The 144,179-nt window shown below is 36.3% G+C and overlaps 3 protein-coding genes and 1 long non-coding RNA gene across 5 annotated transcripts; 3 read left to right on the top strand and 1 right to left on the bottom strand.

The window, feature by feature from the left end:
* Window positions 1-35,934: 35,934 nt before the first annotated feature.
* LOC102808614 (bifunctional purine biosynthesis protein ATIC-like) lies at window positions 35,935-68,221 on the top strand. The gene is made up of 17 exons (XM_085494469.1): window positions 35,935-35,941; window positions 38,414-38,540; window positions 40,138-40,214; window positions 44,501-44,567; window positions 44,825-44,913; window positions 53,448-53,526; window positions 54,455-54,527; window positions 54,904-55,186; window positions 59,512-59,617; window positions 59,888-59,975; window positions 60,139-60,228; window positions 61,436-61,564; window positions 62,493-62,659; window positions 63,044-63,152; window positions 64,795-64,854; window positions 65,286-65,381; window positions 66,686-68,221. Exons 1-17 carry the CDS (start codon window positions 35,935-35,937, stop codon window positions 66,803-66,805), a joined length of 1,767 nt encoding a protein of 588 aa, XP_085350595.1. The 3' UTR covers window positions 66,806-68,221.
* A 1,618-nt stretch (window positions 68,222-69,839) lies between these two features.
* Window positions 69,840-116,834, bottom strand: LOC100367342 (fas apoptotic inhibitory molecule 1-like). 2 transcript variants are annotated; one of them, XM_085494282.1, is made up of 5 exons: window positions 116,750-116,834; window positions 100,602-100,724; window positions 99,660-99,888; window positions 99,364-99,413; window positions 69,840-72,315 (listed from the first exon to the last, which is right to left on the bottom strand). In XM_085494282.1, exons 2-5 carry the CDS (start codon window positions 100,713-100,715, stop codon window positions 72,157-72,159), a joined length of 552 nt encoding a protein of 183 aa, XP_085350408.1. In that variant the 5' UTR covers window positions 100,716-100,724; window positions 116,750-116,834; the 3' UTR covers window positions 69,840-72,156. The 2 variants fall into 2 exon arrangements, with proteins under 2 accessions (XP_085350408.1, XP_085350409.1); XM_085494283.1 differs by lacking the exon at window positions 116,750-116,834 and adding an exon at window positions 101,442-101,463.
* Window positions 116,835-121,797: 4,963 nt separating this feature from the next.
* On the top strand, window positions 121,798-136,543 carry LOC146730182 (bifunctional purine biosynthesis protein ATIC-like). The gene is made up of 7 exons (XM_085494468.1): window positions 121,798-121,864; window positions 123,147-123,273; window positions 127,019-127,095; window positions 127,898-127,964; window positions 128,352-128,440; window positions 135,552-135,630; window positions 136,411-136,543. The coding sequence occupies exons 1-7, from the start codon at window positions 121,798-121,800 to the stop codon at window positions 136,541-136,543; spliced, it is 639 nt and encodes a 212-aa protein (XP_085350594.1).
* Window positions 136,544-139,197: 2,654 nt separating this feature from the next.
* LOC146730181 (uncharacterized) lies at window positions 139,198-140,545 on the top strand. Its single transcript, XR_014927964.1, has 3 exons — window positions 139,198-139,462; window positions 140,025-140,191; window positions 140,486-140,545. It is a non-coding gene; the product is annotated as an uncharacterized LOC146730181 (long non-coding RNA).
* Window positions 140,546-144,179: the final 3,634 nt, after the last annotated feature.

The following is a 144,179-nucleotide window of genomic DNA, read 5'->3' as shown; positions in this document are numbered from 1 at the left end:
AGCCACTTCCGGTTTTATTTCAATCCAATATGGCTGCCAAACTAATTGACCAATCTAAATTCTGAAAGCATGTTGCACCAGTTCACATTAGGGACTATCAGTATAGAGCATTATCAGACCATTCCGTTCATCGGTTTTCTCAAACGGCTTGACGAAAAAAGTTACGGAAGAAAGAAAGAAAGAAGAAAGAAGAAAAAACCGGACAATAAGAATAGGGGCCTCGCCCTTTGGGCTTGGGCCCCTAAAAACCGAACAATAAGAATAGGGGCCTCGCCCTTTGGGCTTGGGCCCCTAATTAAAGCCGCAAGCGGCGTCACCGGGGCCCAAGCTGACAAGATTCTGTTTCATAATTAATGTGGTCACATGTTAGACAATCAGGTAGCTTGAATTATCTGTAACATGAGGTCAAAATTAACTTGGTACCATGTATTTACCTGGTTTGGTTATGGAAATAGGGTTTTGAGGATATATAATGAGCTATGTTCTTATGCACAATAATGAGATTACATAATCATATATAGCCATTTCTAATGTCAGTTACATCTTTCATTCAATGTCTTCATAATGACACAAGTTACATGTCCTGCTCTCCGACAGTGTTTCAGATATGACTGCTATACATATTAATGAGTTCACATGACCATATATGGTCATCTGTTATTTTAATCAAATCTCTTGTTCACTGTTGTCATAATAACACAGGATTCATCTTCCTAATTGCAACAGTGTTTAAGATATAATGGTTATGCATATTAATGAGTTCACATGACCATATACATGTAATGTCATCTGTTCTTTTAATCAAATCTCTTGTTCACTGTTGTGATAATAACACAGGATTCATCTTCCTAATTGCAACAGTGTTTAAGATATAATGGTTATGCATATTAATGAGTTCACATGACCATATATGGTCATCTGTTCTTTTAATCAAATCTCTTGTTCACTGTTGTGATAATAACACAGGATTCATCTTCCTAACTGCAACAGTGCTTGAGATATAGCAGTTATGCATACTAATGAGGTTAGAAGCTCCCCACCCCATGGGCGCGTAGCCACATGACCTAGCCATATGCCATTCAGGGGAAAGAATGTATCTAAAGAGTAGAATACACGTACAAAATTTTATTCCAATCGGACCAATACAACACATGTAATTGAACAATTTCTGTTTGCACAATATCCAAGATGGCGGCTAAATCATGTGACTGATCAAAATTATATTATTTTTCTCATATGGAGCTATGGCCAGACATATTATTTATGAAAACATCTAGTAGATCGGTTGAAGCAGCTTAAAGAAACAAATGCCCAAACTTTTGGTCATTTTTATTTGAAATCCAAGATGGCGGCCAAACCATGTGACTGATCAAAACTATATCATTTGTTTCAAATGGAGCAATGGCCAAACATAATATATACAACATATCTAGTTGATAGGTTGAAGCACCTTTGAGAAAAAAATGGCCAAACTTTTGGTCATTTTTATCTAAAATCCAAGATGGCGGCCAAACCACGTGACTGATCGAAAATATATTATTTTTTTCAAATGGACCTATGGCCATACATCTGATATACAACGTATCTAGTTGATCGGTTGAAGCACCTCTGAGAAACAAATGTCCAAAATTTTGGTCAATTTTGCCTAAAATCCAAGATGGCGGCCAAACCATGTGACTTATCTGAATTTTTTCTTCGATATCTGAAAGAGGTCATTATAAAGCTGCAATTTAGCTGATTAGAAAATGGTCACATAATTGTAGCTTGATAAAAAAAACTACTTCCTGTCTAGAAGAAATCCAAAATGGCGGCCAAACCATGTGACCAATCATAACAATTTTTTCAAACATAAATGTGCTTTGTATATTGAAGCTAAATACTATATATGGGGGCATTTCGCTTGGTGGTTCTGAAGAAGAAGATTTTCAAGCGTTTTTTCCCGTTTTTGGGAGAAAAAACATGGCGGAAAAAGTTGAGGTTTACGTTTAGAATTTTTTTTCATATATCTATTACACATGAGTTGTACTATATGCCATAAAAAACCCTGATCGCCTAGACCCTCAGAAAGTGGTCAAATACCCACTTCCTGTTTAACTTCAATCCAATATGGCTGCCAAACTAATTGACCAATCAAAATTCTAAAAGCATGTTGCACCAGTTCACATTAGGGACTATCAGTATACAGCATTATCAGACCATTCTCTTCAGCGGTTTTCTCAAACGGCTTGACGAAAAAAGTTACGGAAGAAAGAAAGAAAGAAGAAAAAACTGAACAATAACAATAGGGGCCTAGCCCTTCAGGCTTGGGCCCCTAATTAAAGCCGCAAGCGGCGTCACCGGGGTCCAAGCTATCGGACGAATTTCGTCATTAAAGTGGTCATCGAATTGCCATTAAGGTACTTTGAATGATTTGTACCTTGAGGTTGATGTGCCTTCTATTTACCTGGTTTGGTGATGAGATATGTTTTTTAGAATATATAAGGAGCCATGTGCTTATGCATATTATTGAGGTTACAATGTCATATATGGTATTCTTTTATATTAGTCTTTTGTTTGATTACTTCATTATGGCACTGGTTGCATGTCCAGTTTTGCAACAGTGTTTCAGATATGACAGTTATGCATATTAATGAGTTCACGTGACCATATATGGTCATTTTTTATTTTAGTGAGAGCTCATGTTTACCATCATCTTAATAATGTAGACCAGGAAGTTTGAATGAACAGTTACATTAGGTACACATGCAGTTAGTTGCATGTATTTACCTGGTCTGGTTATTAAGATATGGTTTTCAAAATATATAATTAGCCATGTGTTTATGGATAATAATGAGGTTTGTTTGATGCCTTCATTATGGTACAAGTTACATATCCCGTTCTGTAACAGTGTTACAGATATGACAGTTATGCATATTAATGAGCTCACAGGACCATATATGGTCATCTGTTATTTTAATCACATTTCTTGTTCAATATCATCATAATAACACAAGTTTCATCTTCCTAACTGCAACAGTGTTTGAGATATAATGGTTATGCATATTAATGAGTTCAAATGACCATATAATTATATGGTCTTCTGTTATTTTAGTCAAATCTCTTGTTTAACGTCATCATAATAGCGCAGGTTACATCTTCCTAACTACAACAGTGCTTGAGATATAGCAGTTATGCATACTAATGAGGTTAGAAGCCCCCACCCCATGGGTGCGTAGCCACATGACCTAGCCATATGCCATTCAGGGAAAAGAATGTATCTAAAGAGTAGAATACACGTACAAAATTTTATTCCAATCGGACCAATACAACACATGTAATTGAACAATTTCTGTTTGCACAATATCCAAGATGGCGGCTAAATCATGTGACTGATCAAAATTATATTATTTTTCTCATATGGAGCTATGGCCAGACATATTATTAATGAAAACATCTAGTAGATCGGTTGAAGCAGCTTAAAGAAACAAATGCCCAAACTTTTGGTCATTTTTATTTGAAATCCAAGATGGCGGCCAAACCATGTGACTGATCAAAACTATATCATTTGTTTCAAATGGAGCAATGGCCAAACATGATATATACAACATATCTAGTTGATAGGTTGAAGCACCTTTGAGAAACAAATGGCCAAACTTTTGGTCATTTTCATCTAAAATCCAAGATGGCGGCCAAACCTCATGACTGATCGAAAATATATTATTTTTTTCAAATGGACCTATGGCCATACATCTGATATACAACGTATCTAGTTGATCGGTTGAAGCACCTCTGAGAAACAAATGTCCAAAATTTTAGTCAATTTTGCCTAAAATCCAAGATGGCGGCCAAACCATGTGACTTATCTGAATTTTTTCTTTGATATCTGAAAGAGGTCATTATAAAGCTGAAATTTAGCTGATTAGAAAATGATCACATAATTGTGGCTTGATAAAAAAAAACTACTTCCTGTCTAGAAGAAATCCAAAATGGCGGCCAAACCATGTGACCAATCATAACAATTTTTTCAAACTTAAATGTGCTTTGTATATTGAAGCTAAATACTATATATGGGAGCATTTCGCTTGGTGGTTCTGAAGAAGAAGATTTTCAAGGGTTTTTTCCCGTTTTTGGGAGAAAAAACATGGCGGAAAAAGTTGAGGTTTACGTTTAGAATTTTTTTTCATATATCTATTACACATGAGTTGTACTATATGCCATAAAAAACCCTGATCGCCTAGACCCTCAGAAAGTGGTCAAATACCCACTTCCTGTTTAACTTCAATCCAATATGGCTGCCAAACTAATTGACCAATCAAAATTCTAAAAGCATGTTGCACCAGTTCACATTAGGGACTATCAGTATACAGCATTATCAGACCATTCTCTTCAGCGGTTTTCTCAAACGGCTTGACGAAAAAAGTTACGGAAGAAAGAAAGAAAGAAGAAAAAACTGAACAATAACAATAGGGGCCTAGCCCTTCGGGCTTGGGCCCCTAAAAAACCGAACAATAAGAATAGGGGCCTCGCCCTTTGGGCTTGGGCCCCTAAAAACCGAACAATAAGAATAGGGGCCTCGCCCTTTGGGCTTGGGCCCCTGATTAAAGCCGCAAGCGGCGTCACCGGGGCCCAAGCTGACAAGATTCTGTTTCATAATTAATGTGGTCACATGTTAGACAATCAGGTAGCTTGAATTATCAGTAACATGAGGTCAAAATGAAGTTGGGTACCATGTATTTACCTGGTTTGGTTATCGAAATATGGTTTTCAGGATATATAATGAGCCACGTTCTTAATAATGAGATTACATAATCATATACAGCCATTTCTAATGTCAGTTACATCTTTCATTCAATGTCTTCATAATGACACTTGTTACATGTCCTGCTCTGCGACAGTGTTTTAGATACGACTGCTTTGCATATTAATGAGTTCGCATGACCATATATGGTCATCCGTTATTTTTAATCAAATCTCTTGTTCACTGTTGTCATAATAACACAGGATTCATCTTCCTAACTGCAACAGTGTTTAAGATATAATGGTTATGCATATTAATGAGTTCACATGACCATATATGGTTATCTGTTATTTTAATCAAATCTCTTGTTCACTGTTGTTATAATAACACAGGATTCATCTTCCTAACTGCAACAGTGTTTAATATATAATGGTTATGCATATTAATGAGTTCACATGACCATATATGGTCATCTGTTATTTTAATCAAATCTCAGGTTCACTGCTGTCATGATAACACATGAATCATCTTCCTAATTACGACAGTGTTTAAGATATAATGGTTATGCATATTAATGAGTTCACATGACCATATATGGTTATCTGTTATTTTAATCAAATCTCTTGTTCACTGTTGTTATAATAACACAGGATTCATCTTCCTAACTGCAACAGTGTTTAATATATAATGGTTATGCATATTAATGAGTTCACATGACCATATATGGTCATCTGTTATTTTAATCAAATCTCAGGTTCACTGCTGTCATGATAACACATGAATCATCTTCCTAATTACAACAGTGTTTGAGATATAATGGTTATGCATATTAATGAGCTCACGTGACTATATATGGTCATCTGTTATTTTAATCAAATCTTTTGTTCAATGTTGTCATAACACAGGATTCCACTTCCTAACTGCAACAGTGTTTGAGATATGACAGTTATGCATATTAATGAGCTCACATGACCATATATGGTCATTTGTTATTTTAATCGAATCTCTTGTTCAAGGTTGTCATAATAACACAGGATTCATCATCCTAACTACAACAGTGCTTGAGTTATAACAGTTATGCATATTAATGAGGTTAGAAGCCCCCACCCCATGGGTGCCCAGCCACGTGGCCTAACAGTGTGCTATTGGGGCAAAATGATGCATCTGATGACACAAATGCACATACAAAATTTGAAAGAAATCACACTAATACAAAACATGTAGTTGCATAATTTCTATTTTCACAAAATCCAAGATGGCGGCTAAACCACGTGACTGATCAAAATAATATTATTTTTCTCGTATGCAGCTAAGGCCAGGAATGGTAAATATTAAAACATCTAGTAGATTGGTTAAATCGTCTCTGAGAAACAAATACCCAAACTTTTGGTCAATTTTACTTAAAATCCAAAATGGCGGCCAAACCATGTGACTGATCTGAAATTTTTTTTAGGTTTCTGAAAGGGCTTGATATACAGATGCCATGAAGCAAAATTGAAAATATTCCCTCAAGTGTTGCCAGAGTAAAAAACTACTTCCTGTTTAGGAGAAATCCAAAATGGTGGCCAAACCACGTGACCAATAGTAAACATTTTTTCAAACATAAATGGGATTCATATATAGAAGCTAAATACTACATATGAGAGCATTCTGCTTGGTGGTTCTGAAGAAGAAGATTTTTAAGTGTTTTATGCCGTTTTTAGGAAAAACAAAATGGCGGGAAAAGTCACATGACCGCTAAAGTTTTTATTGCTGATGTTTATTACACATGAGATGTACTATATACCATAAAAAAATCTAGACGCCTAGACCCTCAGAAAGTGGTCAAACAGCCACTTCCGGTTTTATTTCAATTCAATATGGCTGCCAAACTAATTGACCAATCGAAATTCTGAAAGCATGTTGCACCAGTTCACATTAGTGACTATCAGTATAGAGCATTATCAGACCATTCCGTTCAGCGGTTTTCTCAAACGGCTTGACGAAAAAAGTTACGGAAGAAAGAAAGAAAGAAGAAAAAACCGGACAATAAGAATAGGGGCCTCGCCCTTCGGGCTTGGGCCCCTAATTAAAGCTGCAAGCGGCGTCACCGGGGCCCAAGCTGATCTATCATGACAAGATTCTGTTTCATAATTAATGTGGTCACATGTTAGACAATCAGGTAGCTTGAATTATCAGTAACATGAGATCAAAATGAAGTTGGTACCATGTATTTACCTGGTTTGGTTATCGAAATATGGTTTTCAGGATATATAATGAGCCATGTTCTTATGCACAATAATGAGATTACATAATCATATATAGCCATTTCTAATGTCAGTTACATCTTTCATTCAATGTCTTCATAATGACACTAGTTACATGTCCTGCTCTGCGACAGTGTTTTAGATATGACTGCTTTGCATATTGATGAGTTCACATGACCATATATGGTCATCTGTTATTTTAATCAAATCTCTTGTTCACTGTTGTCATAATAACACAGGATTCATCTTCCTAACTGCAACAGTGTTTAAGATATAATGGTTATGCATATTAATGAGTTCACATCACCATATATGGTCATCTGTTATTTTAATCAAATCTCTTGTTCACTGTTGTCATGATAACACAGGATTTATCTTCCTAACTGCAACAGTGTTTAAGATATAATGGTTATGCATATTAATGAATTCACATGACCATATATGGTCATCTGTTATTTTAATCAAATCTCTTGTTCACTGTTGTCATAATAACACAGGATTCATCTTCCTAACTGCAACAGTGTTTAAGATATAATGCTTATGCATATTAATGAGTTCACATGACCATATATGGTCATCTGTTATTTTAATCAAATCTCTTGTTCACTGTTGTCATGATAACACAGGATTTATCTTCCTAACTGCAACAGTGTTTAAGATATAATGGTTATGCATATTAATGAATTCACATGACCATATATGGTCATCTGTTATTTTAATCAAATCTCTTGTTCACTGTTGTCATAATAACACAGGATTCATCTTCCTAACTGCAACAGTGTTTAAGATATAATGCTTATGCATATTAATGAGCTCACATGACCATATATGGTCATCTGTTATTTTAATCAAATCTCAGGTTCACTGTTGTCATGATAACACAGGATTTATCTTCCTAACTGCAACAGTGTTTAAGATATAATGGTTATGCATATTAATGAATTCACATGACCATATATGGTCATCTGTTATTTTAATCAAATCTCTTGTTCACTGTTGTCATAATAACACAGGATTCATCTTCCTAACTGCAACAGTGTTTAAGATATAATGCTTATGCATATTAATGAGCTCACATGACCATATATGGTCATCTGTTATTTTAATCAAATCTCAGGTTCACTGTTGTCATGATAACACAGTAATCATTTTCCTAACTACAACAGTGTTTGAGATATAATGGTTATGCATATTAATGAGTTCACATGACCATATATGGTAATCTGTTATTTTAATCAAATCAATTGTTAAATGTTGTCATAATAACACAAGTTTCATCTTCCTAACTCCAACAGTGCTTGAGATATATCAGCTATGCATATTAATGAGGTTAGAAGCCCCCACCCCTTAGGCGCCTAGCGACAAAACCCAGCCATGTGCCATTCGGTTGAAAGAATGCATCTCAAGAGTAGAATGTACATGTACAATTTTAGCCAAATCGGACCAATACAACACATGTTGATGCACAAGATTTGTTTTCATAAAATCCAAGATGGCGGCCAAACCATGTGACTGATCAAAATAATATTATTTTTCTCATATGGAGCTAAGGCCAGGCATGGTAAATATAAAAACATCTAGTAGATTGGTTGAATCACCTCTGAGAAACAAATGCCAAAACTTTTGGTCAATTTTGCTTAAAATCCAAGATGGCGGCCAAACCATGTGACTGATCCGAAATTTGTTTTATGTTTTTGAAAGAGTTTGATATACGGATGCCATGTAGCAAAATTGAAAATATACCCTCAAGTGTTGCCAGAGTAAAAAACTACTTCCTGTTTAGAAGAAATCCAAAATGGTGGCCAAACCACGTGACCAATCGTAAACATTTTTTCAAACATAAATGGGCTTCATATATAGAAGCTAAATACTACATATGAGAGCATTCTGCTTGGTGGTTCTGAAGAAGAAGATTTTAAAGTGTTTTTTGCCGTTTTTCGGAAAAACAAAATGGCGGGAAAAGTCACATGACCGCTAAAGGTTTTATTGCTGATATCTATTACACATGAGTTGTACTATATACCATAAAAAAATCTAGTCGCCTAGACCCTCAGAAAGTGGTCAAACAGCCACTTCCGGTTTTATTTCAATCCAATATGGCTGCCAAACTAATTGACCAATCGAAATTCTGAAAGCATGTTGCACTAGGTCAAATTAGGGACTATAAGTATTGAGCTTTTTCAGACTATTCAGTTTAGCAGTTTTTTCAAACGGCTTGACGAAAGAAGTTGTGGAAGAAAGAAGAAGAAGATTTGATTTTAACAGGTAACGTTTATTCCAGGAAAAAAATCAGCATGCGTTACAAGTAGTTAAAAATGTTAAATAGTGTGTATAAAAAGTTGCAATTTTCACATATAGAAAATGAGTAAAGCTTAAACAGAGCCGGCTGTTTATATCGTAAAAACTAATGCATTGTCAACTACTTTACATAGAGTTTCATTTTTACCCCAAAATGTATCAAAATGAGCTAACTTATTGCACAATTTTGCATATTGGTATTCAATTAGGACACGTCTCTTGATTCTACCGTGAAAAACATCGAGTATATTACTGTTGCATCCATTCTTAAATTTATCAAAGTGAGTGGTATGGGTGACTATTTTTGCTGTGGTAAAGAGGTAATTAATTAACTGGAAATCTGACTTTCTTCCTTTCATGTAAGGTGGACCCAACACATACCACGTGAGAGGAAGTTGATCTAGACATGCTATGTTTTTAGCTAATTTAAATATAGTTCTAAGTAGCTGAGTAAGACGTGGACATTCTAGGAACATGTGCAATAAATCGTCAGGTGCGTTTTTACAGAAGGGGCATTCATTTGAACCATTGTCAGTGTAACCCGAAACTTGCATGAATGTGCCCGTAGAAATGGCGCCTTTCAGAAACCGCCATTGTAAGTCACCTTCTTTTTTGGGAACTGGAAAATCATAAATACATTTGAAATTGGGCATAGTTTCGGGTGGGATACTTAAAATGTCTCTCCATACAGTGTCTATAGTCTTGTTATAAAAAATAAGTGATTTGATTACAAGTTCGTATATAACCTTCTTTTCGAATTTGTATAGACAGACTGAGTGTTCAACAATGGTATCGTCATTGTCAGATTTGATGTGAAGTGTGTACGCATACCTGGAGGTGTCTGGTGGCGGTGGTTCATCAGTTTCTTCGTGAAAGTACTCTATAAAGGGTAGGTCCGGGAGACTGGATACAATTCCTTTGTGTAGAGAATCAATTTTTGTTTGAGAATACGATAGGAGTGTATTGGTACCATTGATGCGAGCTCGTCTGCAGTTTTCCAACGACGAAATTTCGTGTTAATCAAGTCACCAATTCTGGTTAATCCAGCATGAGCAAAGTGGTCAATAATGAATGGTTGTTCAGTATCAGGATGTGAAATAAGCGGGTTATTATAAATGGGTTCATTAAGGTATTCATGAATTTCAGTGGGTATGTTTGTCCGCCTAAATTCGACTGCGTTACAAGCTGTGAGAATTTCACGGTAAAAAGAAGGAGCGCAGTAGTAACTATCAGGGCTTTCAAAACGTGTAGCAAAGAGTTGTTTACTGTAGTTAAGGTTGTTGAATTGTCTGAGATAGTAGTCTGTGAACTGAAAGCTAGGATGGTCCAGGCCGGAGTAAAGGTATCGCTGTATATATTGTAGTCTGAATGATTTGATGTGGGAGTCAATGTGTATGAGACCTTGTCCGCCCTCTATCGGTGGTTGATAGAGAACTTTGCTCGCGACCCAGTGTTTGCCTTGCCATACGAAATCGTTGAATCTTGTTTGGAGTGAGTCAACAATGTGTTTTGGGGGGGACATACTGATAAAACGGTGCCACAATTTTGAGGCGCACAGCTGATTGACAACTAGCACACGGCCCCGGTAGGATAATGCTTTGACAAACTGTCTCCAATGATGAAGCTTGGTGTCAATTTTGTCAGTGATATCAGTCCAGTTGTTGTCGCTGAAAGCTTTTGTATTCCCGATGTATGTACCTAATATTTTCAATCCTTGATTATTCCATTTTAGACCAAGGGGGTGGTCTGGTCGATTTTTCCATGATCCGGTCCATAGTCCTTCAGATTTGTTCATATTGATTTTTGCGTTTGAGGCATTTTGATAAATATGGAGCCAGTGAAGTAGTTTTTTGAAGTCACTATTTTTTGTGATAAAGAAATCAACGTCATCAGCGTAGGCAGATAAGTTACAGTTTCTTTTACTAGGGCCAGGTAATCTGAGTCCATTAATATCACTTTTCGAGCGGATTTTGTTTAAAAGTGGTTCAATGCATATGGTGTATAGTTGTCCGGAGAGGGAGCATCCTTGTCGTATACCGCGTTCAAATTTGAGGGGGGAGGTGAGTGACTGGTTGACATTAATTATACATTCTGAGGCAGTGTAAATAGTGGTGATATACTTTATGAATGTATCTCCAAAACCAAAGGCGTGTAACGCGTTAAATAAGTACTGGTGGTGGATGCGGTCGAACGCTTTTTCTTGGTCCAGTGAGACTACAGCAAGCGGGATATTGTGTTGATTGGCATAAAAAACGGCGTCGCGAACGAGGTTAATATTGTCCGAGATATTTCTTCCAGGAACTGAGTAACTTTGATCGACGTGAATGATTTCATTTAAGACGGTGCGAAGACGGATTGATAGTGTTTTAGTGAGAATTTTGTAGTCAGTGCAGAGGAGGGAGATGGGTCTCCAGTTCTTTATCAAATTATTGTTGCCTTTTTTTGGTATGAGGGTCAGCAGAGCACGGCGACAGGAAAGCGGTAGTTTACCTTGATCCATAGCCGCCGTAAAGACATCTTGGTAGTCGTGTCCAATAATTGGCCAAAATTGTTTAAAGAACTCGGCTGGCAAGCCATCAATACCTGGTGACGTGTTGTTATTAAGGTTCTTTACTGCCGTTGTTAGCTCATCATAAGAAAACTGTTTGTCGATGGCTTCTCTCTTGTTGCTACTAATCTTTGATAAGTCTTGTAAAAGTTCTTGCTGAGATGACTCGCATATTGTATCGGGAGTATAAAGTTTAGTGTAAAAAGATGTTGTTATATTTCTTATTTCAGCTGGGTCGTCTGTAATGGTTCCGTTAGCTGATTCAAGCTGTGACATGGATTTTTTAGTGCCCTTATATTTTTCAAGGTTAAAAAAATACGTGGTTGCTGCATCGCTTTCATTAAGTTGTTTAAAACGTGATCGCACGATGGCGCCCTGTAGCTGCGATTTAATTAGTTTCTCCAAAAGCGACTTTTTTTCCGTGATAGTTGTTTGTGTGTTGTTGTTTATATCATTACAATTTTCAAGTGTAATGAGTTCTTTTTCAAGAGACAGTTTGGTTTCTTTTAGTTTCCGGTTCTGCTCTTTGCTGTATTGTTGGGAGAAGTACTTAATTTTAAGCTTACCGATGTCCCACCAGGTTTGGATAGACGAAAAAATGTTCTTTTCAAGTCGCCATTGTTCCCATAGAATTTTGATAAATTCGCAATAGTTTTCGTCTTCAAGAAGCTGGATGTTGAGGCACCAGATCGGGCTTGTTGATCTGCGAATGCCGTGTGCGATTTTGACTTTAACGGGGGAGTGATCCGAGTTGATTCCCGTTTCATGGACAGCGTAAATAATCCGAGTTGCCAGGTTCTTAGATATGTAAATGCGGTCAATACGTGCGGCCTTGTTGTTGTTTTCCCACGTGTATTTTTTGCAGTTAGCGTCATTGTCATGGAGACGAGACCAGGTGTCAACGAGTTTGTTTGTTTTAGTAGTTGCAGACAGTTCTTTGGCACTAATTGGGTCGGGTTCGGAGCGGCTACGACGATCGTGTTGAGCGTCAAGAGTACAGTTAAAATCACCACCGAGTATAAGTGGGTCAGCGTTTTCGAGAGAGGCAAGAAACTGTTTTAAGGTTTTAAAATTATTTCTCCGCTCAAGTGGGAAGGATGAGGCATAAATGTTAATGAAGTTGTAGCAGTTGTCATTTATTTTGGCTTTGACATGCAGAATGCGCCCTGGAATTACGTGGTTTATTTCTATGATGTCAGCACTGGTTTTTTTGTTAAAGAGAATTGCAACTCCGCCCGAGTTACGTTCAAGATGCGAGAAGATAATGTCACCGCGCCAAGTGATTCTCCACGTGTGTTCGTCTGCAGGTATAGCATGGGTTTCTTGTAAAAAATATATATCAGATGGATTTTTTGTTCTGAGAAAATCAAAGATTTCGTAACGTTTCAAGGAGTCACGGCCGCCACGGATATTAAAAGATGTAATGGTGAGAGATGACATAATAAGTATAGTTAATATTGTTGTGTTCTCCATTATCACTGGTTCTGTACGGAAACGTGTAGATGAGCGGTTTTAATATATTTAGAGAGCTTTACTGAAAGTTTTGCAATACGTAGTTTTAATTGGGAGGAGACAGCATCAGACTTCCGTAGACGGGTAAGGGATTTAACGAGAGCTTTTAAGTCCGGGCAGAAATCTGTGCATTTTTCAATCTGTTTCTTTGTGTGTTTGATGTCCTCTAGAAAATCGATTAGATCATCATTCGATGGGCCTTGTTGATCTTGTGTTGTAGCCTCGCTCAGCTGAGAAGCATTAGATGTGGTTGAACACATTGACTGTGTATCATCGTCATCTTCCATGTCTGATGTATCATCCAGCAGAATTGAAAATCTGTTGCTAGTAGGAATGTCAACAGGTTGCATTGCAACGTCCCTGCTTGAGCTGGGTGCATTGGATGCGTCTGTTTGCCGTCCTCGCTCTGGTTGGTTCGTAGTTTGTTGCTTGGTTATTGGCGAGGAAGGGGATCGTACCCTGTCCTCGACTATTGGTGTTTCACGTTCCGAAACGGTTGGTAGGTCTTTGTCATTAGCGTCGGTATTTGCGTTAGTTATTCCATCTGTGATAGCTTTGGTGTTTTGAGTAGCTGTGTTTGATTGATTTATATCAGTCTCATTGTTATCGGTGTTTTCATTGATTGCGTCATTTGACACTGTGTTGTTGGATCTAGTCGTTTCCATGGTATCTATTGTTTCATTGATTTTAGCAGTGATTTCAGGAGTTACATCATCAGTTTTTTTATTTGTTGATTGATTGCAGACATTGGTTTCCATGACAGTCGGTGTTTTATCGGTATTGGCGTCCGGATCGTGTTGATTTTGATTATGTTGTTGAGTATTTTGAAGTGGGCAGTTGCGTCGAATATGACCAGTTTTGTGACAATTAAAGCATTGTATTTCATTGGTTGAAATATATATTGGATAAGTGCGATCTTGGTGTTTCACTTGTATCACGCCATTAATGTTCTTCTGTGTTAGAACCATGAATACTTGTCGTCGGAAGGACTTTACATGTTTTAAGTTTTCCTGTTTGCATCCAAGGGGTATGAAGCGGAACGTGGATTCCAAAACCTTTCCATATTCAGATAAATGTTGTTTTATTGTATTGTGATCAATAAAGGGTGGTACGTTGGACAATATAACTTTGGTTGCTGGTTTTATCATTGGCTCGGGTTGGATTAGCATATCATTGACAGTGACGATTCCGGATAGGCAAACTTCATTTACGATATCTGTATTCTTCAGAAAAACAACAACTGACCTGTTCATCCGAGAGGCTGCTATGATATTTTCCGGGCCAACCATCTTTGCAATGCTTTCAACATAGTTATTCACTGTGATTCCATCTCTGTTTTCCAGGCGTATTGCGTTCTTCATAGTCATGTTGAAGGTGTCTTTGTCTGCCATGGCGGCCATGTTGGCTCGTTGGAGTGTGAGCCGACCCCAGACAAGAAGTCCGCGGAAATCACGCCAATTCCCGCAGCTATTATGTTATAGTTCAGTAAATGATATTCCGAAGTGCCTTGCACAAGACTATGTACGTGAAGTGTTCTGTAGAACAATATACTTGGAGCAGTATTCGCAATTTTGCGGGAGCTACTGAAAAGTACGTCCTCTCCTCAGGAAGAAGAAGAAGAAAGAAGAAGAAAAAACCGGACAATAAGAATAGGGGCCTCGCCCTTTGGGCTTGGGCCCCTAATTAAAGCCGCAAGCGGCGTCACCGGGGCCCAAGCTGACAAGATTCTGTTTCATAATTAATGTGGTCACATGTTAGACAATCAGGTAGCTTGAATTATCAGTAACATGAGGTCAAAATGAAGTTGGTACCATGTATTTACCTGGTTTGGTTATCGAAATATGGTTTTCAGGATATATAATGAGCCATGTTCTTAATAATGAGATTACATAATCATATATAGCCATTTCTAATGTCAGTTACATCTTTCATTCAATGTCTTCATAATGACACTTGTTACATGTCCTGCTCCGCGACAGTGTTTTAGATATGACTGCTTTGCATATTAATGAGTTCACATGACCATATATGGTCATCTGTTATTTTAATCAAATGTCTTGTTCACTGTTGTCATAATAACACAGGATTCATCTTTCTAACTGCGACAGTGTTTTAGATATGACTGCTATGCATATTAATGAGTTCACATGACCATATATGGTTATCTGTTATTTTAATCAAATCTCTTGTTCACTGTTGTCATAATGACACAGGATTTATCTTCCTAACTGCGACAGTGTTTAAGATATAATGGTTATGCATATTAATGAGTTCACATGACCATATATGGTCATCTGTTATTTTAATCAAATTTCTTGTTCACTGTTGTCATAATAACACAGGATTCATCTTCCTAACTGCGACAGTGTTTCAGATATGACTGCTATGCATATTAATGAGTTCACATGACCATATATGGTCATCTGTTATTTTAATCAAATCTCTTGTTCACTGTTGTCATAAGAACACAGGATTCATCTTCCTAAGTGCAACAGTGTTTCAGATATGACTGCTATGCATATTAATGAGTTCACATGACCATATATGGTCATCTGTTATTTTAATCAAATCTCTTGTTCACTGTTGTCATAATAACACAGGATTCATCTTCCTAACTGCCACAGTGTTTTAGATATGACTGCTATGCATATTAATGAGTTCACATGACCATATATGGTCATGTGTTATTTTAATCAAATCTCTTGTTCAAGGTTGTCATAATAACACAGGATTCATCATCCTAACTACAACAGTGCTTGAGTTATAACAGTTATGCATATTAATGAGGTTAGAAGCCCCCACCCCATGGGTGCCCAGCCACGTGGCCTAACATTGTGCTATTGGGGCAAAATGATGCATCTGATGACACAAATGCACATACAAAATTTGAAAGAAATCAGACTAATACAAAACATGTGGTTGCATAATTTCTATTTTCACAAAATCCAAGATGGCGGCCAAACCACGTGACTGATCAAAATAATATTATTTTTCTCGTATGCAGCTAAGGCCAGGCATGGTAAATATAAAAACATCTAGTAGATTGGTTGAATCGTCTCTGAGAAACAAATACCCAAACTTTTGGTCAATTTTGCATAAAATCCAAAATGGCGGCCAAACCATGTGACTGATCTGAAATTTTGTTTAGGTTTCTGAAAGGGCTTGATGCACAGATACCATGAAGCAAAATTGAAAATATTCCCTCAAGTGTTGCCAGAGTAAAAAACTACTTCCTGTTTAGAAGAAATCCAAAATGGTGGCCAAACCACGTGACCAATCGTAAACATTTTTTCAAACATAAATGGGATTCATATATAGAAGCTAAATACTACATATGAGAGCATTCTGCTAGGTGGTTCTGAAGAAGAAGATTTTCAAGTGTTTTTTGCCGTTTTTAGGAAAAACAAAATGGCGGGAAAAGTCACATGACCGCTAAAGTTTTTATTGCTGATATTTATTACACATGAGTTGTACTATATACCATAAAAAAATCTAGACGCCTAGACCCTCAGAAAGTGGTCAAACAGCCACTTCTGGTTTTATTTCAATCCAATATGGCTGCCAAACTAATTGTCCAATCGAAATTCTGAAAGCATGTTGCACCAGTTCACATTAGGGACTATCAGAATAGAGCATTATCAGACTATTCCGTTCAGCGGTTTTCTCAAACGGCTTGACGAAAAAAGTTACGGAAGAAAGAAGATGAAGAAGAATTAAAGCTGCAAGCAGCATCACAGGGGCCCAAGTATACATGCCATAAATAATGTCAAATGATACACATGATACACAATTAGTTTGAATGATTAGTACCATGAGGTCGAAATGCAGTTGGTTCCATATATTTATTTGAGATACAAAGGTTATTAATATATGGTCATCATCTGTTATTTTAATCAAATCTCTTGTTCAACATAGTCATGATAACACAGGATTCATCTTCCTAACTGCAACAGTGTTTGAGATACAACGATTATGCATATTAATGAGCACACATGACCATATATGGTCATCTGTTATTTCATTCAAATCTCTTGTTTAACATCATCATAATAACACAGGTTTCATCTTCCTACCTGCAACAGTGCTTGAGATATAACAGTTATGCATATTAATGAGTTCACATGACCATATATGGTCATATGTTATTTTAATCAAATCTAAGGTTCACTGTTGTCATGATAACACAGGAATCATCTTCCTACCTGCAACAGTGCTTGAGATATAACAGTTATGCATATTAATGAGTTCACATGACCATATATGGTAATCTGTTATTTTAATGAAATTGCTTGTTCACTGTTGTCATGATAACACAGGAATCATCTTCCTAACTGCAACAGTGCTTGAGATATAGCAGCTATGCATATTAATGAGGTTAGAAGCCCCCACCCCATGGGCGTGTAGCCACATGACCTAGCCATATGCCACTCAGGGGAAAGAATGTATCTAAAGAGTAGAATACACATACAAAATTGTATTCCAATCGGACTAATACAAAACATGTAGTTGCATAATTTCAATTTTCACAAAATGCAAGATGGCGGCCAAACCACGTGACTTATCGAAAATATATTATTTTTTTCATATGCAGCTGAGGCCAGGCATGGTAAATATAAAAACATCTAGTAGATTCGTTGAATCACCTCTGAGAAACAAATGCCCAAACTTTTGATCAATTTTGTTTAAAATCCAAGATGGCGGCGAAACCATGTGACTGATCTGAAATTTTTTTTAGGTTTCTGAAAGGGTTAGATAGGGACATGCCATGACGCAATATTTGAGATTAACGCTCAAGTGTGGCATGAGTAAAAAACTACTTCCTGTTGAGAACAAATCCGAAATGGAAGCCAAACCACGTGACCAATCATAATGAATTTCTCAAATCTAAATCTGCTCCATATGTAGAAGCTAAGTACTGAACATGAGAACATTTTACTTGGCAGTTCTGAAGAAGAAGATTTTAAAGTGTTTTTTGCCGTTTTTAGGAAAAACAAAATGGCGGGAAAAGTCACATGACCGCTAAAGTTTTTATTTCTGATATTTATTACACATGAGTTGTACTATATACCATAAAAAAATCTAGACGCCTAGACCCTCAGAAAGTGGTCAAACAGCCACTTCCGGTTTTATTTCAATCCAATATGGCTGCCAAACTAATTGGCCAATCAAAATTCTGAAAGCATGTTGCACCAGTTCACATTAGGGACTATCAGTATAGAGCATTATCAGACTATTCTGTTCAGCAGATTTCTCAAACGGCTTGACGAAAAAAGTTATGGAAGAAAGAAGAAGAAGAAGAAGAAGATTAAAGCCGCAAGCGGCGTCACCGGGGCCCAAGCTGATAAGTTTCTGTTTCATAATTAATGAGGTCACATGTTAGACAATCAGGTAGTTTGTATTATCAGTAACATGAGGTCGAAATGAAGTTGGTACCATGTATTTACCTGGTTTGGTTATCGAAATATGGTTTTCAGGATATATAATGAGCCATGTTCTTATGCACAATAATGAGATTACATAATCATATATAGCCATTTCTAATGTCAGTTATCTCTTTCATTCAATGTCTTCATAATGACACTAGTTATATGTCCTGCTCTGCGACAGTGTTTCAGATATGACAGCTATGCATATTAATGAGTTCACATGACCATATATGGTCATCTGTTATTTTAATCAAATCTCTTGTTCACTGTTGTCATAATGACGCCGGATTCATCTTCCTTACTGCAAAAGTGTTCGAGATATAACGATTACGCATATTAATGAGCTCACATGACCATGTATGGTCATCTGTTATTTTAATCAAATCTTTTGTTCAATGTTGTCATAATAACACAGGATTCCACTTCCTAACTGCAACAGTGTTTGAGATATGACAGTTATGCATATTAATGAGCTCACATGACCATATATGGTCATTTGTTATTTTAATCGAATCTCTTGTTCAACGTTGTCATAATAACACAGGATTCATCATTCTAACTATAACAGTGCTTGAGTTATAACAGTTATGCATATTAATGAGGTTAGAAGCCCCCACCCCATGGGTGCCCAGCCACGTGGCCTAGCAGTGTGCTATTGGGGCAAAATGATGCATCTGATGACACAAATGCACATACAAAATTTGAAAGAAATCAGACTAATACAAAACATGTAGTTGCATAATTTCTATTTTCACAAAATCCAAGATGGCGGCCAAACCACGTGACTGATCAAAATAATATTATTTTTCTCAAATGGAGCTAAGGCCAGGCATGGTAAATATAAAAACATCTAGTAGATTGGTTGAATCACCTCTGAGAAACAAATGCCCAAACTTTTGGTCAATTTTCCTCAAAATCCAAGATGGCGGCCAAAACATGTGACTGATCTGAAATCTTTCTTAGGTTTCTGAAAGGGTTTGATATACAGATGCCATGAAGCAAAATTGAAAATAATCCCTCAAGTGTTGCCAGAGTAAAAAACTACTTCCTGTTTAGAAGAAATCCAAAATGGTGGCCAAACCACTTGGCCAATCGTAATATTTTTTTCAAACATAAATGGGATTCATATATAGAAGCTAAATACTACATATGATAGCATTCTGTTTGGTGGTTCTGAAGAAGAAGATTTTTTTAATGTTTTTTGCCGTTTTTAGGAAAAACAAAATGGCGGGAAAAGTCACATGACCGCTAAAGTTTTTATTGCTGATATTTATTACACATGAGTTGTACTATATACCATAAAAAAATCTAGACGCCTAGACCCTCAGAAAGTGGTCAAACAGCCACTTCCGGTTTTATTTCATTTCAACATGGCTGCCAAACTAATTGACCAATCGAAATTCTGAAAGCATGTTGCACCAGTTCACATTAGGGACTATCAGTATAGAGCATTTTCAGACTATTCAGTTCAGCAGTTTTCTCAAACGGCTTGACGAAAGAAGTTGTGGAAGAAAGAAGAAGAAGAAAGAAGAAGAAAAAACCGAACAATAAGAATAGGGGCCTCGCCCTTTGGGCTTGGGCCCCTAATTAAAGCCGCAAGCGGCGTCACCGGGGCCCAAGCTGATAAGATTCTGTTTCATAATTAATGAGGTCACATGTTAGACAATCAGCTGCAGGTAGATTGTATTATCAGTAACATGAGGTCGAAATGAAGTTGGTACCATGTATTTACCTGGTTTGGTTATCGAAATATGGTTTTCAGGATATATAATGAGCCATGTTCTTATGCACAAAAATGAGATTACATAGTCATATATAGCCATTTCTAATGTCAGTTACATCTTTCATTCAATGTCTTCATAATGACACTAGTTACATGTCCTGCTCTGCGACAGTGTTTCAGATATGACTGCTATGCATATTAATGAGTTCACATGACCATATATGGTCATCTGTTATTTTAATCAAATCTCTTGTTCACTGTTGTCATAAGAACACAGGATTCATCTTCCTAACTGCAACAGTGTTTAAGATATAATGGTTATGCATATTAATGAGTTCACATGACCATATATGGTCATCTGTTATTTTAATAAAATCTCTTGTTCACTGTTGTCATAATAACACAGGATTCATCTTCCTAACTGCGTCAGAGTTTTAGATATGACTGCTATGCATATTAATGAGTTCACATGACCATATATGGTTATCTGTTATTTAATCAAATCTCTTGTTCACTGTTGTCATAATGACACAGGATTCATCTTCCTAACTGCGACAGTGTTTAAGATATAATGGTTATGCATATTAATGAGTTCACATGACCATATATGGTTATCTGTTATTTTAATCAAATCTCTTGTTCACTGTTGTCATAATGACACAGGATTCATCTTCCTAACTGCAACAGTGTTTGAGATATAACGATTACGCATATTAATGAGCTCACATGACTATATATGGTCATCTGTTATTTTAATCAAATCTTTTGTTCAATGTTGTCATAATAACACAGGATTCCACTTCCTAACTGCAACAGTGTTTGAGATATGACAGTTATGCATATTAATGAGCTCACATGACCATATATGGTCATTTGTTATTTTAATCGAATCTCTTGTTCAAGTTTGTCATAATAACACATGATTCATCATCCTAACTACAACAGTGCTTGAGTTATAACAGTTATGCATATTAATGAGGTTAGAAGCCCCCACCCCATGGGTGCCCAGCCACGTGGCCTAACAGTGTGCTATTGGGGCAAAATGATGCATCTGATGACACAAATGCACATACATAATTTGAAAGAAATCAGACTAATACAAAACATGTAGTTGCATAATTTCTATTTTCACAAAATCCAAGATGGCGGCCAAACCACGTGACTGATCAAAATAATATTATTTTTCTCGTATGCAGCTAAGGCCAGGCATGGTAAATATAAACACATCTAGTAGATTGGTTGAATCGTCTCTGAGAAACAAATACCCAAACTTTTGGTAAATTTTGCTTAAAATCCAAAATGGCGGCCAAACCATGTGACTGATCTGAAATTTTTTTTAGGTTTCTGAAAGGGCTTGATACACAGATGCCATGAAGCAAAATTGAAAATATTCCCTCAAGTGTTGCCAGAGTAAAAAACTACTTCCTGTTTAGAAGAAATACAAAATGGTGGCCAAACCACGTGACCAATCGTAAACATTTTTTCAAACATAAATGGGATTCATATATAGAAGCTAAATACTACATATGAGAGCATTCTGCTTGGTGGTTCTGAAGAAGAAGATTTTCAAGTGTTTTTTGTCGTTTTTAGGAAAAACAAAATGGCGGGAAAAGTCACATGACCGCTAAAGTTTTTATTGCTGATATTTATTACACATGAGTTGTACTATATACCATAAAAAAATCTAGACGCCTAGACCCTGAGAAAGTGGTCAAACAGCCACTTCCGGTTTTATTTCAATCCAATATGGCTGCCAAACTAATTGACCAATCTAAATTCTGAAAGCATGTTGCACCAGTTCACATTAGGGACTATCAGTATAGAGCATTATCAGACCATTCCGTTCAGCGGTTTTCTCAAACGGCTTGACGGAAAAAAGTTACGGCGGAAAGAAGAAAGAAAGAATTAAAGCCGCAAGCGGCATCACCGGGGCCCAAGCTGATCTATCATGACAAGATTCTGTTTCATAATAAATGAGGTCACATGTTAGACAATCAGGTAGCTTGTATTATCAGTAACATGAGGTCAAAATGAAGTTGGTACCATGTATTTACCTGGTTTGGTTATCGAAATATGGTTTTCAGGATATATAATGAGCCATGTTCTTATGCACAATAATGAGATTACATAATCATATATAGCCATTTCTAATGTCAGTTACATCTTTCATTCAATGTCTTCATAATGACACTAGTTACATGTCCTGCTCTGCGACAGTGTTTCAGATATGACTGCTATGCATATTAATGAGTTTACATGACCATATATGGTCATCTGTTATTTTAATCAAATCTCTTGTTCATTGTTGTCATAATAACACAGGATTCATCTTCCTAACTGCAACAGTGTTTAAGATATAATGGTTATGCATATTAATGAGTTCACATGACCATATATGGTCATCTGTTATTTTAATCAAATCTCTTGTTCACTGTTGTCATAATAACACAGGATTCATCTTCCTAACTGCAACAGTGTTTAAGATATAATGGTTATGCATATTAATGAGTTCACGTGACCATATATGGTCATCTGTTATTTTAATCAAATCTCTTGTTCAACGTTGTCATGATAACACAGGAATCATCTTCCTAACTCCAACAGTGCTTGAGATATATCAGTTATGCATATTAATGAGGTTAGAAGCCCCCACCCCATGGGTGCCCAGCCACGTGGCCTAACAGTGTGCTATTGAGGCAAAATGATGCATCTGATGACACAAATGCACATACAAAATTTGAAAGAAATCAGACAAAACATGTAGTTGCATAATTTCTATTTTCACAAAATCCAAGATGGCGGCCAAACCACGTGACTGATAAAAATAATATTATTTTTCTCGTATGCAGCTAAGGCCAGGCATGGTAAATATGAAAACATCTAGTAGATTGGTTGAATCATCTCTGAGAAACAAATACCCAAACTTTTGGTAAATTTTGCTTAAAATCCAAAATGGCGGCCAAATCATGTGACTGATCTGAAATTTTTTTTAGGTTTCTGAAAGGGCTTGAAACACAGATGCCATGAAGCAAAATTGAAAATATTCCCTCAAGTGTTGCCAGAGTAAAAAACTACTTCCTGTTTAGAAGAAATTCAAAATGGTGGCCAAACCACGTGACCAATCGTAATATTTTTTTCAAACGTAAATGGGATTCATATATAGAAGCTAAATACAACATATGAGAGCATTCTGCTAGGTGGTTCTGAAGAAGAAGATTTTCAAGTGTTTTTTGCCGTTTTTAGGAAAAACAAAATGGCGGGAAAAGTCACGTGACCGCTAAAGTTTTTATTGCTGATATCTATTACACATGAGTTGTACTATATACCATAAAAAAATCTAGACGCCTAGACCCTCAGAAAGTGGTCAAACAGCCACTTCCGGTTTTATTTCAATCCAATATGGCTGCCAAACTAATTGACCAATCGAAATTCTGAAAGCATGTTGCACCAGTTCACATTAGGGACTATCAGTATAGAGCATTATCAGACCATTCCGTTCAGTGGTTTTCTCAAACGGCTTGACGAAAAAAGTTACGGAAGAAAGAAAGAAAGAAAGAAAGAATTAAAGCCGCAAGCGGCGTCACCGGGGCCCAAGCTGACAAGATTCTGTTTCGTAATTAATGTGGTCACATGTTAGACAATCAGGTAGCTTGAATTATCAGTAACATGAGGTCAAAATGAAGTTGGTACCATGTATTTACTTGGTTTGGTTATCAAAATATGGTTTTCAGGATATATAATGAGCCATGTTCTTATGCACAATAATGAGATTACATAATCATATATTACATAATCATATATAGCCATTTCTAATGTCAGTTACATCTTTCATTCAATGTCTTCATAATGACACTAGTTACATGTCCTGCTCTGCGACAGTGTTTCAGATATGACTGCTATGCATATTAATGAGTTCACATGACCATATATGGTCATCTGTTATTTTAATCAAATCTCTTGTTCACTGTTGTCATAAGAACACAGGATTCATCTTCCTAACTGCAACAGTGTTTAAGATATAATGGTTATGCATATTAATGAGTTCACATGACCATATATGGTCATCTGTTAATCAAATCTCTTGTTCACTGTTGTCATAATAACACAGGATTCATCTTCCTAACTGCGACAGTGTTTTAGATATGACTGCTATGCATATTAATGAGTTCACATGACCATATATGGTTATCTATTATTTAATCAAATCTCTTGTTCACTGTTGTCATAATGACACAGGACACATCTTTCATTCAATGTCTTCATAATGACACTAGTTACATGTCCTACTCTGCGACAGTGTTTCAGATATGACTGCTATGCATATTAATGAGTTCACATGACCATATATGGTCATCTGTTATTTTAATCAAATCTCTTGTTCACTGTTGTCATAAGAACACAGGATTCATCTTCCTAACTGCAACAGTGTTTAAGATATAATGGTTATGCATATTAATGAGTTCACATGACCATATATGGTCATCTGTTATTTTAATCAAATCTCTTGTTCACTGTTGTCATAATAACACAGGATTCATCTTCCTAACTGCGACAGTGTTTTAGATATGACTGCTATGCATATTAATGAGTTCACATGACCATATATGGTTATCTGTTATTTTAATCAAATCTCTTGTTCACTGTTGTCATAATAACACAGGATTCCACTTCCTAACTGCAACAGTGTTTGAGATATGACAGTTATGCATATTAATGAGCTCACATGACCATATATGGTCATTTGTTATTTTAATCGAATCTCTTGTTCAAGGTTGTCATAATAACACAGGATTCATCATCCTAACTACAACAGTGCTTGAGTTATAACAGTTATGCATATTAATGAGGTTAGAAGCCCCCACCCCATGGGTGCCCAGCCACGTGGCCTAACATTGTGCTATTGGGGCAAAATGATGCATCTGATGACACAAATGCACATACAAAATTTGAAAGAAATCAGACTAATACAAAACATGTAGTTGCATAATTTCTATTTTCACATAATCCAAGATGGCGGCCAAACCACGTGACTGATCAAAATAATATTATTTTTCTCGTATGCAGCTAAGGCCAGGCATGGTAAATATAAAAACATATAGTAGATTGGTTGAATCGTCTCTGAGAAACAATTACCCAAACTTTTGGTCAATTTTGCTTAAAATCCAAAATGGCGGCCAAACCATGTGACTGATCTGAAATTTTGTTTAGGTTTCTGAAATAGTTTGATATACAGATGCCATGAAGCAAAATTGAAAATAATCCCTCAAGTGTTGCCAGAGTAAAAAACTACTTCCTGTTTAGAAGAAATCCAAAATGGTGGCCAAACCACGTGACCAATCGTAAACATTTTTTCAAACCTAAATCGGATTCATATATAGAAGCTAAATACAACACATGAGAGCATTCTACTTGGTGGTTCTGAAGAAGAAGATTTTTAAGTATTTTTTGCCGTTTTTAGGAAAAACAAAATGGCGGGAAAAGTCACATGACCGCTAAAGTTTTTATTGCTGATATTTATTACACATGAGTTGTACTATATACCATAAAAAAAATCTAGACACCTAGACCCTCAGAAAGTGGTCAAACAGCCACTTCCGGTTTTATTTCAATCCAATATGGCTGCCAAACTAATTGGCCAATCAAAATTCTGAAAGCATGTTGCACCAGTTCATAGTAGAGCCTATCATTATAGAGCATTTTCAAACTATTTGGTTCAGCAGTTTTCTCAAACGGCTCGACGAAAAAAGTTACGGAAGAAAGAAAGAAAGAAAGAAAGAAAAAACTGAACGATAATAATAGGGGCCTCGCCCTTTGGGCTTGGGCCCCTAATTAAAGCCGCAAGCGGCGTCACCGGGGCCCAAGCTGACAAGATTCTGTTTCATAATTAATGTGGTCACATGTTAGACAATCAGGTAGCTTGAATTATCAGTAACATGAGGTCAAAATGAAGTTGGTACCATGTATTTACCTGTTTTTGTTATCGAAATATGGTTTTCAGGATATATAATGAGCCATGTTCTTAATAATGAGATTACATAATCATATATAGCCATTTCTAATGTCAGTTACATCTTTCATTCAATGTCTTCGTAATGACACTTGTTACACGTCCTGCTCTGCGACAGTGTTTTAGATATGACTGCTTTGCATATTAATGAGTTCACATGACCATATATGGTCATCTGTTATTTTTAATCAAATCTCTTGTTCACTGTTGTCATAATAACACAGGATTCATCTTCCTAACTGCAACAGTGTTTAAGATATAATGGTTATGCATATTAATGAGTTCACATGACCATATATGGTTATCTGTTATTTTAATCAAATCTCTTGTTCACTGTTGTCATAACACAGGATTCATCTTCCTAGCTGCAACAGTGTTTAAGATATAATGGTTATGCATATTAATGAGTTCACATGACCATATATGGTCATCTGTTATTTTAATCAAATCTCTTGTTCACTGTTGTCATAATAACACAGGATTCATCTTCCTAACTGCGACAGTGTTTTAGATATGACTGCTATGCATATTAATGAGTTCACATGACCATATATGGTTATCTGTTATTTTAATCAAATCTCTTGTTCACTGTTGTTATAATGACACAGGATTTATCTTCCTAACTGCGACAGTGTTTAAGATATAATGGTTATGCATATTAATGAGTTCACATGACCATATATGGTCATCTGTTATTTTAATCAAATCTCTTGCTCACTGTTGTCATAATAACACAGGATTCATCTTCCTAACTGCAACAGTGCTTAAGATATAATGGTTATGCATATTAATGAGTTGACATGACCATATATGGTCATCTGTTATTTTAATCAAATCTCTTGTTCACTGTTGTCATGATAACACAGGAATCATCTTCCTAACTACAACAGTGTTTGAGATATAATGGTTATGCATATTAATGAGTTCACATGACCATATATGGTAATCTGTTATTTTAATGAAATCAATTGTTTAATGTTGTCATAATAACACAGGTTTCATCTTCCTAACTCCAACAGTGCTTGAGATATATCAGTTATGCATATTAATGAAGTTAGAAGCCCCCACCCCTTAGGCGCCCAGCGACAAAACCCAGCCACGTGCCATTCGGTTGAAAAAATGCATCTCAAGAGTAGAATGCACATATACAATTTTAGCCAAATCGGACCAATACAACACATGTAATTGCACAAGATCTGTTTTCATAAAATCCAAGATGGCGGCCAAACCATGTGACTGATCAAAATAATATTATTTTTCTCATATGGAGCTAAGGCCAGGCATGGTAAATATAAAAACATCTGGTAGATTGGTTGAATCACCTCTGAGAAACAAATGCCCAAACTTTTGGGCAATTTTGCTTAAAATCCAAGATGGCGGCCAAACCACGTGACTGATCTGAAATCTTTTTTAGGTTTCTGAAAGAGATAGATATACAGATGCCATGAAGCAAAATTGAAAATAATCCCTCAAGTGTTGCCATAGTAAAAAACTACTTCCTGTTTAGAAGAAATCCAAAATGGTGGCCAAACCACGTGACCAATCGTATCAAACCTAAATGGGATTCATATATAGAAGCTAAATACAACACATGACAGGATTCGGCTAGGTGGTTCTGAAGAAGAAGATTTTTAAGTGTTTTTTGCCGTTTTTAGGAAAAACAAAATGGCGGGAAAAGTCACATGACCGCTAAAGTTTTTATTGCTGATATCTATTACACATGAGTTGTCCTATATACCATAAAAAAATCTAGACGCCTAGACCCTCAGAAAGTGGTCAAACAGCCACTTCCGGTTTTATTTCAATTCAATATGGCTGCCAAACTAATTGACCAATCGAAATTTTGAAAGCATGTTGCACCAGTTCACATTAGGGACTATCAGTATAGAGCATTATCAGACCATTCCGTTCAGCGGTTTTCTCAAACGGCTTGACGAAAAAAGTTACGGCGGAAAGAAGAAAGAAAGAACAAGCGGCGTCACCGGGGCCCAAGCTGACAAGATTCTGTTTCATAATTAATGAGGTCATATGTTAGACAATCAGGTAGCTTGAATTATCAGTAACATGAGGTCAAAATGAAGTTGATACCATGTATTTACCTGGTTTGGTTATCAAAATATGGTTTTCAGGATATATAATGAGCCATGTTCTTATGCACAATAATGAGATTACATAATCATATATAGCCATTTCCAATGTCAGTTACATCTTTATTCAATGTCTTCATAATGACACTAGTTACATGTCCTGCTCTGTGACAGTGTTTCAGATATGACTGCTATGCATATTAATGAGTTCACATGACCATATATGGTCATCTGTTATTTTAATCAAATCTCTTGTTCACTGTTGTCATAATGACACAGGATTCCACTTCCTAACTGCAAGTGTTTGAGATATGACAGTTATGCATATTAATGAACTCACATGACCATATATGGTCATTTGTTATTTTAATCAAATCTCTTGTTCAACGTTGTCATAATAACGCAGGAATCATCTCCCTAACTACAACAGTGATTGAGTTATAACAGTTATGCATATTAATGAGGTGGGAAGTCCCCTCCCCATGGGTGCCCAGCCACGAGGCCTAACAGTGTGCTATTGGGGCAAAATGATGCATCTGATGACACAAATACACATACAAAATTTGAAAGAAATCAGACTAATACAAAACATGTAGTTGCATAATTTCTAATTTCACAAAATCCAAGATGGCGGCCAAACCACGTGACTGATCAAAATAATATTATTTTTCTCATATGGAGCTAAGGCCAGGCATGGTAAATATAAAAACATCTAGTAGATCGGTTGAATCGTCTCTGAGAAACAAATACCCAAACTTTTGGTCAATTTTGCTTAAAATCCAAAATGGCGGCCAAACCATGTGACTGATGTGAAATTTTTTTTAGGTTTCTGAAAGGGTTTGATACACAGATGCCATGAAGCAAAATTGAAAATAATCCCTCAAGTGTTGCCAGAGTAAAAAACTACTTCCTGTTTAGAAGAAATCCAAAATGGTGGTCAAACCACGTGACCAATCGTAATAACTTTTTCAAACGTAAATGGGATTCATATATATAAGCTAAATACAACATATGAGAGCATTCTGCTAGGTGGTTCTGAAGAAGAAGATTTTTTAGTGTTTTTTGCTGTTTTTAGGAAAAACAAAATGGCGGGAAAAATTACATGACCGCTAAAGTTTTTATTGCTGATATCTATTTCACACGAGTTGTACTATATACCATAAAAAAATCTAGACGCCTAGACCCTCAGAAAGTGGTCAAACAGCCACTTCCGGTTTTATTTCAATCCAATATGGCTGCCAAACTAATTGACCAATCGAAATTATGAAAGCATGTTGCACCAGTTCACATTAGGGACTATCAGTATAGAGCATTATCAGATCATTCTGTTCAGCGGTTTTCTCAAATGGCTTGACGAAAAAAGTTACGGAAGAAAGAAAGAAAGAAAGAAGAAAGAAAAAACCGGACAATAAGAATAGGGGCCACGCCTTACAGGCTTGGGCCCCTAAAAAACCGGACAATAAGAATAGGGGCCTCGCCCTTCGGGCTTGGGCCCCTAAAAATCCGAACAATAAGAATAGGGGCCACGCCCTACAGGCTTGGGCCCCTAATTAAAGCCGCAAGCGGCGTCACCGGGGCCCAAGCTGATAAGATTCTGTTTCATAATTAATGAGGTCACATGTTAGACAATCAGCTTCAGGTAGATTGTATTATCAGTAACATGAGGTCGAAATGAAGTTGGTACCATGTATTTACCTTTACCTGGTTTGGTTATCGAAATATGGTTTTCAGGATATATAATGAGCCATGTTCTTATGCACAATAATGAGATTACATAATCATATATGGTCATTTCTAATGTCAGTTACATCTTTCATTCAATGTCTTCATAATGACACGAGTTACATGTCCTGCTCTGCGACTGTGTTTTAGATATGACTGCTTTGCATATTAATGAGTTCACATGACCATATATGGTCATCTGTTATTTTAATCAAATTTCTTGTTCACTGTTGTCATAATAACACAGGATTCATCTTCCTAACTGCAACAGTGTTTGAGATATAATGGTTATGCATATTAATGAGTTCACATGACCATATATGGTCATCTGTTATTTTAATCAAATCTCTTGTTCACTGTTGTCATAATAACACAGGATTGATCTTCCTAACTGCGACCGTGTTTTAGATATGACTGCTATGCATATTAATGAGTTTACATGACCATATATGGTTATCTGTTATTTTAATCAAATCTCTTGTTCACTGTTGTCATAATGACACAGGATTCATCTTCCTAACTGCAACAGTGTTTGAGATATAACGATTACGCATATTAATGAGCTCACGTGACTATATATGGTCATCTGTTATTTTAATCAAATCTTTTGTTCAATGTTGTCATAATAACACAGGATTCCACTTCCTAACTGCAATAGTGTTTGAGATATGACAGTTATGCATATTAATGAGCTCACATGACCATATATGGTCATTTGTTATTTTAATCGAATCTCTTGTTCACTGTTGTCATAATGACACAGGATTCATCTTCCTAACTGCAACAGTGTTTGAGATATAACGATTATGCATAATAATTAGCTCACATGACCATGTATGGCCATCTGTTATTTTAATCAAATCTTTTGTTCAATGTTGTTATAATAACACAGGATTCCACTTCCTAACTGCAACAGTGTTTGAGATATGACAGTTATGCATATTAATGAGCTCACATGACCATATATGGTCATTTGTTATTTTAATCGAATCTCTTGTTCAAGTTTGTCATAATAACACAGGATTCATCATCCTAACTACAACAGTGCTTGAGTTATAACAGATATGCATATTAATGAGGTTAGAAGCCCCCACCCCATGGGTGCCCAGCCACGTGGCCTAACAGTGTGCTATTGGGGCAAAATGATGCATCTGATGACACAAATGCACATACAAAATTTGAAAGAAATCAGACTAATACAAAACATGTAGTTGCATAATTTCTATTTTCACAAAATCCAAGATGGCGGCCAAACCACGTGACTGATCAAAATAATATTATTTTTCTCGTATGCAGCTAAGGCCAGGCATGGTAAATATAAAAACATCTAGTAGATTGGTTGAATCGTCTCTGAGAAACAAATACCCAAACTTTTGGTAAATTTTGCTTAAAATCCAAAATGGCGGCCAAACCATGTGACTGATCTGAATTTTTGTTTAGGTTTCTGAAAGGGCTTGATACACAGATGCCATGAAGCAAAATTGAAAATATTCCCTCAAGTGTTGCCAGAGTAAAAAACTACTTCCTGTTTAGAAGAAATCCAAAATGGTGGCCAAACCACGTGACCAATCGTAAACATTTTATCAAACATAAATGGGATTCATATATAGAAGCTAAATACTACATATGAGAGCATTCTGCTTGGTGGTTCTGAAGAAGAAGATTTTTTAGTAGTTTTTGCCGTTTTTAGGAAAAACAAAATGGCGGGAAAAGTCACATGACCGCTAAAGTTTTTATTGCTGATATTTATTACACATGAGTTGTACTATATACCATAAAAAAATCTAGACGCCTAGACCCTCAGAAAGTGGTCAAACAGCCACTTCCGGTTTTATTTCAATCCATTATGGCTGCCAAACTAATTGTCCAATCGAAATTCTGAAAGCATGTTGCACCAGTTCACATTATGGACTATCAGTATAGAGCATTATCAGATCATTCTGTTCAGCGGTTTTCTCAAACGGCTTGACGAAAAAGTTACGGAAGAAAGAAAGAAGAAAGAAAGAAGAAAAAACCGGACGATAATAATAGGGGCCTCGCCCTTCAGGCTTGGGCCCCTAAGAAGAAAAAACTGAACAATAAGAATAGGGGCCACGCCCTACAGGCTTGGGCCCCTAAATATTTGTCCGCACATTTATTCTCTCAATTTAACAACTTGTAATGGTGTAAAATAATTAAACGAGAGCTGTCTACACCAAAATAAGTCTAAAATATTTGTCCGCACATTTATTCTCTCAATTTAACAACTTGTAATTGTGGGAATTAATCAAACGAGAGCTGTCTACACCAAAATAAGTCTAAAATATTTGTCCGCACACTTATTCTCTCAACCTTGTAGAGGTGGAAATTAATTAAACAACAGGTATTTACTCACAAATATAATGGTCAATATTTGTCCATACATTCATTCTGTCAATTTAAGAACTTGTAATTGTTGGAATTAATCAAATGAGAGTTGTCTACACCAAAATAAGTTTCAAATACTTGTCCATACATTTATTCTCTCAATGTAACAACTTGTAATGGTGTAAAATTATTAAATGAGAGTTGTCTACACCAAAATCAGTCTAAAATATTTGTCCATACATTTATTCTCTCAATTTAACAACTTGTAATGGTGTAAAATAATTAAACGAGAGCTGTCTACACCAAAATAAGTCTAAAATATTTGTCCGCACATTTAGTCTCTCAATTTAACAACATGTAATTGTGGGAATTAATCAAACGAGAGATGTCTACACAAAAATAAGTCTAAAATATTTGTCCGCACATTTATTCTCTCAATTTAACAACTTTTAATTGTGGGAATTAATCAAACGAGAGCTGTCTACACCAAAATAAGTCTAAAATATTTGTCTGCACACTTATTCTCTCAATTTAACAACTTGTAATGGTGTAAAACAATTAAACGAGAGCTGTCTACACCAAAATAAGTCTAAAATATTTGTCCACACATTTATTCTCTCAATTTAACAACTTGTAATGGTGTAAAATAATTAAACGAGAGCTGTCTACACCAAAATAAGTCTAAAATATTTGTCCACACATTTATTCTTTCAATTTAACAACCTGTAATTGTGGGAATTAATCAAACGTGAGTTGTTTACATCAAACTAAGTATTAAATATTTGTTGAGACATTTATTCTCTCAATTTAACAACTTGTAATGGTGTAAAATAATTAAACGAGAGTTGTCTACACCAAAATTAATCTCAAATATTTGTCCACACATTTATTGTCACAATTTAACCACTTGTTAATAGTGGAAATTACTTAAACGCGACTTGTTTAATCAGTTGACATCAATGCAACTTACCCGCAGACAGTGCACAACAGAGTATCATTGTTGAGCAATTATAAACAGGAACGTGTCTTGGCATTAGGTTTAGGGTCGGGTCAGGTATGGGCAACGGAATTATTAACAGGAACGTGTCTTGGCATTAGGGTTAGGGTCGGGTCAGGTATGGGCAACGCAAATGGCAAACACCCAATTGGCAAGATGTACACTAACGGGTTATGGCATGCATATAGTTTACACAAGTAAAAACACAAAATTGGCAATTTTTTGGACAATTGTAACTCAATAATAGAAATATGTTGTATTTCTATATATATATATACACTATATAGTCTTATCAAATGCAAATACATTCAGTCAATCCATTGTGGTCTTGTGGGTCAGTTCTCTACATAGTGACCAGGAGGACCTGGGTTCAATTCCCTTGCCTGCCCATCTTTTTTTCGCAAACACCATTTGGCAATAAAGCTAAATATGACAACAAATTATTTAATTTGCATGACTACCCACATAGCTCAGTTGATTTGTACTATGTCAGCAATGTGAGCGATCGCTGGTTCGAATCCAGTATGTTTAGTTAGATTTTTGAATGCTAGTGAAGACAGTGTCCTATGAATAGGACTTAAATCCTAACTCCTGTGTGAAGACACTCGTGGTCCAGTGGACAAGACAGTGCGCTGGGAACTCAAAGATCGCAAGTTCGAATCACGGAAAAGACATGAAAGACGTTAAAATCATAAACAGCGGATTCAAAAACTCAAGTCAGGAAAACAGAACACAAGAATACTACCCCACGTGGAAGCCAGCCGAAGTTGTCGAAGAACGAACACAGTCGAAGAACGAACACAGTTGACAGCTGTAGGTCACGTGCAACAACAGACACGAGGAGCATGGCTGCTCTCCAAATGGGTCCCTTCTTTTGTATTGACCCCCTAAGGATTGCTAATCCCCCTTTCTAACTCTTCCCCCAAAAATAATATATCGCCCCTTTTAAAATGTAATGACCCACAAATTAATGAATATTCATGAGCACAGAAACTGCTACGTCATGAATAAATTAGCATAATTTTGAAAAAATTGGCATAAAGTGTAGGTACTCCTTCTGGAGCTCTGCCCGACTTTTAAATGTAAAATGGATCGTTGAAATGTGTTTTCACATCATTGGCGATTCTTTTGGTGGCGTGTTCGCCGCAAATGCCATGTGTGTTGTGTTTCTGATAGTGGATTGCCAAAGTAACCGTGGCTGTATGTCTAGAGTCACCGTAGCCCTGCGTACATGGCTGTGTAGGGGTGATATTTACATTAGGCTTCTTACGCCACCCCAACACAGCCATGTGAACGGTCACAATGATTTTCTAAAACCCCACATCCCCAGCGGACGTGGCATGGAAAATTACATTTTTTTTTCAGAAACTTAACCATCCTCCATCAGTAAATGGCACCGATCGTTTCAATAACATTTAATGAATACTCGGTTTGTACCTTACGCATGTCTTGACAATTATAAAGTGGAAAAATTCACGTTTTGTCGTCAAACTCGCATTTGTCAACAAACTGTGGCAGCCATCTTGAATTACGCGTGACTTAATTCCTAAATTCCGAGTTACTATTTTTCTCACGAAATTCGATAGAGGGCGTTCTCAAAGTACCCGGATGACAGTCCGTTCAACGTTGTGGTGGGGTTGAAATTTGAGCGGCGTCTGCTGTAAGGAATATACTAGTAGTTACTGTTGCCGAAGTCTTATTTTTTACAAACGTTTTGCAAGAATTGGTCAAAATGGTTAACTGGCATTGTAATGCCCCAGACTATTCCTTGGGTTCGATTAAAAAGAAACAACAGCGAAATATCCTGAGATGAAAGGCGTAACTTTTCACACATTTCTTTCGTCCAAGAAATCAACACTTCAACGCCAGTGGATTCGAATGTGTCGTCGGGAATCTGAGTGGACGCCAAACTATATTCCCTGTTTGTTCACGGCATTTTCCATCCTGCGCCAGTATTTTTTTTAGTTCTATAACTGGAGACAGCCATCTTTCAACCGCAGTTATACATCGATTGAAAAACGAAGACTCTGTCAGCTTCCCGAGACGAGCGCAAATGAAAACATTGAGCCGGATTTGATGAAAAATTCGCTCGTTGCCGATTCCCACATCGATCTTCTTGTTCAGAATCCTTATGATGGCATTTTTTGCGAAGTTGAAGTTAAAATAACTACGGAAGGAAAAAACGTGTGTCCATTTATGATAACTGCATCTGCTGATCGCCTGGTGAATAAAATATTAAATTAAACTTACAATACACAGTTACAAACACCAGAAACTATTTTAGAGTTTGATTTAATAATAAACCATGGCTTGTAAGGATTTTCCTTCATGGATCATTGCCGAATACACTCTGCCATAATGAAATTAAATTCTGTATTCTGCACATGATGAAGCTTTACCGGAAATTATGAAGTAAGTAACCATTAATAAGTCGATATTCTTTCAGTCTGGCTGTTGTCCAGTCACTTCAATGCAACAAATATGCGAACATATCAGCTACACAAAAACAAAGTATGAAGTTTTTTTTGCCAAGTTTTTACGTTACACGGATCTACCAGAGTTATCGTCGACTCGTGTTTTACAGTACGACGACGATTGTTTGACTCTTGGCGAACATTTAACTCGTTTGCTAACTCAACAAGTTCAAACAGTTTAGCTTTACGAACATTGCTGCAAGTTATACCACGATTCTGAAGAAATTTGCGGAGTTCTGGGACTTTTTTGCTTTTCTAATCTATTGATTTACGCATGTAAGAATACAGAACTTCAATGAAAACAACCCCCGTCATTCGGGAATTTTGGATGCGCCCTCTAGCGGAATTCCGTAGAAAACTAACAACTCGAAAATTAGGAATTGATTAACGGTGATCACGTGATACAACTTTTTCTTGACGTCACAGCCGCGAAAAAGAAATCTGCATGTACTTTCATCGAATCCCGTTCAACGAACACTATAAAGAAACATGAATACAACTGTTCAATAAATATTTCATAAATTTATTATTCATTTATTGTGTATTTGTTTTGAAAATTAACATAAATAAATGATGTATTATAACTAAAATTTAATTTATTTTTATTTATTTTTAATTTTAAAAACTCATCATGCTGAGCAGTCTCCACCCATCTTTGATCACAGATGTTGTGTTGAGCTGTATATATTTGAGACACATCTGTAGCAGCTATAACCTCCATCACTAAGATTTAGTATACTTTTCTGCCAAGCATGATGGATAACAAAATAATATATTACTTTTTAAAATTAAAGTATTTTTTCTTGAAAATAACTGAAAATTTAAACATTTTAGTCAAAAACCACAACAATTATTTGTAAAACAAGTTTTATATTGATTTTCCTCATAGAAAACACGTTTTCGTCATTCAGCTCTGACGTCATAGTAAAAAAGATTTATCAATCTCGCGTGACCAAAATGGCGTCTCTGTTTATATACTTAAGTACCGTGTATACGCATTTTGGGCAATAAATAGTCTGTTTTAACATCCAAAACTCCCCTACAGTACATCAATTCAACAACCGAGTGTTCATTACAGTATGTTAAGGTGATCGACGCTGCTTTTGGTGCAAAGAGGTATGAATTCGTCCCGAAATGAGACATTTTATATGACATGTGTAGTGTTTTTGAAAATGCCTATGGTCGTTCACAGGGCTGTGTATTGGGGCGCAGATAAAGTCCCGATGAATAGGAGCGCCTCCACATTCACAGACCTGTACACAGAGCTAGAGTCACCGTGGCTATTGTCCAGTATTTGGACATCAGTCAGAGAATGAATGAATAATACAAGACATTATTGTTGAATAGTACGATGTAGAATGGGGTGCATATTTATATATATTTCCAAAATATTGAATATCTACTGGTACATGTATTGAAACAGTAGCTTTTAGCAGCGTGCATAGAATTACCTGTGGGCTGTGACTAGCTTAGTGTATATCAGGATTCCCATCACGTTGTAGAGTAGGCATTGATTACATTCAATCATCGACTGCCCAATCAAACATTGTCATGGATTAAAAGTATTTGTAATCATACTGGTAAATATTTAAAATGATTTTCAACAATGTTCCAATTTTAAACCATTACAAAACCAAACCCTTTGACTAATTCCTAATTTTTACTTTATTATATGATCATCTATACATGTTCCAAAAGCCAAAAAAATTGTATTTATTGTATTTTATGCAGGATTGTTAAAATCTGACTTTGATTCATTCCTAGTGATTGACCATGGTAGACACACCTCTACACATGTGGTATTAATAGAGTAAAAACAGTATTGTATGTTGTAATAATAATCTTTATTTTTGTCATATCCTCTATGGGACTTTGATTATAAATTACAATAAAGTATAGCAATGAAAAAATTAAATGAAATTAAAAAGAGTAGAAAACAAAGTTATTAATAAAATATAATAAATTAAAGTAAATGTTTTTATTGATTTTGAAGCATGTACTTTTTTCAAGTTGTATACTACCATTGTTTAGTATTGCAACTACATTGTATTTTTCATTTGTCAAAAAGTTTTTGAGAAGCTCATTTCTTTCTTTTTTATAAAGACGGCTTTTAAGAAGAAAGTTCTCTTCATTTTCTATTTCGTTGTACATGTTCAGTTATGGTGCTGTTGGTGGAGGGGGGATGTCATTATTGTTTAACGAGATCATTACATTATGAGGTACATGTACTGTTGCCATGGACACCTCTGCACATTTCCACTAATCAATATCATGTTATAATAATATGACACAAATACTTTCTATTAATAGCTTTACTGAGTGTGTCTGACAAGACCGGATTGGTGCCGTTTGCTAAGAAGCTGCACAACCTGGGACTAAAGTTGATTGGATCCGGTGGTACAGCGAAAGCCATCAGAGATGCTGGTATTCCAATCAGGTGATGTCTTATTTTTTGACAAAATAATATCTTGTCACATTCTAAAATACTGACAGTGTTCTCCACAATCCAAAATAGCTGGTAGGTGGTCTAATTAGCATAAATTAGCATATTAATTTGCATATCATTTACATACAACATTCTAGCATTTATGTCAGGAACTGCAATGCACACTAAATTATTTACTATTCTTTTTTTAATTTAATTGAAACATGTTACAATCTTTTGAAATACAGATTTGTCATTATATACGAAATGCAAAAAGTTTGAAATCAGTGATTTATACATTTTCAAAGTATTCTGCGTTCATGAAATGCAATTTGAGTAACGAAGAGCAAGTACAAAACATAATTGAGTTATAATGTAGAAAATATACGAGGTGATTTGTCCCCAAAGCCAAAACGGATGATTTTTCGAAACAAAACCCATAACATTTTTAATTGTGGCGACAGTACGATACGATACGGTACGGTACGATAGATTTTCGCATGTACGGTCACAATACGTTGCGTTTTCACATGTTGTTTTGGAATTCAAGAAAAAATGCTAGCTATCGGCAAAATAAAAGAATCTGCGATGTTCTCGAAAGATTCGACATAAAAAATCGTTAAATTGAAAAAAGTATGTGGAATAGATAATTAAATATGCATTAAATTACAAATACTCGTGGTAAACTAATCCGGCAGCCATGTTTGATGTTTTTTACCGCTTTTCAAATTAAGTACACCCAGAATGCGCTGTTCCCTTATGCAACTTAGATACCAAATCGTTACAGCGCCAACAGCGGTGGGTGGCCGACGGTTGCTGAATGGGGTAGGTCAAAAGGTCATCAGTTTGAATGAAAAATCGAACGAACATTGTAAGTATGCCTTGAATTTAAATTTTTGTTCGAGTTTACCTGCAGTCTGCTAGTATATTTGTTTATTTCCGTGTATATACATTTCGTTCGTATTTACTTCCTTCTTTCATGATCGGAAGACGATTATTATAAATACAGCTGTAAATTGAAACCACTGTAGTTGCGTATTTATTGTGAGCAATAAGTGGCAACAGTGTCGGGCGACAATGAATTCAGGCGATTGACACATTGTCATGAATACACTTGATAACTGCTTGCAGACTTCCAGTGGTTATTGTTTATGTTTGGACTCTTGAAACAATAGCAAAATAAAGGGTTGGGCAACTACTCTTTTGTTTAGGCTTGGGAAGAACAATGCAAGCTTTTTACAAATAATTTCAGCTGGATGTACGTTGGTGGACGAGTGATGAGAGTAACTAAGCGGCCGTAAAAATTGAAACCCCTTGTGGAGAACACTGACTGACATGCATTATAAGTTGGGACTTTAGGGAATTTAGTTTTAACTTTCACAATCAACAGAACAAAAATTGTAATGAGAATCTCATAAAAAAATGTTTACAGCGGATGCGAGATATTAAATACCCCAAACTTCCGCACCTGGTAGACAATCAATGAGGGACTTCGCAACATCCCCAGACACTTTCCTAGATACTCTAATGACTGTTGTACACGCAATAAAGTTACATACCCGCTCAATAATAATAATTTTTAATTTTATTTCTTGTTCTTGTATTACAGTGATGTGTCTGATGTAACTGGTGCACCTGAAATGTTGGGAGGTAGAGTTAAGACGTTGCATCCAGCTCTACATGGAGGTATGACAGTAAATGATAATTTCATTAGATTTTGTGATAACGGAAAACAGCAGCTGTTGTTGTGATGTCTGTGTGTTGTACTCAAATGTCAGGTGATTATGGGGTAAACCACATCACCAATATTAAATGCGTTATGTCACATTAGAACACTTTCCTGTGTTTACATTGGACACAGAAATGTATACATGTAAACCACATCACCAATATTAAATATGTTATGTCACATTAGAACACTCTCCTGTGTTTACATTGGACACAGAAATGTATACATGTAAACCACATCACCAATATTAAATACGTTATGTCACATTAGAACACTTTCCTGTGTTTACATTGGACACAGAAATGTATACATGTAAACCACATCACCAATATTAAATATGTTATGTCACATTAGAACACTTTCCTGTGTTTACATTGGACACAGAAATGTATACATGTAACTCGTAATAAAACCATAATCCTGTCACTGTTCACAAATGTTCACACAGAGAAAAACAATTTTCATCAGCATTTTTTTGCTATCATCTTTTAGTAAATTACATTTACATTTACATTTACATGCTTATTCACGTTGTCTTGTTTACAAGTGTCAGCCTCGTCTAGCACATCTTTAAAACAATAACATGTATTGATCGAAAGGTAATCCCGCCTTTGTACATAGTTAGCCTTACTAAAACAGTGATTAAAACGGAAGTCTACAAGAAGTTACCAAGTCTACCAAAGGTGCGGAGCTGGCAAACCCAAAATACTAGGGTAGTAATAATTTGCCCATTGCGTCGGGATGATCTATCCCGAGTTGCTGCACTGCGGTTAATTGCGTTTTTACTACTTCATCGCCAGTGACACTAATTACCAAGAATTAAAAAAACAAGTGAAATTAAGTCGCATTGTAAAGAAAATCGGAGTAAAAATTATTCAACTGCAGAGAGATGGACGAGGAAAAAACGAACCCTGACCTCATTCATAGAAATACCTCATTCATAGTGCGTCATTACCGAGGAACGCCACCCTAAGGCGACATAACACATGTAGTGACATCACAACCGATGCATGCTGGGTTACAATGGAGATTCTGATTGAGGTAACAAAGATGGCGGCGCAGAGTGCACGTTTTTCCGCGATGTTTAAAAACAACATTTCGTTGGTGATTCTGATGTAATTTCTAAGTTAATCATCAATGAATCGTTTTAATTAAGCAAACATTCTAAGTTTGTGTATTTTTAAACAAAAAAGTCAGGGATCGATGATCGCAACAGCAGCGGTGAATACCCGTTCAACGTAATGCCGTAACTGACAATGTTACGTGATCGTAGCGTTACACAAATAATAGGCAGATCAATGAAAAATCGCTGACTTTAGTTTTGAAATGCCGTTGTAGAAAAAAATGTCATTATTGATTTATTAATTTCTTCATATTTTGATAACCTGCAATCTTGCAGATTGTATGAACTGGCAGTAACATTGGCACTAAAACTGACTGTACTTGTACACACAATAATGACGAACCAGTTACCTCCATGGATAAACAATATATTCACTGACTGGCTATAAGTATTTCCATTTCTTTTCTGTTCTATTTCAAACATTATTTGACTTGATGCACAAATAAAACACAATGAATTTAAATGATATAAAATATGAGATATGTATCTCTTCTTTATTGCAGTTATAATGTTTGTTGGAGAAACTAATTATTATGCAAACAAAATTATGCAAATAAGATGTATTGTTATGTAAATTAGCCGCGATGCTTGGCTTAGAGTCTGGGGAGAACACTGATTAAATATGTTATGTCACATTAGAACACTTTCCTGTGTTTACATTGAACACAGAAATGTATACATGTAACTCGTAATAAAACCATAATCCTGTCACTGATCACAAATGTTCATACATAGAAAAACAATTTTCATCAGCATTTTTTGCTATCATCTTTAGCTCCGCTGTCGACTTTGTTGAGCTGGAGCTTATCATATGAGTGATTGTCCCTCGTCTTCCGTGTCAATGTTTTACTTTTTCGACTTCTTCTTGAAAACTACAAGCCTGAATGCTTTGATACTTGGTGTATATGTACCTTGGGTAGACCTCTCTCATATTTGTTCATTTCATGTTGATATCTTCAATTCTCTAATTTTGGTGAATATTTTTGGTAAAAGTAATATTTTCGACTTCTTGTTAAAAACTGTAAGTCCGATTGCTTTGATATTACATATATAGGTACTACATGTGGACCTCTTTCAGATTTGTTCATTTCGTGATGATATCTTCAATTCTCTAATTTTGGTGAATATTTTTGTAATTTTTGGTAAAAAGTGATATTTTCGACTTCTTGTTAAAAACCAATAGTTCAATTGCTTTGATATTACATATATAGATACTACATGTAGACCTTTCTCAGATTTGTTCATTTCGTGATGATATCTTTGATTCTTTAATTTTGGTGAATATTTTTGTCACTTTTGGTAAAAAGTGATATTTTCGACTTATTGTTAAAAACTGTATGTCCGATTGCTTTGATATTACATATATAGGTACTACATGTGGACCTCTCTCAGATTTGTTCATTTTGTGATGATATCTTCAATTCTCTAATTTTGGTGAATATTTTCGTAATTTTTGGTAAAAAGTTATATTTTATTTTTATATTTTATAAAAACCAAAAGTTCAATTGCTTTGATATTACATATATAGATACTACATGTACATATTGTTCATTTTCTAATGATGTCTTCAGTTCTTTAATTGAAATGTGCATTGCTAACAGTGGAGCTATCTCAGCCGATAGGCTGCTTGTTTAGTAAATTACATTTATTAGTACAAACAGAAAAATCATTCTGCAAGGTATGGACTGGAGCAGTACTGACTCGCAACGACCTCTGCTGTGTTTTGGTCAATAAACGTGCTTTGTTGTATTCAAATAACCTCATTAATATTCATAGTTTAAATTTTGATGGCATAACACCTGTAGAAATCAGAGAACACTATTGGCTTTAGTTAACATGGAATGTAAAATTTCTCATTATTTATGTTCTGTTCTTAGATTATTATTAGTCCCCGTTCGGACGAAGTCCGAAAACAGGGGACTTATAATTCGGTCTCCGTCCGTCCGTGTGTCCGTGCGTCCGTCCGGAGTCATATCTCAGAATCTTTTGGACCGATTCCGTTCATTCTTTGCATGTGCCTCGTACTTTATGTGGGACATATGCACATGCAGTGGTTTAGCGATTCGATTCAAAATGGCCGACTGGCAGCCATCTTTTTTTTTGAAAATGTTGTATTTTGGACATGCTTTGTCAGTTTTCATTCAAACTTGGTACATAGATTATACATGTTAGGATACATGTCCATGATGATTTATTTAACAATCGGATCAAAGATGGCCGACTGGCAGCCATCTTGTTTTTTGAAAATGTCATATTTTGGACATGCTTTGTCAGTTTTCATTCAAATTTAGTACATAGATCATACATGTTAGGATACATGTCCCCGACCATCCGTGAGTTCCTGAGTCTGTCCATCCGACCGTCCGTGTGTCCGTCTGTCCGTGCGTCAGTCTATCCAACATCATATTTCAGAATCCTGTGGACCGATTCCATTCATTCTTTGCATGTGCCTAGTACCTTATGTGGGACATATGCACATGCAGTGGTTTAGTGATTCGATTCAAAATGGCCGACTGGCAGCCATCTTGTTTTTTGAAAATGTTGTATTTTGGACATGCTTTTTCAGTTGTCATTCAAACTTGGTACATAGATTCTACATGTTAGGATACATGTCCATGACGATTTATTTTGCAATTGGATCAAAGATGGTCGACTGGCAGGCATCTTGTTTTTGTTTTTTATGCGGTATCTTGGACGTGCTCTGTCAGTTTTCATTCAAATTTGGCACATACATGTACTTTATACAGGTTAGGATGCATGTCCATGACAATTTGTTTCAAAATCTTGTCAAGGATGGCTGATTGACAGCCATCTGACTTTTTGGCCTTACTACTATAATTCCACAATTTATGTATCATTTTCATTCGTATTTGGCACATACATCATACATATCAGTGTGTTTCATAATCAGATCAAAGATGGCTGAATAACGGCAGTTTTTATTTTGGCCATATTACTATGACACGAAACACGTGTTTTGATGTAAATAAACAATCTGTTGTATACGCCACTTGGAACTCAAGTTTTAAGGACACGCTCTCCGCTTTAATATGACGAGCACAAAGAGAACTTAACGGGGACTGTGTCATTTTCAATGACTTGTGTGTTATGTTTTTGCAGGCATTTTGGCACGTAATTCAGAAAGTGACCGTGCTGACATGGAAAAACAAGATTTTAAATACATCAAGTAAGTTATGACAGAATACCAAACGCTTATACAAAAATGCATCTCATTGGTCCATCAATCCTTCATACCTACCAGCTAACCAATTACAGAACACCTTTCTATTTGCTCTCATTGCTCATTCAATCCTTCATACCTACCAGCTAACCAATTACAGAACACCTTTTTATTTGCTCTCATTCACAATTTGATTTGAACGTTGACTGTTAAATATTATAAATATCTATTTGTCTCATTACCATTATGCTGTTTACCTGTAGGTTGGTTGCTTGTAATTTGTATCCATTTGTAAACACTGTATCAAAAGAAAGTGTGACTGTAGCAGAAGCTGTGGAACAAATTGATATTGGTAAGTAAAGAAGTGATGGTAGTTTAGCTAATATGACTCAGTATACCAGGCAATGTAAATGTATATAAACATGGGTATATAAATGGCATGTGTGGGTATACTTCACATGGGTAGGTATACTAGGCAATGTAAATGTATATAAATATGGGTATATAAATGGCATGTGTGGGTATACTTCACATGGGTGGGTATACTAGGCAATGTAAATGTATATAAATATGGGTATATAAATGGCATGTGTGGGTATACTTCACATGGGTGTGTATACTAGGCAATGTAAATGTATATAAATATGGGTATATAAATGGCATGTGTGGGTATACTTCACATGGGTGGGTATACTAGGCAATGTAAATGTATATAAATATGGGTATATAAATGGCATGTGTGGGTATACTTCACACGGGTGGATATATTAGGCAATGTAAATGTATATAAATATGGGTATATGGCATGTGTGGGTATACTTCACATGGGTAGGTATACTAGGCAATGTAAATGTATATAAATATGGGTATATAAATGGCATGTGTGGGTATACTTCACATGGGTAGGTATACTAGGCAATGTAAATGTATATAAATATGGGTATATAAATGGCATGTGTGGGTATACTTCACATGGGTGGGTATACTAGGCAATGTAAATGTATATAAATATGGGTATATAAATGGCATGTGTGGGTATACTTCACATGGGTGGGTATACTAGGCAATGTAAATGTATATAAATATGGGTATATAAATGGCATGTGTGGGTATACTTCACATGGGTGTGTATACTAGGCAATGTAAATGTATATAAATATGGGTATATAAATGGCATGTGTGGGTATACTTCACATGGGTGGGTATACTAGGCAATGTAAATGTATATAAATGGCATGTGTGGGTATACTTCACATGGGTGGGTATACTAGGCAATGTAAATGTATATAAATATGGGTATATAAATGGCATGTGTGGGTATACCTCACATGGGTGGGTATACTAGGCAATGTAAATGTATATAAATATGGGTATATAAATGGCATGTGTGGGTATACTTCACATGGGTGGGTATACTAGGCAATGTAAATGTATATAAATATGGGTATATAAATGGCATGTGTGGGTATACTTCACACAGGTGGATATATTAGGCAATGTAAATGTATATAAATATGGGTATATGGCATGTGTGGGTATACTTCACATGGGTAGGTATACTAGGCAATGTAAATGTATATAAATATGGGTATATAAATGGCATGTGTGGGTATACTTCACATGGGTGGGTATACTAGGCAATGTAAATGTATACAAATATGGGTATATAAATGGCATGTGTGGGTATACTTCACACGGGTGGATATATTAGGCAATGTAAATGTATATAAATATGGGTATATGGCATGTGTGGGTATACTTCACATGGGTAGGTATACTAGGCAATGTAAATGTATATAAATATGGGTATATAAATGGCATGTGTGGGTATACTTAACATGGGTAGGTATACTAGGCAATGTAAATGTATATAAATACGGGTATATAAATGGCATGTGTGGGTATACTTAACATGGGTAGGTATACTAGGCAATGTAAATGTATATAAATACGGGTATATAAATGGCATGTGTGGGTATACTTCACATGGGTGGGTATACTAGGCAATGTAAATGTATATAAATATGGGTATATACATGGCATGTGTGGGTATACTTCACATGGGTGGGTATACTAGGCAATGTAAATGTATATAAATATGGGTATATAAATGGCATGTGTGGGTATACTTCACATGGGTGGGTATACTAGGCAATGTAAATGTATATAAATATGGGTATATAAATGGCGTGTGTGGGTATACTTCACATGGGTGGGTATACTAGGCAATGTAAATGAATATAAATATGGGTATATAAATGGCATGTGTGGGTATACTTCACATGGGTAGGTATACTAGGCAATGTAAATGTATATAAATATAGGTATATAAATGGCATGTGTGGGTATACTTCACATGGGTAGGTATACTAGGCAATGTAAATGTATATAAATATAGGTATATAAATGGCATGTGTGGGTATACTTCACATGGGTGTGTATACTAGGCACAGTGTAAATGTATATACATATGGGTATATAAATGGCATGTGTGGGTATACTTCACATGGGTGGGTATACTAGGCAATGTAAATGTATATAAATATGGGTATATAAATGGCATGTGTGGGTATACCTCACATGGGTGGGTATACTAGGCAATGTAAATGTATATAAATATGGGTATATAAATGGCATGTGTGGGTATACCTCACATAGGTGGGTATACTAGGCAATGTAAATGTATATACATATGGGTATATAAATGGCATGTGTGGGTATACTTCACATGGGTGGGTATACTAGGCAATGTAAATGTATATACATATGGGTATATAAATGGCATGTGTGGGTATACTTAACATGGGTAGGTATACTAGGCAATGTAAATGTATATAAATACGGGTATATAAATGGCATGTGTGGGTATACTTCACATGGGTGGGTATACTAGGCAATGTAAATGTATATAAATATGGGTATATACATGGCATGTGTGGGTATACTTCACATGGGTGGGTATACTAGGCAATGTAAATGTATATAAATATGGGTATATAAATGGCATGTGTGGGTATACTTCACATGGGTGGGTATACTAGGCAATGTAAATGTATATAAATATGGGTATATAAATGGCATGTGTGGGTATACTTCACATGGGTGGGTATACTAGGCAATGTAAATGAATATAAATATGGGTATATAAATGGCATGTGTGGGTATACTTCACATGGGTAGGTATACTAGGCAATGTAAATGTATATAAATATAGGTATATAAATGGCATGTGTGGGTATACTTCACATGGGTAGGTATACTAGGCAATGTAAATGTATATAAATATAGGTATATAAATGGCATGTGTGGGTATACTTCACATGGGTGTGTATACTAGGCACAGTGTAAATGTATATACATATGGGTATATAAATGGCATGTGTGGGTATACTTCACATGGGTGGGTATACTAGGCAATGTAAATGTATATAAATATGGGTATATAAATGGCATGTGTGGGTATACCTCACATGGGTGGGTATACTAGGCAATGTAAATGTATATAAATATGGGTATATAAATGGCATGTGTGGGTATACCTCACATAGGTGGGTATACTAGGCAATGTAAATGTATATACATATGGGTATATAAATGGCATGTGTGGGTATACTTCACATGGGTGGGTATACTAGGCAATGTAAATGTATATACATATGGGTATATAAATGGCATGTGTGGGTATACTTCACATGGGTGGGTATACTAGGCAATGTAAATGTATATAAATATGGGTATATAAATGGCATGTGTGGGTATACTTCACATGGGTAGGTATACTAGGCAGTGTAAATGTATATAAATATGGGTATATAAATGGCATGTGTGGGTATACTTCACATGGGTAGGTATACTAGGCAGTGTAAATGTATATAAATATGGGTATATAAATGGCATGTGGCTATACTTCACATGGGTGGGTATACTAGGCAGTGTAAATGTATATAAATATGGGTATATAAATGGCATGTGTAGGTATACTACATATGGGTGGGTATATTAGGCAATGTAAATGTATATAAATATGGGTATATAAATGGCATGGTGGGTATACTTCACATGGGTAGGTATACTAGGCAATGTAAATGTATATAAATATGAGTATATAAATGGCATGTGTGGGTATACCTCACATGGGTAGGTATACTAGGCTGTGTAAATGTATATAAATATGGGTATATAAATGGCATGTGTGGGTATACTTCACATGGGTGGGTATACTAGGCAATGTAAATGTATATAAATATGGGTATATAAATGGCATGTGTGGGTATACTTCACATGGGTAGGTATACTAGGCAATGTATATGTATATAAATATGGGTATATAAATGGCATGTGTGGGTAAACTTCAGTGTTCTCCCCAGGATGTAAACAGCGTGGCGGTCTCGCCACAGTGCTTCGATTTGCCACCACACCGGTCTGACACCGCCACGGTGATTAGCAAGACCGCCACAGTGCTTTTTTTTTCATTGGGGGATCTCGTCACGCTGGTCGGCCTGACCGGCACTCAAAATTAGCGACCACCATGGAAATGCTTCCGACTATTGTCATATTGTTATTATACTTACGTACCGACCAACACGCATCCTGCCAGTCGTGGATAATAATTTGTAAACAATGGACATAGTCGTGCGATGTGGTATCGGATTTAAACAATACAAGTCAATTTTGTAAAATTAGCACCTCTTTGTTTGTAAGTAAATACTTTCTGACGATAGACGCAGTCTTTAGATTGAAAGCTAAAATTCTTTCAAAATGAATTCCACCTGATATAACATGGGCAAAGCGGAGTTCACGATCAGTTTACGCTACTCAAGAAAGAAAAAAACCGTAAACGTGTTTATTGCGTGATTGGGTAAAATACATTTGAACTGTTATCATCGTGAATTATGTAAAAACTCTTCTTTCAAGACTTTTTTTACCTTTTAAAAATTTCTAATCACCTCTTTCGAAAACCATCATGCAGTTTTCATCTGAAATTCATACCAACACATCGTGCTACGACATCGCTTTACTTCCGCAATGTAATTGTTATGATCACGATCATTCGGAAAACTTCGGGTTCTACCGGCATTACCATGCGGCATTCTGATTGGTAAATGGCGTATTTGACCCACCGGGTCAAAGGACACATGGCGGTCAACTAATGCGTCATAACTATCATGGCGGTCTGTGTTTTTCACCAAAGTGATCGAGTGATCAAAAATAATTTCTCCCGTTAAAACTAGATCAAATTTTACGTTTTTTTCATATAAAAAAAAAGTATTTAATTTTTGCATGGCATCATGACCGAGTAAGAGGAATTATTGGTATAACCGGTGTATAACATCGCGAAGTAAGTTATGTCACGTTGTAAATTTGATCGTTTGGAAGTGTTATTTGTTTGTTCATTTACTTTAAATGTAAACGTTAGAAGCTGATGGTCGGAATAATAACCAACAATCCGCCAAATAACTACATGGTCGATTTTTTGAAGGAGAATTTTGTAGTAAATAAGATCATGAAAGTGGTGAACAAAATCCTGGCTCAAACGTTTCAAATGAGTTTCATTTAACCTTTTACAATTTATTTGTTTCTTCTTAGTCTGCAGCATTTGCATTTCGAGAATTTCATTTTTAAATTAAACTCTTCTAAATTGTGAAACGTAATATTTTGACTCCAAAAAACAATTAATTAATATTTAATATTACAAAAGTGCCCAAAATAAAAGTGTTTATAACACTGTGTGAAGCAAATAATTATCTGCCACTTTGTTTTTTAAACATATGTTGTTTATTGTGTGGGTGTAAATGTGCTTTGGTCAATTTCTATTATTATGTAAATGATATGCAAATTATATGCAAATTAGGCCGCCACAGTGGATTAAATTCCTGGGGAGAACACTGCCATGGCATGAGGGGTGCCTCTGTTCCTTTGTTTAAAAAATCTCTGGGCAGTAGTTGGTATACTAGGTGGTAGTTGGTATACAAGTCATAGGTGGGTATATTAGGCAATCGGTTGATGTAACATTGGTGCAATAGTTGGGTATATATAAGTCATGGTGGCAATAGGTGAGTATACTAGGCATAGATGGGTATGCTAGGCATACCTTACCTGGGTAGGTACATGTACACTAGGCAATATATGGTAATATACATGTCATGGTGGCAATAGGTGGGTATACTAGGCATAGATGGGTATACTAGGCATAGATGGGTATACTAGGCATACCTTACCTGGATAGGTACATGTACACTAAGCAATATATGGGAATATACATGTCATGGTGGCAATAGGTGGGTATACTAGGCATAGATGGGTATACTTGGCATAGATGGGTATACTAGGCATACCTTACTTGGGTAGGTACATGTACACTAGGCAATATATGGTAATATACATGTCATGGTGGCAATAGGTAGGTATACTAAGCATAGATGGGTATACTAGGCATACCTTACTTGGGTAGGTACATGTACACTATGCAATATTTGGGAATATACATGTCATGGTGGCAATAGATGGGTATACTAGGCATAGATGGGTATTCTAGGCATACCTTACCTGGGTAGGTACATGTACACTAAGCAATATATGGGAATATACATGTCATGGTGGCAATAGGTGGGTATACTTGGCATAGATGGGTATACTAGGCATACCTTACTTGGGTAGGTACATGTACACTAGGCAATATATGGGAATATACATGTCATGGTGGCAATAGGTGAGTATACTAGGCATAGATGGGTATACTAGGCATAGATGGGTATGCTAGGCATATCTTACCTGGGTAGGTACATGTACACTAAGCAATATATGGGAATATACATGTCATGGTGGCAATAGGTGGGTATACTTGGCATAGATGGGTATACTAGGCATACCTTACCTGGATAGGTACATGTACACTAAGCAATATATGGGAATATACATGTCATGGTGGCAATAGGTGGGTATACTTGGCATAGATGGGTATACTAGGCATACCTTACTTGGGTAGGTACATGTACACTAGGCAATATATGGTAATATACATGTCATGGTGGCAATAGGTAGGTATACTAAGCATAGATGGGTATACTAGGCATACCTTACTTGGGTAGGTACATGTACACTATGCAATATTTGGGAATATACATGTCATGGTGGCAATAGATGGGTATACTAGGCATAGATGGGTATTCTAGGCATACCTTACCTGGGTAGGTACATGTACACTAGGCAATATTTGGGAATATACATGCCATGGTGGCAATAGGTGGGTATACTAGGCATAGATGGGTATACTAGGCATACCTTACCTGGGTAGGTACATGTACACTAGGCAATATATGGGAATATACATGTCATGGTGGCAATAGGTGGGTATACTAGGCATACCTTACTTGGGTAGGTTCATGAACACTAGGCAATATTTGGGAATATACATGTCATGGTGGCAATAGGTGGGTATACTTGGCATAGATGGGTATACTAGGCATACCTTACCTGGGTAGGTACATGTACACCAGGCAATATTTGGGAATATACATGTCATGGTGGCAATAGGTGGGTATACTAGGCATAGATGGGTATACTAGGCATACCTTACTTGGGTAGGTACATGTACACTAGGCAATATATGGGAATATACATGTCATGGTGGCAATAGATGGGTATACTAGGCATAGATGGGTATACTAGGCATACTTTACTTGGGTAGGTACATGTACACTAGGCAATATTTGGGAATATACATGTCATGGGGGAAATAGATGGGTATACTAGGCATAGATGGGTATACTAGGCATACCTTACTTGGGTAGGTACATGTTCACTAGGCAATATATGGGAATATACATGTCATGGTGGCAATAGATGGGTATACTAGGCATAGATGGGTATGCTAGGCATACCTTACTTGGGTAGGTACATGTACACATGGGTGAAGATGGGTGGGTGTAATTGAAATGGGTGGATATACTTGAAATGGGCGAGTGTACTTGAAATGGTTGGGTATACTTGAAATGGGTAGGTGTACTTGAAATGGGCGGGTGTACATGAAATGGGTGGGTGTACATGAAATGGACGGGTGTACATGAAATGGACGGGTGTACATGAAATGGACGGGTGTACATGAAATGGACGGGTGTACATGAAATGGACGGGTGTACATGAAATGGGTGGGTGTACTTGAAATGGGCGGGTGTACTTGGGATGGGCGGGTGTACTTGGGATGGGCGGGTGTACTTGGGATGGGCGGGTGTACTTGGGATGGGCGGGTGTACTTGGGATGGGCGGGTGTACTTGGGATGGGCGGGTGTACTTGGGATGGGCGGGTGTACTTGGGATGGGCGGGTGTACTTGGGATGGGCGGGTGTACTTGGGATGGGCGGGTGTACTTGGGATGGGCGGGTGTACTTGAAATGGGCGGGTGTACTTGAAATGGGCGGGTGTACTTGAAATGGGCGGGTGTGCTTGAAATGGGCGGGTGTGCTTGAAATGGGCGGGTGTACTTGAAATGGGCGGGTGTACTTGAAATGGGCGGGTGTACTTGGGATGGGCGGGTGTACTTGGGATGGGCGGGTGTACTTGGGATGGGCGGGTGTACTTGGGATGGGCGGGTGTACTTGGGATGGGCGGGTGTACTTGGGATGGGCGGGTGTACTTGGGATGGGCGGGTGTACTTGGGATGGGCGGGTGTACTTGGGATGGGCGGGTGTACTTGGAATGGGCGGGTGTGCTTGAAATGGGCGGGTGTGCTTGAAATGGGCGGGTGTGCTTGAAATGGGCGGGTGTACTTGAAATGGGCGGGTGTACTTGAAATGGGCGGGTGTACTTGAAATGGGCGGGTGTACTTGAAATGGGTGGGTAAAGGTCACCTGTATCGTCTTTCTGTAATATTTGTAATGTTTATTGTAGGTGGAGTTGCATTACTCAGAGCTGCAGCCAAGAATCATAGCAGAGTGACAGTAGTATGTGATCCAAATGACTACAACAGGTAATAATACACACTATAAAATAAATAGATGCAAAAATAAAATAGCAAAAATTACATGAATAAAAAGACAGGCTGCTGTTTATTTGAAAGAAAAGTACCAGCAGACAACATTTCAACAACAATTAAAAAAATGGCGGCCATGTACAGAACAGCTATATTTGCATAGTCTATAAATAGCATAGTTACCAAGCAACATAGAGGGCGATATTGTTGAATCCACTTGCATAGTGAAATACATACATAGGCATTTGTAAAGAATCAAAAAGCTAAGAATAAAGAAAAAAGAACAAAATTAATTTTCGCTATTGTTGCTAAAAGGAGGATGAATCAATGAAAATAAAATCCAGCAAGAACATTTTTTTTCGATATTTTACATTCATTACATCATAGAACAGTGAAAATAAATTAACAAAATAGCCAAAATCTATTTCTACAAAAATAAGGTATTTTACATTATGCCAAATACCAGGAGGAATTTTTACTGATGTGCCATACGACCTTAGACCTATAAAACATGACTTGTATTAATAATTTATTTAAAATTTATTTATTTTTCTCCTTATGTATTATGTACTCTTAAACAATATATTAATATGATTTATGATTTCACTGTCCTTATCAGTTTTTTCTGCTATCAGTGAATATGCAAGGGCTAGAGACTAGATTAGTTCTACTAGAACTTCCTCTCTTGTCCTCGCCAGATAGTTATGTATATCTCTATCTTCGTTTTGTACTTTGTAATGTAATTTATCTGGTGAAATAAAATTGTATTGTATTGTAATTGTAATAAAAAAAATTGATTTATTTGTGAAAATTAAACCTGGGCTATAATTAATGCCTTTACAGTAGTCAGTGTGGATAAGTACTGCATTATAAAACATGACTTGTATTAATAAGTTTATTTATTCTGATTAAACATTTTTTCTAGAATTGCAGATGAAATGTCAAGTTCAGAAACTCATGACACAACAGCAGATACAAGGAAAATGCTTGCTGTCAAGGTTGGTATCAACTCAGTCAATAATATTATGGGATATGTATGTATGATGGCAATAAAGTGGTTGTGTTCACTGACAGATACCGTAGATTGTTCCAATCACAATAATTTCAGTGACCAGAGTTCCATCGTCTGATATGTTGTAGTTTTTGATGTAAACTGTGATGGAATGTCACATGAAATAATCTTAAAGGAAGCTGGTCGCTGTGCTACGCATGCACTAAATATGGGTCTCAGATGAACAAAGATGATGACTTTGACTGTTACATAGACCAATGACTACAAACTGAGATGTTACAAAACTTTAACTAAGTAATGCCATTTTAATTTTTATTGGAAGTGCATTTATTCTTTTACTGCATTCTATCATTCATTTCTAGGCACTCAACCACACAGCAGAGTATGATGGCGCTATTTCAAATTATTTTCGAAAAGAATACAGTCAGGGTGTGTCTCAGTTACCGCTACGATATGGAATGAATCCTCATCAAAAGCCAGCACAGTTATACACTACACTACCACAACTACCGGTCAAAGTCCTCAATGGTTCTCCTGGATTTATTAATCTGTGTGACGCTTTCAATTCATGGCAGTTAGTACGAGAGCTGAAGACTGCCCTGAAGCTACCAGCTGCTGCATCTTTTAAACATGTCAGCCCAGCAGGTGAGTACTTGAATTGAAGACCGCCCTCAACCTACTGGCTCTGCATCATTCAGTGCCACATCATTGATATTGGATCACTTGGTGTCGCATCAACTGGTGTTGCATCAACTGGTGTCCAATCAACTGGTGTCGCATCAACTGGTGTCCAATCAACTGGTGTCACATCAACTGGTGTCGCATCAACTGGTGTCGCATCAACTGGTGTCGCATCAACTGGTGTCACATCAACTGGTGTCGCATCAACTGGTGTCGCATCAACTGGTGTCGCATCAACTGGTGTCGCATCAACTGGTGTCCAATCAACTGGTGTCACATCAACTGGTGTCCAATCAACTGGTGTCGCATCAACTGGTGTCGCATCAACTGGTGTCGCATCAACTGGTGTCGTATCAACTGGTGTCTCATCAACTTGTGTCGCATCAACTGGTGTCGCATCAACTGGTGTCCAATCAACTTGTGTCGCATCAACTGGTGTCGCATCAACTGGTGTCACATCAACTGGTGTCACATCAACTGGTGTCGCATCAACTGGTGTCGCATCAACTGGTGTCACATCAACTGGTGTCACATCAACTGGTGTCACATCAACTGGTGTCCAACCAACTGGTGTCTCATCAACTGGTGTCACATCAACTGGTGTCGCATCAACTGGTGTCTCATCAACTGGTGTCACATCAACTGGTGTCGCATCAACTGGTGTCGCATCAACTGGTGTCTCATCAACTTGTGTCGCATCAACTGGTGTCGCATCAACTGGTGTCACATCAACTGGTGTCACATCAACTGGTGTCGCATCAACTGGTGTCGCATCAACTGGTGTCGCATCAACTGGTGTCGCATCAACTGGTGTCGCATCAACTGGTGTCCAATCAACTGGTGTCACATCAACTGGTGTCCAATCAACTGGTGTCGCATCAACTGGTGTCGCATCAACTGGTGTCGCATCAACTGGTGTCTCATCAACTGGTGTCACATCAACTGGTGTCGCATCAACTGGTGTCGCATCAACTGGTGTCTCATCAACTTGTGTCGCATCAACTGGTGTCTCATCAACTGGTGTCACATCAACTGGTGTCGCATCAACTGGTGTCGCATCAACTGGTGTCTCATCAACTTGTGTCGCATCAACTGGTGTCGCATCAACTGGTGTCACATCAACTGGTGTCACATCAACTGGTGTCGCATCAACTGGTGTCGCATCAACTGGTGTCGCATCAACTGGTGTCACATCAACTGGTGTCACATCAACTGGTGTCACATCAACTGGTGTCCAACCAACTGGTGTCTCATCAACTGGTGTCACATCAACTGGTGTCGCATCAACTGGTGTCGCATCAACTGGTGTCTCATCAACTTGTGTCGCATCAACTGGTGTCGCATCAACTGGTGTCACATCAACTGGTGTCACATCAACTGGTGTCGCATCAACTGGTGTCGCATCAACTGGTGTCACATCAACTGGTGTCGCATCAACTGGTGTCGCATCAACTGGTGTCGCATCAACTGGTGTCGCATCAACTGGTGTCCAATCAACTGGTGTCACATCAACTGGTGTCCAATCAACTGGTGTCGCATCAACTGGTGTCCAATCAACTGGTGTCGCATCAACTGGTGTCGCATCAACTGGTGTCGCATCAACTGGTGTCGCATCAACTGGTGTCGCATCAACTGGTGTCGCATCAACTGGTGTCGCATAACTTGGTGTCGCATCAACTGGTGTCGCATCAACTGGTGTCGCATCAACTGGTGTCGCATCAACTGGTGTCGCATCAACTGGTGTCGCATAACTTGGTGTCTCATCAACTGGTGTCGCATCAACTGGTGTCGCATCAACTGGTGTCGCATAACTTGGTGTCTCATCAACTGGTGTCGCATCAACTGGTGTCTCATCAACTGGTGTCGCATCAACTGGTGTCGCATCAACTGGTGTCGCATCAACTGGTGTCGCATCAACTTGGTGTCGCATCAACTTGGTGTCGCATCACTTGGTATCGTGTCAACTGGTGTCGCGTCAACTGGTGGTCGCGTTAACTGGTGTCGCATCATATGGTGCTACATTGCATGGTGACTTATCACGTTTGCAGCATCATTCAGTGCCACATCATTGATATTGGATCACTTGGTGTCGCATCAACTGGTGTTGCATCAACTGGTGTCCAATCAACTGGTGTCGCATCAACTGGTGTCCAATCAACTGGTGTCACATCAACTGGTGTCGCATCAACTGGTGTCGCATCAACTGGTGTCTCATCAACTGGTGTCACATCAACTGGTGTCGCATCAACTGGTGTCGCATCAACTGGTGTCTCATCAACTGGTGTCGCATCAACTGGTGTCACATCAACTGGTGTCACATCAACTGGTGTCGCATCAACTGGTGTCGCATCAACTGGTGTCGCATCAACTGGTGTCACATCAACTGGTGTCACATCAACTGGTGTCACATCAACTGGTGTCCAACCAACTGGTGTCTCATCAACTGGTGTCACATCAACTGGTGTCGCATCAACTGGTGTCACATCAACTGGTGTCGCATCAACTGGTGTCGCATCAACTGGTGTCGCATCAACTGGTGTCCAATCAACTGGTGTCACATCAACTGGTGTCCAATCAACTGGTGTCGCATCAACTGGTGTCCAATCAACTGGTGTCGCATCAACTGGTGTCGCATCAACTGGTGTCGCATCAACTGGTGTCGCATCAACTGGTGTCGCATCAACTGGTGTCGCATCAACTGGTGTCGCATAACTTGGTGTCGCATCAACTGGTGTCGCATCAACTGGTGTCGCATCAACTGGTGTCGCATCAACTGGTGTCGCATCAACTGGTGTCGCATAACTTGGTGTCTCATCAACTGGTGTCGCATCAACTGGTGTCGCATCAACTGGTGTCGCATAACTTGGTGTCTCATCAACTGGTGTCGCATCAACTGGTGTCTCATCAACTGGTGTCGCATCAACTGGTGTCGCATCAACTGGTGTCGCATCAACTGGTGTCGCATCAACTTGGTGTCGCATCAACTTGGTGTCGCATCACTTGGTATCGTGTCAACTGGTGTCGCGTCAACTGGTGGTCGCGTTAACTGGTGTCGCATCATATGGTGCTACATTGCATGGTGACTTATCACGTTTGCAGCATCATTCAGTGCCACATCATTGATATTGGATCACTTGGTGTCGCATCAACTGGTGTTGCATCAACTGGTGTCCAATCAACTGGTGTCGCATCAACTGGTGTCCAATCAACTGGTGTCACATCAACTGGTGTCGCATCAACTGGTGTCGCATCAACTGGTGTCTCATCAACTGGTGTCACATCAACTGGTGTCGCATCAACTGGTGTCGCATCAACTGGTGTCTCATCAACTGGTGTCGCATCAACTGGTGTCACATCAACTGGTGTCACATCAACTGGTGTCGCATCAACTGGTGTCGCATCAACTGGTGTCGCATCAACTGGTGTCACATCAACTGGTGTCACATCAACTGGTGTCACATCAACTGGTGTCCAACCAACTGGTGTCTCATCAACTGGTGTCACATCAACTGGTGTCGCATCAACTGGTGTCACATCAACTGGTGTCGCATCAACTGGTGTCGCATCAACTGGTGTCGCATCAACTGGTGTCCAATCAACTGGTGTCACATCAACTGGTGTCCAATCAACTGGTGTCGCATCAACTGGTGTCCAATCAACTGGTGTCGCATCAACTGGTGTCGCATCAACTGGTGTCGCATCAACTGGTGTCGCATCAACTGGTGTCGCATCAACTGGTGTCGCATCAACTGGTGTCGCATAACTTGGTGTCGCATCAACTGGTGTCGCATCAACTGGTGTCGCATCAACTGGTGTCGCATCAACTGGTGTCGCATCAACTGGTGTCGCATAACTTGGTGTCTCATCAACTGGTGTCGCATCAACTGGTGTCGCATCAACTGGTGTCGCATAACTTGGTGTCTCATCAACTGGTGTCGCATCAACTGGTGTCTCATCAACTGGTGTCGCATCAACTGGTGTCGCATCAACTGGTGTCGCATCAACTGGTGTCGCATCAACTTGGTGTCGCATCAACTTGGTGTCGCATCACTTGGTATCGTGTCAACTGGTGTCGCGTCAACTGGTGGTCGCGTTAACTGGTGTCGCATCATATGGTGCTACATTGCATGGTGACTTATCACGTTTGCAGCATCACTTGGTGTCACATCATTCGATATTGAATCACTTGGTGTCGCATCACTTGGTGCCTCATGCAATAAAAGAATTAAAGCCATTGCTTCAATACTACATGATTGTAATTCATCATATCTTTGCTGTACTTTTGATAGGTGCTGCCGTGGGTGTTGATCTAAATGAAGACCAGGCCAAACTATGTATGGTAGATGACATGTTACCACAACTAACACCATTAGCTTCTGCATATGCTAGGGCTAGAGATAAACATACAATTCTTTATTTATACTGACCATTACAACTCTACTGGTGATATCTGAAATCAGCTTGACAAAATCATGTGCATTTATGTGGAGATGGTTTAAGAAATAGTTCCACCACAGGTCAACTACAGAAATGAATTGTAGTTTTCTATGAATTGTGGCAGCTAGGAATCAACCTCCAATTTTAAAGGAACCAGCTGATGACGTTATAACTCAGAAATTATAGATACCCATTTATATTTATTTATTTTAAAAAAAATCTATTTTTAGGAGCTGATCGTATGTCATCATTTGGTGATTTTGTTGCATTGTCTGACCAATGTGATGTCCCTACTGCCAAGATTATATCCAGAGAGGTAAGGTGATTGGTTACTTAGATATGTATCGGGTGATATGATTGGTTACTCACCCATGTATCGGGCAAGATGATTGGTGTGTTCAAGGAGCAAGTCTGTCATTACATATTATGTGCACACAATATTGGCAATACTACTACGGTTTCATTATATTTGTGTACAGGTATCTGATGGCGTCATTGCACCTGGATATGATGATGAAGCATTACAAATACTATCAAAGAAGAAAGGTGGTAACTATTGTGTACTCAAGGTAGGTTGGCTATAGCTATCCAGTATTACATACTTTAGGTCAGGGTTCTCCACGGTTTGAAAATTAAACAGGGCGCACCTATGTGAAGTGGGCGTGGCACATTTGTAACGTGCATTATTGGCAAGGATGTTGAAAAATGGAAACCAAAAAATCTATTAATCTACATATTATTACATATGCATAATATATATTTATTATTACAAAATGAATAGGAATTTTGAAGAGCTATTATTAAGTAAACGTCAGCACGTACAATCAGCTGATTTTAGCTGCACGATTCCTCAAGCGGCGACATCAGTTGTTTACAAGTAATGATCGCGTCCAGAAAAAGACGTAACAAGTTTGTTATTTTATTTTCCCAAATAGATACATAATGCTTTATTTAATTTTTAGCAAAAATTTATATTTATGATTTATATTTATTTGGACGAAGCAAAATAAAATGTATGTCGCACAAACGTTCGTAATTGGTTCATTAAAAAACTTGCATGAATGGCACCAAAAACCAAGGTGATCAAACGAAATAAAATGTACACAATAGAAGATTTTCAATCTGCAGTTAACAGTTACTATCAAAAATAATAGAATTAGGTATAAAAAACAAAATACATACTTAAAAGAATAATTTTCATTCGAATCGAAAGTTTGATGATGTCTGCTTCGTTGAAAACAGCTATGACCCGGAAACAGTTCATTTTACTGTGTGCACCCTGATACTATGTAACGATGCTTTTGACTGGCCAAAGCCACGCATTGACGCGAAAAACAACCAATCAGAATATTTGTTCCAAAAGAACACAAGTAAATTTATTTCCTCCACTTATGATGCGAGTTGAAAGCATGGCCGTTTTACCGGGGTTTTTAAATCGTGATTTAAAGAAAATTCAACTTTAAATAATGACATTTAAATATAAACATTTACATGTTCAAGCAAGCATTCGTGTGGACTTCTTGGTGATCAGCAATGTGATGGTACGTCGGCTGCGCTGGTCGTTTACCGATCATGCAAGTGCATAGCTGCCCGGTTGCTGCTTTTGTTCCACTCGGCGGTGACGATGTTGCCGCTACCTAGTCACGGCGTGAACTTGGTTTTTAACCATAGACCTTATGTTTAACGAATGGTTTTACCGGTAACGGCTATAGCTATCCAGTGATACATACTTTAGGTAGGTTGGTTATGTGCAGATTTGATTTTGTGTAATTATAGATGGATCCTGATTACAACCCAGTAACCATGGAAACTAGAACATTGTTTGGATTACAAATGGAACAGAAAAGAAATGATGCTATTATTGATAAAAATATGTTCACAAATATTGTGAGCAAGAACAAAGATGTAAGTATAGATGTGTACCTTCTAACAAAACTGATTTTGTAGAAATCTTAAATTAAAAAAGAATAAATTCAGTTGGGTCAGCTTGTTGACTGCATGGTAACAAAGTACTGTGAAAAAATGAATGGCTGTTAGTGACTTCTGAAGGCAAAAACTAAAATGTTATGTGTTCCCTGCTTTGCTATGATTTTTACACTTATTTTGTTCATAAAATGTAAATTTCATTTTACCAAATTTGTTTTTTGATTCAGTGACATGTTAGCACGTCATCAGAAAAAATCCTTCTGCATCAATGACTTGTCATATCAGATAAGAGGATGTACTGATGAAAATATTGTGAAATCTAAACAAAACAGTATGATTATTGAATGTCTGCCGTGTTCTCACATGAAGTGTTGACATCGCTTGACCTTTGTTAGCGGAGCTCATCATATGCGTGATTGTCCGTCGTCGTCTGTGTCAACTTTTTACTTATTTGACTTCTTCTTGAAAACTACACTTCTTATTGCTTAGATACTTGGTGTATCTGTACCTTGGGCAGGCCCCTCTTAGATTTGTTCATTTTGTGATGATATCTTTAATTCTCCAATTTTGATGAATATTTTTGTCATTTTTGGTAAAAAGTGATATTTTCGTCTTGTTAAAACCCACAAGTCAGATTTCTTTGATACTACAATGTGTACATACCTTTGATGAACCTCTCTCAGATTTGCTCATTTTCATGTCTTCAGTTCTTTAATTGAAATGTGCATTGCTAACAGCGGAGCTCTCTCAGCCAAGAGGCTGCTTGTTTGTCCTGTGTTTATGGTTGATTTCACACATAACAGGTAACCTCAGAGAAAAATAGTCTATTGGAATCAATTTTGAGTCTGTCCTGCTATGTGTTAGTTGATACAATTGCTGTAATTCATTTTTATCATATTTTTTCAAGCTTCCTGAGGCAGCTGTACGTGATCTGATAGTTGCTAGCATTGCATTGAAGTATACACAGTCAAACTCAGTTTGTTATGCTAGAGATGGTCAAGTTATTGGTATGGGTGCTGGACAACAGTCACGTATCCATTGTACTAGACTAGCTGGTGATAAAGCTAATAACTGGTAAGTTAACTTTAATTATCAACTACCTACTGTAAAAAAACTTTCTATATTCTGTTGCTAGGTGGTTACGTCAACATCCCAAAATACTTGGAATGCATTGACTTGAACAAAGCTTTGATAATTTCTTCTATATTCTGTTGCTAGGTGGTTATGTCAACATCCCAAAATACTTGGAATGCATTGACTTGAACAAAGCTTTGATAATTTCTTCTATATTCTGTTGCTAGGTGGTTACGTCAACATCCCAAAGTACTTGGAATGCATTGACTTGAAGAAAGCTTTGATAATTTTTTTCTATATTCTGTTGCTAGGTGGTTACATCAACATGCCAAAATACTTGGAATGCATTGACTTGAAGAAAGTTTTTCTATATTCTGTTGCTAGGTGGTTACGTCAACATCCCAAAGTACTTGGAATGCATTTTAAGAAAGGAGTAAAGAGAGCTGAGAAATCTAATGCAATTGACAATTATGTAAATGGAACAGTTGGACAGGTGAGACTGGATTCTATTGAGTGCTCCTGTGTGGCTGGCTGGCTGGCTATTATTGTGCATTATTGTCAGACCCATGTACTTTAAATTGACTTGATCAAATATAAACCACACTGTAATGTAATTTAGAAATTAACATAAATATAATTGTTACACTCCAGACTGTGCAAACAAATAAGATTTAAATAAACAATAAGCTTTATCGTCGTACTTCCTTGATTCGGTATAATTCTGTTGTCTGGACTTGAGAACAGTTGCGACCATAGAGGGCGCTGTAATCCTAATGATAATAATTATAAAAATATAACATGCAAGGACACATCAAATACATTGACCAAAAGCCCCGAGAAGTCAGGACGTGTCGTTTATTCGTTATTTGACACTGTCATCAATGAGCACATAGTAAATCACACAATGTCATAATAATTCCTATAGCAGCTGATATGTCTCAGATATTCAATGCTATTCGTCTCTATAGCAACAGTCAAATGGAGTATATATCCACTGAATAATATAGGAACAATGGAGAACATAAAATGAAATAGTTCAGGACTAGTTCCGTCACTAACAACTCATAATAACGTGGACACACGGTAAAACTGACTTCACCTAGTTTCCTTAGTTACCGTATCCAAGGTCACTCAGTGTCACTGACCTCTACAGGACTAAATGATCTACTGCATAAAAATACAACACAGTTCAACAGTATTCATGTACCTAAATCGTATAAAAGCAAAATACTGAATAAATCTGAGTAAAACATATCACTGAAAGGATGACTATATATCGGTATACTTGGTCAATCGAACGCAAATACTCCAATTATAACGGCGCGGGGAATTGTCCGTTTTGTGGAATTCAAAAATAGCCAACAACTAAATTGCAATACAATTCCTGATGCAACGTTATAAATCCATACTCATGCTAAACTCATCCAATGTGATAGTGTAACACAGGGGGAAAATCATATGATATAATATACTAAATAACCCACGCTCGTCGGTTGCAATTGTTTACAGTTATCGTTGAATTCAAACTACATGGAGCGGGAACACACGATGGTTAGCAGTTCGTCTCGGCAAATGTCGGTGAAACTTGAAGCTGGGCGACAATTTCCATGGAAGGGGGTAGAAAGTTCATCAGCGACTCTCATCTCCGGGTGTGCTTCAGCTGTTCAATCAGGTTTATTGCAGTCGCTCTGGTGTTCAGCGCTTCCTGCAATACGGTCTTGCACTGATTTGATAGTTAATTCAGGCAGAAATTGAAATGTTTCTTGAACGCCCGGGTAAGAAAGTTTCTACCAATGGCGGTCTCGTGGCATCCAACTGCGTGCGCGCAGTACAAAGTCTCAACAATTTGAATTCCCGCGGTTTATCGTGATGACGCGTTGGGTACAACTATGTGATTATGAAATAAAATACGCAATCATCCAAACCTCGCATACGTATCGAGTGACCTAGTAAACTCTGTACTAAAACCCTGTAAACATGGGACAAAATACAATGTTCCAGGATAAAACAAAAGAAACAAATCTCCTAATTTGTAAAATATTAGCTAATTAAATTGGGCATGAAAACAAGGTGTGACATAATTATAACTTCTTGTTATGATTTCTGTGAATATTTTAATAATTATTTTTTTGTAGGATATGGAGACATCTGCATGGGAGAGTATGCTAGAGAAACCACCTGAACAGTTAACACAGGTACTAACTGCATTTATGCCACTCTTGGTCATGTGACACAATGTCCTGGTTGAGTGTCACTCTATACTTTGTCTCTTTGTTAATTTTCTGTGTCAAGCACTTCTGAACTTTAGTGATTGACCAATTGTCAAGGTTTGGAATTTTAGAAGTAAATGAGTGTTCTTCTGCAACAATTGGAAAGTTGGCCAAGCAAGGTTTGAACCATGACTTTTGGTATTGGTTGGAATGGTGATACAAATAACGAAAATGTTTGAAATTACATGTACTTTGATTCCCATGCATGTTACCTTCAATTTACTCTAGGAGAGTTCACTCATCTTCTTCAGAATACATTGTGGTTATTTACATATTCTGAATTCATTGTATTGAATACAGTATTTTGAAATCAGTTTTCAAATATATCAATTATTGCTTTGTTATTCTTTCTGCAGTCTGAGCGTGAGCAGTGGTTATCAAAACTGAAAGGTGTAGCACTAAGTTCTGATGCATTCTTTCCATTCCGTGATAATATTGACAGAGCGTATCAGGCGAGTATTTGATATGTCTACCAATACTGTGCCAGAAATGTGTTTTTTTTCGAGGGTTAGACCAATTCATATCAGCTTAGACAGGTTGCTAGTTTATATAGGGTTAGACTGGTTTAGACAGGTTGCTAGTTTATACAGAGCTAGACTTGGTTATACAGTTTGCCAGTTTGTACAGAGTTAGACCGGTTTAGACAGATTGAAAGTTTATACAGGGTTAGATCAGTTGCTAGTGTATACAGAGTTAGACCGGTTTAGACAGATTGAAAGTTTATACAGGGTTAGATCAGTTGCTTGTATATACTGGGTTAGACTGGTTTAGACAGATTGAAAGTTTATACAGGGTTAGACTGGTTTAGACAGATTGAAAGTTTATACAGGGTTAGATCAGTTGCTTGTGTATACAGGGTTAGACTGGTTTAGACAGATTGAAAGTTTATACAGGGTTAGACTGGTTTAGACAGATTAAAAGTTTATACAGGGTTAGATCAGTTGCTAGTGTATACAGGGTTAGACTGGTTTAGACAGATTGAAAGTTTATACAGGGTTAGATCAGTTGCTAGTGTATACAGGGTTAGACTGGTTTAGACAGTTTGAAAGGTTAGACAGGGTTAGACAGGTTTAGACAGTTTGAAAGTTTATACAGGGTTAGATCAGTTGCTAGTGTATACAGGGTTAGACTGGTTTAGACAGATTGAAAGTTTATACAAGGTTAGAATGGTTGCTAGTGTATACAGGGTTAGACTGGTTTAGACAGATTGAAAGTTTATACAGGGTTAGAATGGTTACTAGTATATACAGGGTTAGACTGGTTTAGACAGATTGAAAGTTTATACAGGGTTAAACCGAGACAGTTTGCTAGTTGATATAGGTTTAGACAGGTTGTTAGTTTATACAGGGCTAGACTGGTTTAGACACTAGACAGGCTGCTAATTTATATGGGGTTAGACAGGTTGCTAGTTCATACAAGGTTCGACTTGTTTAAACAGGTTGATAGTTTATTCAGTTTTAGACTGGTTCAGACAGGTTACCAGTTAATAAGGGTTAAACCGGTTTTGACTGGTTGCTAGTTTATACAGGGCTATACCGGTTTAAAGTCATTGCCAGTTTATACATGGTTAGACTGGTTTAGACATTTCCATTTTATTATACAGGGTGAGACTGGTTTAGACAGGATTATACCAATTTCTAGTTTATACAGGGTTATATTGGTTTAAACAGGACTAGACTAGTTTAGGCAAATTTCAAACAGAATTAGACTGGTCTAGAACTCGTTTAACTGAGTGGAATTTTTTTTATATTTTCAGAGTGGTGTTCAATACATTGCTTCACCATCGGGATCAACTCAAGACCAGGTTATAACTGAAGCATGTGACGACCATTCCATTGCATTAGTATTCACAAATACCAGACTATTCCATCACTAGATATGACATCATGTGATGTTATACAACACTGGATGGAGATAAATGTATGCAACTGAATGAAATAAACCCTGTGAATCCAACAACTACTGTAGAATACTTCATTTCGCTGGGAATTAATTTTCGCTATTTTTGCTGAAAGACTGGTTCAGTGAAAATAAAATCCAGCAAATATACTGTTGTTCCTATATTTTACATTCAACTCATCAAAAATCAGTGAAAGTAAATTCCACACAAAACATCCAACAAGCTTATTCAGCGAAAATTAGTTCCCACTAAAATAAAGTATTTTACGGTAAGATACAACAAAACCATGATACACAGATCTACAAGTGACAACTTTTGTTAACACATGTTGATCAAGTTTACTGCCTTCAACAATCTGCAACATTTTTGTTGCAAGGAATAGAATGAGTCAACAATTTGATTAAAGTATGTCAACATTACAGATAAACATTGGTTGTCAACAAAATCTGATCTATATATCACGCTGTGGTTCAAGTTTACTGCCTTCAACAATCTGCAACATTTTTGTTGCTAGGAATAGAATGAGTCAACAATTTGATTAAAGTATGTCAACATTACAGATAAACAATTGTTGTCAACAAAATCTGATCTGTAGATCACGCGATGGTTCAAGTTGACTGCCTTCAACAATCTGCAACATTTTTGTTGCTAGGAATAGAATGAGTCAACAATTTGATTAAAATATGTCAACATTGCAGATAAACATTGGTTGTCAACAAAATCTGATCTATATATCACGCTGTGGTTCAAGTTTACTGCCTTCAACAATCTGCAACATTTTTGTTGCAAGGAATAGAATGAGTCAACAATTTGATTAAAGTATGTCAACATTGCAGATAAACATTAGTTGTCAACAAAATCTGACCATAACATTTGTAATCACTTCTGTAACGTGGAATGTATTAACGCTGCTTTCCAAACTAGAGCTATATGATGCACATGTTGTCAATTTATTTTTATTTGGACTTGAATCACAATCCTTGATCAGAAAAATGTTATCAGTTAGATTTTTAGTATATTTCTTCTTAGTCTATCATTGTGTCACTATGGCAACATATGTATACAGAAGAATGTATTCAATTTAAAGGCACAATAATAAACAATGAGATCTCACTGCATTTCAACCTTGTATGAAAAAAAGTTGCATGCCCTTATTTTCATCCACCCTTGAATCACATTATACATTGTATTTTGTGAGTCTTGTATCTGAGGCTGTCTTGACTATTGTTTCAATGCAAAGCTATGACGAGTAAAATACAGTAGTAATAAATAGATGCTAAGGATGATAATTTAGTAAACTTTAATTGCTTAATGTCACTGCCAACCTGCTTCTGTTATTTACCTTTGTTGTTAAATTTTGATCTGAATTCTCATTAAATACTAAAAAGCACAGACTGCTGTATGGTTGTTATTATTACCCACGATGCATCACTGATGATACTTGTAACTTGGCCTAGTTTTCATTACACAACTATACCTCACCCATGTGCAATGAATCCTGTTTCAAGGTACATGTTGTATATGTGACTATTTGAAGTGAAGTTTTGATCTGGATAGGGTACGATGTGCACTGGATAACAACTTTATCCCTTGGAATATTCTTCAGTAACTAATTAATACTTTATCGTGTCTTTTTTTTAAACATGTAACACCAAGGTCGCCATATATAGACACCCGAGATGACATTCTTACACGTGGGGGACAATACTTTGCGATTATGGAGTATAACGAAAATTAGTATGCAAAATTATCTGTTACACAACCAGCACCAATCACCACAGCAGAACGACTTGTAATAAACTCAGGATTTATTTACTAGTTTGTGGCCTGATGTTATTGCGAGTATCCACTGATGTAAGGAGGCCCTCAAGTTGTAAAATTGGGTCAGATTTTTGTTTTTTTTGTTTTCAAACTCGTGAAAACTAAGGGTAACGTAAATAGCCGAGGTATATGGGAATCAATCAAACGCATGCTAGATATTAAACACAAAAATCAGTGTTTCTTTCAGTCTTTTGTATTTAAATACAGATCAACCCGAGGTTCAAAGTCACCACTATCCCCTCAGGGACCCTGGGGATCAAACAACGGTCCGGAATCATTATTCTTTAGAGGAAAAATTTTTTTAACTGCTTAAAATGGTGGGTTTTTAATATTTGGGCCTAATACGCGACCCAATATTTCATATTTTTCGATCGATCGATCGGTCGCTGAGGGCAACAAAACAATTTGGTTTTTTTTACCTAATCAAGGAACATATATCATGTGTACTTGAAAACCACAAATCTTGTATTTGTAAGTGTGTAATCATTTTTTAGAGTCTGCCTTACTAAAACTAAATTATGAAATGTTGGTTTAGAAAGCAGTGTGATGATTGGTTGCTGTTCCTCCAAAAGGTTTTCCATACAAGCTATGTCCACAGGCAGCAATAAACAGATAACCGTATACAAGAATCTAATTGGTGCTTTCATACTGAGATAATTTGCATTAAACAAGCAGCCTGTCGGCTGAGATAGCTCCACTGTTAGCAATGCACATTGCAATTAAAGAAGAGAAGATATCATTAGAAAATGAATATGTATAGTATCAAAGCAATCGGACTTGCTGTTTTCAACAAGAATTCAAAAATATCACTTTTCACCAAAAATTACAAAAATATTCATCAAAATTAGATAATTGAAGATATCACCACGAAATGAACAAATCTGAGAGAGGTCCACATGTAGTACCTATATATGTAATATCAAAGCAATTGGACTTGTGGTTTTTTAACAAGAAGTCGAAAATATCACTTTTTACCATAAATGACAAAAATATTCACCAAAATTAGAGAATTGAAGATATCATGAAATGGACAAATCTAAGAGGTCTACCCAAGGTACATATAGGCCGAGTATCAAAGTCGAAAAAGTAAAACATTGACACGAACGCCGACAGACAATCACTCATATGATAAGGTCCACTCGACAAAGTCGACAGCGGAGCTAAAAAGATGAACTCAAATACAATGTAATCAATGGCAACCTGTGTTTATTTAAAAAATAATATATTTTACACAGCCACAATTAATTAGAAAACTATATTCACTGCAATCAGTATAGAAACAAACATATACAAAGTAACAATCTCACTCAATGCTACCATATATGGTATTGCAGAATTAATCAGAATTGACCAATCAACACTAAGTAGATTAATCTAATTTGAATATCCAAGAAACATAAAAATTAAATACCAAATAAGTCATGCTTATTTAAATATGCAATACCAAATGATGTTGATGCTAAATGGACAGGTTTAAAAACGAATCTTCTCAAATAAAATATCCTAAAACAAACATAAACAGCACCAAATGATGTTGATGCTAAATGGACAGCTTTAAAAACAAATTTTCTCAAAGAATGTATCACTAAGTACATGTAACTTGTGAAATTAGGAAAAATAAAACTGAGATACTATTACTGCAAAGGGGTTAATTATTCACTGGGTTTTAATTTAGCTTATTTCGCGGAGTGGAAAATGCGCTAAATTAAGACCCAGTGATTATGTAAAATTGGGCATAGAACACATTATCTAAATGACAAAACCGTGAATTTAAAACCCACTGAATATGCCTGAAATGGTAAATCAGTGAAATTTAAACCCAGTGAAAATTAGTCATTTTACAGTATTATTTTCAAGATGGGCATATGCATACTAATTTGTTATCTTTGGGGGATGGAAGGAAACCCGCCCTCAACCCACATCAAATTTATACATTTATTATTTAAGATGCAAATTTTTGTTTCTATTTGACGATGCAAACATTTTGCAGGTTTATTAATTTCTCAAATGAGGGCGCTGTCTACTAGCGAAATAAGTGAAAAAAAAAAATAGAACTCGCACTTTTCTGGTGATGCACGTACAGATCAGCAATTGCTATGACAACGTTTTAGTAAACAGAACACATGCATGTATATTTAATAACTGCAACAAACAACGTCATAATTTTATCTTTGGGTGTCAACAAGTTACTGCATACTTGAAACAAACAAATGCACACGCCTATAAAAGCCCTAATAAAAGTAAAGCAGTTTGAAAGTAAATGGTATTTGTGATAGGACATGTCATCTTTAAATCTGTACAGAAGAGAACCATTCAATGGGCTTGTGAGCAGTTCTCTGATGACAAACATTTTGTAAATTACAAGTGAATAACTAGACTATGATTGACAATCAATTGGCTCAACAAAATTCTTGAATTTATGATACCCCCTCCCAAAAAAAAAAAAAAAAAAAAAATCAGCTTGGGTTTGATGTAACATGCACACAGCAAACCCGTTGTACATATTATTCCACTACATTACAATGGATCTTATCGAAAGAAATTACACTTTTACAATGTGAAGAATAATTTATAGATACAGATAATAAATAATTTCATTTCATAATTTTAATTTTAATTGAATGTTGTGTGGACTAGCTATAATAACCAAAGTGATTGAATTGGCACAAATTGATGCTATTATACCATAATTAAATAAAGCTTAAAAAAGAATGAATTCTTTAAGAAATCACATTATCATTGTATAACAACAAATGAGATATTCAGAGCTGGACATGTGTTCATTCTATTATTCCTAAATTGGTCTACACGAGTCATGCAAGTTGTGCTATTAACAGTTCATTTAAATGTAACATGGCTGGAATATGACCTAACAAAAATGGCAATTTTAGTTTTCAGACTAGATGAAAAAAAATCTTGTGTAACAGACCTGTTCATACCTTCCAGATAACATTTTTAGATTTTATTTAAAAGAATTTGTTCATTGCCCCAAGGTTTTCACAAGAAAAATCAGATAATTTTTGGTGTGGCCTTGCTAGCCCCCCCCCCCATACACACCAGGGTTTTAGCAACTCTCTCAACATATGTTTTGCTAATCATCACCAGATGCACAGTTGCCATGACAATGTGGCAAGTCATGAAGATGAAGATGAATTCACATTTCACATTGCTAAGGGGTAAACCATTAGAAAGTCTGAGAGGGAGGAAACTGCAATTTGTTTTTCCACAATGTGGGATATTCTTTCTTAAAGATTTAGGTTTTTTTATTCTTTTATTGATCCTGGCAGGATTTTTCCATATGCAAATTATTCCAATTCTCCCCCAAATTTCTAATGGTCAACCCCTTAACAACTTTTGGTTATAACCTATTTAAATATGCAAGTCACAAAATGCCAGGATGTTGGAGGTTAAAGGTCATGCATCTCATCCATTCAGGTATAAGGATATGTATTATAATCAACTGGAAATAGAATTCTTGGACTAGACTATGATGTAAATAGGGGTGGTCAGCCTGATTCTTCCCTTGTTTCATCTATTTCGTTGCCATCTACAAAGAGTGCGTGTACGATCCCATCACGTCTTTTACCACTACTAACCGCTTTTATATAACACGCGTGATCACGTACTTCGAAATGAGTTTCTGTTCCGTCGTCCACAAATTCACCCTAAAAGTAAAGAAATGAGAGATTAATTTCCCCTTTGTTTCATGAATAATATGAGCTGTGAACCTGTGATGTCACTCATATCAACCTATGATGTCACTCGTATCAATAACAGGCAGACAGGTGGCTGGCTAAAATGACAGGCAGACAGGCAGACAGGTGGCTGGCCATAATGACAGCAGGCAGTTGGCTGGCTAAAATAACAGGCAGACAGGTGGCTGGCTAAAATGACAGACAGACAGGTGGCTGGCTAAAATGACAGACAGACAGGTGGCTGGCTAAAATGACAGGCAGACAGGTGGCTGGCTAAAATGACAGGCAGACAGGTGGATGGCTAAAATGACAGACAGACAGGTGGTTGGCTAAAATGACAGGTAGACAGGTGGCTGGCTAAAATGACAGGTGGACAGGTGGACAGGTGGCTGGCTAAAATGACAGGCAAACAGGTGGCTGGCTAAAATGACAGGCAAACAGGTGGCTGGCTAAAATGACAGGCAGACAGACGGATGGCTAAAATGACAGACAGACAGGTGGTTGGCTAAAATGACAGGTAGACAGGTGGCTGGCTAAAATGACAGGTGGACAGGTGGCAGGCTAAAATGACAGGTGGTCAGGTGGCTGGCTAAAATGACAGGCAAACAGGTGGCTGGCTAAAATGACAGGTAGACAGGTGGCTGGCTAAAATGACAGGTGGACAGGTGGCTGGCTAAAATGATAGGTAGACAGGTGGCTGGCTAAAATGATAGGCAGACAGGTGGATGGCTAAAATGATAGGCAGACAGGTGGCTGGCTAAAATGACAGGTAGACAGGTGGTTGGCTAAAATGACAGGCAAACAGGTGGCTGGCTAAAATGACAGGTAGACAGGTGGCTGGCTAAAATGACAGGTGGACAGGTGGCTGGCTAAAATGATAGGTAGACAGGTGGCTGGCTAAAATGACAGGTGGATGGCAAAAATGATAGGCAGACAGGTGAATGGCTAAAATGATAGGCAGACAGGTGGCTGGCTACAATGACAGGTAGACAGGTGGTTGGCTAAAATGACAGGTAGACAGGTGGCTGGCTAAAATGACAGGTAGACAGGTGGCTGGCTAAAATGACAGGTGGACAGGTGGCTGGCTAAAATGACAGGTGGATGGCTAAAATGATAGGCAGACAGGTGGATGGCTAAAATGACAGGCAGACAGGTGACAGGCTGGCTAAAATGACAGGCAGACAGGTGACAGGCTGGCTAAAATGACAGGCAGACAGGTGACAGGCTGGCTAAAATGACAGGTGAACAGGTTGGCAAAAATTTTTAAAACTTTTAAAAGCAAAAAACAAAATATAATTATCTATTTTCACTGATTCAAGTTTTCATTGAAAGTAAATCAAAGTGAGTATTTTCTTGGAGGTATATGTTTATACCTCCATGGTATTTTACAGTATTAGTGTAATTAATTTGACCTTTGACCTTGATTGTCTAAATAGATCACATGATCACTCAAATTAATATAACATATCATATTAATCAGCTAATGGGATACACATAATTATATCTTAATATTTATTAAATCTTTATGGAATGTAAATGGTTTCCATAGTTACAATTATAATGGCTTTCATTAATATAATAGAAATTTGTGACCAATGAATGAATTCAAACAATAAAAAGACCTTGTATATGCTTCAGAATATTTAGCTTAATAATTTTTAGAACTGACACATATGTAAATTGTGTGTAATAATCTGCCTAAACATATCTCATATCAATAACATAGGCAAATACTACAAAGAATAATTTGAACTTATTGATTACAATAATACTGACTGAATTATAGCCAGCCAGCTTAGAAGTTACACCTGCATTGTGATATTAGTACGTTGAAGCAGACGGTCACCTGCGCACACGCAGGAATTGAGGCCCAATCGACGGAAACAACACACGGTAAAAAGGCTCGTGACACACTATGGCCATCTGACGCATGCGCAGGTGACGACTCCCCGCTTCAAAAATTAAAATTGTTTCGCTGCTTCTGGTAATTTTTGTTTCATTTCATTTCACCTGACTGTCAAAACTGCAAAATAGTTTGTTTTGTTTTTAATTCTTTGTTAATGGTCTAAGTTGTAGAGTTTATTATTAAACAAGTCATTGAAAATGACACAGTCCCTGTTAAGTTCTCTTTGTGCTCGCCATATTAAAGCGGAGGGGTTATCGCGAGTGTGTCCTTGAAACTCGAGTTCCAAATGCCGTATACAACAGATTGTTTATTTACATCAAAACACATGTTCCATGTAGTAGTAATATGGCCAAAATAAAAACAGCCATTATTCGGCCATCTTTGATCTGATTATGAAACACACTGATATGTATGATGTATGTGCCAAATATGAGTGAAAATGGTACATAAATTGTGGAAATCTAGTAGTAAGGCCAAAAAGTCAGATGGCTGTCAATCTGCCATCCTTGACCAGATTTTGAAACAAATTGTCATGGACATGCATCCTAACATGTATAAAGTACATGTATGTGCCAAATTTGAATGAAAACTGACAGAGCACATCCAAGATACCGCATAAAAAAACAAAAACAAGATTCCTGCCAGTCGACCATCTTTGATCGAATTGCGAAATAAATCGTCATAGACATGTATCCTAACATGTATAATCTATGTACCAAGTTTGAATGACAACTGAAAAAGCATGTCCAAAATACAACATTTTCAAAAAACAAGATGCCTGCCAGTCGGCCATTTTGAATCGAATCGCTAAACCACTGCATGTGCATATGTCCCACATAAGGTACTAGGCACATGCAAAGAATGAACGGAATCAGTCCACAGGATTCTGAAATATTACGTTGGACAGACTGACGCACGGACACACGAACGGTCGGACAGACTCAGAAACTCACGGACGGTCGGGGACATGTATCCTAACATGTATAATCTATGTACCAAGTTTGAATGAAAACTGACAAAGCATGTCCAAAATACAACATTTTCAAAAAACAAGATGGCTGCCAGTCGGCCATTTTGAATCAAATCGCTAAACCACTGCATGTGCATATGTCCCACATAAAGTACTAGGGACATGCAAAGAATGAACAGAATCGATCCAAGGGATTCTGAGATATGACTCCGGACGGACGGACGGACGGACGGACACACGAACGGACGGAGACGGAATTATAAGTCCCCGTTTTCGGACTTTGTCCGAACGGGGACTAATAAAAAATACCATTATATGTTTGTATAGTATAGTATATTTTATTTGACACATAATAATGCATGGAAAATACATCATTTATGGCCAATTATGTATGTTTTTTGTATTTATGTTCCTTACCATACAAGTAGTGTAATAAAGTTATTATTATTATACTTCCCCGGTCATAGGCACAGGGGCTTCAACATAAAAATCATGGAAATTAAAGCCTCATACCCAAGGACCATCCAAGAAAAGATGAAGAATCTTTTTTTTAACATTGTAACTATGTTAACCTCTCTAAAATTATCCAAATGACAATTTTTACCAACCGTGTGAGGAAATTAAGGGGATGTTGCATGATTGTGAAAAGAATAAAATTGCAAAATGAGTTAAATTGAGTTATTGATTTCCAAATAAAAACAAAACAACCAAAATGATTCCATTTCTTCCACAAACTCACTTTAACATTAACATTTAGTATTCCTAGAAATGCACGTTTGTTTGGTAATTTGGTAATCACCTCGCAATTCACATGACTTCATACTGGATGAATGCCCTTATGTTATAAACCCTTGAATGTAACAAAGACTTGGGATTCAAATTAATGCCTTCTTTCAAGATTTCTAGTTTGCTATTAACATCTTGCAAGTACCGGGGTAATGTAAATATCACATATTTCTAGTTTGCTATTCACATCTTGCAAGTACCGGGGTAATGTAAATATCACATATTTCTAGTTTGCTATTCACAATTTGCAAGTACCGGGGTAATGTAAATATCACATATTTCTAGTTTGCTATTCACAATTTGCAAGTACCGGGGTAATGTAAATATCACATATTTCTAGTTTGCTATTCACATCTTGCAAGTACCGGGGTAATGTAAATATCACATATTTCTAGTTTGCTATTCACATCTTGCAAGTACCGGGGTAATGTAAATATCACATATTTCTAGTTTGCTATTCACATCTTGCAAGTACCGGGGTAATGTAAATATCACATATTTCTAGTTTGCTATTCACATCTTGCAAGTACCGGGGTAATGTAAATATCACATATTTCTAGTTTGCTATTCACATCTTGCAAGTACCGGGGTAATGTAAATATCACATATTTCTAGTTTGCTATTCACAATTTGCAAGTACCGGGGTAATGTAAATATCACATATTTCTAGTTTGCTATTCACATCTTGCAAGTACCGGGGTAATGTAAATATCACATATTTCTAGTTTGCTATTCACATCTTGCAAGTACCGGGGTAATGTAAATATCACATATTTCTAGTTTGCTATTCACATCTTGCATGTACCGGGGTAATGTAAATATCACATATTTCTAGTTTGCTATTCACATCTTGCAAGTACCGGGGTAATGTAAATATCACATATTTCTAGTTTGCTATTCACATCTTGCAAGTACCGGGGTAATGTAAATATCACATATTTCTAGTTTGCTATTCACATCTTGCAAGTACCGGGGTAATGTAAATATCACATATTTCTAGTTTGCTATTCACATCTTGCAAGTACCGGGGTAATGTAAATATCACATATTTCTAGTTTGCTATTCACATCTTGCAAGTACCGGGGTAATGTAAATATCACATATTTCTAGTTTGCTATTCACAATTTGCAAGTACCGGGGTAATGTAAATATCACATATTTCTAGTTTGCTATTCACATCTTGCAAGTACCGGGGTAATGTAAATATCACATATTTCTAGTTTGCTATTCACATCTTGCAAGTACCGGGGTAATGTAAATGACACATATTTCTAGTTTGCTATTCACATCTTGCAAGTACCGGGGTAATGTAAATATCACATATTTCTAGTTTGCTATTCACATCTTGCAAGTACCGGGGTAATGTAAATATCACATATTTCTAGTTTGCTATTCACATCTTGCAAGTACCGGGGTAATGTAAATATCACATATTTCTAGTTTGCTATTCACATCTTGCAAGTACCGGGGTAATGTAAATATCACATATTTCTAGTTTGCTATTCACATCTTGCAAGTACCGGGGTAATGTAAATATCACATATTTCTAGTTTGCTATTCACATCTTGCAAGTACCGGGGTAATGTAAATATCACATATTTCTAGTTTGCTATTCACATCTTGCAAGTACCGGGGTAATGTAAATATCACATATTTCTAGTTTGCTATTCACATCTTGCAAGTACCGGGGTAATGTAAATATCACATATTTCTAGTTTGCTATTCACATCTTGCAAGTACCGGGGTAATGTAAATATCACATATTTCTAGTTTGCTATTCACATCTTGCAAGTACCGGGGTAATGTAAATATCACATATTTCTAGTTTGCTATTCACATCTTGCAAGTACCGGGGTAATGTAAATATCACATATTTCTAGTTTGCTATTCACATCTTGCAAGTACCGGGGTAATGTAAATATCACATATTTCTAGTTTGCTATTCACATCTTGCAAGTACCGGGGTAATGTAAATATCACATATTTCTAGTTTGCTATTCACATCTTGCAAGTACCGGGGTAATGTAAATATCACATATTTCTAGTTTGCTATTCACATCTTGCAAGTACCGGGGTAATGTAAATATCACATATTTCTAGTTTGCTATTCACATCTTGCAAGTACCGGGGTAATGTAAATATCACATATTTCTAGTTTGCTATTCACATCTTGCAAGTACCGGGGTAATGTAAATATCACATATTTCTAGTTTGCTATTCACATCTTGCAAGTACCGGGGTAATGTAAATATCACATATTTCTAGTTTGCTATTCACATCTTGCAAGTACCGGGGTAATGTAAATATCACATATTTCAGGTTTGCTATTCACATCTTGCAAGTACCGGGGTAATGTAAATATCACATATTTCTAGTTTGCTATTCACATCTTGCAAGTACCGGGGTAATGTAAATATCACATATTTCTAGTTTGCTATTCACATCTTGCAAGTACCGGGGTAATGTAAATATCACATATTTCTAGTTTGCTATTCACATCTTGCAAGTACCGGGGTAATGTAAATATCACATATTTCTAGTTTGCTATTCACATCTTGCAAGTACCGGGGTAATGTAAATATCACATATTTCAGGTTTGCTATTCACATCTTGCAAGTACCGGGGTAATGTAAATATCACATATTTCTAGTTTGCTATTCACATCTTGCAAGTACCGGGGTAATGTAAATATCACATATTTCTAGTTTGCTATTCACATCTTGCAAGTACCGGGGTAATGTAAATATCACATATTTCTAGTTTGCTATTCACATCTTGCAAGTACCGGGGTAATGTAAATATCACATATTTCTAGTTTGCTATTCACATCTTGCAAGTACCGGGGTAATGTAAATATCACATATTTTCACATGTACTTGGAATTCTGATATTTGATGAGGTTGATCTTGCCTATTAAAAGTACGCCTCTAGTAAAAACGCATATAAATTGAAAATTACATTTAATATTGTACATTTTATTTAGAATAAGTAAATATGACTTATTATAACCATAGAAACATCTTTGTTATTTATATGAACATATGTACTACTAATAGAGTGACCAATGTATAATTGTATTCTGGATTATTAAAATATGACTTATTATAACCATAGAAACACCTCTGTTATTTATACGAGTATGTGTATTACTAAAAGAGAACATACTGTGTGGGTAAATAACATACAGATAACTCAATTTAAATCTCACTGGTTTGGGTGATACACAATGAATGAAGGTGACATAATGGAAACAAGATGAAAAAGCCTTGGGCATATTACTATGGTAACCACACCTGTGTATTGACAACATAGCAAGTTACCATGGTAACAGCAGGTTTGTGATTACAAAATGACAGACAGATTCTCTAAGCTTTAGTAGATTATTACATAAATGTAATCTACAAATTCACAGACGCTTGATTAAACATTTTCTAATTCTACTTTTGCAGAATATATCTGAATATTTGTGTGTGGTAACTACAGTACTCATTTCGCCGAACCTCCCGCCCGCTTCCGGATTTCGATCGCTTTTTTTTCGCTCGCTTTGTTCAATCCGACCGCGCAATTTCCGCTTTTTTTTCGACCGCGCAAATCTGGAAGTATCCGCTCGCGCAATCGCTCGCTCGCTCGCTCGCTCGCCTGACAGCACAACCGCCCGCATTTACAGTTCATTACCTACTGTTTCATGTACAAGTGTATCATTTTTGTTTTTATGATGTTAAAATAAGAATAAATACAATTAGAAATTTATAGAACGACCGTTGAAAAAAATACGGTGGATCACACGGCCATATAAAATTGGTGATAATAATGTACACCATAAACAAGATCGAACCAAACATGTGAAATCAAATACGACACTGACACAGACACAACTAATATGAAATAAAACCATTCTATTTTTGGTGGAGAGCGAAAAATGTCTACTGTAGAGTACGGTATTCGTTGAGTTAAACCGTGTGTACCCTACACACCCTGTGTAGGGTGACGGTTGTCATGCACGCATGGTTTGGGTTTAACACGGGTCAAGTTGTAGTTATGTTAAAATCCGTGGCACCTATAACAATTGAAGAATATCTGCAGGAATAGTAAGACTGTGAAAAAAACGACTGATCGATTGTTATAGAATGACCGTAGTGTACAATTTGTCAAACAAATACAATACTTGCAAATGTAATGTCGGCCAGCGCCCATCTTACTTGTCCGAAGTTGTCGACACCGACTTCACTGGAGATCGCGTTTTCTAACTAGGCGGCTGGCAAGCAGACTAACACGTTACATAAATCTGTTGAATTACAATTATGGTTTTTATGTTTGCGCCCAATGTCTCGTTATAAAATAAAGGATTCAAATTTTGCAGGGTATTCCGTTTTTTGCGAACTCTGGGCGAAATACTTTCATGAGCTGTACGTAGTTCACTTACAGCCAAAACAAAGTCAGCTTGGACATTAAGTTGTGAGACGCGAAAAAACAAACGCTGCCAGTGATAGATTACGTTCACTGAATAAAAGAACAAAATAAACGCAATCAAAGGCGCCGACCACACGCTTTGAAAATAAATAGAACGCGTTGCTAAGAGGAATCGCATCTGCATCTCGACGACGTCTCCGGTCATGAGCAGGGTTTGCCGCGTCTTAGAAAAATTTAAAGTTAAAAAGGAATCAGTGTCGGGGAACCATTCACAATGTTTGCATGAAAAATCCCACGCGAAAGCGTTTTTTTTTCTTCCTGTTACAAACACTATGATACCTGAATCCCGATTAATTCATAAATATGAATCGGTAAGGGTCAATTTCCTGCAATCCTTCAAGATTAAATTTGCCTCCTAAAATCTTTCTAACGATGAGCTGGAAGATTGCCATAATTGAGTGCCACCATTTCTGTTCTAAGATTTATTCAGTATAATAATACAAATGTTCACCCCAACAGAAGTGGACATACAGTTTTAGCGACCCGAAGAGCTCATTGTCAACCGAGGCGAAGCTCTACGATAAAGACTTTCCGTTCCCAAAAAATAATAAGAAGAAAAAAACTTCTCGTTCCCGACATTACGAAATTCTTTCGTTTTGGGGAAAAAACCTGGAAAAAAAACTGATTTTGACAAAATAATTTAGAAATTGATATTAAGAATATCTCATAACGAAATCTATTTCATGTGTACCCATAATTTTTTTTCATAATTACTGATTACACACGAATATTACAGAAAAAAATAATTTGCTATATTATCTATATTTGTGCCTTTTATTTGTTTTGAATCGTGACTGAAAGGAGCTAGATGAAATTACAAACTATGTAGTGTGTTCGACAACTCGTGTATGAACAACAATTTTAATAAATATGATTTTACTTGGTAAAATTACTGTATTTTTCTACATAAAAACAAAAGAATTTCACAATGTCTTTGTTATCATAGCGTTGTTGGTAATAGTTGAAAATGATACATCCACGTGAACCTGCTTATATGAGATCGAAGGAGTCTGTTTTCAACAGCCGTATACATCTAACTGCGTCATCGCTAAGTTTCCTTGTGTACCACGAGTTCTGTTCCTTGTTTGCACGTTTTCATGTTCACACAATCGCAGACATTATTTGTAAGGGTGCCCTTTGAAATGGCACATTTTCTCGATGTTTTAGCGAGTACTCCGCGAGTATATGGCTTGTTCTCACATCAGCATAATTTTCCTCGAGTTCACTCATCGCTTTCCCACATGCACTTCTCGTTCTTTGCTGCTAACTTTTTTTGCACTCTAATATGGTGTTGTTTTTGTCTTTCTAAACATCGAGTTTATTTTTGACATTCAACGAGATCGCTTGAATTTTGAATTTGATGACGGTTCGAATTTATCCACTTTTACAGTGATCAACATTGCGTTCGAGTAGTAATTACAAGCCTGATTTACATTTTTCTTGCGGTGTTTTTCGTCAATGTATTAAATATAAGTGCTTTGGGAAATAACATAATTATATTGCGCGAGTGAAAGAGTTTGGTGAGACTGTCACAACACGTTTTATTTATTTCCAACGCGCGTGGTCGGCGCCTCTGATTGCGATTATTTTGTATTTTTGTTTTCAAAATGTATCACTGGCTGCGTTTGTTTTGTTTTCCTCAACAAATTAACTGTTCCGAGATCTCTTTCATTTTTCGTCCGGCTGCTGCCAATCCAATAATTCGTCGCCGCATGTACTCAGACAAGCGATTAATCGTCACAATCATTATACTAGTAGTTTAAGTCCAATTGATTTGTAGAAATTCAGCTATGCGATAATTATATGTGCAGTTTTGTTTTGCCCACCCAGACACGAGCAAAAGTTAACCAATAGATTTTCTGAACTACAGCATTCGTATTACTTATGCAAATTGAGTAAGGGTCATAGTGCGAGTTGCGTTCAAAAATAACAAAGTGTCAAATTATTTTGAGCGCCGTTCGGAATAAATTTAGTCAAAATCACACACAGAAACACACACACAACACACAAATACTAGTACTCAATACATATCGCGATTGACCAGTTATATAGCTGCTTGAACTACACACACAAGGACGTAAATATGTAAATACAGGTCACAGTTCGACTTGCGTAGCAAACGTTACAATGTGTCAAGTGATTTGAAGGCGTCTTTGTTCCAAAACAGAGAAGCAATAGGCGTTGTGTTTTGAATCGTCATTAAAACCTAAATTTATTACGAATAAAAACTTAAGTTTATACATACAATGTACGATCATTGTTACTCCAGCGGTCGGCTGGCAAGCGGACGATGTTTCTGAAGCCAGCCATAGCAGGAGTGAGCGAGCGAACAAAAGCGAGCGAGCGAGCGAACGAGCGAACAAAAGCGAGCGAGCGAGCGAACGAGCGAACAAAAGCGAGCGAGCGAGCGAACAAAAGCGAACGCGAGCGAGCGGAAAAAAAGCGGTCGGTTTCCGGTCGGAAAGCAGCGAGCGGTCGGAAATTAAGCGATAAGCGGTCGGAAAAAAAGCGATAAAAGCGGGAGGTTGGGCGGAATGAGTACTGTAGGTTACTATGTCAGTCAAAATAATGGTAGAATCTTGCTTTTTGAGCTACTGCTTGAAAGTGTACTGTTAGAATAGTTTTCACTTACAATATGATGTTACAGCACAGGGAGTTGGACAAACTTATGTAAATAATAAAATGTTATATAACTTTTCTTTTACCCCCCCCCCCCCTTCATGATATCGATTTCAAGTACTGTGGAATACTTTATTTTTGCTGGAATTAATTTTCGCTGAAAATGCTTTTTGGACTTTTTGTGTGCAATATATTTTCACTGATTTTTTTAAGTTTAATGTGAAATATAGAAAAAAAAAGTATATTCGCTGGATTTTATTTTCACGGAATCATCCTTTCAGCAAAAATAGCGAAAATAAATTCCAAGTGAATATAAAGTATTCTACAGTAATCACTGATTTTTGTTTATACCACAGTCCTGGCGCGTTTCAACCCTTGGGATATTTTGCTATAATAGGATGTGTCTACATCGTGCGTTAAAATTTGCATATAACATTAGCGCGTAACAAAGATTGTGATAAAGGAAAGAGTAGTATTAACAAAGATCAGTGATTACTTGAAATCAATAAACTTCCAAGCTGGCTGACTTTTCCTTATGATAAAAACGTGCAATTTTTAATAGAGGAGCGTTGTCATCAATAATTATAACTTATTTGTTGTGGTTTTTACCAATGTTTTGTATGTTACCGGTACATACATACTCTGCACAATTTCCGTGTGTCATTTTTAAAATCAAGGTACAGTCTGAATGTAACTTAAAATTTAGCTAGCTTTAAGTAGAAACAAGCAGCCTCTCGGCTGAGATAGCTCTGCTGTTAGCAATGCACATTTCATATAAAGAACTGAAGATATCATTAGAAAATGAACAATATGTATAGTATCAAAGCAATCGGAATTGCTGTTTTCAACAAGAATTCAAAAATATCACTTTTCACCAAAAATGACAAAAATAATCATCAAAATTAGATAATTGAAGATATCACGAGGAAATTAAGAAATCTGAATGAGGTCCACATGTAGTACCTATATATGTAATATAAAAGCAATCAGACTTGTGGTTTTTAACAAGAAGTCGAAAATATCACTTTTTACCAAAAATGTCAAAAATATTCACCAAAATTAGAGAATTAAAGATATCATTACAAAATGACCAAATCTGAGAGAAGTCCACATGTTGTCCTATATATGTAATATAAAAGCAATCGGACTTGTGGTTTTTAACAAGAAGTCAAAAATATCACATTTTACCAAAAATCACAAAAATATTCATCAAAATTAGAGAATTGAAGATATCATCATGAAATGAGCACATCTGAGAGAGGTCCACATGTAGTACCTATATATGTCATATCAAAGCAATTATACTTGCGGTTTTCAACAAGAAGTCGAAAATATCACTTTTTACCAAAAATGTCAAAAATATTCACCAAAATTAGAGAATTAAAGATATCATTACAAAATGACCAAATCTGAGAGAAGTCCACATGTTGTCCTATATATGTAATATAAAAGCAATCAGACTTGTGGTTTTTAACAAGAAGTCAAAAATATCACATTTTACCAAAAATCACAAAAATATTCATCAAAATTAGAGAATTGAAGATATCATCATGAAATGAACACATCTGAGAGAGGTCCACATGTAGTACCTATATATGTCATATCAAAGCAATTATACTTGCGGTTTTCAACAAGAAGTCGAAAATATCATTTTTTACCAAAAATTACAAAAACATTCAACAAAATTAGAGAATTGAAGATATCATTACAAAATAAACATGAGAGAGATCCACATGTAGTACCTGTATATGTAATATCAAGCAATTGGACTTGCGGTTTTTAACAAGAAGTCGCAAAATATCACTTTTTACCAAAAATGACAAAAATATTCACCAAAATTAGAGAATTGAAGATATCATCACAAAATGAACAAATCTGAGAGAGGTCTACCCAAGGTACATATACACCAAGTATCAAAGCATTCATTTTTAACAAGAAGTCAAAAATATCACTTTTTACCAAAAATGTCAAAAATATTCACCAAAATTAGAGAATTAAAGATATCATTACAAAATGAACACATCTGAGAGAGGTCCACATGTTGTCCTATATATGTAATATAAAAGCAATCAGACTTGTGGTTTTTAACAAGAAGTCAAAAATATCACATTTTACCAAAAATCACAAAAATATTCATCAAAATTAGAGAATTGAAGATATCATCACAAAATGAACACATCTGAGAGAGGTCCACATGTAGTACCTGTATATGTAATATCAAGCAATTGGACTTGCGGTTTTTAACAAGAAGTCAAAAATATCACATTTTACCAAAAATCACAAAAATATTCATCAAAATTAGAGAATTGAAGATATCATCACGAAATGAACACATCTGAGAGAGGTCCACATGTAGTACCTGTATATGTAATATCAAGCAATTGGACTTGCAGTTTTCAACAAGGAGTCGAAAATATCACTTTTTACCAAAAATCACAAAAATATTCATCAAAATTAGAGAATTGAAGATATCATTACAAAATGAACAAATCTAAGAGAGGTCCACCTAAGGTACATATACACCAAGTATAAAAGCATTCAGGCTGTCATTGCAGTACTTAACATTTTGATTTGAGAAATGTTTCACCCATATGTAATATCAAAGCAATATCAAAACAATCAGACTTGTGGTTTTCAAGAAGAAGTCAAAAAAGTAAAACATTGACATGGACAATGACGGACAATCACTCAAAGTCAACAGCGAAGCTAAAAATTAATTTATATAAATCTGAGTGCATCAGAAAAGATCAGTTAATATTGTATTTCTAAGGGCGATGAAGTTGTGAGATTCAGTCAGCATTTTTCAAAATTCGAGCCGCAGACATAATTTATTTAAATGGTCACTGGTAGTACAGTAGTTGTTGCATCTGACTTATGACCGGTAGATCAGAGTTCAAATCCTGTCTGGAGTTGAACATTATAAAGGGTCAACTCCTACCCTGGGTGAGTGTGTCACAGACTGAGAGGAAAGACTAAATCAACTGGCTTAGTTTCATTCACTGAAAGATGTGACTTTGGGGAAATCTTAGCTCAGGTATGCAGGTGACCAGGTGTGTTTGACGAGGCCTGGTTGACACCAGGATAGCACATTAAACTACCCGGTACGACAGACGACGGACACCGGACGCTGCCGGACAATCACTCATATGATAAGCTCCGCTCGACAAAGTCGACAGCTGAGCTAAAAATGTCACGAAAGACTACAGTGCCATGTCCGAAACTTTGTCCTGATACAAAAATATTAAAAAAAAAAAGTTTCAGTTTAGTTTTTGATCAAACAATTTGTCAAATTTGTATCAAAATTTCATGTGGGGGAGGGGGGGGGGCAGACTAGTGCCAAAAATTGACAATAGCACTCAAAGGGTTGAAGCAATTTTTACCAGAAATATTTATAAATTAAATGAATTATTTAAAAATGACAAAAATGAATAATGATAACATTCATGTCTTATAATTATTGACTTTCATCAAAGCCATGTTATAAAAGATTTTAATTATCTTAGACCTATTGAAACCAGACAGACGAATAAACACTACATGTCTTGTATAGGACAGTATTAAATAATAATCACTATATGTGTATAAAATTAGCATTTGGTGATTTCTATGACAACCAATTCCCAAATTAAAGATGAGAGGGATAGATAGCTTTAAACCTCTACAATTGTGTTTTAAATGTATAGTATACTTACAGCTGTCTGTAATGTATGTAAATACACCAGTTATATTCACAGCTCTATGTAGTATATGTAAATTACACTACTTATACTTACAGCTGTCTGTAATGTATGTAAATACACTAGTTATATTCACAGCTATATGTAGTATATGTAAATTACACTACTTATACTTACAGCTGTCTGTAATGTATGTAAATACACTAGTTATATTCACAGCTATATGTAGTATATGTAAATTACACTACTTATACTTACAGCTGTCTGTAATGTATGTAAATACACCAGTTATATTCACAGCTCTATGTAGTATATGTAAATTACACTACTTATACTTACAGCTGGCCATAGTATATGAAAATTGCACTAGTTTTATTTACAGTTGTCTGTAGTGTATGTGAATTATACTACCGTAGTTATGCGTACAACAGTCTGTAGTGTATGTAAATTACACTAGTTATATTCACAGCTGGCCATAGTATATGAAAATTGCACTAGTTTTACTTACAGTTATATGTAGTGTATTTAAGGTAAACTAGTTTGTCTGTAGTGTATGTGAATTATACTAGTTATATTTATGGCTGCCTGAAGTGCATGTGACTTACACTGCAAATATAGCTGTCTTTAATGTATGTAAATTACACTAGTTTCACATATAACTGACTGTAGTGTATGTGAATTAAACTTGTCTGTAGTGTACATAAATTACACTACAGTTATATTTACTGGTGTCATAAAAACACTAGGTATACTTACAGCTGTCTGTAGTGTACATAAATTACACCACAGTTATATTTACTGGTGTCATAAAAACACTAGGTATACTTACAGCTGTCTGTAGTGTACATAAATTACACCACAGTTGATTTACTGGTGTCATAAAAACACTAAGTATACTTACAGCTGTTTGTAGTGTATGTGAATTACAGTTTGTAGTATATGTGAATTACACTACAGTTATATTTACTGGTGTCATAAAAACACTAGGTATACTTACAGCTGTTTGTAGTGTACATACATTACACTACAGTTATATTTACTGGTGTCATAAAAACACTAGGTATACTTACAGCTGTTTGTAGTGTACATAAATTACACTACAGTTATATTTACTGGTGTCACAAAAACACTAGGTATACTTACAGCTGTTTGTAGTGTGCATAAATTACACCACAGTTGATTTACTGGTGTCATAAAAACACTAGGTATACTTACAGCTGTTTGTAGTGTATGTGAATTACAGTTTGTAGTGTATGCGAATTACACTACCGTTATATTTACTGGTGTCATAAAAACACTAGGTATACTTACAGCTGTTTGTAGTGTATGTGAATTACACTACAGTTATATTTACTGGTGTCATAAAAACACTAGGTATACTTACAGCTGTTTGTAGTGTATGTGAATTACAGTTTGTAGTGTATGCGAATTACACTACCGTTATATTTACTGGTGTCATAAAAACACTAGGTATACTTACAGCTGTTTGTAGTGTATGTGAATTACACTACAGTTATATTTACTGGCATCATAAAAACACGAGGTATACTTACAGCTGTCTGTAGTGTATGTGAATTACAGTTTGTAGTGTATGTGAATTACACTACAGTTATATTTACTGGTGTCATAAATACACTAGGTATACTTACAGCTGTCTGTAGTGTACATAAATTACACTACAGTTATATTTACTTGTGTCATAAAAACACTAGGTATACTTACAGCTGTTTGTAGTGTACATAAATTACACCACAGTTATATTTACTGGCATCATAAAAACACTAGGTATACTTACAGCTGTCTGTAGTGTACATAAATTACACCACAGTTGTATTTACTGGTGTCATAAAATCACTAGGTATACTTACAGCTATTTGTAGTGTACATACACATTACACCACAGTTGTATTTACTGGTGTCATAAAAACACTAGGTATACTTACAGCTGTTTGTAGTGTATGTGAATTACAGTTTGTAGTGTATGTAAATTACACTACAGTTAAATTTACTGGTGTCATAAAAACACGTAGTATACTTACAGCTGTTTGTAGTGTACATAAATTGCACCACAGTTGTATTTACTGGTGTCATAAAAACACTAGGTATACTTACAGCTGTTTGTAGTGTATGTGAATTACAGTTTGTAGTGTATGTAAATTACACCACAGTTGTAAGTACTGGTGTCATAAAAACAATAGGTATACTTACAGCTGTCTGTAGTGTATGAGAATTACAGTTTGTAGTGTATGTGAATTATACTACAGTTATATTTACTGGTGTCATAAAAACACTAGGTATACTTACAGCTATTTGTAGTGTACATAAATTACACCACAGTTGTATTTACTGGTGTCATAAAAACACTAGGTATACTTACAGCTGTTTGTAGTGTATGTGAATTACACTACAGTTATATTTACTGGTGTCATAAAAACACTAGGTATACTTACAGCTGTTTGTAGTGTACATAAATTACACCACAGTTGATTTACTGGTGTCATAAAAACACTTATACTTACAGCTGTTTGTAGTGTATGTGAATTACAGTTTGTAGTGTATGCGAATTACACTACCGTTATATTTACTGGTGTCATAAAAACACTAGGTATACTTACAGCTGTTTGTAGTGTATGTGAATTACAGTTTCTAGTGTATGTAAATTACACTACAGTTGTATTTACTGGTGTCATAAAAACACTAGGTATACTTACAGCTATTTGTAGTGTACATAAATTACACCACAGTTGTAAGTACTGGTGTCATAAAAACAATAGGTATACTTACAGCTGTCTGTAGTGTATGAGAATTACAGTTGTAGTGTATGTGAATTATACTACAGTTATATTTACTGGTGTCATAAAAACACTAGGTATACTTACAGCTATTTGTAGTGTACATAAATTACACCACAGTTGTATTTACTGGTGTCATAAAAACACTAGGTATACTTACAGCTGTTTGTAGTGTACATAAATTGCACCACAGTTGTATTTACTGGTGTCATAAAAACACTAGGTATACTTACAGCTGTTTGTAGTGTATGTGAATTACAGTTTGTAGTGTATGTAAATTACACTACAGTTGTATTTACTGGTGTCATAAAAACACTAGGTATACTTACAGCTATTTGTAGTGTACATAAATTACACCACAGTTGTAAGTACTGGTGTCATAAAAACAATAGGTATACTTACAGCTGTTTGTAGTGTATGTGAATTACAGTTTGTAGTGTATGTAAATTACACTACAGTTGTATTTACTGGTGTCATAAAAACACTATGTATACTTACAGCTATTTGTAGTGTACATAAATTACACTACAGTTGTAAGTACTGGTGTCATAAAAACACGAGGTATACTTACAGCTGTCTGTAGTGTATGAGAATTACAGTTTGTAGTGTATGTGAATTATACTACAGTTATATTTACTGGTGTCATAAAAACACTAGGTATACTTACAGCTATTTGTAGTGTACATAAATTACACCACAGTTGTATTTACTGGTGTCATAAAAACACTAGGTATACTTACAGCTGTTTGTAGTGTACATAAATTGCACCACAGTTGTATTTACTGGTGTCATAAAAACACTAGGTATACTTACAGCTGTTTGTAGTGTATGTGAATTACAGTTTGTAGTGTATGTAAATTACACTACAGTTGTATTTACTGGTGTCATAAAAACACTAGGTATACTTACAGCTATTTGTAGTGTACATAAATTACACCACAGTTGTATTTACTGGTGTCATAAAGACACTAGGTATACTTACAGCTGTTTGTAGTGTATGTGAATTACAGTTTGTAGTGTATGTAAATTACACTACAGTTGTATTTACTGGTGTCATAAAAACACTATGTATACTTACAGCTATTTGTAGTGTACATAAATTACACCACAGTTGTATTTACTGGTGTCATAAAAACACTAGGTATACTTACAGCTGTCTGTAGTGTACATAAATTACACCACAGTTGTAAGTACTGGTGTCATAAAAACACTAGGTATACGTACAGCTGTCTGTAGTGTATGAGAATTACAGTTTGTAGTGTATGTAAATTACACCACAGTTATATTTACTGGTGTCATAAAAACACTCGGTATACTTACAGCTGTTTGTAGTGTACATAAATTACACCACAGTTATATTTACTGGTGTCATAAAAACACTAGGTATACTTACAGCTGTCTGTAGTGTACATAAATTACACCACAGTTGATTTACTGGTGTCATAAAAACACTAAGTATACTTACAGCTGTTTGTAGTGTATGTGAATTACAGTTTGTAGTGTATGTGAATTACACTACAGTTATATTTACTGGTGTCATAAAAACACTAGGTATACTTACAGCTGTTTGTAGTGTATGTGAATTACAGTTTGTAGTGTATGCGAATTACACTACCGTTATATGTACTGGTGTCATAAAAACACTAGGTATACATACAGCTGTTTGTAGTGTATGTGAATTACACTACAGTTATATTTACTGGCATCATAAAAACACGAGGTATACTTACAGCTGTCTGTAGTGTATGTGAATTACAGTTTGTAGTGTATGTGAATTACACTACAGTTATATTTACTGGTGTCATAAATACACTAGGTATACTTACAGCTGTCTGTAGTGTACATAAATTACACCACAGTTGTATTTACTGGTGTCATAAAATCACTAGGTATACTTACAGCTATTTGTAGTGTACATACACATTACACCACAGTTGTATTTACTGGTGTCATAAAAACACTAGGTATACTTACAGCTGTTTGTAGTGTATGTGAATTACAGTTTGTAGTGTATGTAAATTACACTACAGTTAAATTTACTGGTGTCATAAAAACACGTAGTATACTTACAGCTGTTTGTAGTGTACATAAATTGCACCACAGTTGTATTTACTGGTGTCATAAAAACACTAGGTATACTTACAGCTGTTTGTAGTGTATGTGAATTACAGTTTGTAGTGTATGTAAATTACACCACAGTTGTAAGTACTGGTGTCATAAAAACAATAGGTATACTTACAGCTGTCTGTAGTGTATGAGAATTACAGTTTGTAGTGTATGTGAATTATACTACAGTTATATTTACTGGTGTCATAAAAACACTAGGTATACTTACAGCTATTTGTAGTGTACATAAATTACACCACAGTTGTATTTACTGGTGTCATAAAAACACTCGGTATACTTACAGCTGTTTGTAGTGTATGTGAATTACACTACAGTTATATTTACTGGTGTCATAAAAACACTAGGTATACTTACAGCTGTTTGTAGTGTACATAAATTACACCACAGTTGATTTACTGGTGTCATAAAAACACTTATACTTACAGCTGTTTGTAGTGTATGTGAATTACAGTTTGTAGTGTATGCGAATTACACTACCGTTATATTTACTGGTGTCATAAAAACACTAGGTATACTTACAGCTGTTTGTAGTGTATGTGAATTACAGTTTGTAGTGTATGTAAATTACACTACAGTTGTATTTACTGGTGTCATAAAAACACTAGGTATACTTACAGCTATTTGTAGTGTACATAAATTACACCACAGTTGTAAGTACTGGTGTCATAAAAACAATAGGTATACTTACAGCTGTCTGTAGTGTATGAGAATTACAGTTTGTAGTGTATGTGAATTATACTACAGTTATATTTACTGGTGTCATAATAACACTAGGTATACTTACAGCTATTTGTAGTGTACATAAATTACACCACAGTTGTATTTACTGGTGTCATAAAAACACTAGGTATACTTACAGCTGTTTGTAGTGTACATAAATTGCACCACAGTTGTATTTACTGGTGTCATAAAAACACTAGGTATACTTACAGCTGTTTGTAGTGTATGTGAATTACAGTTTGTAGTGTATGTAAATTACACTACAGTTGTATTTACTGGTGTCATAAAAACACTAGGTATACTTACAGCTATTTGTAGTGTACATAAATTACACCACAGTTGTAAGTACTGGTGTCATAAAAACAATAGGTATACTTACAGCTGTTTGTAGTGTATGTGAATTACAGTTTGTAGTGTATGTAAATTACACTACAGTTGTATTTACTGGTGTCATAAAAACACTATGTATACTTACAGCTATTTGTAGTGTACATAAATTACACTACAGTTGTAAGTACTGGTGTCATAAAAACACGAGGTATACTTACAGCTGTCTGTAGTGTATGAGAATTACAGTTTGTAGTGTATGTGAATTATACTACAGTTATATTTACTGGTGTCATAAAAACACTAGGTATACTTACAGCTATTTGTAGTGTACATAAATTACACCACAGTTGTATTTACTGGTGTCATAAAAACACTAGGTATACTTACAGCTGTTTGTAGTGTACATAAATTGCACCACAGTTGTATTTACTGGTGTCATAAAAACACTAGGTATACTTACAGCTGTTTGTAGTGTATGTGAATTACAGTTTGTAGTGTATGTAAATTACACTACAGTTGTATTTACTGGTGTCATAAAAACACTAGGTATACTTACAGCTATTTGTAGTGTACATAAATTACACCACAGTTGTATTTACTGGTGTCATAAAGACACTAGGTATACTTACAGCTGTTTGTAGTGTATGTGAATTACAGTTTGTAGTGTATGTAAATTACACTACAGTTGTATTTACTGGTGTCATAAAAACACTATGTATACTTACAGCTATTTGTAGTGTACATAAATTACACCACAGTTGTATTTACTGGTGTCATAAAAACACTAGGTATACTTACAGCTGTCTGTAGTGTACATAAATTACACCACAGTTGTAAGTACTGGTGTCATAAAAACACTAGGTATACTTACAGCTGTCTGTAGTGTATGAGAATTACAGTTTGTAGTGTATGTAAATTACACCACAGTTATATTTACTGGTGTCATAAAAACACTCGGTATACTTACAGCTGTTTGTAGTGTACATAAATTACACCACAGTTATATTTACTGGTGTCATAAAAACACTAGGTATACTTACAGCTGTCTGTAGTGTACATAAATTACACCACAGTTGATTTACTGGTGTCATAAAAACACTAAGTATACTTACAGCTGTTTGTAGTGTATGTGAATTACAGTTTGTAGTGTATGTGAATTACACTACAGTTATATTTACTGGTGTCATAAAAACACTAGGTATACTTACAGCTGTTTGTAGTGTACATACATTACACTACAGTTATATTTACTGGTGTCATAAAAACACTAGGTATACTTACAGCTGTTTGTAGTGTATGTGAATTACAGTTTGTAGTGTATGTAAATTACACTACAGTTGTATTTACTGGTGTCATAAAAACACTAGGTATACTTACAGCTATTTGTAGTGTACATAAATTACACCACAGTTGTAAGTACTGGTGTCATAAAAACAATAGGTATACTTACAGCTGTTTGTAGTGTATGTGAATTACAGTTTGTAGTGTATGTAAATTACACTACAGTTGTATTTACTGGTGTCATAAAAACACTATGTATACTTACAGCTATTTGTAGTGTACATAAATTACACTACAGTTGTAAGTACTGGTGTCATAAAAACACGAGGTATACTTACAGCTGTCTGTAGTGTATGAGAATTACAGTTTGTAGTGTATGTGAATTATACTACAGTTATATTTACTGGTGTCATAAAAACACTAGGTATACTTACAGCTATTTGTAGTGTACATAAATTACACCACAGTTGTATTTACTGGTGTCATAAAAACACTAGGTATACTTACAGCTGTTTGTAGTGTACATAAATTGCACCACAGTTGTATTTACTGGTGTCATAAAAACACTAGGTATACTTACAGCTGTTTGTAGTGTATGTGAATTACAGTTTGTAGTGTATGTAAATTACACTACAGTTATATTTACTGGTGTCATAAAAACACTAGGTATACTTACAGCTATTTGTAGTGTACATAAATTACACCACAGTTGTATTTACTGGTGTCATAAAGACACTAGGTATACTTACAGCTGTTTGTAGTGTATGTGAATTACAGTTTGTAGTGTATGTAAATTACACTACAGTTGTATTTACTGGTGTCATAAAAACACTATGTATACTTACAGCTATTTGTAGTGTACATAAATTACACCACAGTTGTATTTACTGGTGTCATAAAAACACTAGGTATACTTACAGCTGTCTGTAGTGTACATAAATTACACCACAGTTGTAAGTACTGGTGTCATAAAAACACTAGGTATACTTACAGCTGTCTGTAGTGTATGAGAATTACAGTTTGTAGTGTATGTAAATTACACCACAGTTAAATTTACTGGTGTCATAAAAACACTCGGTATACTTACAGCTGTTTGTAGTGTACATAAATTACACCACAGTTATATTTACTGGTGTCATAAAAACACTAGGTATACTTACAGCTGTCTGTAGTGTACATAAATTACACCACAGTTGATTTACTGGTGTCATAAAAACACTAAGTATACTTACAGCTGTTTGTAGTGTATGTGAATTACAGTTTGTAGTGTATGTGAATTACACTACAGTTATATTTACTGGTGTCATAAAAACACTAGGTATACTTACAGCTGTTTGTAGTGTACATACATTACACTACAGTTATATTTACTGGTGTCATAAAAACACTAGGTATACTTACAGCTGTTTGTAGTGTACATAAATTACACTACAGTTATATTTACTGGTGTCACAAAAACACTAGGTATACTTACAGCTGTTTGTAGTGTGCATAAATTACACCACAGTTGATTTACTGGTGTCATAAAAACACTAGGTATACTTACAGCTGTTTGTAGTGTATGTGAATTACAGTTTGTAGTGTATGCGAATTACACTACCGTTATATTTACTGGTGTCATAAAAACACTAGGTATACTTACAGCTGTTTGTAGTGTATGTGAATTACACTACAGTTATATTTACTGGTGTCATAAAAACACTAGGTATACTTACAGCTGTTTGTAGTGTATGTGAATTACAGTTTGTAGTGTATGCGAATTACACTACCGTTATATTTACTGGTGTCATAAAAACACTAGGTATACTTACAGCTGTTTGTAGTGTATGTGAATTACACTACAGTTATATTTACTGGCATCATAAAAACACGAGGTATACTTACAGCTGTCTGTAGTGTATGTGAATTACAGTTTGTAGTGTATGTGAATTACACTACAGTTATATTTACTGGTGTCATAAATACACTAGGTATACTTACAGCTGTCTGTAGTGTACATAAATTACACTACAGTTATATTTACTTGTGTCATAAAAACACTAGGTATACTTACAGCTGTTTGTAGTGTACATAAATTACACCACAGTTATATTTACTGGCATCATAAAAACACTAGGTATACTTACAGCTGTCTGTAGTGTACATAAATTACACCACAGTTGTATTTACTGGTGTCATAAAATCACTAGGTATACTTACAGCTATTTGTAGTGTACATACACATTACACCACAGTTGTATTTACTGGTGTCATAAAAACACTAGGTATACTTACAGCTGTTTGTAGTGTATGTGAATTACAGTTTGTAGTGTATGTAAATTACACTACAGTTAAATTTACTGGTGTCATAAAAACACGTAGTATACTTACAGCTGTTTGTAGTGTACATAAATTGCACCACAGTTGTATTTACTGGTGTCATAAAAACACTAGGTATACTTACAGCTGTTTGTAGTGTATGTGAATTACAGTTTGTAGTGTATGTAAATTACACCACAGTTGTAAGTACTGGTGTCATAAAAACAATAGGTATACTTACAGCTGTCTGTAGTGTATGAGAATTACAGTTTGTAGTGTATGTGAATTATACTACAGTTATATTTACTGGTGTCATAAAACACTAGGTATACTTACAGCTATTTGTAGTGTACATAAATTACACCACAGTTGTATTTACTGGTGTCATAAAAACACTAGGTATACTTACAGCTGTTTGTAGTGTATGTGAATTACACTACAGTTATATTTACTGGTGTCATAAAAACACTAGGTATACTTACAGCTGTTTGTAGTGTACATAAATTACACCACAGTTGATTTACTGGTGTCATAAAAACACTTATACTTACAGCTGTTTGTAGTGTATGTGAATTACAGTTTGTAGTGTATGCGAATTACACTACCGTTATATTTACTGGTGTCATAAAAACACTAGGTATACTTACAGCTGTTTGTAGTGTATGTGAATTACAGTTTGTAGTGTATGTAAATTACACTACAGTTGTATTTACTGGTGTCATAAAAACACTAGGTATACTTACAGCTATTTGTAGTGTACATAAATTACACCACAGTTGTAAGTACTGGTGTCATAAAAACAATAGGTATACTTACAGCTGTCTGTAGTGTATGAGAATTACAGTTTGTAGTGTATGTGAATTATACTACAGTTATATTTACTGGTGTCATAAAAACACTAGGTATACTTACAGCTATTTGTAGTGTACATAAATTACACCACAGTTGTATTTACTGGTGTCATAAAAACACTAGGTATACTTACAGCTGTTTGTAGTGTACATAAATTGCACCACAGTTGTATTTACTGGTGTCATAAAAACACTAGGTATACTTACAGCTGTTTGTAGTGTATGTGAATTACAGTTTGTAGTGTATGTAAATTACACTACAGTTGTATTTACTGGTGTCATAAAAACACTAGGTATACTTACAGCTATTTGTAGTGTACATAAATTACACCACAGTTGTAAGTACTGGTGTCATAAAAACAATAGGTATACTTACAGCTGTTTGTAGTGTATGTGAATTACAGTTTGTAGTGTATGTAAATTACACTACAGTTGTATTTACTGGTGTCATAAAAACACTATGTATACTTACAGCTATTTGTAGTGTACATAAATTACACTACAGTTGTAAGTACTGGTGTCATAAAAACACGAGGTATACTTACAGCTGTCTGTAGTGTATGAGAATTACAGTTTGTAGTGTATGTGAATTATACTACAGTTATATTTACTGGTGTCATAAAAACACTAGGTATACTTACAGCTATTTGTAGTGTACATAAATTACACCACAGTTGTATTTACTGGTGTCATAAAAACACTAGGTATACTTACAGCTGTTTGTAGTGTACATAAATTGCACCACAGTTGTATTTACTGGTGTCATAAAAACACTAGGTATACTTACAGCTGTTTGTAGTGTATGTGAATTACAGTTTGTAGTGTATGTAAATTACACTACAGTTGTATTTACTGGTGTCATAAAAACACTAGGTATACTTACAGCTATTTGTAGTGTACATAAATGACACCACAGTTGTATTTACTGGTGTCATAAAGACACTAGGTATACTTACAGCTGTTTGTAGTGTATGTGAATTACAGTTTGTAGTGTATGTAAATTACACTACAGTTGTATTTACTGGTGTCATAAAAACACTATGTATACTTACAGCTATTTGTAGTGTACATAAATTACACCACAGTTGTAGTTACTGGTGTCATAAAAACACTAGGTATACTTACAGCTGTCTGTAGTGTACATAAATTACACCACAGTTGTAAGTACTGGTGTCATAAAAACACTAGGTATACTTACAGCTGTCTGTAGTGTATGAGAATTACAGTTTGTAGTGTATGTAAATTACACCACAGTTATATTTACTGGTGTCATAAAAACACTCGGTATACTTACAGCTGTTTGTAGTGTACATAAATTACACCACAGTTGTATTTACTGGTGTCATAAAAACACTATAGGTATATTTACTGCTTTTTGTAGTGTATGTGAATTACAGTTTGTAGTGTATGTAAATTACACTACAGTTAAATTTACTGGTGTCGTAAAAACACGAGGTATACTTACAGCTGTTTGTAGTGTACATAAATTGCACCACAGTTGTATTTACTGGTGTCATAAAAACACTAGGTATACTTACAGCTGTTTGTAGTGTATGTAAATTACACTACAGTTGTATTTACTGGTGTCATAAAAACACTAGGTATACTTACAGCTATTTGTAGTGTACATAAATTACACCACAGTTGTATTTACTGGTGTCATAAAAACACTAGGTATACTTACAGCTATTTGTAGTGTACATAAATTACACCACAGTTGTATTTACTGGTGTCATAAAAACACTAGGTATACTTACAGCTGTCTGTAGTGTATGAGAATTACAGTTTGTAGTGTATGTGAATTACACTACAGTTGTATTTACTGGTGTCATAAAAACACTAGGTATACTTACAGCTATTTGTAGTGTACATAAATTGCACTACAGTTATATTTACTGGTGTCATAAAAACACTAGGTATACTTACAGCTGTTTGTAGTGTACATAAATTACACCACAGTTATATTTACTGGCATCATAAAAACACGAGGTATACTTACAGCTGTCTGTAGTGTATGTGAATTACAGTTTGTAGTGTACATAAATTACACCACAGTTGTATTTACTGGTGTCATAAAAACACTAGGTATACTTACAGCTGTTTGTAGTGTATGTGAATTACAGTTTGTAGTGTATGTGAATTACACTACAGTTATATTTACTGGTGTCATAAAAACACTAGGTATACTTACAGCTGTCTGTAGTGTTTCACCATTACACCATACATCCATTGTGTCTTTTTCTAGAAGTACAAAAAACACATGTTTTAAAATACTACAATGTAATAAAGTATATTGGTAATTTAATGGATTTGTAATTATGAAAATAAGAAGGAAAAAAATCAAAGTAACATCAACTGATCTAAGGATGTTTTACCCACATGGAGTTGTTGCGAATGACCTTCATACAAGCGTTGTTTTTTTACTAGATGGTACGAATTATAGAACAAAAGAAAAACAAAAAAAAAAAAATCTGAGTATCTCATTACCTAATACAATCCTCGTGTCTATGCCGTCTAATAGTAATGACCACGTCTTCGCCGTCTTTGATCTTTGTTCTGTAAATTTTTTAAGACTTTTACCTTTGACCTCTAATGTGTATTCGTATGCAAATCCACTGACAGCATCAATGTTAATCGCAGCCTTGACTTTTGCTTTACCAATGTTAAAAATCTCACGACCCACTAGCTTAAACATCCAGTTTTTCCTGATTATTTCCTGTGAACAACATTGCATCATGGGAAGTCAGCAAACGACATGAATCACAGTACATGTATATTAAACCAAACCGATGACTTTCAATATTACATTGCATCATGGGAAGTCAGCACACAACAAGAATCACAGTATAATAACCTTTTCACCACCAGACTTCTCTTGCCCAAATTTTTCTGCATTTTTTTCTTATATTCTTCAATATTTCTGGAAATGAACCCTATTTTTTGAGCCAACAGACAAAATTTTAGTCAATTTTCAGTTTTCACTCAAAATTTTTTTGCTATTTTTTCCCAATCTTCTGAAGGAAAGTGCAATGGTAAAGTCGTTAGTTGATATGGTTGCATTGCATCATGGGAAATCAACAGGAGTAGAGTGGTAATCAAAATGCAGCAAGTTTAATATGCTACAGTGACTTTGCAATGTGTGTGTACAGCTATGCATAAAAGGTGGACAGGGATACTTTAATTCAACTAATTCAAATAAACAAATAAATAAACAAATACTCAAACAAAATATTCAAATAAATAAATATTTAAACAAATATTCAAACAAACATTCAAACAAATATTAAAATAAATATTAAAATAAATAAATAAATATTCAAATAAACATTCAAATAAATATTCAAATAAACATTCAAATAAATAAATAAATAAATAAATAAATAAAATTATTTTTAATCTTTGGCATGAACTGATGTGATATTACAATACCTTGCCATCTACATGTATAACTCGTTTTCCTGACGTGGTGCCATGTTCAAATTCTACTTTATGTACGCCATCACTCAACGCCACGTCCCATATAGCTACAATGTCATTCATCATCTAGCACACCTGTTGTGAAACAATTAATAAATATTAGTATAAATAAGGCAAGCAAAAACAAATTCTCTGTTTCTCGTTTCATGGAAATTTAAAAAATTTTTTTGAATACTGAGCTAAAATGGGGGAAATTTGAGACAAGTGCGAGTACAAGCGCAGTCTGTCGTCATAGCGAACAACAGAATCAAAATCAGTTGTAGCCCTTCAGGTAACAGACCAGTGTTTACCACTAATATCAAAAGGTTGATGGCCTACAGAGCATGCAGGCTGAATAAGTTGCTGGCCCTGCTTAAATGTTGTTGGATTGAAAACAAAGTATTTGAACATAAAATAAATAAGAAAAATGCATGCTGAGGTAATGACCCAGTGGAAAATTTGTCACCAAAAATGTTTGTCATATTTAATAGTTTTTAGCTTTTATTATTTTAAACAGTCATCACAAAAATTCACAAGAAGGGTTCCTGAGCCAGCATGCTCTTGAACTTGTCAGCCCTACTGTAAAGTTCTAAATCTTGGGCCCAGAGGTCTGCCTTAGTTTCCAAAACTGGGAGGGTTCCTGAGCCAGCATGCTCTTGAACTTGTCAGCCCTACTGTAAAGTTCTAGGTCTTGGGCCCAGAGGTCTGCCTTAGTTTCCAAAACTGACACAGACTAACAACTGACCTAAATTTAAATTTAGAAACCCAACTTGACTACTAAAAATTTACAAAATAATGACATTGTATTTTTACCAGTTCTCCCACTGTGACATTTACAGTACAGTCCAAGTGTGACATTTAGCCCACTTAGCTTGCTTTTAAAAATGACATTTAGCTCACTTAACTTGCTTTTAAAACTGACATTTAACTCACTTAACTTGCTTTCAAAAATGACATTTAGCTCTCTTAGCTTGCTTTTAAAACTGACATTTAGCTCACTTAGCTTGCTTTTAAAACTGACATTTAGCTCACTTAACTTGCTTTTAAAACTGACCTTTAGCTCACTTAACTTGCTTTCAAAAATGACATTTAGCTCACTTAACTTGCTTTTAAAAATGATATTTAGTTCACTTAGCTTGCTTTTAAAACTGACATTTAGCTCACTTAACTTGCTTGCAAAAATGACATTTAGCTCACTTAACTTGCTTTCAAAATTGACATTTAGCTCACTTAACTTGCTTTCAAAATTGACATTTAGCTCACCTAACTTGCTTTCAAAAATGACATTTAGCTCACTTAACTTGCTTTCAAAATTGACATTTAGCTCACTTGAGATTTATAATTGAGGCTTGGTAAACGAACTGCATGCCTAAATATGTCTCCTAATTGTAAATTTAGTAAATACTACAAAGAATAAGTTACAATTACTCATTACAACGACTCACACTTCAAGTTTTTTAAGGAAAGGCAAAGCAAGCATAGAGCCAGTTTGGAAGTAAAGTTTCCTGTTTTGGCTGAGAAAAATCGCCTCGCCGCCTCACTTTAAAATTTCCATAAAACGAGAAACAGAGCATTTTTTTTTCTTGGCCTTAGTTGTACTGTATTTATTTGTGTTCACACTTGTTTGCAAGCCTTCATATGCCTCCCAAACCTGATAACCAATAAAGCCAGAAGATTACCGTCTTTAAAAAACTGGTAGATCAGCAGGCTTCTAATAAGTGTTAACGCGTGGTGGTCGTCGCACAGCGCGTGTTCGAATTCCATGTAAATAAACAATGTATTTTACACGCGTTGTCAATGAAGTCTTTAAAAATGAATCAGTTCACTGGCTATTTTTGTCTCTAATAAAAAATGCTTTTTTAATGAAATGAATGACTTGCAATTTGCATTCATTATTGAAATAAGTTCTTTTGTTTTGTAACAATTCAATATTCTTAATTATCTGTGAATAGATTGAGTAAAGCCTCTTTTTAATTTCTATGTATGATGTACAACACCACAACATTTGAAAACATGCAGACTGGGAGTAACTAAACTTCCAAACTGGCTTTCAGCTGCACTTCCCTTTACCAGTATATAACATTTTTTAATTTTTAAAGCGAGTATCATTGTTATCAAAATTTTTAATTTCTTCTTTGTAGTACGGGGGAGAGGGGGGGTGTTACCTACAAATGTACGTATGTGGATGTTACTAAGATAAGACAGCACAATGTTGATATCTGGTGAATTTAAAAACAAGCTAAGTTATCGTAATTTTAACCAAGCTAACAGACATATTTAGGCAGATTACTCATTTTAGACGTTTGGCAATTTTGATTTAGCAAGCAGATTAGCTTTAAGACAGCAAGTAAAAATGTTAAAGGGTGGTAGTTGTCGACCCACAACATATATGGGTCTCATATAAACAAAGATGGCGACTTTGACGGTTGCGCAGATCAACGAGTACAAGCTGAGATGTTACAAAGCTTTAATTAGGTATTTTCAGGTGATTGGAAGGTATCGAAGGAGTCATCGGCGGTAATTAGTGCAAGACGCACGCAGGTCAAACCTCATACTTGTGATTTCTATTAGAAGAGCGTATTGGATTGTGGGAAAATCAATGTTTATCAACACAAATGTCGCACATGCGCAGTGCGACGACCGTCGACCTTTAATTTATGCCGAGACTGTACAATATATAGAAAGATTGAACTTGTTACAAACCCTACCCTAACTATTGATATTTTGAACTCATTTTTGCAACATAAACTACAGCTGATAACAGGATTTTGATGGTAGATAATCACTTATAGGTCTATGTCTAATATATGAATACATCAGAACACGTTTTTTTTTAATGAGTCAATTCAAATTCATGTGCATTATTATTCTAAATCGTTGCATCCTGGATACATACGCTACAATCTAGGCATTACGTAACTTCCAAATTAGACATCAGCAAGAGCAAGCTTTGCCTTTTCATAGAAACCTAGCATAATTAATTTCAACTTATTTTTGTGGTATTTTGTTATGTTTATATGTATTTGCCTATGTTAACACCTAATACATGCATGAAAAATAGGCAGTTTACTTTATAGCCTTATATATAAAAATTGTAAACTTTTGTCAGTCAGTAAACCTGTGGAAGAACCAAGATGTAACGGTCATATTCATATTAATAGTGTATTCACAAGATTTGTGTTTGGGATTAATTTATTTCATACGTACATGCTCAATTTGAAGTAAAATGTAGATTTGATTTGAGAATCCATGAATTCATTTCACACTGACATTTTTTGAGGAAAAGATGATTCTTACTTTTTTAACGATGCTAGAAATTTTTTCAGTTATCCAGCATTGTCTGGTGATACTGGGGACCAGAGTGTTTGGTTCAGGGCCGGCATAAGACATGGCAATGCATATACACAGGCCTTGTTTTTCCAGTTACTGTAAAAAGATTAATTATTCACTGGGTTTTAATTTTGCTTATTTCGCTGACTGGAAAATGCGCTAAATTAAAACCCAGTCAATATATAAAATTTAGCATAGAACACATTATCTAAATGATAAAACCGTGAATTTAAAACCCACTGAATATGCCTGAAATGGTAAATCAGCGAAATTTAAACCCAGTGAAAATTAGTCATTTTACAGTATCCCCTTATTGTCTGATCTTCCTGGGGACCCGAGTGTCTGGTTCAGGGTTGACATAAGACATGGCAATGCATATACACAGGCCTTCTTTTTCCAGTTATCCAGCATTGTCTGGTCATACTGGGGACCAGAGTGTTTGGTTCAGGGCCGACATAAGACATGGCAATGCATATACACAGGCCTTGTTTTTCCAGTTATCCCCTCATTGTCTGGTCTTGCTGGCGATCTGAGATACCCATAATTTATTGCAATGCATCTATTTACTGTAGTTCCCAGATATGACACATGGTGAGAAATGGCACTACCCATAATTCATTGCAATGCACCAATTTATTGTAGTTTCCAGATATGACACATTGTGAGAAATGTCACTACCCATAATTCATTGCAATGCATTACACTGTAGTCTCCAGATATTTTCCAAGATACATGTACTCAATATCAAGTTTCATCACCCACAATGCATTGCATTGAGCCCAGCATCACTGTTGTATCCTGATATATCACAAAATGTATTGCTATTATCATTTCATTTTATGATGTTTTATCAGACTCTCTTACATGATGGTTGGCCATTCCTTGTCACTTTCATACCTAAACATACCTAAATTATCCCTATATTACTGTGTCAAACTCAAATACATTATATTTTATGTGGCCAATTTGCCAATCACAATGTGACCTATTTTATGCAGTCACCTGCACTCTACAAATCTGTTTCAAGGACACCATGTAGGTTTCTTTATACAAGAGTGGACCAAACAATACATTTACTTATTCCATAGTTCAGAGCAACACCCATTTTACAATCTTGTTTTTCTGTAGTCGTATTGTGTTCTTATCTATAGGATCAGTAGTGCTGAATTCCATAACATAAATCCATCAATAAATGTCTCCTTCTCAAAGATAATAAATACCTGAGTGGAGAATTTGCAAATAAATTAAAGTTGACATTAAATGAATGAAAATAAAAAGTATTAAATGTGTACATAAAGTGGTACACTAATAATACTTTAATATAGAATATGTTTACTAGGGATAAAACACTGACTAATTGTTATCAATAGTTCTGTATATATTAAGTGTCACATTAAACAGACTGTTATAAAATAATAAGTTGATTGTAAATTACCCACTATGAGTAGTACAGCACAGATAAACTGATAGTGGGGGAGGGGGTGAAATTGTATTCAAGCACAACTGATTGTTTGTCAGCTGCAATAAAAAAGATAAAAACATGCACAGATTTCTGAGAGCATATTTCATAAATAGTACACAATCACATATATTACTACAGGGTAAAATTACAGAATCTAGACTGAGTATATTATTACCAAACGCTTCAGTGTGGTATTAATAGTTTGTTTTCAGGGTTGGGTGATACCAAGGTGGAAAATGGATGCACATATGAGGTTAATTCTTGGAATGCAATAGAGAGGGTTCAGGCTGAAATACATTATATAGTATTTTCATGTTTCGTCTGATATTTTTGTGGTATTCTGCTGCTGTAAATAATGCACGATTTGTTCCGAAATTCAGTGGGTTGTGTGCACTCCAGGGTTATTTGTTTTTGACTGAAAACACCCCTATGTTTTAATGGAAGAGTCGAATAGTTTCCCACTGGGAAATCTGCATTGTTGCTTGAATGAGAGCTAATTAAACACATTTTCCAGACCGGCGAAAAAGTATGCAACAGCCAATTTTAACAGTCTGTCACGTGATTTTACTCTGAATGTCAATATGAAAAGAGGCTAGTCCATTTTACGCAGGAGTAATTGGGAGTAGAATATGTGAGGGATAGTATTAACAGAGATGTGTATACTGGAAAGTAATAACTATCCTTTTTTGGCATCGCCGAGCATTTCTGTTTTAGTATACTGGTTTAAAAAATTGAATAGAATGGTGAAAGCAAACATGTCGTGCTACTGCAGTACTATAGTACTACTGACGGGATGACTTGCGTCGACAGCGGTCGTCACTGAGCTGCACGCTACAACTTGGCTTGTGATGTTGCTTACTGGTCGTGGATTGAATGAGCTTTGGTTACCGGTTAAAATGTTGCTCTTTTGGCGTTGGTAATCTTTATTTGGAACTGGGTAACGTCGCAACGTCGCTAGCAGAAACCTCGTGATACTTTGATGTTGATGGTCGTGCCTCTATGGTAATCGCTAATTTTACTGCAGGTGGATCTTCAAAGAGCCCTTCAGGGTTTATAAACCTCAGTCAACAAAATTAGCAAACGAAAATTTGTTTACAAAATAAAAATAGTCCGATTGCCATTATAACTAAAACCGAGCACCTTATACGAAGTTTGCAAAAAAACATTCAGTCTTTAGAAGTCACTTTATTTTATTGCTAGGACGTATTCTGCCGTTAAATTATTATTTCCAACTGTTTTGCGATAGTATTCTTTAGATTAAAGACAGCATTTACATTTCATTCAAAGTTTGAAGTTGCGTTGAGATTACTTTGATACAGTGTAACATTATCAGCGCCGGTGATCTCTCACCGGTGTAACGTAGCCAAAATAAAAGGTATCGAAGGAGTCATCGGCGGTAATTAGTGCAAGACGCACGCAGGTCAAACCTCATACTTGTGATTTCTATTAGAAGAGCGTATTGGATTGTGGGAAAATCAATGTTTATCAACACAAATGTCGCACATGCGCAGTGCGACGACCGTTTGAACACTGATCATGATCATTTGAACACTGCTATTACAAGACTGGTAGGAGGTAATACATTCGGGGCGAAAGTATTCAAAAAACAGTTTTTGACTGTTGCCATGGTAGCTGTGGGCCAGGTTTGTTTTTCCAATTAGTGACTGTACGACCTGCCTGTCAAATATGAACAAAATTAGCCAAGCCAAAAAAAATCTCTAAGCCGTTGCTGGTGAAAAGTTACCCCAACGTTCGGGTCAATTTTCTCGGTAATGAAAATAGACATAAAAAACAGTAAATTGTTGCCCACACTCAAGCTGAGTAGAATGACCTCCGTTCGTGCTTTTTAATCATAGAAATGTAGGGTGTGATACATTTGGCGTAAAGGTATTCAAAAAAATCAGTTTTTGGCTATTGCCATGGAAACTGTGGTCAGAATTTGTTTTCAGATGTTACAAATAGTTACTTTGTGCCCACACTCAAGCTGAGTAGAATGAACTATTTATGAGGTGTTTTATCTTAAATTTGATACATGTAGCAGTAGATACATTTAGCGCGAAGCTATCCAAAAATCGTTTTTTTGGCTGTTGCTATGGCAACGGTGGGCGAATTTTTTTCAGGTTTTTCATAATAATTAGATTTAAGGTGTGACCTACCTGCTAAGTTTGAGCGAAATCGACCGAGCCGAAAAAAACACAGAAGAATTTATAATTGAAAACAATGGGAATCACACACAGACACACAAAAGTTATTTTAAGGGAGTGGATCAACAATACCATGTTCATTTGCATATTGACCGTGAAAATAACAAAAACATTATTGCATTGGTGATATGCAAATTAGTTTTAGTCAACATAAGTGACTGCCTAGAAGTTCCATTACTGTTGTTCAAATTTCATTTCACTCGGCGAGTATATTCATGAACCCAAGGGTAATATATCGTAGCTCTAAATATTGTTTATTTCTGCTATGTTTCGAAAAACGCTACTCTTGAAAGGACTACTTTGTTTGCTCCCAGACCTCATTTGCATATGGGGTGTGGTAATACCGATGTTGATTTCTGGGACGAATCAAAATAAACTGCAGCACATATGGAATAATATGGAATACATTTTTAATGTAAACATTTTTCCTATAAAATAAATTCCAGTGAAAACTTTCCTCATACTCTATTGAGAATTGACACAGCACAGTGAACATTGGATTCACACGTTACGCTTGAAAACGTTTCATCGAAAATAAATTAAGTGAAATTCTATGTGACTTCATGAGAGTTGGAAATGAACAAATTATATGACACCCGACCCTACCACTCCATACACAATGTAAATTATATCCCAAAACATACTTTCACCAGTGTATTCTATTTGACTTCAGCAGGAGAATTTGAAATAAACAAATTATATGACAACAAACTTAATTATAATTTCAGTCTCTAGTTCAGCACTGATAAAATAAACTACCTTGTCTTTATGCCAACTTGAAGTTATTCAATGCCTACATCAGTGACTTCAAAATCTATGTTTCAATCCCAGGAATTTCACTTGCTATTAATTGCATGGGAGTGCCAGTCTTTCATGATATTCTATTGTAATGTCAATTTCTTGCGATTACTCAGAACATGAAGCTGTAACCACAGGCCGTCTAGGTAATACCTGGTGTAAGCACCGGTTAGGCAGTCTTGAACTATGCATGTGAAGCCAGCTGAGAGATATATCCAATCTTATAGATTTCTCATTGTTTGGTAACTATTTGATGCAAATGCAACAAAAATCAATATAAAAATATTACCCACACAGCATTCTACAGGTTACTTGTATATTACTAGTTTTTGATACATGTATTAGCATACAGTCTTGGCAGGATAATGCCATAGACTGCGTACATCACATGTGTACGCTTACAACAAAACGATTTTATCATTGAGCGTGTTACTATATACATACTGTCAATCATATCCTGTACTGCCCTCTGTAGGTGACATACTGTCAATCATTACATAGTAATAAATACACTAGGCAATACTAACTAGCATTGGTATCAGTGAGTTGATGTGTACTGCCCTCTGTATGTGACATACTATCAATCATTACACAGTAATAAATACACTAGGCAATACTAACTAGTGTTGGTATCAGTGAGTTGATGTGTACTGCCCTCTGTGGGTGACATACTGTCAATCATTACACAGTAATAAATACACTTGGCAATATTAACTAGTGTTGGTATCAGTGAGTTGATGTGTACTGCCCTCTGTAGGTGACATACTGTCAATCATTATACAGTAATAAATACACTAGGCAATACTAACTAGTGTTGGTATCAGTGAGTTGATGTGTTCTGCCCTCTGTAGGTGACATACTGTCAATCATTACACAGTAATAAATACACTAGGCAATACTAACTAGTGTTGGTATCAGTGAGTTGATGTGTTCTGCCCTCTGTAGGTGACATACTGTCAATCATTACACAGTAATAAATACACTAGGCAATACTAACTAGTGTTGGTATCAGTGAGTTGATATGTACTGCCCTCTGTAGGTTACATACTGTCAATCATTACACAGTAATAAATACACTAGGCAATACTAACTAGTGTTGGTATCAGTGAGTTGATATGTACTGCCCTCTGTAGGTTACATACTGTCAATCATTACACAGTAATAAATACACTAGGCAATATTAACTAGCATTGGTATCAGTGAGTTTATGTGTTCTGCCCTCTGTAGGTGACATACTGTCAATCATTACACAGTAATAAATACACTAGGCAATACTAACTAGTGTTGGTATCAGTGAGTTGATGTGTACTGCCCTCTGTAGGTGACATACTGTCAATCATTACACAGTAATAAACACACTTGGCAATAGGTACTGCCCTCTGCAGGTGACATACTGTCAATCATTATACAGTAATAAATACACTTGGCAATACTAACTAGTGTTGGTATCAGTGAGTTGATGTGTACTGTCCTCTGTAGGTGACATACTGTCAATCATTACACAGTAATAAACACACTTGGCAATAGGTACTGCCCTCTGCAGGTGACATACTGTCAATCATTATACAGTAATAAATACACTTGGCAATACACCACAGAGGGCAGTACACATCATTTGCGAGTATTATCTGGTGTTCATTAATCTAAATTTTTCAACGTTTGTTTTTGTAATAAAATAAAAAAGTAAAATGATCAAAATTATACTTACATTTTTTTACCATTGCTGTTTGAAGTCACTGATGTAGTGTCTTTGTAGTTGTCATCTGGAATTATCAGTCTTGCATCAAGTACAGCAAGTGTTGTGGTAAATCATGTCTTTGTAGTTGTCATCTGGAATTATCAGTCTTGCATCAAGTACAGCAAGTGTTGTGGTAAATCATGTCTTTCACATCAGTCAATATTCTAATAATTGTGAAAAAATAAAATAGAATAAAATTATCACTGTATTCTTTTATATCAAACCATCCTCTTCTGTAGTACATTGTAGGAAAAGTAACTTGTTTATATGAAATTTCTTTTTTAACGTCCGGTAAGGTTAGTCAGGATAAGGCAGGACATCACATATCATTCCTAATGTGGCTAAAAACTGAATTTTCCACAAATTTAGCAAAAACAAAAAATAATGGATCATTTCATTCAGAAGCTTCTCTGTAAAGATTGATAATTACACTTGAATAAATCTTCAAATATGTGTCACATGCAGCATTGTATGACAACCATCTTACAGCTTTTGCTTGCTTTGGTTTCAAGACAGGGTTTGTCATACTTTTCTGTCAATATTTTACAATTGATTAATAAACACATATATACTCTATAATATTTGACAACATTTAAATTACTGGTACAAACAACATACCTGTATCTTTTTTCAAAGCATTCAGTCTTACAGGAGAATACTTGTAAAATCTAATTTCGGCGTACAGTTGTTTAGTTGTTTACAGAAATATTTAATACATACATTGTAGTCTATTAGTGATGTCGGCATACAGTTGTTTACAGAAATATTTTATGCATAGTCATTCTGTGACAAAGATCATATTACCATTGAACTCTACTTAGGCCAAAACGTCCGCCCTGGTCAAAATCCTTGGCCGAAACGTTCGCTGCCCAAATGTCCGGCATTCCTACAATCACTCTGAATAAATCTGGTATTCAAAACTGTATGTATTAAAGTGCCTGTGCAATGCCCACCCTCACGTTTCCCATTTAGATCTGTGTCCCACTGAAAAGGGTTGTTATTGATTTTTTTGCTGAAAATGATTACTCGTATCCAAGTAAATTTGGGATATTTCTCATGTTGTAGCCACGCCCACCTATCGTGAAACGGTCGACTGTTTCCTGATTTCCGACTCTCGCCGAAAGTGCGCCACCAAATGACAAAATGTGAGAGGAAGTCATATGCCTGAGCCGTAATAACACTGGTCATTCAGTATACATACTTTTAAACAATATACATTTTTCGGTCGGCATTTTTTCTTTTTTTTTTTGTCTATTTTATTTTTTTTTTGAGAGAGAGTTTTTAGATGTTGTGTTGTGGGCAGTTGCAGTGAAGCGTATAGCCATAATGTATGTATTCACACGTTTCTAATCGATCCGAAGGTGCGACATCACTTAACCTTAGATTCATTCAACTGTCCTCGTCCATAAAAAAACGACTAGGTTTAAAGAGAAACGCCAACAACGTAAACCTGGCGCAACACTTTTGAAAGAAATAGATTCCGGACCAGCCCATGATCACCGAGGCGGATTTCAGAAGAGAGAGAGACATCCGGCAAGTGTTTCAAATGAGTTGACTTTTTTTGCGATCCTGATCATTTTATAGAGACCAATTAGTCCCTGTTAAGTAAAAGGTAGCAATAATTTTGACAGTGACACGAAAACGAAGCGTCGGATAAACAGGAAATTACACAGCCCTTACACACTGCTAACTGTTTTCATTTTCGAAGGCTAAAAGTTTCTGAATTGTTTGGTGATTGGTGTTGAATGTCGAATTCACACCTTGCAGCTTGATCTGCGTAATAATTTATGAAATAAGAATCCGGGCTTGGTCAATGTCTTTCCACCAAATAAAGTTTTAATACAATGTTATAATTATGACAATCACGCCATGGATCAAGCTAACTCGAATCCACTCTGAATTTATCTGTATGTGTGTCGAACTCGATTATTTTTGTTATCCAATTAAACGCCGCTTTTAACGCACTTGCCCTCGCCGTGACCCGACGCGTTCACCTATTTCAACAAAATGTCAATTTATTTCCACGCGGCTGTCATTTATTTAGTAACTGTGATTTGTCGTTTTTTTAATTATTTTATAGTGATCACTATAGTCTAATGTTTAGAATGCCACAATATGTTCTCTTTTATTTTAATTTGAAAGTTTTACTCAGACGATCGATGAAATAAAACAGTGTAGTGACATGCCTAGTAACCTGCTAAATAACGAGATAATTCCGACGTCAAATTCTATTTTGTCCAGCAACAGTGTACAAACGTGCGCCGGTGTCGGTGACGATCACGGTGACCAGCTACACCAGAACGGACATATTTCGCATCTAACTCAACCCCATGCAACAAAAATTGATACTATGTGTTCATTATGGTCCATTCTTCCTCGACGAACATGTACATAAGTGACAATATAGTCAAAGACGAGAAAACTGCACAAGAAATTTGCTTTATTTACACGTATCGGCAATGCAAGCTGCCATGCGACTTCCCCTTCTGACGTCACAAGGGGAATTTCTGCATGCAAATGAGAAGCTAATGAGGAGCCTCGTTTTAAAATATACAAAAAAAAAGTTGTCGAAGACTGGGTTTAAAACACATTTTTTCACTTAAAAAAAATAATTCATGCTTAGAAACATAAAAATTAATAATATTTATGTATCAATTGATAATTTTAGGCGTGAAAATAACAGCCATTTCACAGGCACTTTAAAATCCAATAGTGTGGAAAGCACCATGGAAGAAATAATATATTGAACATTTAAATCTCCTATTTAAACAAACTAATCACTAAAAAATTAAATTACTAAATTTGAAGTAAATACCAAAATCACAATAAAATAATATACAAGTAATTAACCACAAAAAATAATCTTTGTAGATACACACATGTCATGTATGTGTATTGACTGCTAAAACAATTCCAAGTTTGAAAAATATCAAAAATTAAAAACCCAGCCAGTTCACATGTTTTACAGATAGGAAATACCGGTAGGTATATATTGTAATGACCCAAGTGACAAATATTAATAAATCTGTGATGAAAGTGAAATCAATATTCAAATTATTCACAAGTGAGAGAAAATTTCTCATAAGTGAAGCAGAACAATTTATAATGAAATATCACATCAAATAGAGAGAAATATGAAAGTCATCATGACCAGTGAAAATGAGGGAGTACTTTCTGTTTACGAGAGGAAAAAAATAAAATTGTCAGCTTCCTCATAATAATTTTGCCATGTTATTTATTTTTTCTAGATTTATTTTTTATCATTTTTCTGATATGTTCTGCTATTTGACTGTGTGTGAAGTATTTTGTTGATTTTGTCTCGTCTTTTGATTGTCATCTCATGCTTAATTCAATAAAGATTATTATTATTAAAAATGGTAATTTATATACTTGTATACCTTGAAATGGAAAATTAATTAAATTCAGACTTTCATCATTCTTAGAACAAACAAAAGGTTTATTATTTTTATAGCTTACTAAAACAATACAATGTAGTTGAAGGTTAGTTTGATTTGTCAGTACTTAATCCATTTTTAACACCTTGGTTGACATTGGTTGTTTATTCTACTGATGTACCGTATTTGTCTTCAGTTAAGCGCCACCTTCAATTAGGCGCCAGTGCCACAAAAACTTTGTATTTTACACCTCAATTAAGCGCCAGACAAAGTTGAAATTTTGGCAGGTAATGATCGTGAATTGGGCGCCGGCGGATCGACTACCGGTTACCGGTTCGTAGCGATGGAAGCGATCGCGGAAGTCCCTCGCTGTTACTGTACGAATGGCTTTTATGTAAAAAAAAATGGTTTTGTTTCTAACAATTTTTAAGAAATCTGTCTATAATCTCTTGAAACATGTCTTTTTAGTCTACTGTAGAAAATATCAGCGTGGTTTTTAATTTCGCAGTAAGTCCATAAAAACGAAATTAAAACAATGCGAAAATGTTCTGTTTCAAATGCGCTGTTGTCACAGTAAACAGTGCTAAATTATTCTTTAAATGCTCAGTTTACTTTCCAAAAATAACTAATTTCTTGATTTGAAAAAAAAAATCATGCCGTTTTTCCCACCAAAATCAAAGCCAAAATATCGCAAACATCGGCAAATCACTTCCGCATTGCGTTCATACATTATTTAAATGAGCTATGGTAACTTGATCACGTTGGCATCATCCAGCATTTTGATTGGTTAATTAACGACTTGACCTATCAGGTCAAAAAACGCGTTCCAGGTCAAGTCCTAGACAGGAAGCATGGCAGACATCGAATCGCGCCGAGCGTTTACATGCGACCAGAATCATTCGCTTACGATGAAATTAAGTTGAATTTTACTTGCATTTTATTTTTTGTACGTTATTATTTGGACGAGCGAGAACATCAATAAATCGCATCTAATGGCAAATCTGTCAACACCAATGGAAAAAGTACAAATACATTTCTGCAAATACCTTCTAAAAGTAAATAGCAAAGCAAGTAATTTGGCAAGCCTACTAGAGTTGGGAAGATATCCTCTCCTAGCATCAAGCTTAAAATATATGATCAAATATTGGATCAAAATTAATAATTCTAACCCAAATTCGCTAGTACATGAAGCTTACAATCTTGGGATACATCTTGATAAAAAAGGAAAAGACAACTGGGTAACAGACATAAAACAAATTTTAGAAAATTTAAATATGGGTAATATTTGGGAAAACCATAAATCTCTTGATGAAAAACAAATCACTGAAACAGTAACGCGCAAACTAGAACAATCCTTTGAAATACATAGTACAGAAACATTACACGATGACAATAAAGGTAAAAACTATAAAAACAAGTTACGAACCTATAGGAAAATTAAAACAGAATTTGCATATGAAAAATATCTCACCACAATCAAAAATCCAAATCATAGAGCAGCTATGACAAAACTCAGAATAAGTGCTCATACCCTTCAAATCGAAAGGGGCAGATATAATAACATTTTAGCGGAGGACCGAATTTGCCCAGTTTGTGACAAACAGGAAATTGAAAACGAAAAACATTTTCTTCTCAATTGTGATTTATACAAGAAGGAACGAGAAATCATGATCAAGAATATTAAATACAATATAAGCAACTTGGGGACGGATGACGAAAAACTTACAAATATACTAAAAATTAAAAATGACAAAACAATCATTGAACTAGGAAAATTCATCCACACTTGTTTCAAATTACGACAAGAAAAAATCTTAAAATGCCAGTTGCCTCAACCAACCGCCAAATAATTTAATTTTATTTTTTATTTTCTATTGTCTTTGAATTTCTTGTGTTATTTTTTATCTTTTTTGTATTACTTTATTGTATTTTCAACTAAGATCCCACTCCGGGATACGGTTTCAATAAAGATTATTATTATTATTATTATTATAACTACTACTGAGTAATAATCGTAACCGTGGAATGCAGCATGACCGGATTTTGCTACCATGATCATTGACTACTAAGCGTTGAATTTGTGTTTGTTTTATTTTTCTGTTGATTGTACGGCAAACTGTGAATGTTTTCTAAAGAATGATAATTTTTGTATAACTTTCTAAACTGTCTGAAAATGGGTCATTTACTCAGTATTTAAAATAAAGGCTACAGTGACTAAGCGTCAGACTGTAATGTAAAATATTGTCAATAATCTATCACCAGAATGGAGCAAAAACAATGGCTTGTAACACAGTTACCGGTACTAGAACTTGAAGTGCTTGAAATAAGCACCATTTGAAACAAAGTTGCTCAAATTTAACCACAAATAAGCGCCACCATGACATGAAAGTGTAACAAAGTGGCGCCTAATTGAAGACAAATACGGTAGTTCTTGAGCTAACTGATAACAGATTTTCATAATTAATTATAAGATAACACCCTGGTTTAGGGTGGATTAAAGGAATAGCTTATAAGGGTGCTTTCAACTCATGTAAATTTCATGTTCACCACACTATTTTGAAATTACACATAAATTAGTAAATGAAATGTATTCGCCTGGACCATGGATGTACTAAGTACTAAGTACATCCATGCCTGGACAGAGGTAAGACAGCCCAGCTATAATGCATGCACATCACATTATACCATAATTAGATAAAATAATACTGTGTCCAGAAAGTGTTGACACCCGTAATACCGATATACAACAAACATACAGTTACTGTCTAGTGTTATTTTTTCCTATTTTATCCACGAAGTTAAATTTCCCTCAATACCATCTATAGGCTATTACTCAAAAATCACAGTGTTGACGTTAATCCAAGGGGTACCTCATCATTGAAAACTGGATCAAGAATGTCGTCAATGATTTTATAATAATAACAGCTGTCGTCTGCACATCGTGCAATTACTGTCAACTTGTACACAGTTGATGATTTTTGTTTAAAAATTAGTATTTATTGATTTTCAGCCCCCAAGTGACTGTGAACTTGTACTTATTTGTGTGGACTTTACTAAAAAAGAATATTTACTACCACCAAAGAAGAATGCAAGACAAGAAAATAGAAAGTCCCCCGAGTTCACGCAATAAATGTTCACGTGAGAACAGTTTACAAATAACTTGGGGTCCGTCCTTTTCAGAATAAGTTACTCACCAAGACACCATTTCAGCTAAATAATATCCCGGGTTTATCTGGCAGTCGGTCCAGCGAGGCGCCAATCACAAAAGCGTAACTTTCTGCACCACTATCTCTCAGAATTCCGAAGTATTCCACGCAGGTTTAGATGTTCCAAACAGTTTTACTACTCCATTAAAGACAATGAGTGTCCTTGTTGCATGTGATACATTTTTGTAAACCGCCTTGACTCAATGACCATTCATCCACTGCTGTTAGAGCATTCGTTGTTTCTCTCCTCCAATGTAACGTCTTCTGAAAGATCTCAACAAAGTGGCTCTTCACACGTTCACATGATAACGCACAATACGCCATAAATTACAAAACTATGAATTTACAAGCTTTGTTCATGACTGAAACAATTAATTACATAAAGAACTCATTATTAAAAATCATGCAGTATTTGCATAACAGTACCACAAGAGGGCGTTATGTCACACAAACTGTACCTGTGCATATCGAAGTTGGGTTTGAAGTTACAGTTTCATTTTTGTTTTTTGTGCAGTTGTGTGAGCAAGTAATAAGCTATTTCGATTCATTTTTGAAAGTTCAGTGTTAGAATAAAAATGAACTATAATTATTTTAATATGGCTATGTATGCATTCATGCGTGCGATAAACTAAGATCCATAAAATACAGTTTTCATCACAATATTTCATTATATTGATTTTTTTTTAAATCAAAACCTATTTCTAATTGCGTTTTTTTGTTCGCCCATTCTCCCTCCATGGTTCGCCATAGAGTCACGTGTATTAACGTAATCTGCATATAATTATATCAGCATTTTAATTTCCTGAACACATCGTTCTGATTGATTCTGATTCATACACCCACAGTCCCTCTATCATAGATAGACTAATAGAGGGACTGTGGAGTGACATATACATTCAAAGCAGATCATGACCGAAATCTCAGACCACTTTCAGTGGTCTGATCCGAAATGCACCTGCATATGTAACAACACATTGTACTAAATCTGAACAAAATCCATCCACGCATGACTGAGATCCGGTTCCGGAATTGTGAAAATACGTGATTTTGATGCATTTTCGGCCTTAAAATGGCCATCATTCAGCTATTGTTAAGCGGATCATGAAACAAATGCACATATCTATTTGTGACATGATATACCATGTGTGTGTAAAGTTTGAACTTGATCAATCCAGACATGTCTCGGATAAGGATCCAGAACTGAATTCTTATAAACAAAATGGCCGCCAGTCGGCCATTTCGAACTTGACCCGAAAAAAAATGACGTGCATCAAGGTTCTATTATGTTTAATGTATGTACCAAATTTGAACAAAATCCGTCCATGCATAACTGAGATCCGGGTCCGGAATGGTGAAAATGTGCGATTTCAATGCATTTTCGGCCTTAAAACGGCCGCCATTTGGCTATCGTTAATGAGATCACGAAACAAATGTACATACATATTTGTGACATGATGTACCTTATGTGTGTGAAGTTTGAACTCGATCAATTCAGGCATGTCTCAGATACGGATACAGAACTGAATCCTTTAAAACAAAATGGCCGCCAGTCGGCCTTTTCAAACCCAATCCAAAAAAAAAATGACGTGCATCAAGGTCTTATTATGTTTAATGTATGTACTAAATTTGAACAAAATCCGTCCATGCATAACTGAGATCCGGGTCCGGAATGGTGAAAATGTGCGATTTTGATGCATTTTCGGCCTTAAAATGCATGTGCGTATGTCCCATATAATGTGTGATGTATGAGTGAAGTTTGAACTTAATCGGTCCATACATGTTCGAGATACAGGTGATCACGGACGCACGGACGCACACAGGGCAATACATAAGGGGGATGTTGATCTAGTTTGCAGTGCATTAGAAAAACAATATATTAAAAAGTGAAAGCAGAATTTGTTACTTGTACTGAAAACCTGGATTTATTGATTTACACGATTTAGAATCTACCGTGACGATGGGGGTTGTGTGAATAAAACCATGGATACAAAATAATAAAAGATATTAACAAGAAAATTACTTATTACAAACATATTTTGAAAGAGAAAAAACATTACGAAAAACTTTATGGTGGCCTAATGAATATTCATAACATGGTTCTGGGTGTCATGACAACAGCACAGGGCAAACAATCAACGAGGAACGATTAACTTAGAAATTCTACTGACGGTTGTAGAAGCCGAAAATGTGCTTACAGTTATGCCAAACTAAAAAAGTCCAGGTACGTTCTGGCTTTACCACGGAATGTTATAAAGCATTTTAGGGCCGGTTTAGCATCGGGGTTCAACGACGTTTACGTGGCTGTAGAAATAAAATAATAATAGTAGCGGTAATGTATAATGACGTGTATAGTGCCCCGCCCCTACTCTACAACACGTACGTCTATGGGAGATCGTGAAGTTATGCGGCACAAACATTTTACTATTAATTGGAATTATAGATTCCGTAAACGGGTGAACATTTTAAACACTAGAGTTGAGGGTTTTCTTTTGTTTTTTTTCCCAATTGCAGCTTGGGCTTGAAAAAAAAAAGAACTCTCTTACGTCATACCTTTCATAAGCAGTTAAATATGCGATCTACCAAAACCGAAACAGAATACCGTACAGCGCTGAGCGATATTCTTATTTTCATTTACCGGTACACCAGTTTGAGTGTCTAGCGCCCCCAAGTGTTCACTTATTGAATAAAGCAAGAACAGTCGTATAATACTGCATTATTGTGATTTGTTATTATTGCCATTATTTTATTTCTTTTCCCGCACATCCATTCCCACCTCTGGTGTCAGAAGAGCTGTAGAGAATCAAGAACACGCTCCAAAAGGAGTGTATTATTAAATCTGCATTGAAAATAAGCTTACAGCTCACATGTATCACAGTCCCTCTATCCCAAGTCTGGAAACAATGGGAGTGTGAGGTGCTTACGTTCAGTAAGGAAATTGTATGAAAATGATCCACAAGATGAAAATCACCATCAGCACTTTCCATGTTGAATTGACAACCCCGATACCTTGGATCGAAATCTACAACGCCGGTATTGTTTCATGTTAAAATCGACAGCACTGGAATTTTTAAGTTGAAATAGACAACACCGATACCCTAGATTGAAATCGACAACACCGGTAATTTTTTTTATGTTGAAATGGACAACACCGATACCCTAGATCGAAATCGACATCACCGGTATTTTTTTACGTCGAATACTAAATGAGTTGGTATTCGGGTGAGTTGGTTTAGGTGCCCCTACCCACAGGGGCTTGTCGACTGAGCGCGAAAGCCCCTTGGCGAGAGCTTTACAATTATTCGAATTTAAACAGTAATCAATCATTTACCTTAGAAAAAACAACACAAAAACTGAATACAGTTAAGTGCTAATCTATTCAAACCACCATCACGATCAAATTCGGCAAATTAGCGACAAAATACACGTTTTCCCGAGTCTGAATGACTACCGCTGTATGTCAATTGCCGGCCGCAGCCATCTCAAATGCATGCTTGGTCTTGATTGGCTAATAATGTGGGCGTGTCTAAGACCGCTTATTTCAAAATTCCGTGTACTATGGCTGCCAGCACTATGGAGTCGGTGAATTCTGGCAAGTTTCCATTGGTTTCTTGGTGAGCAAACGGTGCATTTTTATGTAGAATTGACACCTTTTATTAATCCAAATAATGGGAATAATTATTAAGAATTTAATTTAATTTTATATATTATTGAATATGTGAATGTCAGGTTATGGCATTCAAGTTCAATTACAGTTTACTCGTTTAATACTATCATGAGGTGAGTTTTTTTGGGGGGTATGTAATATATTTGAACAAAATAATGTACTGAGAGTTTCTATACTCTTTCATCTATAAAATAAGGGTACAGAGATGAAAATTAGGGTAAATTAATTACTGTAGAGGATAAATGGGAATGCTTTAATAATACTAATATTATTTTTGTGTCTAGTGCAGATATCATTGAGAGGAGACAAACGTTGTTCACTTCGTTCTCGCCAAGGGGCTTTCGCGCTCAGTCGACAAGCCCCTGTGCCCCTACCCTGTCACAAAATATTGAAAAAAAAAAGCTCATAGTTTCACAGGGAGAAAAAACACATAGAATAATTCGACCAAAAACATTATAATCTCGACCAAATCACTGTGACCGTGCATGGAGGTAAAAAGAGAAGGAATCACAGCCAAAATAATCCTCCTGAAATGTGTTTACTGATTACGTACAGTACCTCCTCGGCAAGCTACAACGAGTCCCTCAAATGCGAGATGCTCAAATTCAGTGATCGCATGTAGGAATGGAAATGGTCGCATGTTGGAATGAAAATCATCGCATTTAGGATAAAAAATGGTCGCATATAGGAATAGAAATCATCACACTTAGGGATAAAAATGGTAGGAATCGATATTACAAAATGTAATAATATAGGACGTTAATTTTGACATGGATACCGCGCCATATTATGGACGTTAATTTTGGCACGGATACCGCGCCATATTATGGACGTTAATTTTGGCATGGATACCGCGCCATATTATGGACGTTAATGTTGGCATGGATACCGCGCCTTATTACGGACGCTAATTTTGGCATGGATACCGCGCCATATTATGGACATTAATTTTGGCATGGATACCGCGCCATATTATGGACGTTAATTTTGGCATGGATACCGCGTCATATTATGGACGTTAATTTTGGCATGGATACCGCGCCATATTATGGACGTTAATTTTGGCATGGATACCGCGCCATATTATGGACGTTAATGTTGGCATGGATACCGCGCCATATTACGGACGTTAATTTTGGCATGGATATCGCGCCATATTATGGACATTAATTTTGGCATGGATACCGCGCCATATTATGGACGTTAATTTTGTCATGGATACCGCGCCATAGGAAAGGTTGGAGGAATTTGGTATTTACAATATTTTCACATATGATTAACAACATTTTCTGAATTTTCATTCGTTGTTCATTATGTTGTTGTTGTTTTAAAATGGAGAACCTCTTACACCAGTGACCTCATGACCTCAGGCATGACCTCAATTCACCCACGTGTTTCCGGTCAGTCACCAGACGAGAAAATGGCGGCGGTTGAAATGGGTGAGTTTTATATTGGCCGTGTTTCTCACGTTTGTCACTTTATTTCGTATCGTTTCTAATTCCTTCGAGGCTACACGACTTTTAAATGTAAAATGGATCGTTGAAATGTGTTTTCACATGGCGATTCTTTGCGTACAGTGCTGTGTATACGGGGACGCGTTCGGTTGATAGATGTCCCCTCCCTAGCCCTGAGTACAGTCCTGTAGGTTGGCCTTCTTCCTCTGATCATTCGGCCCCCACAGTCCTGAGAAGTCGCATAGACCGAGGATTCGACACCCGCCTACAAATTTATGCTATCCCCTCCCCGTACACACAGCACTGTACGAAGGGCTAAATAGTGGATTGCCAAAGTAACTGTGGCTGTATGTCTAGCGTCACCGTGGCTATTGTCTAGTATTGGGACATCAGTCAGAGAATGAATGAATAATACAAGACATTGTTGAATAGTACGATGTAGAATGGCATGCATATTTCTATATATTTCCAAAATATTGAATATCTACTGGTACATGTATTAAAAGAGTAACTTATACCAGCGTGCATAGAATTACCTGTTTGCTGTGGCTAGCTTAGTGTATACACCGTCCCTCAACACCGGTGTTGAGGGACGGTGGTGTATATCAGGATTCCCATCACGTTGTAGAGTAGGCATTATTAGATGATCATCTGTACAATCAAAATCAAAGTAAAATAATAAAATAAAAGGGCATTAATAACAAAAGTAATAAAAAATAAAATTAAAATAAGTTTAGAGCTAAAATAATTAAAGCCCGTACACTACTTCAGATTTTAATCAGATTGTGAAAAAAATTAAATAAAATTAAAAGAGTAGAAAAAAAAGTTATTAATAAAATATAATAAGTTAAAGTAAATGTTTTTATTGATTTTGAGGCAGCTGGTAGTACTTTTTTCAAGTTGTTCTCTCAGATTTTAAAACAATCATGTATGTACTTAGCAATTTGAGGAACCAATTTTGTATTACCATTGTTTAGTATTGCAACTATTTTTTATTTGTTAGAAAGTTAGGGAGATAGCAGCAATTTTTTGAGAAGCTCATTTTTTTCTTTTTTATAAAGACCACTTTTAAGAAGGAAGTGCTCTTCATTTTCTATTTCGTTGTATGTGTTCAGTTATGGTGCTGTTGGTGGAGGGGGGTGTCATTATTGTTTAACTAGATCATTAAATTATGAGGTACATGTACTGTTGCCATGGACACCTCTGCACATTGCTACTAATCAATATTGTGTTTTAATAATATGACACAAATACTTTCTATTTATAGCTTTACTGAGTGTGTCTGACAAGACAGGATTGGTGCCGTTTGCTGAGAAGCTGCACAACCTGGGACTAAAGTTGATTGGATCCGGTGGTACAGCGAAAGCCATCAGAGATGCTGGTATTCCAATCAGGTGATGTCATATTTTTTGACAAAACTAGTAGCCTTGCGGTAAGTGGCTTTCGCGATAAGTGGGTTTCGTGACTTCTAAAGGCTGAATGGTTTTTGCGAACTTCGTATACGGGGCCCATTTTCATTTCCGAGAAAATTTACCCCAAAGTTGGGGTAACTTTTCACCAGCAACGGCTTTTAACTCTTGTGATTTTTTTTTGGCTTGGCTGATTTTGTTCATACTTGACAGGTAGGTTGTACCGTCACTGATTGGAAAAAAATCATGTCGCACCACTGCCATTGCAACAGCCACAAACTGATTTTTGAATACTTTCGCCCCAAATTTATTACCTCCTACCAGTTTTGTAATAGCAGTGTTCATATGATCATGCTTTTTATTTTGTCTACTTTGCGCACTGGTAAGAGATCATCCGGTGCCGACATTGTTAGACTGTATCAACGTAATCCCAAAGCAACTTTGAACTTTGAATGAACTGTAAATGCTGTCTTCATTCTAGAAAATACTAAACGGTTGGAAATAATAAATGTAACAGCAGAATACATCCTAGTAATAAACTAAGTGACTTCTAAAGACTAAATTGTTTTTGTGAACTTCGTATACGGGACCCATTTAGTTATAAACTCGCGTTATAGCTTCACGTTCATGTCCTACCATGGAAACAGCCAAAAACACTTACTTGTCAGTGTCTGACTGTTATATACAGCCCAGAACACGTCAGAATAGTCAAAAAAAGTCAGGAAATGTCAGTTGCCCGTGCCTTGAGAGCCGTTGAACCAAAACAACCTGTTACCCTTCGCCGCCCACAGCATCGATATGATTTTATATTGCATAGAAAAGAACACTAAATGCAGCTATCTCGGTCAGCAATCGTATGATCAATCTTCATGATTTATGCAACTGGTATTTCCATCTGTTTGCTTAATGGTCTGAACTTCAAAATTGTCAAGTTCAAGAGTGTGTTTTTACGTACAGTGACGCGAACATTCAACAATGTGTTGTATGTGATTTGAACTTATTATATTTTCTTTACTTTTCAAAATTCTTACTAACTTGTTATATTTTATTTTATTTTTCTGTATTGATTAATATTCCTATTGCTATATACTGAAAGAAATGTATTTTTCTAAAGATGCAATAAACAATTATTATTATTATATTATTAGTCCCCGTTCAGACGAAGTCCGAAAACGGGGACTTATAATTCGGTCTGCGTCTGTCCGGAGTCATATCTCAGAATCCCTTGGACTGATTCCGTTCATTCTTTCCATGTGCCTAGTACTTTATGTGGGACATATGCACATGCAGTGGTTTAGCGACTCGATTCAAAATGGCCGACTGGCAGCCATCTTGTTTTTTTAAAATGTTGTATTTTGGACATGCTTTGTCAGTTGTCATTCAAACTTGGTACATAGATTATACATGTTAGGATACATGTCCATGACGATTTATTTCACAATTGGATCAAAGATGGTCGACTGGCAGCCATCTTGTTTTTTGAAAATGTTGTATTTTGGACATGCTTTGTCAGTTTTCATTCAAATTTAGTACATAGATCATACATGTTAGGATACATGTCCCCGATCATCCGTGAGTTCTTGAGTCTGTCCGTCCATCCGTTCGTGTGTCCGTCCGTTTGTGCGTCAGTCTGTCCAGAGTCATTTCAGAATCCTGTGGACCGATTCCGTTCATTCTTTGCATGTGCCTAGTATCTTATGTGGGACATATGCACATGCAGTGGTTTAGTGATTTGATTCAAAATGGCCGACTGGCAGCCATCTTGTTTTTTGAAAATGTTGTATTTTGGACATGCTTTGTCAGTTGTCATTCAAACTTGGTACATAGATTATACATGTTGGGATACATGTCCATGATTGGATCAAAGATGGTCGACTGGCAGGCATCTTGTTTTGTTTTTTTCTGCGGTATCTTGGATGTGCTCTGTCAGTTTTCATTCAAATTTGGCACATACATGTACTTTATACATGTTAGGATGCATGTCCATGACAATTTGTTTCAAAATCTTGACAAGGATGGCCGATTGACAACCATCTGACTTTTTGGCCTTACTACTATATTTCCACAATTTATGTACCATTTTCATTCGTATTTGGCACATACATCATACATATCAGTGTATTTCATAATCAGATCAAAGATGGCCGAATAACTGCTGTTTTTATTTTTGGCCATATTACTACTACACGGAACACATGTTTTGATGTAAACAATCTGTTGTATACGCCACTTGGAACTCAAGTTTCAAGGACATGCTCGCGGCAACCCCTCCGCTTTAATATGACAAGCACAAAGAGAACTTTCAAAAATTTAACGGGGACTGTGTCATTTTCAATGACTTGTTCAACAACGTGTTGAACAGGAAGTTCATCTCGGGCTAGTGGCATTGTAGAATTTTAGAGAGAACAGGAAATGTTTCAGTAAGGAATTGTTATGCATATGAACATGTTATATATTCCCCCAAAACAACGTTGCTAGGCTAGGCGTACAACGAATTCGAAACAAAAGAAATCGTCTGATCCAAATGACCTGCGTCCTTGAGAATCTAGTCTTATTGCCTTTGCCCTTCGGGCGAAAAAAGGTGGAGGCCAAAAACAGGATAGGTTATTTACCAAATTAAAAATTTAGCGTGAATACCTGCTACCTCAATTAGATTAAGTAATCGAAGGTAAAAACGGTGTTTATGCTATAAGAAAGTGCAGATCTTGAACGTACTTTAGTACATTTTTGCCTATCACGGAGAACGCAATTCAATGCGAGTGAATTTCCAAGGGAAAAAACATTTTTATGCAAATTAGCTTTAGTTGAAAATTTGTCGGAGTTTTCTCGTCTACAGCTACGTGAATTTGAACCAAAATGTTATCAACAAGACTCAGAGTACGACAGTGACAGCCACTGAAACGTTATTGTAGGCAAATGAACACGCCAGGCAAAAAAAGACTGTTTCGAGTCGTGGCGTACAATGGAGGCACATACCATTTTGACTCTTGAGGGGAATGGAAATCAGTTGATTTGAGGGTGTCACAATAAGCGAGGTAGTAAATCGTTTTTATGCTACGAAAAAATGCAGACCTTGAACGTACGTTTTGGACTTTAGTACAACGTAATTTTTGTTTGATTACCTAACGTTTTTAGGTCCATGTGCTGCAATTTACAGAGCACATACCTAAGCGGCCGTCCCTCAACAAATAATGAAGCAAAAGCATTTTCGATGCAGAAATCGCGAAACTCGCCCTTTTTACGCAAACTGGGAAGTTCGAATTACTAAACGAAGTACAGAACAACGAAGATGAAATATCCAAGAATCAACACATACCAAAAATTATATCTCAAAAGTGAATATTCGTGGTGTATTTTAAGTCTAACCGGACCATACGTGCTAATGTGCTAGTACTCTAATTATCCAAACATATTTTAGTATTAGGGAGTAATAATATCTTGTCACATTCTATAAATACTGACATGCATTATAAATTGAGACTTTAGGGAATTTAGTTTTAACTTTCACAATCAACAGAACAAAAATTGTAATGAGAATCTCCTTAAAAAATGTTTACAGTGGACACAAGATATTTAAATACTCCCGCACCTGATAGGCAATTACTGAGGGACTTCGCAACATCCCCAGACACTTTCCTAGACACTCCAATGACCGTTGTAGACGCAATAAAGTTACATACCCGCTAAATAATAATAATTTTTCATTTTATTTCTTGTTCTTGTATTACAGTGATGTGTCTGATGTAACTGGTGCACCTGAAATGTTGGGAGGTAGAGTTAAGACGTTACATCCAGCTGTACATGGAGGTATGACAGTAAATGATAATTTCATTAGATTTTGTGATAACAGAAAACAGCAGCTGTTGTTGTGATGTCTGTGTGTTGTACTCAAATGTCAGGTGATTATGGGGTAAACCACATCACCAATATTAAATACGTTATGTCACATTAGAACACTTTCCTGTGTTTACATTGGACACAGAAATGTATACATGTAAACCACATCACCAATATTAAATACATTATGTCACATTAGAACACTTTCCTGTGTTTACATTGGACACAGAAATGTATACATGTAAACCACATCACCAATATTAAATATGTTATGTCACATTAGAACACTTTCCTGTGTTTACATTGGACACAGAAATGTATACATGTAAACCACATCACCAATATTAAATATGTTATGTCACATTAGAACACTTTCCTGTGTTTACATTGGACACAGAAATGTATACATGTAACTCGTAATAAAACCATAATCCTGTCACTGTTCACAAATGTTCACACAGAGAAAAACAATTTTCATCAGCATTTTTTTGCTATCATCTTTTAGTAAATTACATTTATTAGTACAAACAGAAAAATCATTCCGCAAAGTATAGACTGGAGCAGTACTGACTCGCAAAGATCTCTGCTGTGTGTTGGTCGATAAACGTGCTTTGTTGTATTCAAATAACCTCATTAATATTCATAGTTTAAATTTTGATGGCATAACACCTGTAGGAATCAGAGAAAACTATTGGCTTTAGTTAACATGGAATGTAAAATTTCTCATAATTTATGTTCTGTTCTTAGATTATTATGTGTTATGTTTTTGCAGGCATTTTGGCACGTAATTCAGAAAGCGACCGCGCTAACATGGAAAAACAAGATTTTAAATACATCAAGTAAGTTATGACAGAATACCAAACGCTTATACAAAAATGCATCTCATTGGTCATTCAATCCTTCATACCTATCAGCTAACCAATTACAGAACACCTTTGTATTTGCTCTCATTGGTCATTCAATCCTTCATACCTACCAGCTAACCAATTACAGAACACCTTTCTATTTGCTCTCATTGGTCATTCAATCCTTCATACCTACCAGCTAACCAATTACAGAACACCTTTGTATTTGCTCTCATTGGTCATTCAATCCTTCATACCTACCAGCTAACCAATTACAGAACACCTTTCTATTTGCTCTCATTCACAATTTGATTTGAGCGTTGATTGTTAAATATTATAAATATCTATTTGTCTCATTACCATTATACTGTTTATCTGTAGGTTGGTTGCTTGTAATTTGTATCCATTTGTAAACACTGTATCAAAAGAAGGTGTGACTGTAGCGGAAGCTGTGGAACAAATTGATATTGGTAAGTAAGGAAGTGATGGTAGTTTAGCTAATATGACTCAGTATACGAGGCAATGTAAATGTATATAAATATGGGTATATAAATGGCATGTATGGGTATACTAAGCAGTCAGATTTTTTTCTAGGGAAAAACTGCAGGAGCACTGCAATTTAACGGCGCCACCAAGTGAATTTTATGGTTGCCAGAGGATCTGCTCCCAGGGTAAGGGGCCACATGGCCATGGCATGAGGGCGCCTCTGTTCCTTTGTTTAAAAAATCTCTGGGCAGTAGTTGGTATACTAGGTGGTAGTTGGTATACAAGTCATAGGTGGGTATATTAGGCAATCGGTTGATGTAACATTGGTGCAATAGTTGGGTATATACAAGTCATGGTGGCAATAGATGGGTATACTAGGCATAGATGGTATACTAGGCATACCTTACCTGGGTAGGTACATGTACACTAGACAATATTTGGGAATATACATGTCATGGTGGCAATATGTGGGTATACTAGGCATAGATGGGTATGCTAGGCATACCTTACCTGTATAGGTACATGTACACTAGGCAATATATGGGAATGTACATGTCATGCAGTGTTCTCCCCAGAAAAATGTATCAGAGTGGTGGCTAATTTGCATATAATTTACATATCATTAGCATTTGTCTGAAGATAAAGAAAACAATAATGACAGGCTTGCATGGATGAAAATGTGTCTTTATTTTTTAACAAATTTATGTAGAAGATTAAATGAATCTGCTGCTGTGTGATTTCTATGTAATGTTGATTCTTCGGACTTTCATGGAAGCCCAGTGATCTGCAGCTTTTGAGAACGCCGTGATTTTCTTTGCTTCCCACTTCTATTAAATGACATGGCCTTCTTGTGCATCTCCGAGTGTGCGTGTTTATCGATAGCATATTTCGTAATAGTTATACATGGCATAGAATTCCATACCAAAGAACTATTTCTGGATGTTTTTAAGTTAAATTTTCCACATATGTGTCACAGCATTCCTAAAAGATAAGAAATAGGAGCGAATCAATACTTGTATTTAAAAAATATCGTCACGAAAAACACGAAAATAAACAAATTGCCGCCATTTTGAAAAGTCGCTAAACTTAAAAATTGCCACGATAAACTTTACCCAACTATTTCAAAACACAATACTAGTATTAGTTACTTTGATAAATCGTAGCCAACAATTTTTGAACTTCCAGAAAGAAGGTCGTTTTCAAAAAAATGTTTCGACGATCGGCAAAAAATGAAGCCATACAAAAATTTACTAAACTAGGTCAAAACTCGCTTCCAAGTAAAACGCTACAAATAAATACTTTTTTTACCTTTGCCATCGGATGTTTCTCTCAGCCACGTATATTTTGTTGTCCATTGTGCATCAAATCTAGAGTTTATTTTTTTGCACTTTTCGTTGTAACATCATCTTGGACACGTTTAGTACCACTGCCGTCAGGGGTACCGGTGACCGCGTTGCTGGTGGGTTTATCGCTCGCAACCAGGGGCCCAGCAGGGCGTTCTACGCGGAACCACAACGTAATATTTCTGCTGTTTGACATCGTTGCTTCTTCCAGCCAAATATGCTACTGAGAAAATACTCGCTATTACCCCAATTAAATAGGGCGAAAGTGTTTATTGTCGAAGTACGAAGCTGTATTAGTCCATTGTCTTTGCGTAATCACTGACATGTTTCCATTCACACCTGATTTGGCTCACAGTACCGGACGCTGATGACGCTGACTAACAGATTCGCACGTGTATTAACAAGCTAAAAGAAAGAGTAACAGGAAATGCCACAGAGTAGCGGGCAATCTCTCAGAGTAGCGGCATAAATAATGGAGTAGCGGCCCCGCTACGCTAAAACGCTTTGGGGAGAACACTGGTCATGATGGCAATAGGTGGGTATACTAGGCATAGATGGGTATACTAGGCATACCTTACTTGGGGGGGGGTAGGTACATGTACACTAGGCAATATATGGTAATATATATGTCATGGTGGCAATAGGTGGGTATACTAGGCATAGATGGGTATACCAGGCATACCTTACCTGGATAGGTACATGTACACTCGGCAATATTTGGGAATATACATGTCATGGTGGCAATAGATGGGTATACTAGGCATACCTTACTTGGGTAGGTACATGTACACTAGGCAATATATGGTAATATACATGTCATGGTGGCAATAGGTGGGTATACTAGGCATACCTTACTTGGGTAGGTACATGTACACTAGGCAATATATGGTAATATACATGTCATGGTGGCAATAGGTGGGTATACTAGGCATACCTTACCTGTATAGGTACATGTACACTAGGCAATATATGGGAATATACATGTCATGATGGCAATAGGTGGGTATGCTAGGCATAGATGGGTATACCAGGCATACCTTACCCGGATAGGTACATGTACACTCGGCAATATTTGGGAATATACATGTCATGGTGGCAATAGATGGGTATACTAGGCATAGATGGGTATACTAGGCATACCTTACTTGGGGGTAGGTACATGAACACTAGGCAATATATGGTAATATACATGTCATGGTGGCAATAGGTGGGTATACTAGGCATAGATGGGTATACCAGGCATACCTTACCTGGATAGGTACATGTACACTCGGCAATATTTGGGAATATACATGTCATGGTGGCAATAGATGGGTATACTAGGCATACCTTACTTGGGTAGGTACATGTACACTAGGCAATATATGGTAATTATCATGTCATGGTGGCAATAGGTGGGTATACTAGGCATACCTTACTTGGGTAGGTACATGTACACTCGGCAATATTTGGGAATATACATGTCATGGTGGCAATAGATGGGTATACTGGGCATACCTTACTTGGGTAGGTACATGTACACTTGGCAATATTTGGGAATATACATGTCATGGTGGCGATAGGTGGGTATACTAGGCATAGATGGGTATACTAGGCATACCTTACTTGGGGGTAGGTACATGTACACTAGGCAATATATGGAATATACATGTCATGGTGGCAATAGATGGGTATACTGGGCATACCTTACTTGGGTAGGTACATGTACACTTGGCAATATTTGGGAATATACATGTCATGGTGGCAATAGATGGGTATACTAGGCATAGATGGGTATACTAGGCATACCTTACCTGTATAGGTACATGTATACTAGGCAATATATGGGAATATATATGTCATGGTGGCAATAGATGGGTATACTAGGCATAGATGGGTATACTAGGCATACCTTACTTGGGTAGGTACATGTACACTAGGCAATATATGTTAATATACATGTCATGGTGGCAATAGGTGGGTATACTAGGCATACCTTACTTGGGTAGGTACATGTACACTAGGCAATATTTGGGAATATACATGTCATGGTGGCAATAGGTGGGTATACTAGGCATACCTTACCTGGGTAGGTACATGTACACTAGGCAATATTTGGGAATATAGATGTCATGGTGGCAATAGGTGAGTATACTAGGCATAGATGGGTATGCTAGGCATACCTTACCTGTATAGGTACATGTACACTAGGCAATATATGGGAATATACATGTCATGATGGCAATAGGTGGGTATACTAGGCATAGATGGGTATACTAGGCATACATGGGTATACTAGGCATAGATGGGTATACTAGGCATACCTTACTTGGGGGTAGGTACATGTACACTAGGCAATATATGGTAATATACATGTCATGGTGGCAATAGGTGGGTATACTAGGCATAGATGGGTATACTAGGCATACCTTACCTGGATAGGTACATGTACACTCGGCAATATTTGGGAATATACATGTCATGGTGGCAATAGGTGGGTATACTAGGCATAGATGGGTATACTAGGCATACCTTACTTGGGTAGGTACATGTACACTAGGCAATATATAATAATTATCATGTCATGGTGGCAATAGGTGGGTATACTAGGCATACCTTACTTGGGTAGGTACATGTACACTAGGCAATATATGGGAATATACATGTCATGGTGGCAATAGGTGGGTATGCTAGGCATTGATGGGTATACTAGGCATACCTTACCTGGGTAGGTGCATGTACACTAGGCAATATTTGGGAATATACATGTCATGGTGGCAATAGGGGGGGGGGTATACTAGGCATAGATGGGTATACTAGGCATACCTTACCTGGGTAGGTACATGTACACTAGACAATATTTGGGAATATACATGTCATGGTGGCAATAGATGGGTATACTGGGCATAGATGGGTATACTAGGCATACCTTACTTGGGTAGGTACATGTACACTAGACAATATATGGAATATACATGTCATGGTGGCAATAGGTGGGTATACTAGGCATACCTTACTTGGGTAGGTACATGTACACGAGGCAATATATGGGAAAATACATGTCATGGTGGGTATACTAGGCATAGATGGGTATACTAGGCATGCCTTACTTGGGTAGGTACATGTACACGAGGCAATATATGGGAAAATACATGTCATGGTGGAAATAGGTGGGTATACTAGGCACAGATGGGTATACTAGGAATACCTTACTTGGGTAGGTACATGTACACAAGGCAATATATGGGAATATACAAGTAATGGTGGCAATAGGTGGGTATACTAGGCATAGATGGGTATACTAGGCATACCTTACTTAGGTAGGTACATGTACACTAGGCAATATAAGGGAATATACAAGTCATGGTGGCAATAGGTGGGTATACTAGGCATAGATGGGTATACTAGGCATACCTTACCTGGGTAGGTACATGTACACTGGGCAATATATTGTAATATACATGTCATGGTGGCAATAGATGGGTATACTAGGCATAGATGGGTATACTAGGCATACCTTACTTGGGTAGGTACATGTACACGAGGCAATATATGGGAATATACAATTCATGGTGGCAATAGGTGGGTATACTAGGCATAGATGGGTATACTAGGCATACCTTAGGTAGGTACATGTACACGAGGCAATATATGGGAATATACAAGTCATGGTGGCAATAGGTGGGTATACTAGGCATAGATGGGTATACTAGGCATACCTTACCTGGGTAAGTACATGTACACTAGGCAATATATGGTAATATACATGTCATGGTGGCAATAGATGGGTATACTAGGCATAGATGGATATACTAGGCATACCTTACTTGGGTAGGTACATGTACACTAGGCAATATATGGGAATATACATGTCATGGTGGCAATAGGTGGGTATGCTAGGCATAGATGGGTATACTAGGCATACTTTACCTGGGTAGATGCATGTACACTAGGCAATATTTGGGAATATATGTCATGGTGGCAATATGGGGGTATACTAGGCATAGATGGGTATACTAGGCATACCTTACCTGGGTAGGTACATGTACACTAGGCAATATTTGGGAATATACATGTCATGGTGGCAATAGATGGGTATACTAGGCATAGATGGATATACTAGGCATACCTTACTTGGGTAGGTACATGTACACTAGGCAATATATGGGAATATACATGTCATGGTGGCAATAGATGGGTATGCTAGGCATAGATGGGTATACTAGGCATACCTTACCTGGGTAGATGCATGTACACTAGGCAATATTTGGGAATATACATGTCATGGTGGCAATTGGGGGGGTATACTAGGCATAGATGGGTATACTAGGCATACCTTACCTGGGTAGGTACATGTACACTAGGCAATATTTGGGAATATACATGTCATGGTGGCAATAGATGGGTATACTGGGCATAGATGGGTATACTAGGCATACCTTACTTGGGTAGGTACATGTACACTAGACAATATATGGAATATACATGTCATGGTGGGTATACTAGGCATAGATGGGTATACTAGGCATGCCTTACTTGGGTAGGTACATGTACACGAGGCAATATATGGGAAAATACATGTCATGGTGGCAATAGGTGGGTATACTAGGCACAGATGGGTATACTCGGCATACCTTACTTGGGTAGGTACATGTACACTAGGCAATATTTGGGAATATACATGTCATGGGGGAAATAGATAGGTATACTTTATCTAGTTGGTTATGGACAGTGGGTAGGTATAATAGGCTATACAATTCATTGTTAGGTATACCTTACTTTTGTTGACAACTTGTGTATATACACTGCCTTGATGAGTGTATTAGTCAATGCATGGAAGAAGATGGGTGGGTGTACTTGAAATGGGTGGCTATACTTGAAATGGGTGGGTATACTTGAAATGGGTGGGTATACTTGAAATGGGTGGGTATACTTGAAATGGGTGGGTATACTTGAAATGGGTGGGTATACTTGAAATGGGTGAGTATATTTGAAATGGGTAGATGTACTTGAAATGAGCGGGTGTACATGAGATGGGTGGGTGTACTTGGGATGCGTGGGTGTACATGAGATGGGTGAGTGTACTTGAAATGGGTGGGTGTACTTGGGATGCGTGGGTGTACTTGAAATGGGTGGGTGTACTTGAAGTGGGTGGGTGTACTTAGATGGGTGGGTGTACTTGAAATGGGTGGGTGTATTTGAAGTGGGCGGGTGTACTTGGGATGGGTGGGTGTACTTGGGGTGGGTGGGTGTACTTGGGGTGGTTGGGTATACTTGAAGTGGGTGGGTGTACTTGGGATGGGTGGGTGTACTTGAAATGGGCGGGTGTACTTGAAATGGGCGGGTGTACTTGAAATGGGTGGGTGTACTTGAAATGAGCAGGTGTATATGAGATAGGCGGGTGTTCTTGAAATGGGTGGGTGTACTTGGGATGGGCGGGTGTACTTGGGATGGGTGGGTGTACTTGAAATGGGTGGGTGTACTTGAAATAGGTGGGTGTACTTGAAATGGGTGGGTGTACTTGAAGTGGGTGGGTGTACTTGAAATGGGTGGGTGTACTTGGGATGGGTGGGTGTACTTGAAGTGGGTGGGTGTACTTGAAATGGGTGGGTGTACTTGGGATGAGCTGGTGTACTTGAAATGGGTGGGTGTACTTGGGATGGGTGGGTGTACTTGAAATGGGCGGGTGTACTTGAAATGGGTGGGTGTACTTGAAATGAGTGAGTAAAGGTCACGTATTGTCTTTCTGTAATATTTGTAATGTTTATTGTAGGTGGAGTTGCATTACTCAGAGCTGCAGCCAAGAATCATAGCAGAGTGACAGTAGTATGTGATCCAAATGACTACAACAGGTAATAATACACACCACAAAATAAATAGATGCAAAAATAAAATTGCAAAAAGAGGTGGGGGGGGGGGTTGGGGGTGGGGGTGATGAAAATATAATACTGCATTTTTTTCTATATTTTACATTTATTTCATCAAAGAACAGTGAAAATGAATTCTAAACAAAATAGCCAAATTCTATTTCAACAAAAATTCATTTTTGCAAAAATAAGGTATTTTGCATTATGCTAAATACCAGAAAGAATTTTTCTTTTCTACTGTTGTGACATGCGACCTTTGACCTAGTCTTGCCAATAAATTGTGGGTGGGGGGGGGGTATGCTATGCCTAGCAACCAGAAGTTCAGTATATTCTGATTAGATAAACAAACGAATCTCATGATAATTGTTTAACAACATTACAAGAATAAATAAGTTTATTTAAAAAAATTGATTTATTTGTGAAAATAAAATCTGTGCAGTAATTAATGCCTTTACAGTAGTCAGTGTGGATAAGTACTGCATTATGAAACATGACTCATATTAATAAGTTTATTTAAAAGATTTGATTTATTTGTGAAAATAAAATCTGTGCAGTAATTAATGCCTTTACAGTAGCAGTGTGGATAAGTACTGCATTATGAAACATGACTCATATTAATAAATTTATTTAAAAGATTTGATTTATTTGTGAAAATAAAATCTGGGCAGTAATTAATGCCTTTACAGTAGTCAGTGTGGATAAGTACTGCATTATGAAACTTGACTTGTATTAATAAGTTCATTTATTTAGATTAAACATTTCTAGAATTGCAGATGAAATGTCAAGTTCAGAAACTCATGACACAAAAGCTGATACAAGGAAAATGCTTGCTGTCAAGGTTGGTATCAACTCAGTCAATAATATTATGGGATATGTATGTATGATGGCAATAAAGTGATTGTGTTCACTGATAGAAAGATTTTTCTCATCAAAATAATTTCAGTGACCAGAGTTCCATCCATCATCTGATATGTTGTACAGTCAAACCTGGATACAGTGGCCACCTGCCTATAGCGGTCACAACCGAACAGTCCCTACGCATTTTACATGTAAAGTACCCTGTTTATAGCGGCCACCTGCCTAACACGGCCAACGGCCACGCTTCAGCGGCCGCAGTGATCAGTTGACCTGCATATAACGGACATAGTTTCCGGATGTCTTGCAGACTACTGCCTTCCATCTCAGCCAACTCACAAGCTCACAAAGGACACAGTTAGCACGTTTTCACACCTTTCATTCAACCGATGGCTTCGGCAATTGTTTTATTCTTGTTTATAATTCAGTTTACCACGGCAAGCACACCGTACCCCAAAACATAATTGAGAATTTGAAAGTGTCTTGATAAAAAAAACATGCTGTCATTAATGTTTTGTTGAAATATGTTTACCATGGGAATAACTTACAATTTTGTTCAATGAATGAATCGAGCAACCACAACGATGACGACCCGCAAAAGTTTTGTGAGTCGCCGGGACACAGTCACGGTCCCTATGCATGTGGCTGGGGTGAATTGGAATGTCGACGGTAAATCACCAATCTAATTGATTACCAACAAAAAAACATAACAACTCACTTGTTATTTAGTATCGATATTTATTCACTTTGAACTCCTATAAATATCGATAAATACGCATGTAAAATAAACTGGAACTGATAGCAAAAATGAAAAAAATCAACACAACCCTTGCGCATGTGCGTTCTTGTTCTTCCGGGGTTATGATAACTCGGGTCAAAAAGTAGAGTCGCTTCCGTTACTGCCTATCGATCGTCTCGTTGTCCAACTAAAATCATTCAACTATTTTGTTTTGTCGGTCGCTACTGCCTTGGTACATTTAACAATAGATGCTTTTAACAATGATGTTAAATTGACCCCAGTTCACTGGCCAAATTCGCCAGACATATTTCACATGTTTCTATTGTTGCATCAGTACAATAACATGGAAGTCGCTCAGATTTCGATTGCGCAAAGTAATGTTTTGATTAGGAATCAACCATTTCGTAAGTGAGGTAGGTCGAGAAGATTTTTGAAAAAAAAATGAACAAAATGTTAAGGGAATTGTGATTGGGGAGGAAACTTTCAAGTTGTCACATAACTGGAGGAGATCCATTTATCACTACAATAGATAAGTTCTTTTCGTATACGTAACGTTGTAGGGATCAATAAAGCACTGCTAACTGTCCCTCTCCCTTCTCCTTGAAAGAATTTGCTATAACCCAGATACACTCCGATTTATTAGAACAGTTACCAGACACAATAGATACTAAAAGAAACATACAAATTCAGAATAGCTAAGCAAAGCAAGCTGAGTGATTTCTTTAGTAGGAAATGAGACTCAAACTGCTGCTGAACATCAACTTTACTGTACAAATCTTCAAATAATTTTCATACTACTCATTATTGTGCAATAATAGATTTTTGTGAAATGATTTTTGTTTACATAATACAATTTAAAACCAACATTTTTTATTTGTAATAAAGTGTTTGGATACTGTGTACAGTTGTGTGTCAAATGGGGTTGCAAGATCTGTTTTAATACATTGATTCAGTGCCTAATTAATATTCATGAATAAATTAGTGCACCTGTATAGAAAGGCCACCTGTCTATAAAGGCCAAAATTTCAAAGTCCCTTGGGTGGCCGCTATAGACAGGTTTGACTATTGTTTCTGATGTAAACTGTGATAGAATGTGACATGAAATAATCTTAAAGGGCGGTGGTCGCTGTACCATGCATGCACTAAATATGGGTCTCAGATGAACAAAGATGGTGACTTTGACTGTTGTGTTGAATTCTGGGTAAAATTCTGTTGTGCAGACTAATGACTACAAACTGAGACCAAGCTTTAAGTGCAGGGATTTTTTTAAACAAGGGAATAGGGTCGCAGCGCCCTCATGCAATGGCCATGTGCCCCCTCACCCTGGGGAGCAGATCCTCAGGCAACTATATAATTCTGATTGACCAGGGATCACATGTTGCCACAGTCTTCAACTGTGACCTGTCAAGGAAGCCATAGAATGCTCCATTTTAACTTAGAATTATCAAAAACTCCACACCCTGGTAGGGAGAACCCTATTTCCCAACTTGATGAATTGCATTGCTTCCTTTTTTCTAGGAAAAAACCCTGAACTGGGTAATTTCTTTGGTAATTGGTGCATGTCACACTCAGGTTAAAACTTTTACTCATAATTTACATTCTCTTTGAATTAGATTGTTGGACAATTAATATTTACATGTGGTAATCAAAAAAAAGTTACATGACAGATTCTCTTGAAAATTACTCATAAACTCAAGACAAGTCAGTTTTAATCACTGTGAGGAAGGAATTTTCAAGGATTTTACTTGTTTTGTAACAGTGAAAATTTTGTTGGTGTCCTACAACATGGAATGTCAATGACCTTTTAATTTTCAAGATTTTGTCAAAAATTTTTTACAAAATGCTGTTTACATCACAAAAATTTGTCCAAAAAATGACATTTTAATCTTTCTTGACAGTGCATTCATTCTTTTATTACATTCTGTCATTCATTTCTAGGCATTCAACAACACAGGAGAGTATGATGACGCTATTTCAAATTATTTTCGAAAGGAATACAGTCAGGGTGTGTCTCGGTTACCACTACGATATGGAACGAATCCTCATCAAAAGCCAGCACAGTTATACACTACACCTACGGTAACTACCGGTCAAAGTCCTGAATGGTTCTCCTTGATTTGTTAATCTGGGTGACGCTTTCAATTCAGGGCAGTTAGTAAAGAGAGCTGAAGACTGCCCTCAACCTACCAGCTGCTGCATCTTTTAAACATGTCAGCCCAGCAGGTAAGTACTTGAACTGAAGACTGCTCTCCACCTGTCACATCACTAATTGGTGACACATCACAGTTTATCATAAGAGTGATTGTCCGTCGTCGTCTGTGTCAACTTTTATCTTATTCGACTTCTTGAAAACTACAAGTTTGAATGTTTTGATACTTGGTGTATATGTACCTTGGGTAGACCTCTCTTAGATTTGTTTTTTTCGTTATATCTTCAATTCTTCAATTTTGATGAATATTTCTGTAATTTTTGGTAAAAAGTGATATTTTCATCTTCTTATTGAAAACCGCAAGTCCGATTGCTTTGATACTATACATATAGGTACCTCGTGCACCTCTCTCAGATTTGCTCATTTTCTAATGATATCTTCAGTTCTTTAATTGAAATGTGCATTGCTAACAGCGGAGCTATCTCAGCTGCTTGTTTGTCCTGTGTTTACAGTTGATATCATGCATAACAGGGAACTTCAGAGAAAATTAGTCTATTGGAATCAATTTTGAGTCTGTCCTGCGATGTGTTAGTTGATACAATTGCTGAAATTCATTTTTATCATATTTTTTTCAAGCTTCCTGAGGCAGCTGTACGTGATCTGATAGTTGCTAGCATTGCATTGAAGTATACACAGTCAAACTCAGTTTGTTATGCTAGAGATGGTTAAGTTATTGGTATGGGTGCCAGACAACAGTCACGTATCTATTGTACTAGACTAGCTGGTGATAAAACTAATAACTGGTAAGTTAACTTTAGTTATCAACTACTCACTGTAAAAAAAATTCACAATTTTGTTGCTAAGTGATTCCGTCAACATCCTAAAGTATTTGGAATGCATTAACTTGAACAAAGCTTACTATCAAATAAATGTCGGGAAAAACAAACTTAAACAGTTCAAGGTAAATGCCAATCAAATATAAACCACTCTGTATATTCACTTAAACACTGTAATGTAATTTAGAAATTAACATAAATATAATTATGACTTCTCGTTATGATTTCTGTGAATATTTTAATAATTTTTTTTTTCTGTAGGACATGGAGACATCTGCATGGGAGAGTATGCTAGAGAAACCACCTGAACTGTTAACACAGGTACTAACTGCATTTATACCATTTATATTTGTTGATTTTTTTAATCAGCTTCACTAACAGTTTTGATTTGTGCATATGAAGTAATGTACATAATTTTCAATGTCAAGCATTTCTGAAGTGTAGTGATTGGCCAATTGTCAAGGTTTGGAACTTTAGAAATAAATGAGAGTTCTTTGGCAATAACTGAAAATTTGGCCAAGCAGGGTTTGAACAATGACTTTGTTATTGAGAGACAGTTGCTACATTTACACAACTGCATTTTATCAGAGCCCATTCAGCTCCAATAAACCCTTAGGATTGAACTCTGATAGGGTTGAGCCCCGACATGGCTCCGACTGTGTATACACATATAGATAGGTTCACTCATCTTATTCAGAATACATTATAGTTATTTACATATTCTGAATTCATTGTTTGTATTGAATACAGTATTTTGAAATCAGTTTTCAAATTTATCAATGATTGCTTTGTTATTCTTACTGCAGTCTGAGCGTGAGCAGTGGTTATCAAAACTGAAAGGTGTAGCACTAAATTCAGATGCATCTTTTCATTCCGTGATAATATTGACAGAGTGTATCAGGTGAGTGTTTGATATGTCTACCAATACTGTGCAGAAAATGTTTGGACAGATTGCCAGTTTATACAGGGTTAGATCAGTTGCTGGTTTATACAGGTTAGACTGGTTTAAACAGGTTATCAGTTTTTACAGGGTTAGACTGGTGTAGACAGTTTGCTAGTTTATACAGAGTTAGATCAATTGCTAGTTTATACAGGGTTAGATCAATTGCTAGTTTATACAGGGTTAGATCAATTGCTAGTTTATACAGGGTTAGATCAATTGCTAGTTTATACAGGGTTAGATCAATTGCTGGTTTATACAGGGTTAGATCAATTGCAAGTTTATACAGGGTTAGACTGGTTTAAACAGTTTTCTAGTTTATACAGAGTTAGACTGGTTTGACAGTTTGCTAGTTTATACAGGGTTAGATCAATTGCTAGTTTATACAGGGTTAGATCAATTGCTAGTTTATACAGGGTTAGATCAATTGCAAGTTTATACAGGGTTAGACTGGTTTGACAGTTTGCTAGTTTTTACAGGGTTAGACTGGTTTAAACAGGTTCAGAATGGTTGCTAGTTAGTCCCCGTTCGGAAGTAGTCCAAAAACAGGGACTTATGTTTTGCCGTGTGTGCATCCGTGATCACCTGTATCTCGAACATGCATGGACCGATTAAGTTCAAACTCATACATTTTTTTCATGATCCGATTAACGATAGCCGAATAGCGGCCATTTTAAAGCCGAAAATGCATCAAAATCACACATTTTCACCATTCCGGACCCGGATCTCAGTTATGCATGGACGGATTTTGTTCAAATTTGGTACATACATTAAACATAATAGGACCTTGATGCACGTCATTTTTTTGGGGGATTGGGTTTGAAATGGCCGACTGGCGGCCATTTTGTTTTAAAGAATTCAGTTCTGGATCCGTATCTGAGACATGCTTGGATTGATCAAGTTCAAACTTCACACACACAAGGTACATCATGTCACAAATATGTATGTGCATTTGTTTCATGATCTCATTAACGATAGCCAAATGGCTGCCGCTTTAAGGCCGAAAATGCATTGAAATCACACATTTTCACCATTCTGGACCCGGATCTCAGTTATGCATGGACGGATTTCGTTCAAATTTGGTACATACATTAAACATAATAGAACCTTGATGCACGTCATTTTTTTTTTCAGATCAAGTTCGAAATGGCCGACTGGCGGCCATTTTGTTTTAAAGAATTCAGTTCCGGATCCGTATCCGAGACATGTCTGGATTGATCAAGTTCAAACTTCACACACACAAGGTACATCATGTCAAAAATATGTATGTGCATTTGTTTCATGATCTCATTAACAATAGCCAAATAGCGGCCGCTTTAAAGCCGAAAATGCATTGAAATCACGTATTTTCACAATTCCGGAACCGGATCTCAGTCATGCATGGATGGATTTTGTTCAGATTTAGTACAATGTGTTGTACATATGCAGGTGCATTTCGGTCATGATCTGCTTTGAATGTATATGTCACTCAAATATGAACGGAAAGAGGACGTGTCATTAACAATGACTTGTTTATACAGGGTTAGACTGGTTTAGACAGTTTGCTAGTTTATACAGAGTTAGACTGGTTTAGACAGTTTGCTAGTTTATACAGAGTTAGACCAGTTTGAACAGGTTCAGAACGGTTGCTAGTTTATAAAAGGGTTAGACTGGTTTAGACAGTTTGCTTGCTTATACAAGATTAGACTGGTTTAAACAGATTGTCAGTTTGCCAGTTTAAACAGGGTTAGACTGGTTCAGAATGGTTGCTAGTTTATACAGGGTTAGACTGGTTTAAACAGGTTGCCAGTTTATACAGTGTTAGACTAATTTAGACCACTTTGAACAGATTCAGAACGGTTGCCAGTTTATTACAGGTTTAGACCAGTTTGAACAGGTTTAGACCAGTTTGAACAGGTTCAGAAATGTTGCTAGTTTATACAGGGTTAGACTGGTTTATAGGATGTTAGACTGGTTTAAACAGGTTGCCAGGTTGCTAGGTTGCCAGTTTGCCAGTTTATACAGGGTTAGACAGGTTTATACAGTTTGCTAGTTTAGACAGTTTGTTAGTTTATACTGAGTTAGACTGGTTTAGACCACTTTGAACAGGTTCAGAACAGTTGCTATTTTATACAGGGTTGTACAGGGTTAGACAGATTGCTGGTTTAAAAGGAGTTCCAATTTATACAGGGTAACACTGGTTTAGACCAGTTTAGACAGGTTGCTGTTTTAGACAGAATTATACCAGTTTCTGGTTTACACAAGTTAATGCTAGTTGCTAGTTTATGCAGGGTTAAACAAATTTAAACAGACCCAGAACTGGTATAACTATGAGTGGAATTTTTTTATATTTTCAGAGTGGTGTTCAATACATTGCTTCACCATCGGGATCAACTCAAGACCAGGTTATAACGACCATTCCATTGCATTAGTATTCACAAATACCAGACTATTCCATCACTAGATATGACATCATGTGATGTCATACAACACTGGATGAAATGACTGAAATAGAGGCTGTGGATCCAACAACTAAATGCAATATTACCGGATTCTGCCGTAAATTCACCAATCCGAAAAATCGCCCTTGGCGGTTTCACGGCTAGTGGGCCCTTATTTGGAGTTCAAATTTTCAAAAAAATTATCATTAAATATTTTTAGGGGCTTATATTTTCATTGAAAAATCCACCTACATCGACTTTCAACTCCGGCAGTTGGACCACCCAAAACGAAAGAAACTAAAATTGTATACATTTTTTTCTAGCTGGATTAAAAAGTAGACCATGCATCATTCTCTAAAAAAATCACATTAACGAACCTTGTGCGCCAAATACAATTATTTTGTTTCATTTTATTAGTAACGAAAGTATATTCTACAAGAAGTTTCAAATAACAACGAACACAACTGCATTGCTTTGTAGCAAATGATCGTGGTAGCGCAATATGGTCATGCTGTGTTTTACAATTGTTGATTACCTAGTAATGATTATAATAACCCCAAATTCGTTGAATTGTTATAAAATGCAAATAAATTTC

The sequence above is a fragment of the Saccoglossus kowalevskii genome, chromosome 20 (assembly GCF_978046115.1).
Source record: "Saccoglossus kowalevskii chromosome 20, keSacKowa6.1, whole genome shotgun sequence".
Taxonomy (NCBI): domain Eukaryota; kingdom Metazoa; phylum Hemichordata; class Enteropneusta; family Harrimaniidae; genus Saccoglossus; species Saccoglossus kowalevskii.
The sequence above is the reverse complement of the archived record's forward strand: the minus strand, read 5'-3'. Positions and strand labels throughout refer to the sequence as shown.

What these genes read in the sequence shown, in the direction of transcription:
- LOC102808614 (XM_085494469.1), top strand. An exon ending in CAAGATTTTAAATACATCAA is followed by an intron (nt 44,568 to 44,824) that starts GTAAGTTATGAC and finishes GTTTACCTGTAG; the next exon opens with GTTGGTTGCTTGTAATTTGT. An exon ending in CCAAGATTATATCCAGAGAG is followed by an intron (nt 59,976 to 60,138) that starts GTAAGGTGATTG and finishes ATTTGTGTACAG; the next exon opens with GTATCTGATGGCGTCATTGC.
- LOC100367342 (XM_085494282.1), bottom strand. Translation starts at nt 100,715, where the DNA reads ATGATGAATGACATTGTAGCTATATGGGACGTGGCGTTGAGTGATGGC. An exon ending in TTATACATGTAGATGGCAAG is followed by an intron (nt 99,889 to 100,601) that starts GTATTGTAATAT and finishes TGTTGTTCACAG; the next exon opens with GAAATAATCAGGAAAAACTG. An exon ending in AGACACGAGGATTGTATTAG is followed by an intron (nt 99,414 to 99,659) that starts GTAATGAGATAC and finishes TTGTACTTCTAG; the next exon opens with AAAAAGACACAATGGATGTA.
- LOC146730182 (XM_085494468.1), top strand. Translation starts at nt 121,798, where the DNA reads ATGACCTCAATTCACCCACGTGTTTCCGGTCAGTCACCAGACGAGAAA. An exon ending in ACATCCAGCTGTACATGGAG is followed by an intron (nt 127,096 to 127,897) that starts GTATGACAGTAA and finishes ATGTTTTTGCAG; the next exon opens with GCATTTTGGCACGTAATTCA. An exon ending in GATCCAAATGACTACAACAG is followed by an intron (nt 135,631 to 136,410) that starts GTAATAATACAC and finishes AAACATTTCTAG; the next exon opens with AATTGCAGATGAAATGTCAA.